Source organism: Gadus chalcogrammus, chromosome 16, assembly GCF_026213295.1.
Source record: "Gadus chalcogrammus isolate NIFS_2021 chromosome 16, NIFS_Gcha_1.0, whole genome shotgun sequence".
Taxonomy (NCBI): domain Eukaryota; kingdom Metazoa; phylum Chordata; class Actinopteri; order Gadiformes; family Gadidae; genus Gadus; species Gadus chalcogrammus.
The window spans coordinates 34,224,966-34,369,144 of record NC_079427.1 but is presented as its reverse complement, the minus strand read 5'-3'; the positions used below and the strand labels follow the sequence as shown (position 1 = coordinate 34,369,144).

General features: G+C 43.6%; 3 protein-coding genes across 3 annotated transcripts; 2 read left to right on the top strand and 1 right to left on the bottom strand.

The window, feature by feature from the left end:
* The first annotated feature begins 27,688 nt into the window (after window positions 1-27,688).
* On the top strand, window positions 27,689-126,783 carry LOC130405980 (ubiquitin carboxyl-terminal hydrolase 2-like). The gene is given in 13 exon segments (XM_056611334.1): window positions 27,689-27,901; window positions 27,904-27,971; window positions 46,158-46,208; window positions 53,011-53,134; window positions 55,952-56,063; window positions 69,805-69,915; window positions 86,562-86,626; window positions 86,911-87,014; window positions 87,477-87,557; window positions 113,767-113,845; window positions 114,694-114,798; window positions 116,211-116,331; window positions 125,274-126,783. Coding segments are annotated over 13 exon segments (1,227 nt in total). The 5' UTR covers window positions 27,689-27,780; the 3' UTR covers window positions 125,359-126,783.
* A 2,315-nt stretch (window positions 126,784-129,098) lies between these two features.
* Window positions 129,099-131,313, bottom strand: LOC130405384 (uncharacterized). The gene has a single exon (XM_056610445.1). The coding sequence runs from the start codon at window positions 131,311-131,313 to the stop codon at window positions 129,979-129,981; it is 1,335 nt and encodes a 444-aa protein (XP_056466420.1). The 3' UTR covers window positions 129,099-129,978.
* Window positions 131,314-135,286: 3,973 nt separating this feature from the next.
* On the top strand, window positions 135,287-137,864 carry LOC130406273 (uncharacterized). The gene is made up of 8 exons (XM_056611758.1): window positions 135,287-135,375; window positions 135,544-135,820; window positions 135,922-136,090; window positions 136,196-136,272; window positions 136,342-136,521; window positions 136,718-137,233; window positions 137,337-137,364; window positions 137,441-137,864. Exons 1-6 carry the CDS (start codon window positions 135,371-135,373, stop codon window positions 136,769-136,771), a joined length of 762 nt encoding a protein of 253 aa, XP_056467733.1. The 5' UTR covers window positions 135,287-135,370; the 3' UTR covers window positions 136,772-137,233; window positions 137,337-137,364; window positions 137,441-137,864.
* The last annotated feature ends 6,315 nt before the right edge of the window (window positions 137,865-144,179 follow it).

Below are 144,179 nucleotides of genomic sequence, written 5' to 3'. Positions count from 1 at the left end.
GACGCACACGCAGAGGAATCATCAACAGTTTTTTGATCCGACCTTCGACGACGAAACGGTAGCGTTTTGAATATTTGTTTATTGGCTACGTTTTACGTCGCAACGCAAAAATTCAAAGAATACCAAAAGTAGACATCGGATCAAGTCCAAATTTTAGACACATGTCGGTGCTACCCTTAATGGCGTTTCGGAATATTTCGCCATTAGGGGGCGCAATAAACGAGGAAATTGTATATCTTCTAATTGGCCCAAGGAATGTTCTTCAAACTATAAGAAAACCATCAAGGGGCAAACCCGAGTCTATATAAAAAATATGGCCAAGAATTATTAATGTGGGCGGGAGTCTTTGGCAAAGGAAAATTTCGCCACAAGGGGGCGCAAATAAACGACGAAATAATATATCTCCTAACTGGCCAATGGAATGTTCTGAAAACACGTTTTGGGCTATAACTCCCACACCGAAGCTCCCACAGTCAAAAACGTTATACGCACGGATTCACTGGATTCAGTTGCATCTTTGGCATAGGCCACGCCCATTTGCGTCAGTATTTTCTTTATGCAAAATCGCGAAAACAGCAAAACTGACTTTTTGCTACTCCATCTTCATCTTCAGACGCACACGACAAGAAATCAGCAAAACTATTTTGATCCGAGCATCGTTGACGAACGGTAGCGTTTTGAATATATGTTTTGCGTTGCAAATCAGTAAAAACTTTTGATCCAACCGTCGACGACTAAACGGTAGCGGAAAATGCGTTTGGGGCCGAAACTCCCACACCGAACCTCTCACAGTCAAAACCTTTGTATCCACAGGTTGTTCACGGTAGCGTTTTGAATACTTGCTTCGCGTTGTGCCGGCGAAATGCACATTTCTTGTCGCGTTGTGCCGGCGAAATGCACACTTCTTGGACCCCTGCATAACTGCTTGCAGTTCTAGTTATTTATCTCATTTGTGTGTAAAACATGATGGTAATAACTACTATTTAAGGCCATTGCTCATCGCAGTCTGACCTGTAACAATCCCTTGTGCTTATTGATTCTCATTGTTTTCGTTTGGCTTTTTCAATTCACATAAAGAATACGCCTAATAGGCTTTGTCTGCCTTTACTCATATGTTTAATTATATGTCCCGTAATGATACAATTGAAATCCTGTTTGAAAATATTGTTTATGCTTGTAGTCAGGAGGGAATTTGTGAAAAATCATAGGGATTGTGTACTTCTGGAAAAGTTTTTATTTTGGCAGGGTGTTAGGTATGGGCCCAAGATTTTTAAAAATCTGTGGACGCAAGTTTGGGCGGCCCCCTAGTGGCCGGTATACATAAAGATCCAAAATGGCCCCCGCTGAAAAGAGAAAAGGTTATATTTCAGCTTCCTTTAGTCTTAAATTGTTGTATAATGTAATTGTTCTGCTTTGTGTAATACAAGGAATACAATTCTGATATAGTCTTCTTATTTTGAGTCCATTTTTATGTTAAATGGATTATTATAGTCACGTTTTCCTTGATAAACGGTCCATCTCTGAAATGAAATAAGATATAAAGATCATTCAGGCCTCTAAACCCATATACTCACCCTTTAGGAATAATATTGAACTAATTACAATCATTCTAGTGTGAAAAATATTGTTTTGGCCTTTACCAAAAACTGGCTATTTCTGAAAGTCAAATAAGGTACAGAAATTGTTTCAGTGTTCTATGAAATGCCCCAGAATGTGTTCGACCAGTTTAGCCAAGCTTTGCCATCGGATTCAGTTGGTTTTACTCAAATATTTAGTCCATTGTAAATGAAAAAAAAAATGAAAAAAACATGGCATAAATTAAACAAGGTGGTTTGCATCACTGCGACACCCTTGGATGTTTCAAGGTCCTACTTCCCTACTTTCCCAAGAAAATAATTATTATATTCTGAGGTAAGTGTACAGTAAAAATACATATTTTAGGGTACACTGACTTTCCCACATTTCTCTGTGTAGTTAGTTTGAAGTTGCTATGTTGATTACTGAGCTTGCTAGCTAGCTAAGGTCTCCAATTCCTCTTCATTTCAACATTGAAAGAAAATCAGCAGATTGAGCAACCAAGGAAGTTGTGTAAGTATATTTTAGTATTTGATTTGGGGAGCCCTCTCATAACAGCTTCAACCATTTATTAGTGGGTAAAATTAGGGGTGTAACGGTACGCAAAAATCTCGGTTCGGTACGTACCTCGGTTTTGAGGTCACGGTTCGGTTCATTTTTGGTACAGTAAGAAAACAAAATGCAAAATATAGTTGTTCATAACACACTTTTGTGCTTTTAACAATAGGAACATTAGACAATACAAAGCTGGAATTCTGCTCAAAAATATAAATACAAGATTCTGAAATGTAGAAATAAAAATAAATAACATTGGCTCAGACTGTTTCTTTAAAAAATATATTTCTTAATGTGCAAAATGTAACAATTGCAACACTAAACAGTTTCAAGTTGTTGCTCAGATTAAATAACATGAATAAGGTTCTGACTGTTCTTTAAAATCAAATCTTTCTCAATCTAATGCGCAACAATGAAAATAGCAACACTAAACAGTTTCAAGTTGTTGCTCAGAAAATGGCGAGCACTAAATAGGGTGCTCGCCATTTTGTAGTGGTGTTCGAATTCCCAAAATGTGAGTGTACAGACGATGTACCCTACATGTTACTCCCGTATACCACAATGCAATGCAGTCGTGTTTTTCTGGAGGAGAAGAAAAAGCTGAATAACAGCGAAAACAAATACATTTAATGATGGAGTCTCCGGCTTTCGTTTAGAAATGTCAACAATTTATTTGGGATTTAACAGAATATTTAAAGGGACTCTTACCTTTGTTGCATTTTTACACTTTTTTTGGATAAGGTTAAATTGGTATTAATAAGGTAATAACACTCTAATATGCAAGACAGACCCACCAGGAGTAAAAACAAACATTTATTTTACTCTCATAATATTTAGTGAAAACTTCAACCTTATTGGCCGACAGACCTGTCTGTTTGCTGCATGGATATATAATGTTTCCCGTCTGCTTCTTGTGGCGCATTCGGCCCGCGTCATCAAGGCGCGTCCTCAACTAGAGGGTTTGTTTTGATTCCACGGCAGACAGTAGCGAGTAGCGACCGTAGCGACTGACGATGGCAGACCAAAGTGGTCCACGGCGTACTGAAACTGCACCATTCAGTCCGATTAGGGGACTCATCTCGGACTCAGACTCACAGAGTTACCCTCCCTGGAGCCTCAGGAAGACCTCCAGACTGTTGGCCACCAACTGCACCATTCAGTCCGACAAGGGGACCCGATTCGGCCTCAGAAGCCAAGTGGTCCCGCTCCCCTGGATGATTCTCAGGACCTCCAGACCGTTGGCAACCAACCGCACCACTCAGTCCGATTAGGGGACCCATTTCGGACTCAGACGCGACGTTGTCCCGCTACTCTGGAGCTACTGGAAGACCTCCAGACCGTTGGCACCCAACCGCACCACTCAGTCCGATTACGGGACCCATTTCGGACTCAGACGCGACGTTGTCCCGCTACTCTGGAGCTACAGGAAGACCTCCAGAACGTTGGCACCCAACCGCACCACTCAGTCCGATTACGGGACCCATTTCGGACTCAGACGCGACGTTGTCCCGCTACTCTGGAGCTACAGGAAGACCTCCAGAACGTTGGCACCCAACCGCACCACTCAGTCCGATTAGGGGACCCATTTCGGACTCAGACGCGACGTTGTCCCGCTACTCTGGAGCTACAGGAAGACCTCCAGAACGTTGGCACCCAACCGCACCACTCAGTCCGATTACGGGACCCATTTCGGACTCAGACGCGACGTTGTCCCGCTACTCTGGAGCTACAGGAAGACCTCCAGAACGTTGGCACCCAACCGCACCACTCAGTCCGATTACGGGACCCATTTCGGACTCAGACGCGTCTTCTTCGGACTTCTTGTTCACTAGACCCCTGGTAGATATTATGACCCCTGGGAGTCTAAACATAACCCATGGGAGTCTAAACATAACCCATGGGAGTCTAGAACTTTTGTACTGTAGCGACCCTGGGACAGTTAAATAGTTTGTGTGTTATGTGTTACATTATATTTCGTTGTCCGCTATGCCAGTTGTTCTATGTGTATGTATTGTAATGTTCTTCTTGTCAATCAGCGTGGGGGCGAATCATTAGGTCAGCTGGGGGAGGGCCTTGGAAGAACAGGAGGGTGGGGGCCTGCACGCGAGTGAGACCGTGTTGGGGGTTGCCGGGGTAACCGGGGTTTGTTTTGTGTCGGTTTTCTGCCGTTGGTTACAATGTTACGGGTTTCAGTGACCTGGTTTTGGTTCATTAAAACTACCTTCAACTACTAATGACTCGACATCATTATGTCACCGGCGAGGTCGTTACAGTACTCTAAAAAATAACGCTTAGTTTTGTACGCTTAGGGGGTGGGGCATTGGAGGAAGGCGGGATGATTTGAATGTGCTGTAATTCTCAAATGCAACAAAGGTCAGAGTCCCTTTAACATTCAAAATTAATTAAAAAAAACTTGAACAAGGAAATGTAACATTCAACATCAATACAACCTCCAGCTTTCCTCGTGAGTGCCCAGTTTGTTTACATGATGTGGGCGCATCTGTCTGCGTCACACAAATACCTGGCGCATTTACTGACGTTTAGAAACGTTCAGCATAGTGTCCGAATTCTCGTTTGTTTTTTCCCTAAATAGTGCACTATATCATGAACACTATATAGGGAATAGTGAGTGAGTGAATAGGGAACGATTTTGAACACAGCTATGGTGTGCGCAACTGTGCATGTGCGGCTGCAGAATTTTCCACGCATGCGGTCCTCTACTTAATATGTCCGTATGGAAACTCTTTCGGTACGCCTCCGTACCAAACCGAGCACCCCGTACCGAAACGGTTCAATACAAATATATGTACCGTTACACCCCTAGTAATAATTCATGATAACATATGAACATTTAATTTAAAGTGATGGGAAACCAGCTTTTACTTTGGCTGACTTGATGTGGTTAATTCTTAGAATTCTTCTTAGAAGTCCTCGGAGAGCTTATATAGAGATGTATATAACAATTTTCACAAACATTTCAGACATGGGTGACTTGATTCCACTCAACAGCCTTCACTGATTACAGCCAGGCCTACAGTTTAAACTGATCTTGATTACTGAGATAGCTAGTCATACAAATACAGCCCTGATATGTATATGTTGCCAATTTCATTGATAATTAATTAAATTCAGAAGTCTCTAAACATTAGCTAACATTTAAATTCTGATGCGGCCATCCTTCTACATTTCAGGCTTCCCTCTTCATATGCCAAGTCTGAAGATGTACATATCTCATCAAGAGTGATGTAAATACGAGGAATAGATTGGGTATTGTGTTGCTTGTGTCAACAGAAATCAAACAAAGATTTGCGATGTCCATATAAAATGGAGCGTTATCTCAAAGCATATCAAACCCTTGAACAAGATTTGATAGCATTTGGTGAAGCTAATATCCCATTGCCTCTCGGAGTGACATTGGAAAGATTAAAAGATGGATCAGGGATGGCCCGCACCTTGGAAAAAAATCAAGCTTAATATCATCATGGATGTCGAGGACACTTCCGGTCTCATAATTTGAAGCGAGCCAGAAACAAGAGAGCAAGAGAGGAATCAACCAGTGATGTGACTACTTTCAATCCCAAAAAAACAGGTCAAGTTTGATTGCTAGCCTAGAACGTAAAAAAGTGCAGTGTGTGTACTGTGAAAAACATGATGATTCCACTGAGCCCATTCACAGGGCTAGGAGTGACAACTGTTCAAAGAATCTCCAGAAATGGGCCATGGAATCAAAAAACTGTTCAGTTTATGCCAGACTAAACACGGCAGTTGATGCAAGTGCTGGAGATATTAGTTATCATGCATCCTGCTGCACAAAACTAAGCAGTGATGCTCGTGCAGAGGAAAGAAAGAAATCAGAAGCAATGAAAATGCCAATGCAGTATGATCAGCTTGTAGCATATGTGCAGCATAATGAATCTACCTTTAAGCAAGCTGACTTGAGGAAACTTTATGATCGTCGTCTAGAGCAACTGGGCTCAGACTGGAGTGGAACATATGTGCATGGTGTACGATTCAAAGAGCACCTCCTAAAGAAGCTTGGGCCTGAGTGGGCAGCTTTCTCAGAGGGCCGTGATATCTACATAGCCCACAAGAAGACAGTTGGTGCTGCAGTGGCTCAGACCTCTTGCCTTCAAGTGTTGAAACAAAGAACATTGTTGAAGCGGGTCTAATGCTGCGCAAATACATCCTTCTGCAACAGATGATTTTCAATGGATCCTTTACATCAACCTGTCTAACTGAGCCAGCAAAACCTCTTCAGACCCTTCTAGATGTATTGATTCAAGGCTCAGGCTCTTTTTTAGCAGAATGAAGAGAATCAGGCCACCATCAATGCCAGGGTCAGAGTTGCCTGCACTATAAGTCAGTTGATATGCAGCAATGCTGCAAAGCAAAGTAGTCAAGCCCTCACTCTCTATCAGAGGAAGGAGAGAGAACCACCCTTCCGCTCTATGTGGGACTGAAACTGCATGGAAATGATCGCAATAAAGGCATCATCAAAACCTTCCATGCACTTGGCATGTCGGTATCTTATGAACGAGTCATGGATGTCAGGAGGGGGCTTGCCTGTGCCATGTCAATGCAGTATGTAGTTGATGGAGTTTTTGTTCCCTCAAACATGAAGCGGGGAGTTTTCACCACTGGTGGAGTTGATAATATTGATGCTTCTGGTCAATTTGAGCTCCACGGTACCGCTATATCCCTAACCAACCATCTCACTCATAAAACCTGGGGGTTTACCCTCCTCCTCTAACCCTTGAAGGCACCTCTATCAAGATTCGGGATGACTTTGCCATTGTGCCATATATCGCTGAATATTCTGGGGAAATCAAGCTGCCATAAATTCCAGAGGCAACAGCCAGACCAGCTTTCACTGAGAACGCTCGAGCAGGCGTCGCTGACGAAGCATAGCTAAACCATCTCCAAACAGTCCTGAGAGAAAAATATGGATTACTTCAAGACACACCAGTGACCTACTCTGGATTCTTCTCTTATGGCCAACGCAAAGAAGATGTCTGGCCAAGGGCTACAGTTGGGCTTTTCCCTGTTTTTTATGAGGAGGCCTCATCTATGGCCATGCAGAAACACTCAATGCTTGTGGTCATGAGGGCCACTGACTTTGTAAATCCTGGTCAGATTCCAGTCATAGTGGCTGACTTCCCTCTGTATATGCAACAGAAAAAATGCCAGTGGAAGTTCCCTGACGAGGTTGGCGAATCAAAAATTGTGTGATTCATGGGTTTCCTTCATATTGAGATTATATCCCAAGAGTTTGGAGGTAAGCTGTTAGCTGGCTCTGGATGGGACAGGATTTTTGCTCTTGCAAAGATCTTCAATTCTGGTGTTGCAGCATCTCTACTAAGCGGCAAGTATGTCAAACGTACATGGTATGCCTACCAGCTTACCCTTGCCTGGCTCCATGTACTCAAAACAGGCATATGAAGAGTATTTCCAAGAGGGCTATGGGCCTCATGGAGATGTGGAGAGTCGATTAGGAATAATGCTCCAACAGCCTCAATAGCCAACAGGCTAAATGTGAGAGACTACCTCATGATCAACTGCCGCCTCAGCCGTGGTCAGCGAGTGGGCAATTGGCCAATGACCCTGAATGCCTTTAAAGATTTGTGCCCGTGGTTATTTGCCTTTGGGCACACAAATTATGCCCGCTGGGTGCCAGTATTCTTGAAGGACATGGCAAACCTGCCGGATACCCATCCAGCAGTCCACGAGGCATTCATGAAGGGGAAGTTTGTGGTCCAACGGGGAGATAAAAAAATCGCCCTAATGGCCCTTGATCAGAGCCAGGAGCACAGTATCAAGTTTCTGCAGGAGGACAGTGGTTCAAAGGGCCTGTATGCCAAGCAGGAGGAGAAGGAGATAAATTAGTTCTCGAAACCAGAAGTAATATGGCCCATTGACGAGTTTGAGGTTGCCTGTTTTTTTGCCTCAAGCAAGAAGGAAAGTCTGGAACATCCAGACACCTCAGCTGCTGAACAGAAGAAGTTCCTGCACCAAGAACTATGCAATCTTGCAGAGGAAGATAAAATAATCAATCCCTTCAAAGAAACGGGTACAGAGCTCATTACCCTAGACACTGGTGACACCTGTGCCACTGCTCTTGTCACCAAGCTCTTCATGTTCTTACAAGCCCGTCCTGATCTGGACATTGATGACTTCTTCAAGCATGAAAATCAGCGTGAGCCGCCATCTTTATCCGATCAAGGCAAGCTGCGGTCAGGAACCACGTCAGATCTTCTTTGGTGCTTACCAAGAATACCAGGTCCTAACCCCTCTCCATCAGCCAAAGAAGCTTCTGTGGTTGTGCTTTCATGTAACTAACCGGCGTCTGCGCGGGGTTTGATTTTGTTTTCAAATATGGCAGCAGTCATATGGCAGCAGTCATACACATCATCAAATCCCAGCGTGCAAGTGTTTGGAGAGTACACTCAGATGGACTTGATGCCATACTTACACAGCCTGATAACAGAAAGGAGAACAAGTGGATGCAGTCTGGGACAAGTATATAGAGGCAAGTCTCAAATCCCAGACTTGTGTCAAGCATGGTGGGACAGCAGGGTCTCCGCTAAAATACCTCTGCCAAAGGGAGCTCAATGGCAGAATTTCCTCAAAGATAGTCAGAATAAAGATTTACTTAATAAAGATGCGCTGTTTCAGTACATCAGTGATGAACTTCAGAACCCCACAGCTGGCTCAAAGTACCCCCTCCTGACAACAAAGGCTAACTTGGTCCTGAGCAATAACACTGTTGACCTAGAAGCTTTGTCACCATGTCAGCAGGAGGAAGCAGACACCCGGATGATGTTACATTTACGTCATGCTGCTGAACAGGGTCACACCAAGGCTTACCTTACGGACAGTACAGTGATGTGGTTGTGCTGGCCATCACTCTGTTCCAGGAGTTGGGGCTCTCAGAGCTATGGATTGGTTGTGGATCAGGGAAGGCATACAAAGATATCCCAATCCACCTCATCTCAGGAATGCTTGGACCTCAAAAATTCCAAGCACTGCCCCTCTTCCATGCGTTCACAGGATGTGACGTGGTATCAGCAATGTATGGAATTGGCAAGAAAACTGCATGGAATGCATCGGCAGCTTACCCAGAAGTCACGAAGACCCTCATTGCGATCACCCAAGATCCAACCAGCCTCACACTGGAATCAGTGCACATGCGAGTCCTCGAAAGCTGGACTGTACTCATGTATAGTAAGAACTGCAGTGTCAAGTCAGTCGATGAAGCCCAGAAGCTTCTTTTTACTCATGGCCTTAAGTCCCTTGATTCAATCCCCCCGACCAAGCATGCTTTATTCCAGCATGGGAAGCGTGCCCTGCACACTGCAGCTTTTGTCTGGAAGCAATCCCTGTCCAAAACTCCAGAGATTCCCAACCCCAGTGAGTGGGGTTGAGAATGGAATGACAGAATCAAGGTCTGGGTGCCGTATTGGAAAGACCTTGAAGATGTCAGCAAGGGATGTTCACTTCTCCTCAACTGTGGCTGTGTGGTTGCCTGTAAAGGCAACTGTAAGTGCCACCGAGCTGGACTTCGCTGTACTACATTGTGCAAGTGTGGGGAGGCTGTACGAATAATGATGAAGAGTGAGGCGACGGTCTAGAGGAAGGAAGAGGGTTCAAGGAAGACAGGGCGAAGGGGAGGGCCTCAGCCACAACAGAAACCTTTAAATAAATATATAATGTTTAAGTATGTATTTTCATTGTGTTATTTCACAAAAATTTGATATTGATCCTTCACATGTTGAAAAGCCAAATATAACTTCATTGTGGCTTAGTTCTGAAATTGTGATCTAAATCCTCAACAATGGTCCTTTTGATCACCACGTGTGCTTTCTGACACAATAGTGCTAGCGCCCTGTCCAATCAAAAAACAAAAGCATACCTAACAAAATATGTCTCTAGTGCCCTGACTAATATTTAAATGTGACTTTTTCAGAGGTATTGACAGTTTATTTGAGCTAAATAGGACTATGATAATACATTTAACATAGAAATGGACTTAAAATAGTAAGACTATATCAGAATTGGATTCCTTTTATCAAACAAAGCAGAAAAAACGCATCCAAAAATATGCAACAATTTAAGACTAAAGGAAGCTGAGATAACCTTTTCTCTTTTCAGCGGGGGCCATTTTGGCCCCAACTTGCATCCACAGATTTTTTAAAACCTCAGGCCCATACCTAACACCCTGCCAAAAATGAAAAACTTTTCCAGAAGTGCACAATTTTTATGAATTCCCTCCTGACTATCGTGTCTGGCAGAATATTTATTAAATCGGGCTTTCTTTTATTCTTGGTTCAAATATAAATAGTATGAATGATGAAAGACTTATTCCTGAGTCTTGTTTATGATCACCCTCTTACACTGTGCGTTAGTTTTTCACAGAAGCTCCTAGTATCCTTATATTAATTTGCCTTTACCCTTTAAACTAGTAAACAACAGCCCGCCCATCAGGTAGGGGCGAGGTGATGAAATGAAGTGCCCCCATAAGGGTTGAGTCCCTCTATGGAGGCTGCAGTAATAATGAACCCAGAGGTCTCTGTCACCCAAGCTTCTAATCACCCTGCCTTGCTCCTGGGGAATGGGGCATCTGAACCTTCCATGTCCACTGTGATCGGACCCTAGGGCCCCATCACTCTTTACATTTGTCACTTTTCACCAGTCAGTGCAAAGTGGATCACGCAGACGTCAGTGATAATAATGATTAATCATCATCATATTGATGACGATGAGACTTGTTGGTGGCAGTTGTTATTTTCCCCTACTTCGCTTACCACACTTGTTTATCATCCCTTATGTTGCAAGAAATGTGTTGGAATTGTTTTCCGTTGTACCTCGCTGCTAGGGTCATTCAAGGTTAAAAATTCCCCAGCTACAGAAATAACCACACATGAATCATTACATCATTGAATATTACAAGGTAGTTTAGCCGCATTTTTGGCATAAATGTGATATGTGACCTAGAGCTGACACAACTTCTGTCTTTCACCCAGACAATAAAAACAACAACATAATTTCTGTTCCTTCCTAATGTTGTCATATGCTATCTTTTTATCTGTTTTAAGTGGACTCCATCGTTAATGAAGTCCTTAGTCACCATTTTTGTAATGGCAATGGAATTAAATTAGTCAAATATCCATTTAGCACCACTTACCTTATTACTTATTTGAGAATTACAAGTAACTAACAAAAGAACAAGCTAGCCTTGAAGGTCACATCAATACCTCTCTTCAATAATCTACAAAGCATTCCAACGTCTCGTCCGGTGACATGACTTCAATTTAAATATTAAATTACTTAAACTATTCCCAGAATCATTGGTTGTCAAGGTAACCTGCATTCACATTTAGTAAAGTTCACACACACACACACATGTTATTTATCAGTCTACAAAACGGTATGATAAGGCCTGCAATTAAAGAATTGATTTGATATGTATCAGTTCAATACTGCCATTCAAAATGTGTTTTCCTTTACAAATGTATATTTTTAGAAGAATAAAATACATTTGTGATTGTTTTGCAGTGTAGTTCATTTATGACATATTTCTCTTCGAACCATTAATGGATCTGTCAGTTTTCCGATATGTGTCCCCTCCGATGTTAAACTCGTTCCTACGCCCCTGGAGAGAAGGCTTGTGGAGTTGTCCCTCATATGTTTCAGTAAACGTATCTCTTGTCAGTGTCGTGGTATTTCTTGAAAATTCTTTACTTTAGAACAGTGGTTTTCAAACTGTGGGTGCGCCCCCCCTGGGGGACGCCGGAGTTCTTCAGGGGGGGGGGGGGGGGGGGCGACGTGAGAAAAAGATAAACCCGAAAAAAAAACCTGAAAGTCGATGATTCAAATCATCAGTCGTACTTCAAGTGTAGAAGTTACATAACTAAATACATTTTCAACCGTTTATCTTCGTGCAAACCATTTAACAAATCTACACACTTGTATCTTCAATAATATCTAAACAGAATTTTGATATAATTTAATATTTCTTCAGAATCACAGTTTTAGTTTCATACCGCTTCGTTTTCAGCTGTTTTTATTGAAGACGTCTGCCCATTCTGATACACCTATTTCTAGACATCGTAACTCATTCCTATTTCAACCGTTTACCATCGTTCAAACCATTAAACAAATGTACACACTTGTATCTTCAATTCTATCGAAACGGAATTTTGATAGCATTTATACTTTTTTCAGAATCCCAGTTTTAGTTTCAAACCGGCATCGTTTACAGTTGCTTATAATAATTTAGGTCACCATAGCAACGCCAGAGTAAACAAACCCCGCCGAATAGTCGAATCTCCGGACTGAAAGGCAGATCTGATCGACTCACAAAATTCAGAGTCGGGGACAGCCCTAGAAAATAATATTGCTGGCTAACTTTAGCAAAATGGAAAAAATAAATATGTTTAAAATGTTTTAAAATTATGATCAGAGATGTTTAAAATGTGTAAAATAATTAAATAGCTTTCAAAACATTTAATAATAATAATACATTTAATTTAGAGGCGCCTTTCAAGACACCCAAGGTCACCTTACATAGCATATAGTCATCATACATTTTTTAAAAAACAAGACATTGTGGAATTTTTTTTTTAGAAAATTTAGAAAATTTATTTTTTCTCCGAGGGGGGCTCACTCTCTCACACTTTGAAAACCCCTGCTTTAGAAATTGCACACAACCCTTAAGTTATCCCAAAGCAGGTACACTGTGTGTTGTGGCTTATATCAGTGGTTTTCAAACTGTGGGGCGCGCCCCCCCTGGGGGGCGCCAGAGTTCTTCAAGGGGAGCGCGACGTGACGTGAGAAATAAACCCGAAGAAAAACCTGAAAGTCGATGATTCAAATCATCAATCGTACTTCAACTGTAGAAGTAACCTAACTAAATCAATTTCAACCGTTTATCTTCGTGCAAACCATTTAACAAATCTACACACTTGTATCTTCAATAATATCAAAACAGAATTTCGTTATCATTTAAAAAAAATTCAGAATCGCAGTTTTAGTTTCATACTGCTTCGTTTTCAGCTGTTTTCATTGAAGACGGCAGCCCATTCTGATACACCTACTTCTAGACATCGTAACTCATTCATTTTTCAACCGTTTACCATCGTTCAACCCATTGAACAAATCTACCACTTGTATCTTCAATACTATCCAAATGGAATTTTGATAGCATTTATACTTTTTTCAGAATCACAGTTTTAGTTTCAAACGGCATCGTTTTCAGTTGCTTATAATAATTTAGGTCACCATAGCAACGCCGGTAAACAAACCCCGCCGAATAGTCGAATCTCTGGACTGAAAAAGCAGATCTGATTAGACTCTGAAAATTCAGAGTCGGGGACCCTGAATGAATCTGTGTAAACTGGCAGTTTACACAGATTAAGATGTTCAAATGTCTGTAACGCACTGTAGCTAAAACATGCTTAGATAAAGTTGTTAAATTGTGTTAAGAAATGTGTTTAAAAGCGCACAAAGAAGTTGTAATGTTTCAGAAATATGTTTAAAATGTTTCAAAAATACTTTTCAAATGTTTTAAAATTATGATCAGAGATGTTTAAAATGTGTAAAATGGGGGGGGGGGGCTCAGCTGAATTATTTTCTCTGAGGGGGGCTCACTCTCTCACACTTTGAAAACCCCTGGCTTATATGATCAGAATAGCCAATTAATCAATCCACATTGGATGTGGATATTGGACACTGCACAGGCCTTAAGGAAGCACCATCAGACTCAAAATGTTAATGCAACGTGTTTGAGTGCTTAACTAGTTTCGGCCAATATTGAGCTGAAAGTGACACATACCGTCAGGGGGCCTTGGTTGGAAGACTGTCAGCTTCTGTCGTTCTCTTCCTGCTTCTCATCGAGACCAGAATGAGTCAACAATATCTTTAGTCTCAACTTGGCTCACATTCTCAGAAAGAAAATCTTTTATGGTTTGAGTTTGAGCTGTGCTATGTACTGGCTGGATGAAAGAGAAGGAATAACATGTTGCAAGGGTGGTCTGTGAATAATAAAAAAAATGTATGTTATACTGTTGATCTCAACCTGGTCTCACAGGAATCCGTGAAATGACCACGGACGCTTAACTCAAAATCCCTGGGATCATCACGGAAACACGCCGATTTCCGTGATATGGGCACGGAATTTGCCATATATCGGGATCCATGCCCATATAACAGGGATCCATGAAATGACAATAAAAATATATATATATATAATATTATATAATATCACCTAGCCAATATCATCAGAGAGAGAGGAGAGAGAGAAGAGAGAGAGAGGGTGAGGGGAGAGAGAGCGGAGAAGAGGGAGGGGAGAGTGAGAGAGAGGAGGGAGAGAGAGAGGAGAGAGGAGAGGAGAGAGAGAGAGAGAGAGGGAGAGAGAGGGAGGAGAGAGAGGAGGAGAGGGAGATGATGGAGAGAGAGAGAGAGTGAGAGAGAGGGAGAGAGGAGAGAGGAGAGAGGAGATGGGGAGAGAGCGAGAGAGAGCGAGAGGGAGAGAGAGAGAGAGAGAGAGAGGAGAGAGAGAGAGGAGAGAGAGGAGAGAGAGAGAGAGAGAGACCCCGTCCGTTTCGATCTATCCGGTTTCGGAGTATCTCCGTAAAGACGGAGTCAAGCGAAACCGGGTAGATTGTAGAAACGCTGTAGTACACATGCCAGGCCCATAAGGGCGGCTGCTTCTGCTACAGAAATCCAGTAGGAAATTAAATAACAAGAAGAGGTGAGCATGCACATAAAGGCTGCCCCCCGAACCACTAACAACACAAACAAATAGTCGTCAACAGTCTCAATAAATAATAGCTTAGCAACCCCCCAACAAGTGACATGATCTGCTGCAGAACGATTACAAGCCTGTAGTCCGCCATCATCTTTGTTGTTGTGAGTTCTGAGACTCCGCGGGCTTAACAGTCATTGGCTAGAGGGTCGAGGGGTGGGGCGATGACGTCATGGTTTACGGTTTCAGTCGGTTTCAGGCGTCCACACAAATCCAAAACGAAACCGGGTAGATTTGAAACCACCTCCGAGGGTGGTTTCAGAAGTTTACGGTTTCGGTCAGCAGAAATGCAATATCTTAGGACAGATAAACCATTCAACGTGTTTCTAATGACATTTCTAGAGAGAAATATACTTTTTACTTGCATAATCTTCAGTCAGTGATTGTGTCTGATCTTTAGTTTTAGTTATTAGGACGATTTTATCGGCTCGCTCGCATGTTTCAACGACGTCAGGTTGCTAGGGACGCTGCTTTCGCTAAACTAGCAGCCCACGTGTTTCTTCGGTTGTGTTATTAAAACCGTTACTTTATGTAACTTTAAATGATATCACCATGTTAGAAACACGTATATCTGAGAGCCAACCAAGTCGCCAAAAGCATACGTTGACAGTGTACGTTTTTGTGAACGCTGGATTACGTCGCATTTCAACATGAAATAGCGCGTTATACCTACAGTATGTATTGTATAATCTTTATGAAAACTCAGTCAGAACTATTAAACACCAGAGGATGGGCGGGGTTGGGCCGTGGACACACACACACACACACACACACACACACACACACACACACACACACACACACACACACACACACACACACACACCACACACACAATGCATTTCGCTGCTAAAACCACAAAAAAAATAGAAGAAAAAGTTCCCTCAAATATTATTACTTTCCAAACATTGGCCAAAATGGAATATCTTTTTATTTGGGGCTTCTAGGACATTTTGGGTGGATTTTGAACGGTATGTGGGCAGGATGTTTTTGCAGGACCTGGCAACCCTGCACTGTTGCCTGAGGTGCTGAAATGCTCCAAAACCGATCTGGATCCATGGCCAAAAGACTTGTATGCCCCCCCCCCCCCTTTCAATAAATACTATGGCAGAATAAAGAATAGATTCATGCATTATCATTCAACTTGAACATGTGTTTTTACAGTATTCGTTTGGTTCACGTGACGTCACTGTAGCTTTGCGCCGCCATCTTGACGACCGATCCCATCCACTAATTTCAGTGGTAACTCAGCACCAACAACAACGCCTACGACCACAATCAAACAATGAGGATGCGCTCTTTATTCTCTTTAGTGCAGGTAATGAAAGGTTCTGAAAGATGGCATATCCATGTAGCTTACTAATGAATAAAATGCATACAAAAAACGTTGACATAAGACCCACTATGTTCTGCTCCATATACCCAATGTTGACAACGTCCCAGCCAAAGAGTATTGGTATTAATACCTCATTCATTGTCCAAAAATAATCCATAATAATTCAAATCGGGTTTTGTTGTGGGTACCAAATTAATCTTGAAGAAAACTCGTCCCAAGGGTCCCCGGCGAAATTATCGTCTATGATTTGATGACGGATTTCAACGACCAATGATAGTAACCCACCACAAACTGTTCACAAGACGTCACAAATACATAGTACTTAACTTTGCCATTATCAGATAAAGATTATTGGTGGCCAAGTGCCTCACTTTAGCGTCCTTCACCACAGCCACAGCATATTGGTAGGCATCAGTGCTCTTGAACGCTCAAGATATCTCTACTGTATGGGGAGGGGTTGTGGACTAAATAAATATATATGTAATGAAAATGTATTTGAGGCAAGCGTGAGGCCGATACTAATGGACTAAAAAAACTGGGGGTAACAAATAAGGATCGCAGCCAGGGCTCCAGAGTGCGCCTAATTTGGGCGCACATGCGCCTAGAATTCGGGGTAGTGCGACCTTATATTTTATTTGGGCGCACCGGTGCGACTGAAAATCTATCTGGTATAATTATTATTATTTTTTTTTTACAGAGCAGTCTATTCATAATATTGTAATAACCACGGAAGAGGCAGTGAATGAAGTATTGATTAGACAGCGATTTATTAGATTCCTAATAAACCGTTGGAACACGCAAGACCGGTAACAATAGCAACGCCGGTAAACAAACCCGCGAAGCCCAATCCAGGGGCCTGTACTACGAAGCTCGATTAGAGGGTTAGCGAGGTATGTTGAGCTGAAAGCCTGGGTTAGCTGTACCATGAAAGTCGATCTCTTTAAGCGTCGCTGTATCACCATTGGTGACTGACGCTCGCAACCAAACCTGGTCGGAGCAGCTTTTCAGCGAGTCTACCCGGAGATCGGCTACTTATATCGGCGTGCGCAGCTTCCTAGCCCCTCCTCCGATAATGGCGTCACCATTTGTGGGTGTTCCCATGGACCTCGGCGCACTTATCATACAGGCGTCTCTCTGGAGACAGAGGGTTTTCGGGACAGAACCGATCCCTTGGCATTGTCTGACGATCTTTATGAGAGATACAGATTCGGCATTTATTTAATGGTCAAAATATTACAGCTGCCCGGTTGCCCCCCCCCCGTCAACAACTCGGCGCAAGGCAGGCACGGTCCAACGCCCCCCCCCCCCCCCCCCCCCCCCCCCCCCCCTCAACAACTCAAAACTTGGGTGCACCGATAAATAAGTGCTGGTGCACCCAAATTAAAAATTTAGGCGCACCAGTGCACCCAAGGAAAAAGTTAGTCTGGAGCCCTGATCGCAGCCTAAAATCGAGATTCAGATGAGCAGTGTGGGCGGCCATACTAGGCGAGATTGGTCGTGCAAATGGCGGCTTTCCAGAAAACGTGACGTAGATGAACCGTATGAATAGAGTGGTGGAGGGATGACGTATGTTGGCCAACCCGGAAGTGAGCGTCGCCCTGGGTTTCCTTGACAACAAGCCAACGGGTTTTTTCCATTGGATTTTGGATGATAGCAGAAAATTTTGCATTTTTGAAGCACCTCCTCAAAAACTGAGAATAAATAAAAAATAACGGTGCTCCAAATAACGAAATGTAAACCAATGCATTCTGAATGGGAGTGTTTCTCCGATATTTCTATGCTACACAGAACGAAATGTAAACCCATGCAAATAAAGGCTCCATGGTCATAATAATTTAAATATAATTAATCTCCTCAGTGTGTAGGGTATGAGTTCTATTTTTTTCCAATGGGGCTTCGTCCACGTCACTTGACTGTCATGGGGCCGTATTCACAAAGGATCTTAGGGCTAAAAGTAGGTCCTAACTGGCGAATTTAGGAGTAACTCCTAAAAATAATGGGCGTGTCACTCTTAAATTTAGGACTCCTAACTTTTTTCACTAAGAGCAATTAACAAGTATTTTATTTAAGTATTAAGTATTTTAGGACTAAAAGTAGCACCTAAGTCTAGGAGAGCTTAAAAGTCCTCAAGAGGACTCCTAACTCAGTAAGACCTATTCACAAAGAATCTTAAAATGCCTGCGAGACGAAATGTTAGGGTATTCAACTTATTGTGGAGTTAATGCGCGATGCAATAACATCCCGGACTAACAGGAATAATCTGATTATTCCCGAAATAAAATGTTATAAAAATGATAAGTTATAAAAAAATATATATAACTTATAAAAAAAAAAAATAATTGCGCCATCAAAAGACGAGGACGTGTTCGTCAATAGGAAGAAAGTGCATTCCATCAACACGCAGGTTGTTTTTGATGCAAATTTTAACATAGCCTACTGGATGTTGTTGCAAAGTGGCCTGGATCTTCAGCTACCCATGATTCGCGCATTTTAATGGTGAGCGGTCTGAGGCAGCTTTTTGAGATGTACCAGTTGGGTGTCACTTGCTGGGTGACAGTGACTATCCATGCAAGACGTGGCTCTAGACACCCTACCTTAATCCACAACCGGGAGCACAGTTAAAGTGTAACATGTAATGTAAGTGATTACGCAGATTACGCTTAGTCCTATGCGTAAAACACATCGTATTGGCTCTTTGCGAGCACACAAACATACACGAAATGTTGTGGAGAGAGGAATTGGGCAGATGAAACGTCGGTTTCATGTCCTCCACGGCGAAATACGCCTCACCCCAGAGAGGGCAAGCACAGTAATCACTGTATGTGCCATTCTACACAACCTTTGCAAGCGGAGGAACATTCCACAGCCAGACGATGATGATGATGATGATGATGATGGCGATCAACATTACAAGGAATTTGGCCGTGTGGAACCGAGTGGACAGGCATTTAGGGATCACTTTGAAAACACATTTTAGGTAAACACCTTGGCACAAATCAGTCAACACTTGGGTAGTTCGTAACATTTATTTTCTTTTAGATTTTACGTATTTTTATTGTTTGCTTTCTCTCTCTCTTGAACGTGCAGGCTACAACGTCATTATCGTGGTCTGCACAAAATTGGCATCATGCGTGTATTCTGCTAACTGCACTATAACTACTTAATAGGAATTCATTTCTAGCCTAGGCTATTTCCTGGTTTTTCGGTGATTCAGTGGGCTCGTCTGAACAACCAATCACCGAACTGACCGCTTCTAAACTCGTGCACGAGAATTGACGTAATCCATAGCAACGGCGCGTCACTCTTAGTTCACTCTTTGTGAATTATCCTTAGTAAGAGTAGGTCTCAGCGGCTTTGTGAATAACTTTTAAGAAAAAACTCCTACGTAAAATGTTTTAGCGCGAGTTAGGAGCACTCCTAGCGGTAAGATAAAATGCTTTGTGAATACGGCCCATGGTTGATATGGTGGTTGCTATCGACCCCCCCTCTAATCCTTACATTGCTCTAAAAACCACGCGGTAAAGGAGCTGCTGTCAATTGTTGTTTTTTGTTGTAAACTAGGGTCTGATGGTTAAAAAATAGACAGATATTTCAAGGTATCCTTAAAAGGCACATTGGATGTTTTTATTTTCTGCAGTTTAGACTTCGTCTATCACCTATTTTTGAAAGCAAAACACCAAGCTCATTGATTTAACGAGGCAGGGTTATTTGAAACAATTAATTAAATATGTGTGAGAGGTCAGTCCTCCTGAGTTTGCTTCCTATTTATGTCTAGTGTACACCCCTACTGTCCACAAGCACCCCCCCCCCCCTCCCCCTATGGATTTGGAGAATTGTTGCCACGTCCCAGTGGTGATGGTATCATATATATGAAAGAGGGCATTCAATTATACTACAATGATCAATTAGGAGGCCAGAGCCCTAAAGGAAGTGATGCAATAGGTGACTGAGTCGAGAACAAGTAAGCTATACCTTGTGGTCTCTTATGTATCAAAGGGGGTCTCAAAGGACGCATACGAATCAACCTGTGGCTCCAGCCCTACAGGAAATTACTCAGCAAGTGCTCCATCTCGTTGTACCTCACCCAGCGGCTCGCTTGCAAGATTTTGGCCTGAAGTTCTTGCCAGACCTACACCTAAGCCATCCAACATGCATATCTGAGAATCAGGCCTCTCTTTAATAATGCCAAAAAGGAGAGAAAACACATTAACTTTTTGTTATCTCATAAGCGACGTGGTGCCGGCTCCTTTTGACCTTTTGACCCCACACTTTAAATCCAGATCGGTTTCGGAGCATTTCAGCACCTCGGGCAACAGCGGAGGGTTGCCAGGTCCTGCAAAACGTCCTGCCCAAATACCGTTCAAAATCCACCCAAAGTCCTAGAAGCAGCCCAAATAAAAAGATATTCCATTTTGGCCAATGTTTGGAAAGTAATAATCTTTGAGGGAACTTTTTCTTCTATTTTTTTTTGTTGTTTTAGCAGTGAAATGCATTGTTTGTGTGTGTGTGTGTGTGTGTGTGTGTGTGTGTGTGTGTGTGTGTGTGTGTGTGTGTGTGTGTGTGTGTGGTGTGTGTTGTGTGTGGTGTGTGTGTCCACGGCCCCCCCGCCCATCCTTTGGTGTTTAATAGTTCTGACTGAGTTTTCATAAAGATTATACAATACATACTGTAGCTATAACGCGCTATTTTATGTTGAAATGCGACGTAATCCAGTGTTCACGAAAACGTATGCTTTTCTTGGCGACTGGGTTGGCTCTCAGATATACGTGTTTCTAACAAGATGATATCATTAAAAGTTACATAAAGTAACGGTTTAATAACAAAACCGCAGAAAACACGTGGGCTGCTAGTTTAGCGAAAGCAGCGTCCCTAGCAACTTGACGTCGTTGAAACATGCGAGCGAGCCGATAAAATCGTCCTAATAACTAAAACTAAAGATCAGACACAATCACTGTTGTGACATTTCTCGCTAGAAATGTCATTAGAAATACGTTGAATGGTGTATCTGTCCTAAGATATTGCATTTCCCATTCAGATAATAAAGATTAATAGGCTATGTAACAATTTCACCAAATGCTGGGAGAACGTCTCGCCCCCTGTTGGTGCTATTCCTCCATTCATTTAGATGAGCAACGTATCTATTACACGCTTTGGCGTGATACCAGGTTGCTCTCTCTCTCTCTCTCTCTCTCTCTCTCTCTCTCTCTCTCTCTCTCTCTCTCTCTCTCTCTCTCAAAATGAATGGTGTGACATACCTTTCTGTTGAAGACGAAAAAGGTGCACCGTGCTCTTGGACACGATTCAATAGATTAACGGTTGTGCGCATGAGCACGAAATCGCATGATATAGGCTAGGTGATATATATATATATATATGGAGTTAGATTCATGCCTAAACCCCGCACACACGAAAAATGTGTTTTGCTCATGCAAAACGTGTTTTGCTCACGCATAACGATTCACACGCACACAAAACGTGTTTTACTCACGCAAAATGATTCACACACGCTCAGTGTGGTTTGCAAATACAAAACATCATTCACAAACTAATGCATTTTGCTTCAGAAACAAATACAGTATGTTTTACACAAAGTACAAAAAAAAATCCTTCAAGTACACAAAACAATTCTACAAGTACGGAACACGAAAGCTGCGCGTGGATCGGATTGCATTTGCGCACGGATCAGCAAGGCAGAAAATGAGTGCCAAAAGTCACGTGATAAATAAATGTCCTGTGATTCATACTACACAGCAACAGGTGGCGGTGTTGAGTCAGTTTAAGGCCGCCAGGACGATCTTTTTTCTCCCCAAAATCTTTATTTGATGCTTGAGTTGAAACGTTTGTTTTGGAGCACAAAAAACGCATATAGACGCTTTCTTCAGTTGGCTGTTTTTAGCCGATTCTATCAAAACGCTATAAACTTGGAACAATGGGGGCAGTGGTTATGGTAAAAACTAAATCGCTATTTTAAACCATTTAAAATGCTAGAAGTAGCCCGACACTTCTTTGGTAGTACAATAAGGGTCTTAAGATATAAAACGAGGCATTGAGAACTTTATAAGTGTACAGATTGTTTATTAAAAAGTACATTTTATACACACAATACCATCAGTAGATCACCCGTCGACGCCATTTTGTTTTTAAGACTGGATAAGTAGATTGGCGAACACAGAGCTTGCGTGTTGCTGACGGATGTCACAATCTCTGTGTTCGTCAATTCAGATTCCGTGACAAAGGGGCGGAAAGTCGCATAGTATGGAGTTGAATCCACACGTTTGGCCGGCATCAAATAAACATTTTGCGGAGAAAAAAGATCGTCCTGGCGGCCTTAAACTGACTCAACACCGCCACCAATCACAGGACATTTATTTGTCACGTGACTTTTGGCACTAATTTTCCGCCTTGCTGATCCGTGCGCAAATGCAATCCGATCCGTGCGCAAATGCATTCCGATCCACGCGCAGCTTTCGTGTTCCGTACTTGTAGAATGGTTTTGTGTACTTGAAGGATTTTTTTGTACTTTGTGTAAAACATACTGTATTTGTTTCTGAAGCAAAATGCATTAGTTTGTGAATGATGTTTTGTATTTGCAAACCACACTGAGCGTGTGTGAATCATTTTGCGTGAGTAAAACACGTTTTGTGTGCGTGTGAATCGTTATGCGTGAGCAAAACACGTTTTGCGTGTGTGCGGGGTTTTGGCATGAATCTAACTCCATATATATCTATATATATATATTTATTGTCATTTCACGGATCCCTGTGAGACCAGGTCGACTCGCTCATTGAAACGGGAATCCGTGTGTGTGCATCGGAATTTCAGTGTCATTTACTTGCATTGGAGCAAATTCCGTGCCTTGTCTGTGCCACGGAATATCAGTGTCATTTACTTGCATTGGAGCAAATTCCGTGCCCATATCACGTAAATCGGCGTGTTTCCGTGATGATCCCACGGATTTTGAGTTAAGCGTCCGTGGTCATTTCACGGATTCCTGTGAGACCAGGTTGGTTGATCTAGAAGTAAAATGAAAAGTGTTTTCTTATTCAAATGTTCCTTCTCAGCATAGAGGTTATGTTTATTACCTTTATTTCATGGATTAGATTTCATATATTTTATAATTGATAATGGATCTATTTATGTGTTAGCATCCAGAGCTGTATTCCTGTATATCAGGGATGGGCAACTTTCATGATAAAGACGACCACAATTTTTCATCATCATAATCATCATCAGAGGGCCACATGACCGCGCACTTCAACAAATCGGATAAGAGAGAAGCTACAAAATAAATGTAAACAAATAAAGTGTAAATAAGAACAAAATATGTGTATATATGTCTGTATCAGTGGCGTCTGGTGCTAAAATTGGGTGGTGGGGCTTATGCTGCGTTCGATTATTCTCTGCGAACCGACTCGGATCTCGGATCTGACGCCACGCCCACACTTCAAGCGTTTTATTATTTTGCTCGGTCGTTGGAGGAAAACATGGACGCCACCCGGAAAGCTGTTGTCGCGGTAGCATGGCAGAGGACCAGGCGCTCCAAAAAGTAGGCTATAGGCCATAGGCATAGATACGCGGACGCAGTAAGGTATTGCAGTAATACGAGTGATTGAAATTGCCATTTAAACCACCAAAGTGGTCCAAGCACAATGAAAACAGTTCATATGTCAAGTCACAATGGGCGCAGCCATCTTGAATTCTGTCTCGGAATTTTGCTCGGTCACCTCTGATGCTGCGTTTTAATATCCATCCGTCTCGGAGGTCCTAGGACGTTGGCTAGCGACACGCACAAACACGCCCCTTTTCCTCGGACGGCGAACTCAGCATCTCGGTTGAACTCAGTGGTGGCCGAGCAAAATTCCGAGACAGAATTCAAGATGGCTGCGCCCATTGTGACTTGAAGTATGAACTGTTTTCATTGTGCTTGGACCACTTTGGTGGTTTAAATGGCAATTTCAATCACTCGTATTACTGCAATACCTTACTGCGTCCGTATCTCTGCATATGTACACAAATATATTGTATTTGTGTGCAGCACTTTGGTCAACTACTGTTGTTTAAAATGACTATAAAATAAACTTGACTTGACTTGACTATGGCCTATACTATAGCCTACATATTTTGGAGCGCCTGGTCCTCTGCCAATGCTTCCGCGACAACAGCTTTCCGGGTGGCGTCCATGTTTTCCTCCAACGACTGAGCAAAATAATAAAACGCTTGAAGTGTGGGCGTGGCGTCATATCCGAGATCCGAGTCGGTTCGCAGAGAATACTCGAACGCAGCATGAGTTCAACTGAGATGGTGAGTTCGCCGTCCGAGGAAAAGGGGCGTGTTTGTGCGTGTCGCTAGGCAACGTCCTCGGACCTCCGAGACGGATGGATATTAAAACGCAGCACCAGTCACTGACAGGGGGTTTGGGGTCCTCCCTCGGAAAATTTTGAATTTGGTAGATGTGATTTCCTGTATTCTGGTGCATTTTGGGAATGGCCGCTACCTGAGAAATAATTCAGATTCATAGCCTATGTATGTTAATTCAACCAACATACATTAATTTTATATTTTCCATGCTCAAATGCATTTTTAACATGTCTATACTCGTCTATACTCTCTAAGTTTGTTTTAAAAGAAACTACAACAGCTACATGAGTTATTCGTTATTCTCACATACATCATTCAATAATGGCACAAAACTGAAAAACTGTGGCCCAACATTTAATGCGACAACTAGCATTATATCCAGGGCAGTTGTAGTAATTGTAGTGGCGACTTAAGTTGAAAAATGTCATGACTGATATTGTTTCTAAGCAAACTATGGGTTTGCCTTTGAATTCTATGAACAGATACTCTGCTCCTCATCTTGAATGAAATGTACGGTTTTCTAGATTTACTTTGCTGTCTATATTATTATATGCATTAGATTTTCATATTCCTGTTCCATGCACCTCTTTGAAAATGTTTTTTTCAAAAGGTTACAAAAGGAAGGAATGCAGGCCTTGGCACTAGTACTCTGAACCCTGATTGGAGTGTCTGTAGTGGTGTGTACTTGTACTGCTCCTTGGATTGTACAGCAAGTCTAGTTCTGTTCTAGAACACAGAACAACACCAACCCTCCCCGCATTCCCCACAGATGAGCTGACACATAACAGATTTAATTGAGTTTTTTAACACTTGTTAGAACAATTGTGTTCCCTGTTTGAAGTATGGGCTGAACAACCGTGTTCTTATGTGAAATACATGGAGCTCTTTGTGTTGAGAGTCTACAGTGTGGGGAGGAGGGGTTCTGCTTTGCTCCGGTAAAGGAATTGGAATGCGTAGTGTGTGCTTGTTTTTCAACAAGGAGGACAGCTCACATTAGTTCCATTAGTCTGTGTTCTCTTTGACCCCCCGCCTCTCCCATAGATAACATGCTGGCTATAAGATGGCTTCAAAGTTCAAACCACTTCTGAGTTGTTTGTGGGCGATAGAAGCGGCCAAACCTTTAGCTACATCTACACACTGCTCTCCAGGGGCCTCATTTATGAACCGTACTTGCACAAAGATTTGTGCGTAAGTAGTGCGTACGAATATTGCCACGCAAAGTATGGAATTTACCAAAATTGACTTATACTTAGGAATGTAGGTAAATATAAGCACAGCTCTGGCCATGCATGCGAACCAAATCTAGTGGTAGAATAATGATATTACAAGCAAAAAGCAAAGCATTTAAGAGTGTCAACGTATGCATCAAGCAATCAACATCCACATATGTCCCGTGTTTCCTTTTAGTTAAAAAAATGTAATTACTCCTTCTAATTTTAAACAGACAAATTAGTGTCAAACCCTATAAAAGACAGCTGTGAGAAATGTTGGAATTGTAGTGCAATGGCGTATCTTGTGTTATTGGAAGACTTTGCAAACCATGCCCTCCGCACGGAGCGCATTTTCAAAGATTGTGCTGACCTTCTTGGCGAGTGGCTCCCGACCCAACTGAATTAACTGCATCAGTCACTTTTTCATATGCAGCAAACTTTATTTTATTTGTAATGCCACCGGCACTAAGCTCCTGCACCAAAAGGTAACTTTTGGTTTAATCAACCTCGTTGATGAAGGTTTCTATTTTTTGGTGTTGGAGAAGTTTATTTTCTTCCCTCTTTTTGCCATTATAGTGGTGAGGGGAAAAACACATTCACATGGTTGATAAAGGTATGCGTTGTGACCTCATCCTTATCTTCAAACTGCTTATCCGGGGTCGGATTGCGGGGAAGCAGCAGCAGCTCCAGCTCCACTTGCGGAAGGGAAGCAGCTCCAGCAAATTAACCATATATGGTTAATTTGAGGCGTTTCTGAATTCAAATGGTCTGAGCGTGAACGCGTATGGTACTGAATGGTTTGATCGGGGTTTCGGGAGCACTTTTAGCGTTCCCGTTTGTCTTTATGATTTGATTAAATTGGCTAGTCGTTGTTTATTGTTAGCTACATTAGCCACTTGAGCAAACCAGCTCGAAAACAAACAACACAACTTTATATTTTATTGCAAAAAATACATTTAAATGACCAACGTAGTACAAATACAAATAAAATTAAGCGCAGCCATTTATTTTTTAAAGTGTCTTCACTGAACTCGGTGTACTCTCAGAATACCGAGGGGGCCCGACCAAAAGAGGGCTTTCCTCCGTGAAATGCCGCAAGAAAGCTGGGAGATTTCCCCACTTGCAACTCACAAGGCTGATGTCCGAGGCATCCTGATCACACCATAAGAACTTACTGATGTGCGTACGATTGCCTTACGCCATTTGATAAATACCAATAAATAATACATTTCAAATAAATTTCATTCGAGAGAGAGAGAGAGAGAATTTAGATCCTTTTCTACGCACGGTTGATAAATGAGGCCCGAGGCCTTTGTCTTCCATCTGTGAATTGCGATTCAGGGATTCAAAATCCTCTCTCTCACACACACACGCACGCACGCACGCACGCACGCACGTAGGCCTCATGACTATATGTTTGTCATTGGTCAGATTTTTTACAAGAGAATGTGAATGGAGGTTGAACTCTAACTGTGTGACGTAGTGGTACCTCCAGGCGGCGGTATGTGACGTGTAGGCCTGTTGAAACGAGAGGGGCGGGTCTCAGCGGTGGCGAACGGAGAGTGGGTGGACAATTTTCATTTATTGCCGTATATTCTGACGTACATAAGTGGTAATAGACAGTGAATACCGTGGAACCGAACGACGCTCACTGGTCTTCTTATAAGGCAGATCATAGTGTCGATATAATCAGCGGTGTTTCGCTTCACTCGTTTCATGGAGCGCCACAGGTCGTCTTTACATTCATTCCTTAAATGAATGAATGAATGCCAGCTGACCGATAGGAGATAGAGGACCCTGGACCCTTAGATCGCATCGCATGATTGAAGATAATTCCTCTGGGCCTTTTTTTTTTTTTAATAGGGATCGAATATTCCTCGCCAATTCTTCGCATATTTGGTGAAGGCTGATCCGCGACCGGGATCGGATCCCTTGTTGTGAACATGCCTAGCCTGCGACAGTCGTACACGGTGACGGTACCGGAGAGCCTGCGACAGTCGTACACGGTGAGGGTACCGGAGGAGCCGCCGGCCGCCGCCTTCCCGTTCCTCAAGCAGGAGATGCGGAGAAGGCCAGCATGTCCGGCTCGGTGCTCGTCTCCACTTTCGTGGGACTCCTCATTAACCAGGCGAAGGTAACGAGGTTCGTCGTTTAGCCAAACACATTTATTATCTATCAATCTATTATTTTCAGCGATCGTTGTATGTTGCACTTGAAAGAACAAAGATGACATCGCTTGGATCTATTGGTTGATCTATTGTCCTTAAACGGTGAAGGGTTTCCTATCAGCAGTAGAAGTCTGCACTAGGAGCTTTAACAGGGCCTGCACTAGCAGTCACTGGTTACATAACCACCTTTAATCTCTCACATGCAGTCAACCATCAGCTGCCAATAGCATTAAATGCATCCCCCTGTGAAATAACCATGTTTGTCTTTAAAGATCTAAAATAGCTCCCTTTTATATGATCTGCATTATCTATGCTATGTTGCCAAAGGCAATTTCAACATGATCTATCGATATAAATCTAGGTCTGTTTAGCCACATTATGGGTGGATAGATCAGGTAAGATGAAGGTCCCCCCCCCCCCCCACCTCCACTATCAGGCTGATGGGGTCAGGTATCTGGCTGTGTAAAATGTTTTGGGAGCGATGTGTACACAATTGCAACTATAACTACTATAAGAATACTTGGTGACGGCTTGTTGCATGGATTTGTGAGAGCTTACAGAGCTCAGATCTATGTGTGTGTGTGCCTGTGTGTGTGTGTGTGTGTGTGGTGTGTGTGTGTTGGTGTGTGTGTGTGTGTGTGTGTGTGTGTGTGTGGGTGTGTGTGTGGTGTGTGTGTGTGTGTGTGTGGGGGGGTGCAGATCTCCCAAGGCGTTAAAGGGAAACAAGGAAGCCATGTGCGGACCACACTGTTATGTAAAATAAATCACATGAAAATACAGTTGGTCATGCTCACCAGCCGCAGGCACCACCCTTCGTGCTATCAATCTCCACTTTCTGTTGTCCTCTGTTTGTGTGTTTGTGTGGTTTCAGGTTGTGTTTTGATTGGTCAACATTTTTAGCCCGTTCCTGCTGGGTTTAATCAGCTGAGCCCTGTACCACGAAGCTCGCTTAGAGGGTTAGCGAGGTATGTTGAGCTCCAAGCCTGGGTTTGTTGTACCACGAAAGTCGATCTCTTTTAGCGTCGCTGTATCACCATGGTGACTTATGCTCGCAACCAAACCTGGTCGGGAGCAGTTTTTCGGCTTAGTCTAGCCGGAGATCGGCTACTTAAATCGGCGTGCGCAGCTTCCTAGCCCCTCCTCTGACAATGGCGTCACCATTTGTGGGTGTTCCCGTGGACCCCGGCGCACTTCTCCGGAGACAAGGGTTTTACGGGACAGAACCGATCCCTTGGCATTGTCTGACGATATTCAGATTTCAGACTTTATTGTCATTGTGCAAACAACGAAATTGGGGTTCTTCATGAGAGATACAGATTCTCATCAGAGGGTGTTCGTTATTTGATCGTCCTTTTGGACCTTATGTAGACAATGATTACTGTTGCGCATTGCGTCTCAGTGACAGAGTGCTAGAGTGGAGGTAGCGCGTCAGTCTTGAATTTCTGCGCGGGGGGTTCGACTCCCAAGTGACGCGAATTTATGTGAAGCTTAAAGGCCCACTATGCAACTTCGGGCATTTCTTCGCTGTTTTCTTGGTTTTGGCACGCACATTCTCTACACCGCCCCCTACAGCTTCGTAGTAGATATTTCACAACACTGTCGTAACAACTCGTTGACGACCCTTCCCCATGCACTTCTACGCGAGCCATGTGCATTTGTTTTCAAAGAAGCCGGCGAATGCGTGGAGCCATGTCCGAAGTAGATGTTCATAAAGTGTAGGCAAGGTTATACATTTTTAAAAGGGTGTATTTGATTGCAATAAACTTAAATCCATCCTTTTTTATAGTTGACGGTGTGAATTTATATCCTAGATTATAATTGTTTTATCTTAGGTTGAACAGAACAATCAGTGTAAGAGGTTTGGCCAACATAATAATCTAAATAAACACCCGGATTCGGGGATTCAGTCTGTATCTGGGGGACGAGACAGACGAACAGCAAAACACCCATGGAAACAAAGGTGTTTATATGGTTGCAACCAAGCAAGCTAGAAACATACAGGGCTCACAACCAAACGGTCGAGAAAACAATTTTTACAGGGCTCACAACAAAATGGTTGAGCAACACATTTGTACAGAGACTATCAACATCAAGAATACCACGAAGACGAAGGGCAACCAAGGGTACTTTCAATTTCAAAAGCAACACGACCGAGTCGGCGTCTGATTTGTAAACAACGTTTACTCGTGTCTGGCCTCCTGCCGGTCAGTCTCCCTTTTCTCTTCTTCTGTTCCTCCGACATTGGGTTTCTCTGTCTCTTTTTAGTCGGCTGATCTATGATGAATATACAATCCCTTAGTGACTTGTGTTTATATCGAGCCGGTTCCGTGTATGGGGGTTTGTGCCGTAAAGCAATTCGTTACTTCGCGAGACCCGAGACTCCCGCGAGAGTGGGCGGCGGGTCGCCGGCAGAAACATATTCCTTTTCTCCGCTAAGATGCGCAAGGGTGAGTCGAAACAACGGACAATCGAACAAAAATGTATAATACCATCGCAATGACTCTTAGCCTGTTATATTAAGGTAAATCAAGACAAAAAAGTTGCATAGTTCCCCTTTCACTCGTGTCTGATCTCTTTTCTGGTCCATTCTTATTTTGTTCCACCGACGGTCGCCTCTTGGGTCCCTTATCAGTCGATTGATCCATGATGAATGCAACAATTGCCTCGCAACTGGCTGTTTATATAGCCGGTTTAATGTTTGGGTGTGTGTCTGTGCCGTAAAGCATTTTCGAAACTACAATCTTACTACATTTTCGAGGATACTTCCGCTGCGTCATATCCGGAATGTCCCGGTCCGAGCAGAGCAAGTTGCATATGCGCTTTTTCACTGGAGAGGCGACATGGGTAAATGACACACCCACCAATCGACCCAGAAATGGATGCAGAACCATCAGCATAACTCTCAACCTGACATACTTAATGTAATTTTGGCTAAAAAGTGCCCTAGTGGCCTTTACAAAAGTCTAATTCCATGCATATGGAATACTTATTCACTAAAGCCTATGGATATATTTTTGGTTTTTTTCGAACTTGCAACAACATATTTTCAAGCCGTGCTGGCACCACTCTATGGGGTAAAATGATGATGATAGAAAAACGGCGATTTTGAACCCCGGTCGGCTGGCGTTCGGGTCTTATTATTAATCCCCACTCGCTACAGCCGCTACCGCTCAGCGGTTGAAAACATGCGATACAGTTTCTTAAATAGGGGTATTTAAAGTGAATTCCTCTCTAAATGATAGATAAGGCGGATGGAAGTGTTATGCATTTGTAATCATTCATTCTATTGATAATGGGCACAATTCTGCATTTGGCCTAGTTATTTATAGACAAGATGCAGAATCTTTCCCTTAGGCCTTTCTCAATTCGCGTACTTGTGCGGCTCGTGTGCTCGTGGACTCGTGAAACGTCATCAGTCGTTGCCCGAGCACTGTTCCAATTCGAAGCACGCATCAAGCGAGTACTGTCGTAAAACCCAGAAGTGTTCTTGAAGCGTGCTCGATCTCGCTGTTTCACCGAGCATGCATCGGAGGTGGCTCGTGTGTGCTTGCAATCGCTATAAATCCCAGGATGCATTTCGCACTCGCAGCAGTACAATGGCGGACAATATGGAGAAGACGCACAACTGTAGCTTAAGTTACTCTTAACTTATACAGGGTTGCCAACAATCACGCCCCTGGCGTGACTCTCACGCTTTCACCATCAATCTCACGCTGTCACGCACACGCAAGAAATGTCACGCCAAAAATAAAAAATCCTCCCGTTCATTTTCTGCGGGAGCAGACTAACAGCTGTATCATCTGCCTACCTACAACGTGATCACGGCAGTATTCTCTGATCGTTGATTCGCTGAAAACCACGCACATGATACTAAGTTGCGTTTGAAAAGGTCAGAGAGAGTTCAGAGCCGGAGTCGGAGCCCACTGATGCGGTTTGGGGATGGGTCGGTCGCGACCGATTCATTCACAACGATATGAATCCCGAACGTGAACGACAAGAACTGTTCCCCAAAACAAGAAGAACTGGTTCTTTGATTCTTTTTTTTTTAACATAAAACAAAAATATGGTTACGTAAATAAAATATACAAACGAACAGAGCTTCGTCTCCCCCGCCACCTTATATCGATTGAGGTCTACAACGTTCTCAAAGATTCAGCCAATGAGAGGTAGCAATGGTGTTGCCATGGCACCTGGGTAAACAAATGACAAGGTGGTACCGTCGAATTTGCGCGCTTTCTCTGTCTGACGTATCTTGGGTCATACCATTCGACGTGGGGCCACTCATATATCCCCCTACATTTCTGAAAATAGACTTGACCTCCATCTGTTTATGGATAACCGCAATTTCCCAATCCCATGAGCCTTTTCTCCATTCTACGTCAATTCAAGAACAAACAAAGAAATTAAACTGCAGTTCGTATTTTTTATTTATGACCATGAAAGTTCTGTAATGCCTGAATTATGAAGAATTAAATGTAAAGTAAAAAAAAAATTATAAAAATAAAACCATGAATGACATATAGAGAGTAAGCAAGTGGTTATAAATATGGTGGGACATTTTGCCTTAACAAAATAGTATATCTTGTCGATTTTCACAGGGGGTAGAGCCTAGCCCAGGGTATATCTTGGAATACTTGAGAATCGGGCGAGTGGCACTTTTTAAATTCCCCAAATGATTCAAGGTGGCCCAGATTGTACATTTTGAAAAAGCGTTTCCATTCTTTAACTTTTTTTCATAGATGAGGCTTTATACTAAACGAGGACTATTTTGTATAAAACATTTTTTTAGGGTTAAGGGTCGTCCAAAAAATTAGCCGCTCACACTAATATTTTAGAGTCTCACTCCAGCCAAAGTCCCAAAGTTGGCAACCCTGCTTATATATATATTTATATATTATAATAATAATAATAATATAAGATAATATATAAATATATATAAAATCGTGTGTGTATAGCTTATACACATGACAGGACACGCTTATCTTTTCAATTTTTATTGATTCAGAATATTTACATACTATTTGAAAATGAAAGAGGCTGGGATTTTGTTTTATATCATTTGTTTGTATTGTTCAGTAGTATATGCCTAAATGAGGCCGTAGCAAGTATGTGCTTGAAGTACAGACTTGCCAAGTAAGTGCTTGCAAGTCATCGAGTCCGTAGTACGTGTGCTAGGAATTGAGAAACGGCCTTATACTCATATAGACTGCTTGATCTATCGTAAAGGTGAGAAAAATGACGCAAAAAACGCCCCTTTCACGTGAACGCGCACTGAACCTAAAGCGGAAAATCTGGTTCAACTAATTGAATCTAAAGTGAGCTTCGTGGTACCATTTAACTCTGATTGCGAGTTGCGGCTCTGTCAAGCCAGGTTTTCCCAAGAAAGCCTGGGTATGTTCAGCGAGCTTCGTGGTATAGGGCACAGGTCTCCTGGTCGATATGGTCTGGTGTATATGTTGTGGGTATAATCAGCTGGTCACCAGTGGGGTATACCACGAAGCTCGCTGAACATACCCAGGCTTTCTTGGGAAAACCTGGCTCGACAGAGCCGCAACTCGCAATCAGAGTTAAATGGTACCACGAAGCTCACTTTAGATTCAATTAGTTGAACCAGGTTTTCCGCTTTAGGTTCAGTGCGCGTTCACGTGAAAGGGGCGTTTTTTGCGTCATTTTTCTCACCTTTACGATAGATCAAGCAGTCTATATGCGTATCAGTGAAAAGATTCTGCATATTGTCTGTAAAATAACTATGCCAAATGCAGAATTGTTCGCCATTAATCCAAATAGAATGATGATGATTTAAAAATGCATAAGCAACGTCCATCCTGCCTTATTCTATAATTTAGGGAATTCACTTTAAATACACCCTATTTAAGAAATATATTGCATGTTTTTGACCGCTGAGAGGTAGCGTTTGTAGCGTAGTGGATTAGTATAAGACCCAAACGCCAGCGACCGGGGTTCAAATTCGCCGGTCTATCATCATGCATTTTACCCCCATAGATGTGGTGCCAGCACGGCCTTGAAAATATGGGTTCAAGTTCGAAATAAGCACAAAATATAATTCCATATGCTTTAGCGAATAAGTATTCCATATGCATGAGAATTAGGACTTTTTAAGCTACACATAAATTCGCGTCACTTGGGAGTCGAACCCCCCGCGCAGAAATTCAAGACTGACGCGCTACCTCCACTCTAGCACTCTGTCGAGGAGACACAACGCGCAACAGTAATCATTGTCTACATAAGGTCCAAAAGGACGATCAAATACCGAACACCCTCTGATGAGAATCTGTATCTCTCATGAAGAACCCCAATTTCGTTGTTTGTACAATGACAATATAGTCTGAAATCTGAATATCGTCAGACAATGCCAAGGGATCGGTTCTGTCCCGTAAAACCCTCTGTCTCCGGAGAGACGCCTGTACGAGAAGTACGCCGGGTCCACGGGAACACCCACAAATGGTGACGCCATTGTCAGGGGCTAGGAAGCTGCGCACGCCGATTTAAGTAGCCGATCTCCGGCTAGACTAATGGTGCGTTCGAGTATTCTCTGCGAGCCGACTCGGATCTCGGATAGGACGCCACGCCCACACTAAAATCCTTTCATTATGTTTTGAGCATAGGTCGTCGGAGAAAACATGGACGCCACCCGGAAAGCTATTGTTGCGGTAGCATTGGCCGACTACTACTACTATTTTCATTTATATTATTTCAGGACTACGAGATAATATAAATGAAACGGTGCGTTTTCACCGTACGAAAACGCAGCCATTTGAACTTCTACAATTTTCACTTCATTTCATGTTTCAATGTATCTTCTGCATATGTAAGTTATTACAGCAATACGAGTGATTGAAATTGCGATTTAAACCACCAAAGCGGTCCAAACACAATGAAAACAGTTCACTGAATGTCACACTGGGCGCATCCATCTTCAATTCTATCTCGGAAGCCTCGCTCGGTCACCGCTGAGTTCAAACGAGATGGCGAGATCGACTTCCGAGGAAAAGGGGCATGTTTGTGCGTGTCGCTAGGCAACGTCCTCGGAGCTCCGAGACGGATGGATATTAAAACGCACCATAAGCCGAAAAACTGCTCCCGACCAGGTTTGGTTGCGAGCATAAGTCACCATGGTGATACAGCGACGCTAAAAGGGATCGACTTTCGTGGTACAACTAACCCAGGTTTGGAGCTCAACATACCTCGCTAACCCTCTAAGCGAGCTTCGTGGTACAGGGCACTGGTCTATATGTTCTGTTCTATATGGATAATCAAGGGACTCCAAAGTTGGGTTAATGGTTTTCAACTTTCACTGTGTAACCCTGTCTCCTATCATTGTAGTATTGTAGTTCTAGATAATTTGCCAAATAACAACACGTTGTTGGACTAATTTAAATTTTTTTAAATTATATTGAGTGACCTCGACAGTGGTTAAAACTTTGACACCCAAGTAATTTTCTTTTTTTTCTTTACATTTGCTGGTATTTGAGACTTTGAAACTACATTCCCATGTTGAGCGAGCGCTTTCTTATTACAAAAATCCTCTTGCTCAATTTTGCCCACTGACCATTTCATGGAACTATTGAGTCTCATCATGTATAGCAACCATCTTCATGCTAAGCTAATTTTTCTCCATTTACTCCATTATATTATTCTTCCCTTTGTCTTACTGTAAAGCCATGTGGACTTTTATTAAATTAGCTTATTTTGCATTGCTTACAGTTTTTTACAATACAATAAACACAATTTTGATTGTTTTGTTTTGTTTAGCAAAATCCAACACACGAATAGCACAATCACAAACCCAATTAGCAAAACACCTTAGCTCCTTTGCAAATGAACCACTCTTGTAAAACTATACACTAACTTATCAAAACCATATTCTTTTACCATATGAAACACACACGTTGCATATGACTTAATTCTGTTTGCACCAGTTACACTCTGCTGTTGAAAACCTTAAACACTTTCGGCTAATTCTGCTTCTAAGTGCATAGAGTAGTATGGGTGAAGCACACAGTGAATTTGCAAAACATTGCTCGGATTTGCACAACTGTAAACACAATGTCCGCGCACACTTTTTGCAAAACAATACACACAGTGAACACTAAACACACTTGTATGCATTACTGTAGAAACCACACAGGACACAAGACTAATGCGGTTGATAATTAATAATAATTTTGGCCTGGAATTCACGAAGCCTGATGGCATTATTTGCCAAAACCATATTCACAATCTCCCTCTCCTGCAGTGGTGTGAAAATGGGAGCCCTTCCTCCTCGTTGTACTCGACCCTCAATCCTATGTAGAACAAAACACATGTAACCTACTGTAAAATGTCACAGGAAGGGGTATCAAAAGTGCTGATATGGGGTGCATACAGTAAGAAGCTGTAAACAGGTAATTTTTGTACCTGTTTTCCAGTCTGAATGCCCTTATGACAGATGCCACGGTGAATCTGCTGAGATTTGGCTGGACTCTCAGTCCAGCCTCCCTCAGCGTCAATCCATGGTTCACAACATGGTCCACAAGAGTTGCGCGAATTTCATTGCTTAAAGTTTGACCTCTTCTCCTTTGAGCTTCACCTCCTCCTGCTTGAAGTCTTCCTCTTCCTCTTCCTCTTCCTCTACCTCTACCTCGGCCTCTACCTCTGGCACGGCCTCTGCCTCCTTCTCCTCCTTCTCCGATTCCCCCTCTCATCCTCACTCTTCCTCTTCCTTCCATTTTGGTTAAGTTTGGTGAACTCACCTGCTGCATTTTTATAGTGCTTAAACCTGATTGGTGTGTCTACAATTAAGCAATCTTGTGTTTGCACACCTGATGGCAGTGTTCAACGAACTGGCTCATGGGTGTGGTAATTTGATAGTCAGTGCTTTAGAATTGCAAGGAAGTGACATCTTGATATACTTCTGTGTCTAATGCATAGACGCGTGTGTTTGTGTTTCAAATCACTGTGTGTATTGTTTTGCACAAAGTGTGAACGGACTCATTGTGCTTACAGTGGTGCAAATCTGGGGCCGAGTTTTGCTCCTTGAGTGTAAGGTTTTGATAATTGGGCAAAACTTTAGATTTTAGTGTTTATTGTATCGTAAAAAACTGTAATGTGGTGGTGGTTGTGTATCTGGCCCTCAGATGGGTTTACTCAGCTGTGGTTGAGCGGGCCCTGCTGGGGGAAACTGGACACATTTATTTAGATATCTCACAAAGAGGGGCAAATGTGTGTGTGTGTGTGTGTGTGTGTGTGTGTGTGTGTGTGTGTGTGTGTGTGTGTGTGTGTGTGTGTGTGTGTGTGTGTGTGTGTGTGTGTGTGTGTGTGTGTGTGTGTGTGTGTGTGTTGGCTGCGGCAGTACAATTGTCAAATGACCCACCACCATAACGACAGAAATCAGTTTCACAAATTAAACTAGACAATGCATTTCCTGCAAAAAAATGCAGTGAGTGCTCTGATACAAAAGTGAGGTTGACAATATGTTTTAGTAAAGCCACGTAGTTTAAGACGTAAAGAAATGTTCAATGGCTTAAATTAAGTGATACAATTTTAACAGAGTCTAAATGGAGTCAACAATGTAAACATGCACACCATTTCAATTTTTTTTTAAATGGTTGGAAACAAATTAAGTGAAGAGTTAAACAAATAGCTAAAGGGATAAAGTTTGAATTAATTTGAGATAAAATATAGAATAGCTAAGCTGTTGAACTCGTTGAAATTGTTGAATCAAGTCAGTGTTACAGTCGAGTGTGTGTGTGTATGTGTGTGTGTGTGTGTGTGTGTGTGGGTGTGGGTGTGGGTGTGTGGGTGGTTCGGTCATCACTTGTAGTAACCAGGGTTACTGTTACTGATGTTATTCTTTCACATCTAGTTAATTGAGATAAGCTCCCAAAATGATAAGGCTTGTCATATTGACATTGTTTGTGTAGATAGCATGATGTGAAAGAGATTGTTTACCTTGGGCATTTAGCTTCTACCAGAGGTACACCGGATATGTACTTCGCCATCCTCCCATTGACTATAATTATAAAAATAATATTTTTAAAGTATAATATCTTAAAAAGTATTTATACGTCCGGTCAAAATAAAAAATATATTTCTGATAATATAATGATGTCTCGAGTCTGAAGCTAGGTATGTTGGGTTGGTTGGTGGCTCAACCCACTTATGGGCTAACCATGTAAGAAGGACACCTTTAAGCGAGCGTGGTTCACACCCCACCTGTGCATTTCTTCCAATCTCTCTTAACTGGCCTGTAGCGTTAGGGCAAGTTGCAAATATAAAAACTTCTTGCCTCTCCTGTATTGGTTGAAAAATCTCAGCTGTACTGATAGACAGAAATAGTGGTTGAAGATAGTTGAATGTCAATGTTTATCGGGATGAAAATGTGAAGTGTTAATGAATTGTGTTTAATCAAGTTTGATTATAGTTTAAGTCAAAGGAGTTGGAATTTGGTAGTTTGATAGATTGCTTAACTGTGGAGGCTAATTAGCTAACGTGAGTCAGCTAGCAAGAAAAGGAAATGCGCCAAATAAAAGTATACATGGTGTCCAAATGGGTACAGGGGGTGATGCAGGTGAGCATGTCCTAGGGTTGCCAACTTCCTCCGCCCCAAATGAGGGACACTTTGTTCAAGGTGTGTGCTCACACACGCACTCACACGTCCTACTAAATCTACTAATTGTAGGTGTTAAAGGACAAACCACTTCTGTACTTGCTTGGGTGTATGGTTAACAGTCATAACAATTTGGCGAGTTGCCTTTAAAAAGCCAATTTCTGTCATGTTTTCAAAAAAGAAGTTCTATAATCTGGTTCATGAAAGCTATATGAATGAACCACTCTGAGGGGGGGGGGGATCATTTTGAAGAAAAATACATTTATGGGCGTAGAACTTTTTGTTATTCTCCATCTGTCTTAACTGTCTGTTGCTCATGCATTATATTGGTGTTGCTATCCTGACCTGTCGCTCATACATTATATTGGTGTTGCTATCCTGACCTGTTTCTGTGGTTTCTTACTATTGTCTTGTCTGTGTCTCTGTTGTTATCCAGTTGTCTTTGTCTTTGTTGTCTGTCTCTCTGTTGTTATCCCCAGTCAACTGTCTCATGGACCTCCTCTTACCCTGAAATAAATCACAGCATAAATTATTACATTATGTGAAGATGTGAATGGCATCTTCACTGTTTTAAAAGATGCACATATTCCTGTCTGGCTGTTAGCCGTAATAATCTGCAGCTGTGGCTCATAGGCTAATTGAGCCACACCCATTCTGGTGCTCCTTATGCGGGCAAGAGTTTTAGACTGGAGGGAGGCTTGAGTTGTGCAAGGGACTCGACGGTTGTATTAACTGTTTTAAGTAAAAATATGCTTTTCAACAACAACCATGTGCGTCAAGGAAACGTTTTTTCACGTTTTTTCATAGAAATACTGCCCTTAATATATGACGTTATCTAGCAGAAAGCTTTATGTGGCTTTAAGAAATTGCAATAAATTAACAAGCAAACAAATCAAAATAAGACTCACCATCTAGGCTGCTGCTTTCATGGATATTTATTGTAGGAGTAGTAAAAGGAGTAGTAAAACCTACTATGATGGGTCGAGCGTGCAGTAAACATAATGCACACACACACAAAGGGCTCCAGTTTAAAATAATCCTGTTTATTAGATAAGAATAATAAAACCCCACTGCCACAGTCTACATTTCCCTGCTTACCACACCATCCGTCTCTGTCAGACCGCGCGTTCCAATCAGCCCCTGCTGTGCATGGAGAGTCTTCCATGTTCACGCTTTCTCCCCCGACTCTCTCTCCGCCCTAATTTGTCAATCTCCCTCTCCTGTTTCTAGTTTCTGGCACGTTTACAGCAAAGCTCTGCTCTAGAATCTTTGGTTTACGGTAGCCTACTATTGGCCATTGTCTACTTGACAGGGCCAACGAGGCTGTGATTGAAATACTGGACTGGAGCTGTCCCTGTCGGGACAAATCAAAATAGCCAGCTGTCTGGCATTAGACCCCTCCCTCAAAAAAATATGATGTGATGACAAGACAGTGTTGCCATGGAGACAGTCATGAGCTGTTAGTGGGCAGGCAGGCTCTGATTTGGGTGGAACAAAAACCAAAGGAAGGGTGCTGTATTAAGCAAGGGCTAGCTATGGTATTACTCAGCAGATTTCTGCAAATTCAGAGGCGTTTGTTGTGTAATGAAGCGCAGGGGGATGGAGCCATGAGTCAGACAGCCAACCAGAGGTCTAAGATCAGGATAACAGGAGAGGATTTTCTGCCTCACCGGCAAGTGAAGTGTCTGTGTAACCTTGCACGCTTACATGGGTGTGTTTGGTATCCGCTCATGCGTACGTTTCTGTGTGTGTGTGTTGGTGTGTGTGTCTGTATGTGTAATCGTGTGTCTGTGATTGTGTATGTCTGTAAGTGTGTGCAAGCGTGTTTATGTGCCTGTAAGTGTGTGTATTTGTCAGTGTGTGTGTGCGTGTCGTCATGGTTTTGACATGTTATGTAGTGATCACTAAAGTGCTTCATTCCCAGCAGTGGAATTCAAGTAAAGGAGGATTATTATAAGCCCTTGTTAATTAAAAATGTTTTTTTTTTCTGTCGCATCTTTCTCTCTACTTTTACCCTCAGCTTTATTATATCCACTATAGAGTATCTATGTGACCTGTGATCAGTAAATTTTGAAAAAACTCAACTCAACTCCTCCGCCATACTTTCAGCTACAGAAGCCATTAAACTATTAATAAGTTCAGCTCTTTAACGACATGATATATATCAGCGTTTTTATACTAAACTTTTTAAACTATTCAGCTTTTTCCACCTCCACTTTTTTTTAGCATGGGAGTCAATGGGAGGACGGCGGATCCGTCCTCCCATTTCCTCTGTTACTTAAGACGTAACTCAATCAATTTTCAACCGTTTTATCTTCGTTCAAACCATTTAACAAATCTACACACTTGTATCTTCAATACTATCCAAACGGAATTTCGATATCATTTCAACTTTCTTCAGAATCACAGTTTAAGTTTCAAACCGTCATATTCTACAATTGGTCCCATTGAAGCCGTCTGCCCATTCACACGCGCAATGGCTCCGCCATTCTCTTATTACACACACACACACACACACACACACACACACACACACACACACACACACACACACACACACACACACACACACACACACACACACACACACACAGCTTTATTCCAATTCGATTTTAACATTTTTAACACTTTTCAAGTCTCTCAATTGATTAAAGCTATTCAACATTTCTACTGACTACTAGTACTACTCCTACCACTACTACTACCATTACTACTACTGCTACTACTCCTACCAATACTACTAATAACACCATTAATACTCCTACTAATGCTAATAATACCATTACTATTACTTCTACCAATACAACTACTACAATTACTGCTACTACTTCAGCTACTACTACTACTTCAGCTACTACTACTACTTCAGCTACTATCTACTACTTCAGCTACTACCTACTACTTCAGCTACTATCTACTACTTCAGCTACTACTACTACTACTTCAGCTACTACTACTTCAGCTACTACTACTTCAGCTACTACTACTACTTCAGTTACTACCTACTACTTTAGCTACTACCTACTACTTCAGCTACTACTACTAATTCAGCTACTACCTACTACTTCAGCTTCTACTACTTCAGCTTATATTACTTCAGCTACTACTACTACTTCAGCTACTACTACTACTACTACTACTACTTCAGCTACTACTACTATTTCAGCTACTACTACTTATACTTCAGCTACTACTACTTCAGCTACTACTTTCAGATTCTTCAGTTCAATTCATTTTACAGTTCTTCATTTTCAGGAATGCTTAGCACTTTTCAAATGAAATTTCGATATTATTTAAACTTTATTCAGAATCACATTGTTAGTTTCATACCGGCTTTGTTTTCAGTTGAGGACGTTCAGGCAGTGTTGCCAGAAAGGGCTGTTTTCCCCGCTCTATTGGGCTACTTTTAATCACACACACACACACACACACACACACACACACACACACACACACACACACACACACACACACACACACACACACACACACACACACACACACACACACACACACACCAGCAGTGCAGGGCAATACATTTGACCTTTCAGATTCTTCAGTTCAATTCATTTTACAATTCTGGATTTTTGGCAATGCTTTGCGCTTTTCCTTTAGCTGTCACTTTATTTGTTTCCAACCATTTACATTTTCTTAATTGGTGTGCATGTTTACATTGTTTACTCCATTTAGACTTTTGAATTTTTGTTCAAATCCCTTAACTTGATTAAAGCCATTTAACGTTTCTTTATGTCTTAATCTATGTGGCTTTATTGCATTTATTAAGGAGGGTATTGTTTGGTTTAATTTATTGCTGTTCTTGTCATATCAGAAGCATATAGTTATATTTAGTAATGAGTACAAGTGACACTAAAAAAGCCTGTACTATAAAACCTCTTCATTCTAAAGAATCAAATGTATAAAAAAAAATCAGGAAATGTGCCAAGGCTGCATCTGAATACTCGTACTTGCATACTATATAGTATGCATTTTGTAGTATGCGAAAAATCGAGCGCGTCCGAATAGTCAGTATGCATTCTGTAGTACGGAAGTCGTTTCCGAATGCATACTACCGCCAAAGTGAACCACGGACCACACTACGCTATCCCACAATGCAACCGGAGTCTGGTAACAAACGAAGAAGAGATGGCTGACCCGACACCACCAACAGCGGCTTTTTATTTGTGTGTGTGTGTGTGTGTGTGTGTGTGTGTGTGTGTGTGTGTGTGTGTTCAATAAAAAAGGAAAAATTAACTTCAATCGTCTTTTTCACGGAGTAACAAATAACTGTAAATGTATTATTATTATTCCAAAAAAATGACTTACCAAATGTCCACATATATACAACATAACCTGCCGGTAAGTCGCTCTACGAGATGACCGACGACGACGCCTTCTAGCAGAGATATCCATTTCAAGAGCCATTCGCGTAGAAAGAGTCATTTTTTTATTTAATAGCAACGATAACAAGACGGAAAACAGGTACATTTTGCCGCCATCTGGGGGGAGATACGTCATCTCCAAACATCCGGTGGAGTTTCGGCGGCGTTCGGAGGCGTTCTACGCATGTCTATAGACCGTACTACACAGTCAAGTGTAGTATGGTCAAGTAGTAGACACTAGACAGAAATAGTATGTACTAGGTATTCGGATGGTCTCCGATAACTGCAAAGTCCCCAAGTATTTCCTCATTCATTTCTTAACGATTGAAAGACTTCAATCGTATTTGAAATAAATATCCAGATATCTAGTGTTTAAAGGGGACATATTATATTTCAGTTTTTCCCTTTGCCACAGCGTGTATTGTTTTTATCCATGTTTAACATCTGCTTAGCTAAAACTCAAAGTTTGAGCCAAATGGAGTAACTTGTGCCCAGCAAAAACTCCTCATTCACTGCCTGAAACACCTTGCTTGCAGTCAGCATTATTTCTGTGGCAATCTGATGTCAACAGTCAGAATGGAAGTGCAGGGGTCCTACCTCCCGGCTGCTTAGCCCTCAAACAAAGCTATTGAGGGGGGTTGCCGGTGGTGTTCGGGTAGCTGTATGTCGCCCTTTGCAAAGACTTCCAAAAGAAGACGATGTGTAGAATGAGTCGTTACGATTCATTTTCCACTATTCCTCTGCATTCCAGCCCCAGTCTTGCATTGTCTTCGGAAACCTACATACTGTCAAGCCGGCCAGGATACTCCTGGCTTATCCGGGGCACTACAGATGATGGGATGACCTCCATGACATTCTGTCCCAAGTAGCCCCAGCACCAGCTGAAAAAGCTGCAAAATGAGATGTACCTGAAACACCGGGATGGATCTATTATCAATCTAGTTGAAAACCGTCTTTGCTGTTTGCATACATCAATGCTTCTGAAAGTTTTGTACATTTGAAAAAAATGATATTGAGGAAAGCTTTCATTTGTCATGTCTTCACGTTATTTGGATTCTGTGGTAGAAATAAACTATAAAATAAATGTTCTGCAGGGTATACTGATTCAAGCAGTTAGGCTCTAGGCCTTGTTGTTGCACTATGCAGTTGGGCTCCAGGCCCAGTTGGTGCACCATGCAGTTAGGCTCGAGGCCTGGTTGGTGCACCATGCATGTAGGTTGGAGTAGAGGCTGCTTTGTTTGTTTTACAACCTAATAAGAAAAAGAAGTGCAAGAAATACTGTTTGATGATAAAGCAAAAAACTCCTACGGCAAAATAACTGCATAGGGCATATAATTTATCCAGAAAGCAAACTGTATTTCGAATAAAAAGGTTTTGGAATAGTTGACATAAAACAGCATATTTTACGGTGAGGAGGATAATGTACAGCGAATGCTGATGCAGGACCCCAGCAGGAAGCGGAGGTTGCTGTTTTTCCAAACACAATGTTAATCTATTTCTTAGCTACTAAGACACAACAGAGGAGTAATGGATGGAATTATACTAACTGTTGTTTACGGATACCCTGTGAATACCTTATTGAGCCATCATATAGCTACACCTACACTAAGCTGCTACGTCCCTTTGTGCTTTGCTGAGTAGATTTGAGGAGTTCAGGTCATGTGGAAAACATGATATCTGCTTCTCCCTCACATGCAACACTCACATTACAGACTTGTCTTTTTCCTGTCTACTTGCCGTTTGACTGACTGACTTACCAACCAGCACCCTCACTTGTTTTGTCACGTTATAGCTCTTTTTGTAGTTGTAAACAAACAACCAAAATAAAAATAAATAAACATAAAAATGAAGCTTTTCTAATCAAATGTTGAAGAGAGACAATTGACCTGTCGCAAATCTCCGCCCTTAGAACGTAGATGAGCCAATGACATTCCAGACTTAACTATAGTCGGACATCAGCTCGGACAACTCCATTGAAAACAACAGGGAGGAGGCCTAATTTTATGTTAAATAAACATGGTCAAACGATGTGCTTGGGGTAGACTGTGTGGCAGGCCAGAAAAGCAACTGAATTCAAGCTTGTCACCTTGTATTTTTAATTTTTGAATATGCTCCTCCATAGCGTAATGTAGTCCCTTTTGATTGCTTCTGGAAGAAATTAAATAATTTCCTGCCCAAACTCTAAAACCTGCTTTGATATACATTTTTCCATAAGTTTTTGTTACCTAGTCTGGTTTGTTTGTCGAAGTTCGTCATGGTCACGACGGGGGGCGCGAAAGGTCAATTAAAGCTGTTGTAGTTAAAGATGTGAGAGTTGAAAATGGAGAGAGCAGATAAAAGAAGAGGTTGAGAGTAATATCTTAAACTAAACATCTAGAAAATAAAGAAATTAAAAAAGGCATTTCGCACACACCTGTGATTGACAGGCACAATCAAATCTCAGAAAGAATCATGGCAGAGATGAGCTGGGAGCGACCTTATACAGAGGCAGGTGCAGTCAACTCAATTATTTTTATTGATACGATTTTCTCACAGCACATTTCACTCACTAGTAGCTTATGGATGGCTAGGTCATGTCTAACAAATTATGACTCAAATAATAGCACTTAAAGCACCTTTAACAAAAAGCTAGAGGAGTTATTACCACCTCAGATGTGTACACTTTTTTGTAAAGAATGTGGCATGTGCTCTTGGTTAAAAGGCCCCAGCACAGCATGGTATCAGCCAATACATCCAGCAGTGATAGCTGTGTCCAACCATGCTCTTTTTAAGGTTAAACCCTCGTTTTCAATCCGTCCTCATGTGAGCAGGAGGCGTGTTTGGGTTGTCAAAGTCGAGTCAAGGTGTTTGATAATCCAATGTGTGGTATGACATGGTCATTCTGTACAATTACATGCAAAGGTCAAGAATTACCACATAGGATAAAAACAACAACTATTGTGTTGTTTTTTAGCTCATGCTTCCAAACTGTTTTTTTTGTAAATTTAAGTTATTTAAATTGTGTAAGTTATTTTCTCAGTATATCAATATAAGAACCACACACGCACACACACTCACTTACACACACACACACACACACACACACGCACACACACATAAACACATGCTTCTGACACATGGTCCGGCTGTTGAAACATTGTGTCTTTTTCCTTCTTTCCTAGCAGAACTCCAAGAGTGCACAAGGCCTTGTGGGATTGCGCAACCTGGGAAACACAGTAAGTGTTCAACACACACAGACACACACACACACACACACACACACACACACACACACACACACACACACACACACACACACACACACACACACACACACACACACACACACACACACACACACACACACACAAACACGGGCACAGACAAACACACTACACACACACAAATGTAACCATCACTGGAATGCGGACATCAAAATAAGCAGTTCAGACGGAGCCTCCCCATCCAGCCACATTATACAATAAGTGTCCGAGAAGCTTTACTTTCTCTCGGATGCCACAGTCAGCCACGGCCCAAACAGACCTCTACACATCCAGACACATCTCACCCATTTGTCCCTTGGTCGTGTCATTGAAGGGCCTTGGAAAAGGGTCCACAACAACACAAAAGGTTGTGACCTTTGTTCGCAGCAGAGTGGAACGTTCTCTTGTTTGGCGGAGACTGGCAAAACCAGAGTTTTCTCAAAATGACAGACCTATTTCAGAAACAATACAAAAATTCAGGAACAATACTAAGACAGCATTAATATGTTGACGATCATATGAGACAAACTGTATAATCTTGTTAAAAAATAAAATGGTTTGGGGTTAACTTGCTCTTTAAAGGAAAATTGAAATTGGCAAGTTCCCATGGGATTCCGATTGTGGTACAACTAAATGCAAATACCTATTCTATTTCTAGTTGGCTATCATGGCACTGTATTTGGTCTGTAAAATCAATAAAAGAAACGTGACGCAACTGCATATTGCATAACAGAGAAAAGCTGTGTTGAGACCACAGACAGCAGAGGAATGAGACTCATGAAGCGCTGACAGGGAGTTCTTCTTTTATGTTTCGATCACTATTAGCGGTTAGCGCTGATATGTTTCTGCCAGGCAACAGGCGTAGGGGCTGCTCCTAAGATAAGTGTGTGTGTGTGTGTGTGTGTGTGTGTGTGTGTGTGTGTGTGTGTGTGTGTGTGTGTGTGTGTGTGTGTGTGTGTGTGTGTGTGTGTGAGACAAAGAGAGAATGCACTTGTCTGCTTTTCAGCGGGTATACAGTAACCTAATCTCATCTCACCGCTGTACTCCGGACCTTGAAGAATTCTCGCTCTCTCTCTCGCTCTCTCTCTCTTCTCTCTCTCTCTCTCTCTCTCTCCCTCTCTCTCTACCCCTCTCTCTCTACCTCTCTCTCACTCTCTACCTCTATCTCTACTTCTACCTGGGGCCTGTACCACGAAGCTCGCTTAGAGGGTTAGCGAGGTATGTTGTGCTCAAAGCCTGGGTTAGTTGTACCACGAAAGTCGATCTCTTTTAGCGTCGCTGTATCACCATGGTGACTTATGCTCGCAACCAAACCTGGTCGGGAGCATTTTTTCGGCTTAGGCCCAATCCCGTTTCTTTGCTCACTGTCTCAACCCTACATCTCAACCCTAACCCTAACCCTTACCCTCATAGCTCATGCTCATTGCTACCCCTAACCAATCCCCTCCACCAAATGGGACAACCCTACCCTGTGACGTCATCATAGCCTCCCCGTGCCCCCTAGCAGATAACCAGACCCCTGGTAATGTTACAAGAGACAGACTGGCTGCCATTGTCTCGGGCAACGAGCAAGACCCATTGTAAAGATGTTTAACCTGAAATGGTATTTATATTTTGTAATTGGCATGTTTAAATGAAGGATTTTTTTAATACTATTTGTCCCTCGTAATAAACCTTTATTTTGAATGTCACTTAGCTACATGTTAAAGGTGGTATTAGGGTGCACTCACACTAGGGCCCAATCCCATTTCTTTGCTCTGTCTCAACCCTAACCCTCATTGCTACCCCTCATTGCTACCCCTCATTGCTACCCCTAACCGATCCCCTACCAAATGGGACAACCCTACCCTGTGACGTCATCATGGCCTCCCCGTGCCCCCTAGCAGATAACCAGACCCCTGGTAATGTTACAAGAGACAGACTGGCTGCCATTGTCTCGGGCAACGAGCAAGACCCATTGTAAAGATGTTTAACCTGAAATGGTATTTATATTTTGTAATTGGCCCGGCCTGCCAGACTGGCCACACTCACACTGGCAGATTTGAGCACGGATAGGTGCTAACAGCCACGGCCACGGCCAGAAGGCCTAGTGTGAGTGCCCCCTTAGATAATAATCGGTTAAGAACAAGAACACTTTAGAAGAAACCCTTTATTTAAATAAGAAACACTGAACCACACATCTAAAAATACACACAAACACACACCTAAAAATACACACACACACACACACACACACACACACACACACACACACACACACACACACACACACACACACACACACACACACACACACACACACACACACTCTCTCTCAGCTTTTGAGAGAATGGTGGAGAATCACATCTTCTCCACCATTTCGCCAACTTTGCCTCGCTCTCCTCATGCCTCGCCTGCTCCCTGGCACTCTCCTCTTGGAAGGGGTGTCTGGGGTGGTGGAAGAGGTGCCTGGGGTGGAGGAGCATGAGGGAGAGGTGGGGGGGGCTGGTGGCAGTGGACTCAACGAAGTCCTGAAAGAAAACGAATAAGAAGGAATTAGGAATTATATGCCAGAACTGGTTGATATGGCCATATGTTATGTACAATATATAAAGCTATGTACACAATATAGTACTGCCAAAAAATACATTGATTAACCATGTCATATTACTAATATAATATAATATCTTAGTATAATAATACTTATAGAATATTACTAATATAATATATATATGAGTAGGTATATATTACTTATAGATTATTAATAATTAATAACTAATAATATTACTAATATTACTTTCTATATTAGCTAAGAGTTTATTGTTTACTGTTTACTGTTTTTGTTTACTTTTTATAGTTAGTTAGTTAAGAGTTTATTGTTTATCTTATCTTATATTATAATTATTGTTTACTTTTTACTTTTTATTTTACTTTTTATAGTTATCTTAGAGTGTATTGTTTATCTTATATTGTATATAATTTAATATTGTGTTGCGTTTCTTTCTGTAAGCTACTGGACAATCAATTTCCTTGAGGGAGTCATCCCAAAAGGATCAATAAAGCCTAATCTAATCTAATCTAATCTAATCTAATATAATATATTAGTATAGTAAAGCTTATTTTTAACCTGGAGTCACTAGAACATGGAAGATCTGGATATCATACGACATGATATCCAGCCCGGTCGTATGAGCCCGGTCTGCAGCCCCGTCTGCAGCCCGGTCTGCAGCCCGGTCGACGGCCGGGCTGCAGAGCTCGTGATCGGGCATGCATCCCGGCCGAGAACCGGGGTCGGGCAGCCTGCGCAAGTCGGCCGGGGACTTTCGCGATCTTCCGCGAAAATCGGCCACAGACTTCCGAGAGTCCGCGGCCGGGCTTCGAAGCTCGCGGCCGGGCTGCAGAGTATAATTAATAAAATAATTACTAGTTAATTACAGAGAAAATACTTACATTTGTGTTTTTCCAATCCTGTCGCATCTTTTCGTCCTCCATCTTGTCTAGGATATTTCTTGATTTTCCGTTTTCTCGCAAGGTATTGTGGGAGCAAGTCAGAACTGAAGCGCTTTGAGGGTGCCCATCGAAAATCTCAATTTTGAGGGGATGTTAGCCCTCCCCCCTACCCCTTAAGCTACATTTAAACAGTATTGGGACGTGACTCCACGGCGCGTGAACGCGCAACAGCGAGGGCTAGGGTTGAGATTTTCTATGTAGCAAAGAAATGGGAAAGGGCCTAGGCCATCTGGCCGTGGCCGTTGGCCGTTTTCACACCTAACCGTGCTCAAATGGCCCCATTGTTCTCTGGCCTGCCCTCACACTAGGCCATCTGGCCGTGGCCGTTGGCCGTCGCAGCTGTGGCCTGGCCACGGAAGGCTCTTGTACATACGTCATCACGTCGTAATACGTCATCACCAAGCGTCCGCTGCATGGACCATAATAAAGTCTGCCGCCAGTCAGAGTTTTAACAACAATGGACAACAACACAGAGAACACACCAACAGTTGAACCGCTTGACGCGATGTTTACCGTTTAATGGGAAAGAAGGCTCGTCGCCTTTATTATGTCCGTGGTCGTCGCATTGACTATACGTCATCCAGCTCAGGTTGCGTAGCTGTGCGTGTGCGCGTGTCGGCTCATTAGCATCTGTACCGTAGCGGCCCGTGCCGTAGCAGCACACCTCTCCCAAGTGGCCAAATTGGCCCGGCCTGGCCAGACTGGCCACACTCACACTGGCAGATTTGAGCACGGTTAGGTGCTAAAACGGCCACGGCCAGATGGCCTAGTGTGAGTGCACCCTTAGATAATAATCAGTTAAGAACAAGAACACTTTAGAAGAAACACTTTATTTAAATAAGAAACACTGAACCACACATCTAAAAATACACACACACGCACACCTAAAAATACACACACACACACACTCTCTCAGCTTTTGAGAGAATGGTGGAGAATCACATCTTCTCCACCATTCCGCCAACTTTGCCTCGCTCTCCTCATGCCTCGCCTGCTCCCTGGCACTCTCCTCTTGGAAGGGGTGTCTGGGGTGGTGGAAGAGGTGCCTGTGGTGGAGGAGCATGAGGGAGAGGTGGGGGGGCTGGTGGCAGTGGACTCAACGATGTCCTGAAAGAAAACGAATTAGAAGGAATTAGGAATTATATGCCAGAACTGGGTGATATGGCCATATGTTATGTACAATATATAATAGCTATGTACACAATATAGTACTGCCAAAAAATACATTGATTAACCATGTAATATTACTAATATAATATAATATATTAGTATATATAATAATACTTATAGAATATTACTAATATCATATAATATATTAGTATAAAGCTTATTTTTAACTTGGAGTCACTAGAACATGGAAGATCTGGATATCATACGACATGTGCCCCGCAGCTCCCCGACCACGGGCCGCCCGACCCTGGTCGACGGCCGGGCTGCAGAGACCGTGATCGGGCTCTGCAGACCAGCCGAGGACCGGGGTCAGAAGCCCGGCCGCGGACTTTCGCGATCTTCCGAGAGGCCAGGCTGCAGAGTATAATTAATAAAATGGTAGTAGTTAATTACAGAGAAAACACTTACATTTGTGTTTTTCAAATCCTGTCGCATCTTTTCGCCCTCCATCTTGTCTAGGATATTTCTTGATTTTCCGTTTTCTCGCAAGGTATTGTGGGAGCAAGTCAGAACTGAAGCGCTTTGAGTGTGCCCATCGAAAATCGCAATTTTGAGGGGATGTTAGCCCTCCCCCTTACCCCTTAAGCTACCTTTAAACTGGTATTGGGACATGGCTCCACGGCGCGTGAACGCGCAACAGCGAGGGCTAGGGCTGAGATTTTCCTTGGAGCAAAGGAATGAGATTCAACCTTAGTCTAGCCGGAGATCGGCTACTTAAATCGGCGTGCGCAGCTTCCTAGCCCCTCCTCTGACAATGTCGTCACCATTTGTGGGTGTTCCCGTGGACCTCGGCGCACTTCTCGTACAGGCGTCTCTCCGGAGACAGAGGGTTTTACGGGACAGAACCGATCCCTTGGCATTGTCTGACGATATTCCGATTTCAGACTTTATTGTCATTGTGCAAACAACGAAATTGGGGTTCTTCATGAGAGATACAGATTCTCATCAGAGGGTGTTCGTTATTTGATCGTCCTTTTGGACCTTATGTAGACAATGATTACTGTTGCGCATTGTGTCTCCGTGACAGAGTGCTAGAGTGGAGGTAGCGCGTCACTCTTGAATTTCTGCGCGGGGGGTTCGACTCCCAAGTGACGCGAAATTATGTGAAGCTTAAAAAGTCCCAATTCTCATGCATATGGAATACTTATTCACTAAAGCTTATGGAATTATATTTTTGTGCTTATTTCGAACTTGAACCCATATTTTCAAGGCCGTGCTGGCACCACATCTATGGGGGTAAAATGCATGATGATAGACCGGCGAATTTGAACCCCGGTCGCTGGCGTTCGGGTCTTATACTAATCCACTACGCTACAGCCGCTACATCTCAGCTGTTGAAATACACCCATTTCTTAAATTGGGTGTATTTAAAGTGAATTCCCTAAATGATAGAATAAGGCAGGATGGACGTTGCTTATGCATTTTTAAATCATCATCATTCTATTTGGATTAATGGCGAAAAATTCTGCATTTGGCATAGTTATTTTATAGACAATATGCAGAATCTTTTCACTTCTACGCATATAGACTGCTTGATCTATCGTAAAGGTGAGAAAAATGACGCAAAAAACGCCCCTTTCACGTGAACGCGCACTGAACCTAAAGCGGAAAACCTGGTTCAACTAATTGAATCTAAAGTGAGCTTCGTGGTACCATTTAACTCTGATTGCGAGTTGCGGCTCTGTCGAGCCAGGTTTTCCCAAGAAAGCCTGGGTATGTTCAGCGAGCTTCGTGGTATACCCCCCTGGTCTGATCTGCTTTGTCCTATGCACACACATGTGATGACTACGATTGGTCTGTCTTCCAAGCCATTTGGCCATTGTTGAATAACATTACAACAACATACCAACAATTTTCTGTTAAGAGCTGTGTCGGTGGGAGGGTGTAAGGGGGAGTTTAGATTTGTCCAAGTTGTCAGACTTTTCTGAGGAATGTTATAGGGCTTTCACCATTATAAATTAAATCAGAAAAAAATTAGCATTCAAAGTTGTTCATACAAACAAATGTATTGACATATTATAATGTGTTAATTAAATGTGTTTAATATGTGTATCCCTTTATCTTTCTTATGTTTGTGTGTGTGTTTGCGTATCTGTACGTGTGCTTGCACGTGCAGTGTTTTATGAATAGCATCCTGCAGTGTCTTAGCAACACACACAGTCTGAGAGACTACTGCCTGCACAACTCGCACCGCAGAGACCTTAACAACAACAGCCGCACCAACACAGCCCTCATGGAAGGTAAGAAAGGCCCACGCACATATAACATACCCACACAGCATCAACTCACCTGCAAATGCATAACGCACCCACACAGCATCAACTCACCTGCAAATGCATAACACAACCACGTATTGATAAACACGCCTGGACATGCCTAACACAACCATGCATAAACCTAACCACAGATGCATAAAACACCTGCATGCATAACACACCCACACACCCATTAACATACCGGCACATAAACACACCTATGCATGCACAAAAACACCTGTGCATGCTTAAACACAACCTGCATGCATAAACACACTCATGAATGCACACAGCCACACATGCCTAAACAATCCAACATATGCCTAACACACCTGGGCCCTGTACCACGAAGCTCGCTTAGAGGGTTAGCGAGGTATGTTGAGCTCCAAGCCTGGGTTAGTTGTACCACGAAAGTCCATCTCTTTTAGCGTCGCTGTATCAGGACGGGAGCAGTTTTTCGGCTTAGTCTAGCCGGAGATCGGCTACTTAAATCGGCGTGCGCAGCTTCCTAGCCCCTCCTCTGACAATGGCGTCACCATTTGTGGGTGTTCCCATGGACCCCGGCGCACTTCTCGTACAGGCGTCTCTCCGGAGACAGAGGGTTTTACGGGACAGAACCGATCCTTTGGCATTGTCTGACGATATTCAGATTTCAGACTTTATTGTCATTGTGCAAACAACGAAATTGGGGTTCTTCATGAGAGATACAGATTCTCATCAGAGGGTGTTCGTTATTTGATCGTCCTTTTGGACCTTATGTAGACAACGATTACTGTTGCGCATTGTGTCTCCGTGACAGTGTGCTAGAGTGGAGGTAGCGCGTCAGTCTTGAATTTCTGCGCGGGGGGTTCGACTCCCAAGTGATGCAAATTTATGTGAAGCTTAAAAAGTCTTAATTCTCATGCATATGGAATACTTATTCACTAAAGCTTATGGAATTATATTTTTGTGCTTATTTCGAACTTGAACCCATATTTTCAAGGCCGTGCTGGCACCACATCTATGGGGGTAAAATGCATGATGAAAGTCCGGCGAAATTTAACCCCGGTCGCTGGCGTTCGGGTCTTAAGGTGCGGCCACACCAAACGCGTTACCGGCGTACCTCGCGTATAAAATCGTCAATTTTTCCATAGGGAACCATTGGTTTACGCGCGTATGAGACGCGTACACGCGTTACATGCGCTAAAGCAACATTTTACGCGCGTAACGCTCGTATGAGGCGTGTATATTTACGCGCGTAACGCGCGTATATATACGCGCGTACATTTCAAGAGTTCAAAAAATGTAACTTTTTACGCTCATACGCATGACGATTAGCCGCGTTGCCCAATAAGCGTTGAGCTTGACCCGACGTCACTGGCAGAGTGTAGTGAGCTTGGACAGAAGCATACGGCCGACATCTTTCTTTATTCTGTGTGGAAATAGTAACATAGTTACGCCATTAAATGCTTTTATGGAAACATTTTTAGCGAGAAATGTGCATTTTACTCATAATGTTCGCTCGGTGAATGTGAAGGATGTTTGGTTTGATAGTTATGATGAAGAGGGAACGCTCCGTTCACTTGCATGGACAGAGTCTCTGGTTACTAAGCAACCTCAACGTCTTGGCGGACTATATATCTGCTGATCAACACTACGAATGCTGGAAACACACCAGACACACCATGTGAAGTTATTTAACCCGATTATTGTTATTTATAGCCGAGATTATTTAATCTAACCCGATCTAAACTCTATCACCCAAACACGGCGGCGTTTGGGTTTCCTACCTCGGACTCCAGCGCAGCCACGGCCGACAACTTTCTTTATTCTGGGTGGAAATAGTAACATAGTTACGCCATTAAATGCGTTTATGGAAACATTTTTAGTGAGAAATGTGCATTTTACTTTCGTAATGTTCGCTCTGTGAATGTGAAGGATGTTTGGTTTGATAGTTATGACGAAGAGGGAACGCTCCGTTCACTTGCATGGACATGGACTCATCTAGGCGCGTTAGGAGCGTAGGCGCGTTAGGAGCGTATGCCCATTTTTGACACAAAATGGTCAAGCAACATTTTACGCGTGTTATGCGCGTAAAAATTATGCGAGATATGCGTTTGGTGTGGCCGCACCATTATACCAATCCATTACGCTAGAGCCGCTACCACTCAGCGGTCGAAAACATGCCATACATTTCTTAAATAGGGTGTATTTAAAGTGAATTCCCTAAATGATAGAATAAGGCAGGATGGACGTTGCATATGCATTTTTAAATCATCATCATTCTATTTGGATTAATGGCAAACAATTCTGCATTTGGCATAGTTATTTTACAGACAATATGCAGAATATTTTCACTTATACGCATATAGACTGCTTGATCTATCGTAAAGGTGAGAAAAATGACGCAAAAAACGCCCCTTTCACGTGAACGCGCACTGAACCTAAAGCGGAAAACCTGGTTAAACTAATTGAATCTAAAGTGAGCTTCGTGGTACCATTTAACTCTGATTGCGAGTTGCGGCTCTGTCGAGCCAGGTTTTCCCAAGAAAGCCTGGGTATGTTCAGCGAGCTTCGTGGTATAGGGCACTGTGCAATACATACATACATTTATTCATAAAGAAGCCTATGCATGAATAAGACACCCAAGCATCCATAAACAGAGGGAAACAATGACCCCACACACACACGCACAAACATAGAAAGTAAATCAAAAGTGTTTCAACTGCTAATGCGTGTGTGTGTGTGTGTGTGTGTGTGTGTGTGTGTGTGTGTGTGTGTGTGTGTGTGTGTGTGTGTGTGTGTGTGTGTGTGTTTGGGCAGAATTTGCCAAGCTGCTCCAGACCATGTGGATGTCGTCCAACAGCGATGCTGTCAGCCCGTCTGAGTTCAAGACTCAAATCCAGAGATACGCACCCAGATTCGTAGGATACAAGTATGTTCAACACCCTGACCCACAAAAAGACACTCACTCATACACTCTGTTCTCACACACTCCAATCACTCAGTGCGTTTACATGACCCTCAAGAAAATCGAATTATTGGTTTAGTCCAACTATGATTGGATTATTAAGATGCATGTATACACCTTAGTCAAACTATAATCGAAATGAATCGAGTTACTCATAGTCGAATTAAGACACCTAGATAATTTCATTGTTTGATAATTTGATTGTTTGATCACCTAGATAAGTCGAATTAAGTGTGCATGTATCAGGTCTGATCGCATGGATTTGGATTTTGCGTTCTGCGCATGCTCGAGACATTTCTCTGGGGCCGTGACCCGGAAGTATAAGGAGACGATAGTCATGTTGTTGTCGCTGTCGAAAAACAGGGACGAGCAAGGAGAGCGAGCGGTTGCGCATGTCAGTTTAGTGAATGAACGAGTCTGGTTGTGTCTATGCAAAAGAAGTGTACTGTTAAGTTAGTGGAACTACGAATAAAGTACCCAGCCTATCAATAATCGGTGGCCGCTTCATTCCGACCTATAAGCAGATCCACTGCCGGTCAAAGTGAAGGGTGTTACCCCCGAGAGAACATCGGCCCTGGAGGGAACGTCTCTCCTGTGCTCCTCGACTACGGTCTGGGAGCCGACAGCAGGAAACGTGTGTTACACCTTTCCTGTTCCTTAGCTCTCAGACCGTAGTCGGGGAGCACAGGGGAAACGTTCCCTCCAGGGCCGATGTCCTTTCGGGGTTAACAACCTTCACTATAATCGGCAGTGGGTCTGTTTATAGGTCGGAAGACACGGGCACAGATTCTTGGCGTTTGGTACTTTATTTAACAGTACACGTAACTCGAAGAACACAACCGGATTCGTTTAATTCCTCCTAGACTGACTCGCTCAATCGCTCGTTCACTCATTCGTCGACTCATTGGCTGACGTCACTCTCACACACTCACACACACACACACACACACACACACACACACACACACACACACACACACACACACACACACACACACACAGACATTCTCGCGCACACACATACGCCACTCTCGTAACACGTGTAACACTTCGATTACACCCAAGGATGAATTAAAAGTAGGCCTAGATGTCTTTCTAAATGTTGGTCATCAACAAGGTTGTTAGTTAGGGATGGGCAACGATCGTCAAATAGTCTGAGTCACGTAGAATATCGAATAATGAATGTGACTGTCGTTATTTATTACACGGCTCTTCTCAATGCTGTTGACGCTCCGTTGACTTGCATAGGCCTTTACAACTTCCGATGGTGAATAGCGTCCTCGGTTGCTAAGCGACGTCAACGTCTTTGGCGGACTATTTCTCTGCTGTGCAACACTACGAATGCTGGTAACGAATAAATTGTAAAAAGACACACCGTGTGAAGTTATATTTTTGACGTGTCTAGTTCACCGTTATGGAGGCTGTGTTCAGTAAAATAAATAAATAAATAGCGATCCGTTTTCGGCGCGTGTAGGTCTATCTGCCTAAGCCCACGTTGAAATAATTTTGATGTTGAATGTTGATGGCGCAGTTGTTGAAAAAAAACTGATTGATTTCATGCAAATCTTAAAAGCGTCTCCTTGTTCCATTGTGTGTGCGTGTATCCGAGGTCTGTGCGTGCGTGGGGGTTTTTGATTGACCAATTTTCGAATATTATTCGAATACTTCTCAGCAAATATCGAGTAGTATTTTTTGCCAGAAATGCACATCCCTAAAAGTAGTAACTTCGGGCACATCTGTCAAAATAAATGTTTTTTTACGATCTTTATTCATTCATTGCGCCGCGGCCGAACTGACGGGGATATTCTCTGATATTATGAATCTTAAAGAATGCGTCAGGTTCTCCTACTCTCTGGTACTTCAGCAACACGTAAAGACTTGTAGTGAGGGTTATCTCGGCCATGGTGGAGAAGGAATTGGGGTAAAGGAACTTTGGCTTTGACTCTCTGAAGTCCATATTGAAACGCGACATAGAGGATAAAGGGATTGTTGCTTTATGCGGGACAGCTGTCAGTTCACTTCGGGTCCATTTCTCCGACGCTCCATTGTTCCGTGCTCTTGGTCGTATGCGGACTCCTCCGGCTGGACTCCTCCCGCTGCTCCGCCGCCGGAGGTGATCGCATACGACCGCATACGACCGCATACGACCGGAACAATGGAGCGTCGGAGAAAGTGAACTGCCAGCTGTCTACTGAAAACATCCTTCTCGAATGCTGTGGCGGCCTGAGTCAACCGGTGGCTCTATTACCACTAGTTGAAATGGGCACAGCGCCACCTATCGTACCGGGGAAAGAAATGCTTCGGCCAATGAATCGATTTTCTCACCGCCATGTATACTCAGACAATTGTAGTTGTCCGATTGAGGAGCATAATCGAACTATAGCCTTAATCTGATTAAGCTGTGCATGTAAACGTACTGACTAACTCACTCACTAATTGCGCTCACCTCACTCCACTCGCTCAACGCACTACCTTCACTCACTCACTGTACGTTCACACCAGAAGCGAATTGCGCTGCAAAGATGCTTTGGTCGCTCATAAAGTATCGCTGCAAATATTTCTGTTCGCTTTTGTCGCTCAAGTCGCTCATGGCGTACAATTCAATTTTGCAGATGCATTTAAAGGAGCCGTATGCTTTTAGTACAGACAGCCATATCAAAGAGTGAGAGAGACGGTTTTGCTTGTTGGATAAAGTGCTTCGACACAGCAAGTAGGACGGTGATTCCCCTCCAATATATATCTAAAAAACTCCTAAAAATGTAATTACAACCAAGAACAAAAACACATTGCGTGCTGTAGTAGGCTAATTAAAATATGTTTCACTGATCTGCATCTGCATCATGATCTGCACTAATTCATCAAACATATTGACATTGGCGCACATGGCTAATTTGCATACGCTCACAGGACTGGCTGACTCCGCAAGGCAAATAATGGAACATATTTATCTATCTGTCTGTCTGTCTGTCTGTCTGTCTGTCTGTCTGTCTGTCTGTCTGTCTGTCTGTCTGTCTGTCTGTCTGTCTGTCCTTCCATCCATCCATCCATCCATCTACGTGTGTAGTTTTAATGTGATGTATTTTGTGTATGTCCAGTCAGACTTGTCTCCCTTGTTCTGTGTGGTCTTGAAGGCTACTGTCCTGTGTGAGCCGAATCACGTCAATGAATTCCCGACTATTTGTGTCGTTTGGTATTAATAAAGACTTGACTAGGCTATCTATCTATCCAGACTATTTATTTAAAAATGATTAACCTCAGGCTCCGTGAATAGTGGGGAATAGTGGGAATAGAGGGATAAAAGACAAGAGATATATCCCTTGTCATTTATCCCTCGTCTTGTCGTTGAGTTTGTGTATGTGACGATTTCAAAAACGTGGTGGGTTAGATTGGTAGTAGAGAGCAAATGAAAATGATTCCCGCTTAAATACGAACGTTCGCAAATATTTTCTATAAATACTCCCACTTATCATCACTTTGTATCAAAATCACTATGGATGTTGCACTCATTAAAGCCCATGGTGCAGGAAAGGTTAACCGGAAGTTTCGATGAATGGGTACATAAAGCACTCAAAATATGTATAAAGTTAGAAATGTCTCCAAAATGGTGTTAAAGTTCAGTTTTCGTAGTTTTCAGGCAGGATCATGGTCCCCTTCAAGCCAGCACGCACGAGTATGTTCATGGTTTATGTTTACTTTACCAATCTTTTGACACTGAGTCCTTTGAACCAACAGTTATAGGTGACAGGAGATGTGTTGCATACACAATAAACATGCATAAGAAACAATGCCTGCCTGTACACTGCGTACAGGCAGGCTATACGCTGGGCTTATGGCATTTCAGGCAGGAGTATAAGGAAGCCTCTACCCTCTTGTGTGGTTTCAACCATCGGACAACAATTCCAGAGTGGTGACCAGACCTATCAGGTCTTTCAATGGCCTCGTTTGGATGAAAATGAATAAAAATAATTGTTATGCTTATTCTGTTGTGATCGCTCAATTGCCCTTAAAATGTTATAAAGTACACAGAACACATGAATTTTGGATAAAAAAAAAACAGTTGATTGGAATTGCTTGTAATGGTTACTGAACAAAGACAGAGGTTGGAAGTTAAAAAGATCGATATAAAAAAATGGTTAGGCACAAAACATACAAGGAACACTGATGTTTAATTCTTATTCTAATTAATTCTGCAATAGTGTGGTCATACCTGAGGGTCAGCTGATGGTTCTCTTTCTCTCACACTCTCTCTCACACACACACACACACACACACACACACACACACACACACACACACACACACACACACACACACACACACACACACACACACACACACACACTATTTCATGCATGCATACATGCAGTGATACATGCAAAAGCACATCAAGCAAACACACAGTGAGCCCAGACAACACCGCACACAGAGGTTGACAAGGCACAGGTAAAATGATTGGTAAATTATTTTGAATTGCATACAAAGAAATTTCATGCAAATAATAACAAAAACAAAGAAAAACCAAGCACACAGACAGAGGAGCAGACATGCAGCATTCAGGACCCCTTGAATGGGGTACAGCGACAATTATTGGCACCTATTGACGAAAAAAAGTAATGATTTTGTGCAAAGTAAAAAACAGCAACAGCACAAAAACAAAAAACAAAACATGCAGCATGCAGGAAACCACCACCAAATGAGATGACAGGGACAGAAGGTTAGAAGATAACTAACAACTAAAATAAATACTCACAACTAAATCATTGGACTTGTCTGTGGAAAAAAAGAATAATGTGAAATTAGGTTTTCTTGAAGCGTGACTGCCGGGCTAGGTAGAGGCTGACCTCCTCCTTAGGAATCTGTTCGAAGGATTTGGCGATGGGGGCGGGTGCATGGGAGGACAAATTGGCGCTAACCTCTCGAAGAACCGCGGGTGAATTGGCATAGCTCTCCCGAAGGGCCTTCATTAATGATGTTGCATAACCTGCAGACATAATAATAATAATATTAATTATAATAATAATAATAATATTGCTTTATAAAGATCATTGTCACTGATCACCGATGTCTCGTGCGCCATCTCAAAATATGATAGAACTGCATGACACTGCTTACCGTATGAGGCTGCCTCTTTGATGGGATGCACCACATGGGCACCTTTTCTGAAGCGCGGATACCGCACACAGTACTCCATCCCGTCACTTCTCCGTGCTGTCTCGCGATTGGTATTGTGATTATAATGCAGCGCCGCTAAGAGAAGCCTACAAAATAACACATTTGAGAAAACCTTTGAAACTTGGTGTATGTATGACAAAATACTACAATAGGCATGTTAATAGGTACTATTATTACTATAAAATACATAATAATTGGCAGTGTTATTCCATTGGATAGCACTGACCTGCTATACATCCCAAGGTATGAAAACCCTGTGTGCTTGGTCGCGAAGTGCAAGATGAGGGAGTGGTAAGCCTCAAGGGAGAAGGTCTGGTGCTGTGGAGACAGCTGTCGAACATATTTCAGTAAGGCAGTCCTCATCATTATGTTCTCCAACTTTACTGCTGCCAATGAGCCTGCAAAGACCAAGACAGGTAGGCAGGGAGGCAGACAAACACGCAGACGGAAAACGTACAAATAGACAGGAAGATAGATAGACAGACAGAATTCCTTTTTTAATGGAAACACACATGAAATTGTCCTGCATATGAATTATAGCAAACATAAACAGTAAACAGAATGTTATGAGATTGCCAGGGAATGAAAAAATAATTTCATCACAAAGGTCACATGTCAAAGCATCCAGACAATTTCTCAAAGACAGCAAATACTACAAAACTGTAGAGCGTGCATAATACCAGTACTGTACCTGGGTCCAGCCACTCTTTGTTGCGCTGATCTCCGTCTAGAGGGCCATGGGCACAACTGGAGAAGGCAGGGGTGTCATGGTCATGGATGTCCTGGATGTGGTTGACTAAACTTCTCCATTTGGCCTCCATGACCGCTGGGTTGCCATCTGGGGTTGAGGCTGCAGTCTTATAGAGGTGATTCGCTATAGCTGGCCTCCACAACTGTAGTTGGTCACACTCTTTGGATGCTGCATCCAATGCCTTCCCCAGACCTGTTTTAGAACAAATGTTATTAATTGATATGCACTAACAAAAACTGCTTCAAGGTTCCAACAATGGATACATACTTTTGGCAATGTGCCACACATCAAAATAAGGCCGTGTCCCTTCAGTGATCAGCTCCTCTCTCACCCATTTGGCAACCTAAGGAAAAAAAAAAAACTTTTGTGAATGATTGACCTTTGTGGCCCTCAGTGCATCGGCAAACCACAACCATCCAGCTTCAGTGCCATTCAGATATTTACATTCTATACTGCATTTGTATTGTAAATACCTGCCGATGTCGGTCCGTGATCAGCGTTGCCAAATGCAGGTCCTTTCCCCTCAGCAGGCCAACACTGCGCTTGAGCCCTTCAAGCCCTTCAAGCTACAAACACAGTAGTAAACCATTTTATCTATTTATATATCTACTCTCTCTCTATCGATCTATCAGCTATCTATGTTATGTTATGCTATGCTATCCCTCACTATCTATCTATGTTATGTTATGCTATGCTATGCTATTCCTCACTATCTATCTATGTTATGTTATGTTATGTTATGTTATGTTATGTTATGCTATCTATCTATCTATCTATCTATCTATATATATATATATATCTAGGCTATCTCTATCTATTTATTTACTTATATAATCTGACACTGTCACTCTCTCACTAGCGGCTTCGGCTGTCGTCCCAAAGCGGAGTACCTCATGTAACGTCATGCAATGCATTGTGGGAGAAATAAGAATCATCGCTAACCTGTTGCTAACCGCTAAAATATCACCTACTTTACCCTACCTACAACATCAAATACAATGGATAATTGTTTAAATGTTTATTACCAACTAGAAAAAAGCCAGAAAATAAAAAAATAAAAACCTGCACCATGGGCTATAACTATTGAACACAAAACAGAAAAAACAGCTGTCATTATCACTGTCATTGAAAGCAATATATTGTTAGGGGTCCAAGCCAACAGGTTGGATCCCTATTGTTTTTGTAAGGATTATTAGGGGTCCAAGCCAACAGGTTGGATCCCTATTGTTTTTGTAAGGATTATTATTAGGGGTCCAAGCCAACAGGTTGGATCCCTATTGTTTTTGTAAGGATTTTTAGGGGTCCAAGCCAACAGGTTGGATCCCTATTGTTTTTGTAGTGTTTATTTTTAGGGGTCCAAGCCAACAGGTTGGATCCCTATTGTTTTTGTAAGGATTATTAGGAGTCCAAGCCAACAGGTTGGATCCCTATTGTTTTTGTAGTGTTTTTAGGGGTCCAAGCCAACAGGTTGGATCCCTATTGTTTTTGTAAGGATTATTCCTATTATTATTCCAGCACTAAAAGTGTGCCCACAGCCCAAACCGTAAATGGTGCCGACACGCCAATTGCATGACTAGATCCAGGTCCGTGAGGTGACGGCAGACGACAAAATCCAGACATGCCGGCCACTAGGTGGCGCTATACCAAGGAATACGCGTTTGGGGCTATAACTCCCACACCGAACCTCCCACCTTCAAAACTTTATACACACAGATGCACTGGAGTCTGCTGCATCTTTTGGCCTAGGCCACGCCCATTTGCGTCCATGAATATTTTTCGCTAAATCACGAAAACCGCAAAACTGTTTTTTCCCTACTCCTCCCACATTTCTTGACCAATCAACACAAAACTTTGCACACGACATCTTCAGACGCACACGCAAAGGAATCATCAACAGTTTTTTGACCTTCGACGACGAAACGGTAGCGTTTTGAATATTTGTTTATTGGCTACGTTTTACGTCAAAACGCAAAAATTCAAAGAATACCAAAAGTAGACGTCGGATCAAGTCCAAATTTTAGACACATGTCGGTGCTACCCTTAATGGCGTTCAATAAAGAATTCGGAATATTTCGCCATTAGGGGGCGCAATAAACGAGGAAATTGTATATCTTCTAATTGGCCAAAGGAATGTTCTTCAAACTATAAGGGAACCATCAAGGGGCAAACCCGAGTCTATATAAAAAATATGGCCAAGAATTAATAATGTAGGCGGGAGTTATTTGGCAAAGGAAAATTGTCTTTGGAAAATTTCGCCAACAGGGCGGCGCCAAAAAACGACGAAATAATATATCTCCTATTTGGCCAATGGAATGTTCTGAAAACGCGTTTTAGGCTATAACTCCCACACCAAAGCTCCCACAGTCAAAAACGTTATACGCACAGATTCACTGGAGTCAGCTGCATCTTTTGGCATAGGCCAGGCCCATTTGCGTCAGTATTTTCTTTATGCAAAATCGCAAAAACAGCTAAACTGCCTTTTCGCTACTCCTCCCACATTTCTTGCCCAATTGACACCAAACTTTGCACACGACATCTTCAGACGCACACTACAAGAAATCAGCTAAACTATTTTGATCCGACCATCGTTGACGAAACGGTAGCGTTTTGAATATATGTTTTGCGTTGCAAATCAGTAAAAACTATTTTGATCCAACCGTCGACGACTAAACGGTAGCGGAAAATGCGTTTGGGGCCGAAACTCCCACACTGAACCTCTCACAGTCAAAACCTTTATATCCACAGGTTGTTCACGGTAGCGTTTTGAATACTTGCTTCGCGTTGTGCCGGCGAAATGCACATTTCTTGTCGCGTTGTGCCGGCGAAATGCACACTTCTTGGACCCCTGCATAACTGCTTGCAGTTCTAGTTATTATTCTTACCTCCCTAAAAGTGGGACCACAGCCCAAACCGTAAATGGTGCCGACACGCGAATTGCATGACTAGATCCAGATCTCTTCGGACTACGCAGACGACAAAATCCAGACACGCCGAACACTAGGTGGCGCTATACCAAGGGAAAACGCGTTTGGGGCTATAACTCCCACACCGAACCTCCCACAGTCAAAAACTTGTACCTACATATCCACTGGAGTCTGCTGCATCTTTTGGCATAGGCCACGCCCATTTGCGTCGATAATTTTTTTCCGCAAAATCGCGAAAACCGCTAAACTGTATTTTCGCTACTCCTCCCACATATCTTGACCAATCAACACCAAACTTTGCACACGACATCTTCAGACGCACACGCAAAGACATTTTTGAACACTTTTTTGATCCGACCTTCGACGACGAAACGGTAGCGTTTTGAATATTTGTTTATTAGCTACGTTTTACGTCGAACAGCAAATATTCAACAAATACAAAAATTAGACATCGGATCAAGTCCAAATTTTTGACACATGTCGATGCTCCCCATAATGGCGTTCGATAAAAAATTCGGAAAATTACGCCATAAGGGGGTGCAATTAACGAGGAAATTGTATATCTTCTAATTTGCCAGAGGAATGTTCTTCAAACTCAAGGGAAACCATAAAGGGGCAATCCCGAGTCTATATAGAAAATATGGCCAAGAATTATTAATGTGGGCGGGAGTTATTTGGAAAAGGAAAATTGTCTTTGGAAAAATTTTGGAAAAAAGGGGGTGCAAAAAAACGACCAAATAATATATCTCCTAATTGGCCAATGGAATGTTCTGAATACGCGTTTTGGGCTATAACTCCCACACCGAACCTCCCACAGTCAAAACCTTTCTATCCACAGATTCACTGGAGTCAGTTGCATCTTTTGGCATAGGCCAAGCCCATTTGTTTTGAACACATGCTTCGCGTTGTGCCGGCGAAATGCACATTTCTTGGACCCCTGCATAACTGCTTGCAGTTCTAGTTAGGGGTCCAAGCCAACAGGTTGGATCCCTATTGTTTTTGTAAGGATTCTTCTTCTTTTTATACTTCCCGCGCTAAAAGTGGGCCCACAGCCCAAACCGTAAATGGTGCGGACATGCCAATAGCATGGCTAGATCCAGGTCCGGCACCGCTACTCAGAAAACAAAATCCATACACGGCGGTCACTAGGTGGCGCTATACCAAGGAATACGCGTTTGGGGCTATAACTCCCACACCGAACCTCCCACATTCCAAAACGTTATACGCACAGATTCACTGGAGTCTGCCGCATCTTTTGGCCTAGGCCACGCCCATTTGCGTCTATGAATATTTTTCGCTAAATCGCGAAAACTGCAAAACTGTTTTTTCCCTACTCCTCCCACATTTCTTGACCAATCGACACCAAACTTTGCACACGGCTTCTTCAGACGCACACGCAAAGAAATCATCAACAGTTTTTTGATCCGACCTTCGACGACGAAACGGTAGAGTTTTGAATATTTGTTTATTAGCTAAATTAGACGTGGAAAATTAAAAATCCAAAAAAATCCAAAAGTAGACATCGGATCGAGTCCAAATTCTACAAACCCTACCAAGGAATACGCGTTTGGGGCTATAACTCCCACACCGAACCTCCCAGAGTCCAAAAACTTGTACACACAGATGCACTGGAGTCTGCTGCATCTTTTGGCCTAGGCCACGCCCATTTGCGTCTATAATTTTTTTTCGCAAAATTGCGAAAACCGCAAAACTGTTTTTTCGCTACTCCTCCCACATTTCTTGACCAATTGACACAAAACTTTGCACACGGCATCTTCAGACGCACACGCAAAGAAATTATCGGACAGTTTTTTGATCCGACCGTCGACGACGAAACGGTAGCGTTTTGAATATTGGTATATTAGCTAAATTAGACGTGGAAAATCAAAAATCCAGATAAATCCAAAACTAGACATTGGAACGAGTCCAAATTTTACAGACATGTTGGTGCTAACCTTAATGTCGTTCAATAAAATTTTCGAAACCATCAAGGGGCAAACCCGAGTCTATATAAAAAATATGGCCAAGAATTATTAATGTGGGCGGGAGTTATTTGGCAAAGGAAAATTGTCCTTGGAAAATTTCGCCACAAGGGGTCGCAAATAAACGACGAAATAATATATCTCCTAACTGGCCAATGGAATGTTCTGAAAACGCGTTTTGGGCTATAACTCCCACACCGAAGCTCCCACAGTCAAAACCTTTATATCCACAGATTCACTGGAGTCAGCTGCATCTTTTGGCATACGCTGTTTCTCAATTTTTGAACACATGCTTCGCGTTGTGCCGGCGAAATGCACACTTCTTGGACCCCTGCATAACTGCTTGCAGTTCTAGTTCTTAAACTTCCTTCCGTAGAAGTGGTACCACAGCCCAAACCGTTAATGGTGCACACAAGCCAATTACATGACTAGATCCAGGTCCTTTAGGTGACGGCAGACGACAAAATCCAGACATGCCGGCCACTAGGTGGCGCTATAACAAGAAAATCACGTTTGGGGCTATAACTCCCACACCGAACCTCCCACAGTCAATAGAGTTAGACACACAGATTCACTTGAGTCTGCCGCATCTTTTGGCATAGGCCACGCCCATTTGCGTCTATAATTTTTTTTCGCAAAATCGCGAAAACCGCAAAACTGCCTTTTCCCTACTCCTCCCACATTTCTTGACCAATCAACACCAAACTTTGCACACGACATCTTCAGACGCACACGCAAAGAAATTATCGAACACTTTTTTCATCCGACCTTCGACGACGAAATGGTAGCGTTTTGAATATTTGTTTATTAGCAAAATTAGACGTGGAAAATCCAAAATCCAAAAAAATAAAAAATCAGACATCGGATCTAGTCCAACTTTTACACACATGTCGGGGCTACGCATATTGGCGTTCAGTAAAAGATTCGGGAAATTTCGCCATTAGGGGGCGCAATAAACGAGGAAATTGTATATCTTCTACAAAATGTCACCATTAGGTGCCGCCATAAACGAGGGAATAGTTCATCTCCTAACTGTTCAAAGGAATGTTCTCAAAACGCGTTTGGGGATATAACTCCCACACCGAACCTCCCACAGTCAAAACCTTCGTATCCACAGGTTCACGGTAGCGTTTTGAACACATGCTTCGCGTTGTGCCGGCGAAATGCACATTTCTTGGACCCCTGCATAACTGCTTGCAGTTCTAGTTCTTATACTTCCTTCCGTAGAAGTGGTACCACAGCCCAAACCGTAAATGGTGCCGACACGCGAATTGCATGACTAGATCCAGGTCCAAGGAAAGACGCCTTTGGGGCTATAACTCCAAACCGAACCTCCGACAGTCAAAAACGTTATACCCACAGATTCACTGGAGTCTGCTGCATCTTCTGGCATAGGCCACGCCCATTTGCGTCTATAATTTTGTTTCGCAAAATCGCGAAAACCGCTAAACTGCCTTTTCGCTACTCCTCCCACATTTCCTGCCCAATCAACACCAAATTTTGCGCACAACATCTTCAGACGCACACGAAAAATGAAATATGAAAACTTTTTGGATCCGACCGTCGACGCCGACACGGTAGCGTTTACAATATTTGTTTATTGGCTACGTTAAACGTGGGAAATAAGAAATCCCGAAAAATCCAAAATTAGACATCGGATCGAGTCCAAATTGTACACAAAAAATTCGGAATCTTTCGCCACAAGGAAAATTCTCTTTGGAAAATTACGCCAAAAGGCGGCGCCATAAACGAGGAAATTGTATATCTCATAATTGGCAAAAGGAATGTTCTGAAAACGCGTTTGAGGATATATCTCCCACACCGAACCTCCCACAGTAAAAACCTTTATATCCACAGGTTCACTGTAGCGTTTTGAATACTTGCTTTGCGTTGTGCAGGCGAAATGCACATATCTTGGACCCCTGCATAACTGCTTGCAGTTCTAGTTTCACTTCTTATGATAAATGTAATTGTAAGTCGCTTTGGATAAAATCGTCTGCCAAATGGTCATTTATCAGCTGTCTATCCTCTATTAAACTGCACATTGAAGTGACACGTTTGTTCCGTGCATTATTCATTTGCATTATTATTGCATTATTATGCGTGCATTATTCATTTGCACAACGTATTATTCCTTTGCAGAACGCATTTATTTTCGATATTTGAAAACGATATCGTCCCATTCAGAGAAAGGAAGATTAGTATGCTATGATCTCGGTTAGCAGGCATGTATCGCGCCTATTTTACAATAATCTCAATCATTTCATTAACTCATACACCAGACCAACCAACCACGCGTGACACCTCCGCCCTGGCCAGAGCCTTTTTGTTGCGATCTCTGAAATTAAAAAGGCTCAGATCGAACAACACCGGGTGCCCAGTTACAGCCGCGATTAATTCAGTAGGAACCTAAAAGGTAGGTAGGAACCAAACTGCCGGTGTTCGGTGTTCCCTGGGATCCACGCAAGGGATTCCGATTGGCTGTGTGTTTTGCCGCTGAAACGCGTCATAGTAATTTGCATGAAGTTCAGCCGTCTTAAACTTTTTTTGGTCGCTCTGGTCGCTCACCTTTTGCCGCTGGTAGCATTTGACGCTTTTGTCGCTTTGGTCGCTCTTGCCCATAGAAAGTGAATGACTGCCGGTGAATTGGCAGCTCAATTCGCTTTTGGTGTGTCACTCAATTCACTCACTCACTCCCCTCACTCACTCACTCACATGCCTACACTTACTGTCAGACACAAAGATTCACCCTTTAGTGGCTGCTGAACTAAGATATATCATTATAATGAATCATCGAAAAATTTAGTTTGGTGCTGATTCCTATGTTTGTTTGTTTGTTTGTGTGTTTGTTTGTTTGTCTGTGTTTCACCTCACAGCCAACAGGACGCTCAGGAGTTCCTGCGCTTCCTACTGGATGGCCTCCATAACGAGGTCAACAGAGTATCTGTCAGGCCCAGAGGCACCTCTGAGGACTTTGATCACCTCCGGTAAGCCCTGTGTGTGTGTGTGCGTGTGCGTGTGCGCGTGGGTGTGTGTCTCCAGCCACGGCTCACAGTCCAGGGCTTGTTAACAAAAATACATTTTTGTCGACTCTGAGAGTGTGCTTAATGTTATTTTTTTGGCCACAATAGGAGCAAGGACTTTTTTTGTACAAGTTTACATCCTATTTTTTAACAGTTATGACATATGGCTGATGTACCACCTGTTGACCTCCTTGTTTCTTCTATAGGTCATTTCCAATGGATTTATCTGTTTACTTATGATAGAAGCTATATGTCAGGCCTAGGAAAGAGGATATGGGCCCTATCTTGCATCCGGCGCAATTAACTTTCTACTAGGGCCCGACCGATATTGATTTTTGAGTGCCGATGCCGATTATTTTCAGAGAAAAATTACGATTACGATTTAATCGGCCGATTAAAAACAAAACAAAAAAAAGCCTATAAAACGTAGTTTCTGATACCTTAAATATACTTTGAACACTTTTGACGAATATGTGAATTGAATGCAGAACCTTTGAGTGTTACATTTACAGTCAAAAATTAGTGTAATGTAAAATGTAAAATAAATAACTAACTCCCAATGTGCTGCGCTCGTGAGCAGTGACTAACACGTGCGTGCTGAGCAGTATGGTCTCACCGTTAGAGTCCACAGTATAACAAATTAACATGGCCTGGGACCTAAAGAAGAACAGGCACAACATGCTCAAACAATGCGTCTTGTGTACATTGGTACAATTAAAAAAAATCGGTTGTAATCTGCGTCTTTTTGGCAGATGTTGATTATTTTCAAAAAGGCTATAATCGGCCGATTAAATCGGCAGGCCGATGAATCGGTCGGGCCCTACTTTCTACACTGACGCATGTGTCGTTGCTAGTTTGCAACTGGCGCAGAGCGTTCTTTTCCCTCCACCGCCACACGTCGGTAAATTAGGGAATGATCTTGTGTAACAATGGTCGAGCATCAGGGAGACGGAGGCGAAAATGTTGAATTTTCTTTCTTTTATTTTCCTTTGGAAAATAAATCAAATCATTGCCATCAGAAATCGGTGTACATATACAGCATCAGATCAAAAGCAAGGGCTTCTCTGATGATTACTAGTAATAGAAAATACATACAAAACATTTAACTTCCCATGAATGGGCATAACTGTAGTCCAAGTGCAGTTGCAGCACTTTATTAAAACCTATTTACATTATGGAGCCACATACCTTTGGAAAAATAAATCAAATCATTGCCATCAGAAATCGGTGTACATATACAGCATCTGCACAAGCAAGAAAGAGAGTAATATTACGTTCAATGTATGAACGTCGCTAGCGAAGTTTACGGCTAGCCATGTTAGCCTTAGCATGTAAAAAACCCAAGTTCATAAGAAAAGTATTAATAAACTTTCTCTACAACATTAACTGAGGCAGTGTGGCATTCTCATCATAAGGAGTTGAATGGTGCAGCCCTATCTTGCGACATCTGCCTAGGCGATTCCGTCGGGCCCTGTTCCAACCCTAAATCCCTATTTCCTGCAGGCAACACAGGAGAAGCACCCACATCCATCCCAAAAGACTCCCTAGGCTTTATACAACCTCCCATCAGACCCCTACCCCTCCCGATAGAGAACTGGCTAATTCCAGACCCATCACCTGGCTTTAACTTACTAGCCATTTCACCACAAAAATAGAAATGAGGAGGTAAAAAAAAATAATAATAAAAAAATTACAGTAAAATAACTTATTCAGACATGAATTATTATTAACAGTTCACTCAGAAACCTCATTCATTGGCAGCCCGAGTACCTGACCATAAACGAAACTGCAGTACAGACAGCGTTCCTAGATTTCCACGCAGCTCCCTCGACGCGGCGATCTGCATCAAGCTGATCTGGGATCACAAGGTCACGGCACCAGTGTAACGATGGTCGAGCATCAGGGAGACGGAGGCGAAACTGTTAAATTTTCTTTCTTTTATTTTCCTTTGGAAAATAAATCAAATCATTGCCATCAGAAACCTGTGTACATATACAGCATCAGATCAAAAGCAAGGGCTTCTCTGATGATTACTAGTAATAGAAAATACATACAAAACATTTAACTTCCCATGAATGGGCATAACTGTAGTCCAAGTGCAGTTACAGCACTTTATTAAAACCTATTTACATTATGGAGCCACATACCTTTGGAAAATAAATCAAATCATTGCCATCAGAAATCGGTGTACATATACAGCATCTGCACAAGCAAGAAAGAGAGTAATATTACTTTCAATGTATGAGAGTGGCTAGCGAAGTTTACGGCTAGCCATGTTAGCCTTAGCATGTAGAAACCCAAGGTCATAAGAAAAGTATTAATAAACTTTCTCTAAAACATGCCAACTACAGTACGATCGTAACAGTAAATGGAAAATAACATAACACATGGGATACATCGAAGTTATCAACTTAAAGATGAATTCACTTTAAGAAAACTGATATTGGGTACAGTGCTTTATATAGCGAACCTACCAGATCAAAAGCAAGGGCTTCTCTGATCGAGTAGGAACGCAGCACAGAACTAAACGCGGCAGATCTGCAGTACACCATATGGCCACGGCAGGCTCCCATTCACACTTATTAACCACGGCAGTTTTATTTTGGCGAGAATCATATATTTTAACTCTGTTACATCCACCCCCTCTGAATTCCGCCAAAATCTACAAGGTCGCAAGGCATTATGTCCACCTCTACATGACATGGTTACACATATACTCCAACTTGAAAAGTATCCCCAAAGGAACGAAGTGGAAAGAGAGGCACAAAACTCACTACCAACTTCTGGAAGCAGGATGCAGTCTACACCCCACACAAACCATGTCTAACAGATATAGAAGCAGGCCCCCACACCTGGACTCTGACTCATGTAATCTCAAAACACACTGATCACATCAAGACCCTTAGTCTCACTAAAACATCCTAAACATTGACCTAGAAACGGCATTGCTTACAAAACCCTGTTAGGACATCTGACACAGTAAACGGTTAACTGGCTTTACTATACGTCCGAAACGACTCCTAGCTGTGTGCAAGGTGTTGGAATCTGAGTGAGCGGAGGATGACCGTGTGCTTCGTGTATCGTCTAAGCGCTCTGCGTTGTGTGTGTGTGTATTCCGAGAGTCAATGAGGAAGGCACGAGAGAAGCCATGTCCAGAGCTGTCTGTGAACTGCCTGTATGCCCGGACCCATTACTCATACTCAGGACGTCTTCTGATAAGCTACGCTCTGCATGGACATCTGCACTCACAGTGGTCAGGTTGTCAACCCACTCCTGAGTCCTACCTCCAGCATCCTCTATCCCCGCAACAGGCATCGATTCATCTGCATCAGCGATGTCGCTCGACCCTTTCCCGCAAGAGGACACAAAGGTTCCATCTGAAACACTGTCTGCATCGATGGGCAGAAAATTAACGAGCATCAGCAGGTTGCGATGGACAACTCTTTCTTGGCCTGTTTCAGGGTGTCGGATCCGGTAAGTGTGGGTGGAGGCATTGATGCTGACGACAGTATACACTGTGGACTCCCAACGGTCTGCAATCTTCCGTTTCCCTCTCTCCCGCTCGTTGGACACCAGGACACGATCACCCACAGCAATCAGTTTCCCCTTTGTACGACGGTCATAGAATTAAGCCTGCCGATCCTGCTCTCTGTTGACATGTCCTTGAGCAATAGCCATGGCCTCTTGCAGGTCTTTAGTCAGAGACACCACATCGTTGTCATAATTGCTAATCTCTGGATCTTTCAGGATGTTTTTGAAGAGAATGTCAACAGGCAGGTATGGGACTCTACCAAACATAAGGTAAAATGGGGGATAACCTGTGGTTTCATGTACCGTGCAATTGTACATAAACGTCAGTGTCTGGAGGTGTCGGGGCCAATTACATTTAGCTTCAGGCGAGAGGGCGCGAATCATGTTGCCCATCGGATGGTATGGGGTGGTTCGGGACTTCCTCACACCGGCGACCTTCAACAATTCACTGATTAGTTGACTTTCAAACGAGGCCCCCTGATCGGAGTGGATCCTCTCAGGAAAGCCATATATGCAGAAGTACTTGTCCCAGAGTTGCTTCGCCACTTGTATGGCACACTGATCACGGCAGGGGAAGGCTTGCGCCAGCCTGGTAAAATGGTCTGTAACCACCAGCACATCAACAGACTTGTTGTTCGAATCCTCTGCGGTCCAAAAGTCTATTCACACGATTTCGAGAGGAGCAGACGTTTTTATACTTTCCAGGGGTGCTCTTCCTTCTGGATCAGCAGTCTTGCTGATGACGCATCTTGGGCAATGACGGACATATTCTTTAACGTCCCTGTCTATGTGAGCCCAGAAGAAACTCTGACGGGCCAAGCTCAAACTCCTGAACTGCCCCTGATGACCAGCACTGTCGTGAATGCCCTTGAGGACCTCAGACTTAAAAGAGTCAGGGACCACTAACTGGTGTCTTTTCTTCCTGGACACCTGGTCTTTGGAGACTCTGTACAGAATGTCATTGCAAGTGGTCAGTTTCTCCCAGTGTTTCAGGTACCTTACAACCATAGCAGGCTCCTTAGATTTCTCTCTCCTGGATGGACGACGGCCTCGGTCCACATAATACAGCACCCTGGAGAGGACAGGATCACTCAACTGCCCTTCACGCAGTTCTCTCTCTGTAAAAGCAGGCAGGGCCTCTTCATCAGTGGGAACCAGCTGTGGGAGCTGTTGGAGAATGCCAACAGCTCACACCCTGGCACTCGACTCCCATCGACTGCGTGTCTCAAGGATGGCACCTCGTCTTCGGAGAAGGACCGGTTCTTGGCACCATCAGACACATAGGGCTCCCCTCTTTCACACTCCAAGTCATCTTGGATGGCAGACTGCCTAAAGGTGTCCTGGACAGTGTCAGCCGAGACAGGGAATGCTTTGGCAAGGAGCTCACTGTAGGGGTCTCGGAGCAGCTGTCTCCCAGCAGCTGACTTCACGAAAGGCCGACGACTCAGTGCATCTGCAACCGTGTTCTTGGGACCCGGGATGTACTTCATATCAAACACGTAGGATGCCAACTTTGCCACCCAGCGCTGCTCGCAGGCATCCAGTCATGGCTTAGTCATGATGTGTGTGAGGGGGTTATTATCCGTCCACACAGTGAACGTATGACCCTTAAGCCAATGGCTAAACTTGTCACACACGGACCACTTTAGCGCCAGAAATTCTAGGCGATGAGCAGGGTACTTTTTCTGAGCTCTTGAGAGGGATTTGCTGGCGAAAGCCACTGGTCGGGCCACAGTGTCACCTTTCTGAACTTGCGATAGTACTGCTCCCAAGCCATCCAAGGAGGCGTCGGTGCATAAGACGAAGGGACGTGTGAAGTCTGGGTGCGCTAGGACTACTGAGGTCAGTAACGCCGTCTTCAGACCCTCAAAAGCTTTTTGATGGTCTGACATCCAATCAGCAGGGGTCAACTTCCTGTATGGAGCAGGGCGCTTTGTGCGAGGCCTTCCCTTGCGCTTCTGCTTCTGACCAGCCAAGAGGTCAAAGAGAGGCTTAGCCGTTGCAGAATAATCGGGCACAAAGTGCTGGTAATAGTTTACCATCCCCAAGAAAGACCTCACACGAGTCTGAGACGGGGTCACTCCATCAAGTTCCATCAGGTCCATAGCCACCATCTTGTTGACGGCCTCAACCTTAGCTGGGTCTGTGGACACACCTAACTCATCAATGATGTGTCCCAGAAACTTCCCAGACCTTCTGAGCAGCCAGCACTTCTTCGGAGCCAGTTTCAGGTTGTGCAGGCGAAGCCGACCAAAGACCTGCTCCAGCCTCTCAAGAGCCAACGCCTCAGTTGGTGCAAATACTAGCAAATCGTCCAGATAGCATAACAAGCTTAGAAAGTTCTGGTCACCGAATATGCTGATCATCATCCTCATGAAACTGACTTGGCTGTTGCACAGGCCCTGCGGGAGACGGTTGTACTCATACAAGCCCATGGGTGTTGTGAATGCAGAGTACTTGCGGTCTTCTTCATGCAGCGGCATGTTGTAAAAGCCGGACGTGAGGTCCATTGTGCTGAAGAACGTGTTCCCACCCAGGGCAGCTAGGCAGTCAGCCTGGTGTGGAAGTGGATGGGCATCTTTCAGCGTTCGTTTGTTGAGCCATCTGAAGTCTGTGCACACTCTCAAGTCACCATTTTTCTTCCACACAAGGACTAGAGGCGAGGTGAACTCACTGGTGGACTTCCTGATTATCTCCTTCTCCTCCATCTCACTGAGGACCTGGCTGAGCTTCTGGTATTCAGCAGGCGGGATACGTCGGTAAAGGCAAACGGAATGGCCTCTCGTCCGTGAGCCGAATCCTGTGTACAAACTCTTTGGCCTCACCACAGTCCAGGTGATGTTGGGAGAAGATGTCCTCATATTTGATCACAAGGTCTGCCAGCTTAGTTCGCCACTCTGTCGTCACGTCACAAGACTCAAGGTCAAGATCCCTCAGGCAAACATGCTTCAGTCTCTCCCGCACAGTTTCGATGTTAGCTGTCGGCGCAGACGTTCCTGCAGGCCGGCAGCGGCACTGAGCTCCGGGGCTTCCATGTCCTCCAACGCCAGACAGGTGTAGACATCGGCAAGCTTGGCATTTCTCCGCAGCGTAACAGGGCTGTCCGAGATGTTCAGAATCTTGAGAGGGACCCACCTGTCGCCCCAGAGAGGTGTCACGACTCTGGCAACCATAATGCCTCTGGGCGCGGAGTGAGATGATGTCGGTTCAGTTAAAACAGTGCTGCCGGGGGATATTTTGACATTTTTAGGAAGCATGCCCCACACTAAAAACTCACTGCCGGCCGGCAGGGTGACAGCTCTGTTACACCTGACTGTTCCAACCCTGTCTGGTACTTCATCATCAGACCAACGTTCTAAGCCAGCAAGAAGGGAGAGAAACTGTTCACGTTCTTGGTCACCTGAGGAAGAAGTTGACACGGCTTTCCAGTAGCTTGCATCACACTTGAACTGACGAACTACATGTCTAATGACATTTGAACCAATGATTAAATCATCTTGTTGATTCTGTACAACGAAAGTTGGCACAGACACTCTGCATCCATATACTGCCATCTCAAGGTTCACCACTGATTCAGGCTTCACGCGCACACCTCCACATCCAACAAAGACAACGTCAGTCATCTCCTGATTGTTCAGCTGAACACCGGCATTAATCAGCTTTTTCCGCGCCACAGCACTCAACGAGCAGGCCATCGAACCGCTATCTAACATAGCACCAAGAGTCACTTTGTTTTAAACTTTAACAGGGGTATAAAATAAACTGTCACTGCTCCTGAGTTTTTGAGTATTCTGAATGACAACGGTCTCTGATCCATCCAGATTCCTCACTTTGTCAAACAGCACAGCTGCATCATTAACGTGGGAGTTTTTGTCATGGTCTGTGCGGCCTCCCTCAAAGCACAGGCCAGCTAGTTTCCCTGTACGTTGTCACGGGCGGGGGAATGACTGGGTCACAACCGACTTGTATGGCCGGGCTTGAAACATGTGAAGCAGAGACGGTCAGAACGGCAGTGTGACTCATTACAGACCTGACAGGCCTTTGCATGGACATGAGGCTGGCCTCGAAATTGTCTGCCACCTCGGCGCACGGCGGGCATTGTATGTCCAACCTGCAAATTAGACAGCAACTGTCTGAGCATTGACATCATCTCGCCGAGCATAGCCTCGTTTCCTGGCTGTTGACTCAGCGGCTATTGGCCCTGAGGTGCAAAGGATGGGGACGGCCTCTGATACTGCGGCAGCGAAGAGAGAGTTTGTTGCTGATGCTGTAGCAGAGACGGCACATATGACTGCTGGCTCTGAGAGATTGAAGAGAGAGAATGCTTCTGGTTCTGTGACAGGACAGATGAGGGGGAGAGAGATGGTAAACCCACTAAAGAGATAGCTGGAGGAGAGAGGACATTAGCACAGGACGTCTCCATGTCAGAGGTGTTGCAGGGCTCTGTGTGTGTTTCATGGCAAATCCGTGCAGCTGCATGAGTCTTAGGCACATGCACTTTCACTGAGGACACCTGCTCACGCTGGTACTCATCTACCCTCTCCTGTACTTCCTTTGTTGACCATTCATGTATCTGCTTATGTTTGAACACAGACGCAAACTCTAGATCCGGGCAGTGCTTCACAAACATCTTGGAAATCTCCCCTCCCATATCCTCCATGAGTCTGCCCTGACGCTTCAGACCCTCTTCGGCTACATCGGCAGCCTTGTTAAGGCGTAGCCAATAATCAACGGGATTCTCCCTCTGGTTGGGCAGAGTTGAGTAGAAATCTTGGAGGGGCAGGCATGAGGATGTGTTACTAAAATACTGTGTCAGCATTCTATACATGACCTCTGGTGTGCATGAAGACTGAAGTGAGGGGTCGCTCCTCAGGCCAACCTTAACCACATCCCTGGCTTTCCCCATCAACCTCCCCATCACAACCTCTATCTGTGAAGAAACATCACACTTCTGTTTCTTGATGTATGCTTTCATTAACTCAACCCATTCCTCCACCGTGTATTTGTCAGTATTATCACCCCTGAAAATGACAGGCTCCTTGTCAGACCGTACAACAACATTAACGTGGGTGTTTTCACTAGGTCTACTTGTATCACCACTAGGCTGGGTGCTCTCAGCGTTGTGTAGACTGAACTGTGTGTCACCTGCATGGCGCATAGGAGTATTACCGCGACCAACCCCACCAATGACGCCATTAGAAACAAGTGACGCTGTAATAGACTCGCCTATCTGTGAGCCTAACAGTGAAATAATATCAGTAAACTGAGGCAGTGTGGCATTCTCATCATAAGGAGTTGAATGGTGCGGCCTATCTTGCGACATCTGCCTAGGCGATTCCGTCGGGCCCTGTTCCAACCCTAAATCCCTATTTCCTGCAGGCAACACAGGAGAAGCACCCACATCCATCCCAAAAGACTCCCTAGGCTTTAAACAACCTCCCATCAGACCCCTACCCCTCCCGATAGAGAACTGGCTAATTCCAGACCCATCACCTGGCTCTAACTTACTAGCCATTTCACCACAAAAATAGAAATGAGGGGGTAAAAAAAAAAAAAAAAGATATATATTACAGTAAAATAACTTATTCAGACATGAATTATTATTAACAGTTCACTCAGAAACCTCATTCATTGGCAGCCCGAGTACCTGACCATAAACGAAACTGCAGTACAGACAGCGTTCCTAGATTTCCACGCAGCTCCCTCGACGCGGCGATCTGCATCAAGCTGATCTGGGATCACAAGGTCACGGCACCAGTGTAACGATGGTCGAGCATCAGGGAGACGGAGGCGAAACTGTTAAATTTTCTTTCTTTTATTTTCCTTTGGAAAATAAATCAAATCATTGCCATCAGAAATCTGTGTACATATACAGCATCAGATCAAAAGCAAGGGCTTCTCTGATGATTACTAGTAATAGAAAATACATACAAAACATTTAACTTCCCATGAATGGGCATAACTGTAGTCCAAGTGCAGTTACAGCACTTTATTAAAACCTATTTACATTATGGAGCCACATACCTTTGGAAAATAAATCAAATCATTGCCATCAGAAATCGGTGTACATATACAGCATCTGCACAAGCAAGAAAGAGAGTAATATTACTTTCAATGTATGAAAGTGGCTAGCGAAGTTTACGGCTAGCCATGTTAGCCTTAGCATGTAGAAACCCAAGGTCATAAGAAAAGTATTAAAAAACTTTCTCTAAAACATGCCAACTACAGTACGATTGTAACAGTAAATGGAAAATAACATAACACATGGGATACATCGAAGTTATCAACTTAAAGATGAATTCACTTTAAGAAAACTGATATTGGGTACAGTGCTTTACATAGCGAACCTACCAGATCAAAAGCAAGGGCTTCTCTGATCGAGTAGGAACGCAGCACAGAACTAAATGCGGCAGATCTGCAGTACACCATATGGCCATGGGTGGCTCCCATTCACACTTATTAACCACGGCAGTTTTATTTTGGCGAGAATCATATATAATAATACACTACATTTTTAACTCTGTTACACTTGCGCCCAAAGGGGTGGTTCGTCGAAAGGAGGAGGCGTGTTCTGGCGCAAATGTTCCCTGATGCTATTTTGCAGTTCAGAACGCAATTGCGCCACAAACCAGGAAATACCTGGTTTCAAGTCAGTGGCGCGTTGTTCAGATGCTATTTAAAAGGCGCATACATAATGTTGCTTGTGCACCTCGCGCATACACTTTGCAATCTCTCATCTACCTAGCCACACATTCTTGGTAAATTATTTGCGAAAGAACAGCTGATACAGCGGTAATAATTTGTACTTTTAAATCAATGCATCTGCAAACACCGTACAGCAAACACATATTTTCTTGACACAGAAATCGTGTACATGCCCATAACTCTTAGAATTGATGAGTAGGCCTATTTGATCGTGAGAAAACATTGTTTTAATGCGAGTTAGTGTTAAAACGAATGAATGAAGTGTGTGTATGTGTAAAATAATTATTGAATGCGGGCGCGCGTGTGTGCCTCCATCTGTTTAAACACACGCAAATTAAACACGTAACGCATAATACAGTCCAAGGCAATGTATATTAACGGGGGGACACATGCATATTAGGAACACAAGTCGACAACGATAATGCATACAATACTGATAAGAAACGATGTTTGTTAATGGATTGTGTATATCATTAAATAGAACCACAGTTACCGCATATCGTGGGTTAAGTTTTCTTTGCCGAAATTTATTTTAGGACTTCTGAAGTTGTGGAAGAAAACGCTATCCCATGTGTGAATGGTACACAAAAATCACGGTTCGGTACGTGCCCCGGTTTTCAAGTCACAGTACGTTACAGTTCATAGTTAAAAAAAATGCTTGTTTGGCAACAACGGAGAATGGCCGTAGATCAGCAGCAATGAAAACACCAATAAACTTGGTTATGGTACTTGCATTTCTGACAGTGTTTGTTGAAATAGTGTTGAGCTGAGTTTGCACAGCTCGTTGTTTTTTCCAAATTAACAGTGATAGTAACACCTGGATGGTGCCTTTTCAAATGCGTGTGTTAGGGTTGTGTATTTTTGGCAAAAATACTATTCGATATTCGCTGAGAAGTATTCAAGTAATGTTCGATAATCGGTCAATCAAGAACCCCCCACGCACGCACGCACCGCGGATACACGCACACACGATGACACAGGGAGAGGCTTTTATGATTTGTATGAAATCAATCTGTTTATTTCAACAACTGCGGCATCAACATTCAACATCAAAATTATTTCAACGTGGGCTTAGGAAGATAGATCTACATCCGTCGAAAACAGATCGCTATTTATTTATTTATTTTACTGAACACAGCCTGCATGACGGTGAACTAGACACGTCAAAAATATAACTTCACACGGTGTGTCTTTTTACTTTATTTGTTACCAGCATTCGTAGTGTTGATCAGCAGAGAAATAGTCCACCAAAGACGTTGACATCGCTCAGCAAACGAGGACGCTGGGGTTGATAAGTTCCGGACTGCATGCGTGTAACGACAGAAAGGTATACTAGTATACTTTGGCTAAATGGTCCGGGTGGAACTCCGACTTCAAGTTTTAAATTCCGCATCGCAAAACAAGCCTTTACATTCGCCATATTAAAGGTTGGGTATGGGATTTGCGAAACACCAGCAGATTTAAAAAATATACAACTCAAATGGTCCTAGCCCCTCTCCTTCAACGCTGACTCTGATTCCACCCATTCCAAGTACATGGACGTGCAATCATACACGAGCGAACAGCTCGTTAGCTAGTTAGCTTGCTCCAGTAGCTACCGCAGGATAACAACAAACAGAAGCCTGCTCTGGGTCACAAGCTTTGAGTACGTGCACGAAGGGGTCACGCGCGGGGAGCGGGGGAGGCGGAGTGCAGTACGACCGTTTGATTGACGTACTTACTGTCCAATGCCACTCGGTGGGTCTGGAAATCATTGGCTGGAGTTTTTCGAGCCCTGCCCGTTCCACAGATGATTGACTTGTTTAATTTTCATGTCAGTACTTCTAACTCAGTGGCTGCAAGTGGGTTATGATAAGGATTTCAAGTAATTTTGCAAAAATGGCCAAAAAATAGAATTCCATACCAGGGGCGGACGGTGTAAAGGGGCGATTGGGGCGACGCACTACCAACTGGGAGAAAGAGGATTATTTTTTTTTTTTTATTCTATCACGGCAAAGTAGTTTTCAGTGTTGTAGACCTAATATCTGTCATTGTCCAATCAGAATCGTCAGATTCAAGTTGCGTTTCAAATGGTCCCGCCTCTATGGGCGAATTCATCGACGTGGAAAATCGCCCAAGCCTTCTCCGTTGACTCTAACCCTGCGTTCACACCAAAAGATGCATTTGCTGCCCGAACGCGTTGTCGCCGAAGTTTTGCGGCGCAGCAAATCAAGTTTTGCGGCGCAGCAAATCAAGTTTTGCGGCGCAGCAATGGTTTTGCGGCGCAGCAAATATTTTGCCCGCGGTGCTTCTGAATTCATTCACAACCATGGCCGACATTACGAGCATTACATGTCTTTACCTGTTGTGGAAGAGGGAGAGACGTCGGAATGCCCGTCGGTTCGGGAGACCATTTGGAGCCTGGAAGGCTGGTGCTGCCTGGCACCCAACTGGGTTTTGTTTGGGGTTGTTATTCTAGCCCTTTAGCATACTCATAGTTTAGTTTAACTGTAAACACAACTACACTACAGAAAGCTAATTTGTGGGTTTTTTGAGTTACTAAATAAATGTAACGGTAGTGAACTCTAGGTCACTCCAAGGGAGTAACACTGATTGGCTGTTACGGCATTTCACTCAGTCAGTGGCAACGCTGTTGAACGCTGATTGGCTGTCATCACGCGTTTGCTGCCGAAAAGTTGAAATATTTCAACTTTCAAAATACGTGAACGCGCCCGCCGCCCGTGCCCGGCAGCGGGCACGGGCGTGCTGCGCTGCAAATCAAATTTTGCCGCGCCGCAAATCAAATTTTGCTGCCGGTTTTCTCGGCAGCAAGTGCTCCGGCAGCAAACCCACAACGCGTCTCTACATTCACTTTGAATGGGATCGTGCTGCGCGGCAACTTTTTGCATCTTTTGGTGTGAACGCAGGGTAATGTTAAAACTTTTTTTTTCGGAAATTGAGCCTTCAATGCATTTTCAATGGGGATTTGGGACTCGCCCTAACGTGCTTGCCTCATACGTAACTGAGCAAAGAGCGCAAAGGGATATCTTCGATCAAGTCACTTGGTGATTTCAAAATGGCTGCAAACGTGTGCAATTCCGTTTCGTCTCTCAAAGAGGTTCCTTTTAGTCGACGATCCAATTCAGAAAAATTGGAAATGAAATATATTGTATATAGTTCTCTGCAAACCTATGGTGGCATCATGCCTTCAGTGTGTATGTTGTATATAGTTCTCTGCAAACCTATGGTGGCATCATGCCTTCAGTGTGCATATTGTATGTAGTTATCTGCCAACCTATGGTGGCATCATGCCTTCAGTGTGTATATTGTATATAGTTCGCTGCCAACCTATGGTGGCATCATGCCTTCAGTGTGTATATTGTATATAGTTCTCTGCAAACCTATGGTGGCATCATGTCTTCAGTGTGTCTTGAACAACCACACATAAAAGGTTGCACATATTATATTGATATTTTATCGTATTTGTCCAAATGCATACTTAACTGTAGATAGATTTATGAGTGAAGTTACCAACACAATAGATTGTCCGTAACACACTCACCCCTTTTAGAATCACATTCTCTCACTCTCACTCTCTCACAAACACACATACAGATAGAGACAGAGAGAGAATGTTAACTTGTGTATACCGGTAATTCCCAATTATTATTGATGTATTTGCACTTTTAATCTTGCTGAATTCTACAAGGCAAATCAATGAAGTAAAAACGTAGTTCCCCGGCTCCATTCGTCTTTGTAAGGAAATGTTCTATTTTGTCTTTAGGGGCAAATGTTCCATTTTGTCTTTAATGCTTCATTTTTATATGAAAAACACAAAAAAATCTTCGGGGGGAGGAGGGCCCCAGACCCCCCTACAGGGATTTGGTTTACAAACTTTCTGCCCCCCCTATAATAAAATTCACCAGCCGCCACTGTTCCATACCCAACCTTTAACGCTATGTACGCCACATTTACGTCCCGCGGTACACCTGACACCTGTAACCGCACCGAAGTGCCTGTACCGTGACATTTCGGTACAAATACGTGTACCGTAACACCCCTAGTAAAATAGCAACATCGCTAGCCCTTCTCACTTGCGTTTCAGACCGTTAAAATAGGGCCCTGTACACACGTGGACAAAATTGTTGGTACCCCTCTGTTAATGAAAGAAAAACCCACAATGGTCACTGAAATAACTTGAAACTGACGAAAGTAATAATAAATAAAGATTTACTGAAAATTAACCAATGAAAATCAGACATTGCTTTTGAATTGTGGTTCAGCAGAATAATTTTAAAAAACAAACTAATGAAACAGGCCTGGACAAAAATGATGGTACCCCTATAAAAGATTGAAAATAATTTGACCTTATGGAAATGTTAAACCAAGGTGTGTCCTCTAATTAGCATCATTAGGTGTCTTCAAACTTGTAATCAGTCAGTCTGCCTATTTAAAGGGTGAAAAGTAGTCACTGTGCTGTTTGGTGACATGCTGTGTACCACACTGAACATGGACCACAGGAAGCGAAGGAGAGAGATGTCTCAGGAGATTAGAAAGAAAATTATAGACAAGCATGTAAAAGGTAAAGGCTATTAGACCATCTCCAAGCAGCTTGATGTTCCTGTGACTACAGTTGCACATATTATCCAAAAGTTTAAGGTCCATGGGACTATAGCCAACCTCCCTGGACGTGGCCGCAGGAGGAAAATTGATGACAAAATGAAGAGAGGGATAATAAGAATGGTAACCAAAGAGCCCAGAACAACCTCCAAAGAAATTAAAGGTGAACTCCAAGGTCAAGGTACATCAGTGTCAGATCGCACCATCCGTCGTTGTTTGAGCCAAAGTGGACTTCAAGGGAGACGACCAAGGAGAACACCACTGTTGAAAGCAAATCATAAAAAAGCGAGACTGGAATTTGCCAAAATGCATATTGACAAGCCACAAAGCTTCTGGGAGAATGTCCTATGGAAAGATGAGACAAAACTGGAGCTTTTTGGCAAGGCACATCAGCTCTATGTTAACAGACGCAAAAATGAAGCATACCAAGAAAAGAAAACTGTCCCTACTGTGAAACATGGAGGAGGCTCAGTTATGTTCTCGGGCTGCTTTGCTGCATCTGGCACAGGGTGTCTTGAATCTGTGCAGGTTACAATGAAATCTCAAGACTATAAAGGCATTCTGGAGAGAAATGTGCTGCCTAGTGTCAGAAAGCTTGGTCTCAGTCGCAGGTCATGGGTCCTCCAACAAGATAATGACCCAAAACACACGGCTAAAAACACCCAAGAATGGCTAAGAGCAAGACATTGGACTATTCTGAAGTGGCCTTCAATGAGCCCTGATCTAAATCCTATTGGATATCTGTGGAAGGAGCTGAAACATGCCATCTGGAGAAGGCACCCTTCAAACCTGAGACAACTGAAGCAGTTTGCAAATGAAGAGTGGGCCAAAATACCTGTTGACAGGTGCAGAAGTCTCATTGACAGTTACAAAAATAGTTTGATTGCAGTGATTGCCTCAAAAGGTTGTGCAACAAAATATTAAGTTAAGGGTACCATCATTTTTGTCCAGGCCTGTTTCATTAGTTTGTTTTTTTAAATGATTCTGTTGAACCACAATTCAAAAGCAATGTCTGATTTTCATTGGTTAATTTTCAGTAAATTTTTATTTATTATTACTTTTGTCAGTTTCAAATTATTTCAGTGACCATTGTGGGTTTTTCTTTCATTAACAGAGGGGTACCAACAATTTTGTCCACGTGTGTATGTCAGAGCTAGGATAGAGGCTATATTTCAGGGCTAGGATAGAGGCTATATTTCAGGGATAGGTTAGAGGCTATATTTCAGGGCTAGGTATGGATAGAGGCTATATTTCAGGGCTAGGATAAAGGCTATATGTCAGGCCTAGGATAGAGGCTTTATGTCAGGGCTAGGATAGAGGCTATATTTCAGGGCTACCTTAAACGGTCACATCGTTTTCAGTCCACGTGGTTTGGTTTTAATTTAATTTCCTTTCAGAAAGGACAAGAGTGTATCACCACCAATGCTAAAATTCCAAAGTTGTTAGCTGAGTGAATTTAGCATATCAGCTAGCCACAGCCAAATTCCAATGCTGTGCACGGTGGCTACTGGACAGACAATCTGCACCTGAAAACATCCATAAAATATCAGATTTCAAAGGAGAGATGTAGCATTTAAACAGTGCTTAAACATTTAGTACACATGTTTGTTTCCCCTCTCCTACGTCACTCTGTTTTTATGTCCAGCCCTTGTTATTTGTGAGAATCATGTTATCAGCCAGTGAAGAGATACCATCACGGCCCTTGATCACAAGTGAGCTAAGGCCAACCTCTGGCAGCTAAGTTAACTGCAATGTTGTTGTCCACATGTCTTTAGGGACGAGGAGAAAGGGAAAAAGATGTGGAGCAAATACCTGGAGCGAGAGGACAGTAAAATAGTCGGTGAGTAAAATAACTGTACACCAAGTGTCAATTCAAAGCGTGAGCCTGATATAGACGGTCAACACAGCTGATGATTGTGGTTGACCATCCAAAGCATGCTTGAATATCCCATATCTGATTGGCTATTAGATCTGAAATACATTCATATGAATGTTGTCAGTTAATAAACGTTTGTTTACCATGAAAATATTTTGCCATGTGCTTTTGTGTGTGTGTGTGTGTGTGTGTGTGTGTGTGTGTGTGTGTGTGTGTTGAATAACCTTTCTTCTCCTGTGTGTCCACAGACCTGTTTGTGGGCCAGCTGAGAAGCTCGCTAACCTGCAGTCATTGTGGCTTCTGTTCAACAGTCTTCGACCCCTTCTGGGATCTCTCGCTGCCTATCGCCAAGGTGAGAGAACACACACAACGCACAAATGTAGCACAGTTACCTTCCATTATGCACAGCGTAAAATATGGACGTATGGATTCTGGCCTTACATACAAATCATTTCTGGTCAGGTCATAACACCATTATACTTTTAATCATTTGGAGAAGAAGTATGTATGTGTGTGTTTATGGGTTTGTGTGTGTGTATGTATCTGTGTGTGTACATGTGTCCGTGCATGGGTGGGATTATTCCTTATGTGAGTGACCTTGGAGTAAAGGCTAGCTCTCTGTAAAGGTCAACCTCCTTCTGTTACATTGATGTTCCTTCACAGCATCGTCTTAACAACATACTGTCTCTCGGTCCATCCTGTTTTGATCTCTGTGCTGCCCCTGGCTTCTGTGCTGTCTGTGAATGTCTGCGTGATTGTGTGCGGGCGTGCCTGTGCGTGTCTGTAATGTCGCTGCCACTGTGTTTGTGCCCAGAAGGGCTACAGTGAGGTGAGCCTGATGGACTGCATGAGGCTGTTCACCAAGGAAGACGTCCTCGACGGTGATGAGAAGCCTGTGAGTGAACACACACACACACACACACTAGGGCTGGGCGTTATACCGGTTTTAAAATTATACCAGTATATTTTTGAAAGCGATATGTAGTTGAGACAATATCGCCATACCGGTATATTATATATTATTTTGATGTTGCCTTGCGAGCGCTATTTTATAAAGCTGACCGCTGCTCTCTGAGCCTACAAACCATGTTCAGCTGCTCAATCCCGCCCCTTATATGTACGCAGCGTTCTCCCACCCACGGACGTTTCGCATCACAACAAAACGTTTCTCGTGAGCACGAGAAAGTATCTGGTGCGCACGAGAAAGTATCTGGTTCGCACGAGAAAGTATCTGGTGCGCATATCACTCTCTGTGTGTGTGTGTGTGTGTGTGTGTGTGTGTGTGTGTGTGTGTGTGTGTGTGTGTGTGTGTGTGTGTGTGGTCAGCGTGTGAGTGCAGTGGACGAGCGAGCGGTAGCGTGCATGTTTAGTGAAGTAATGATCGAGTCCGGTTGTGTGTAAAAGAATAAAGCACCCGGCAAGAATCGGTGGCCGCTTCATTCCGACCATATTCCGACCTATAAGCAGACCCACTGCCGGTCAAAGTGAAGGGTGTGTTGCCCCTGAGAGATGATCGGCCCTGGAGGGAACATGTCTGGGAGCCGACAGCAGAAAGTTGTAACACTAACCATCTCGTAGTCAGAGGCAGAACGCAAGAAAGTAGTACGTGCTTCAATAGTGCAAGATAAAAATAAAGCACATTAATTTGAATGATTTTAGCTTGTGTGTGATTTATCGCGGGCACGGGCACGCACAAGCTAAAATCATTCATTTTATAGAAGAGGCTGTCAAGGAAAACAGGATTTTTTGTCTCCGTCTTTGGTATCACTCCGCAAATAGTCCGGTAACTTGTCAACTCCAGCGTCTTCGGTTGCTATGCGACGTCAACGTCTTTGGCGGACTATTTCTCTGCTGATCAACACTACGAATGCTGGTTACAAATAAATTGTAAAAAGACACACCATGAAGTTATTTTTTCGTTTAGGCAAGTAGCCGTGTAATAATCGGGATAATGTATAGAACGTCGTCGGTCAATATTGAAAATAAGCCCCTTTAGGTCGGTGTCCTGTTCGCCCTGCTTATTTTCCCGATAATGACCGGCGTTCTTTACATTATCCCTTACATATCTGTTGTTAAAGCACAGCTATGCTTCGTTGAGCAAAAAAAAAAGAAAACACTAAATAAATGGTTGATAGTGGCGTGGAGTTAAAACTACACACTTTACCTGTTTTGTTCAAAACATCGTTATAATATCGTATATCGCCATTCGAACAGAAAATATCGAAATATGAGTTTTGGTCCATATCGCCCAGCCCTAACACACACACACACACACACACACACACACACACACACACACACACACACACACACACACACACACACACACACACACACACACACACACACACACACACACACACACACACACACATGTCCGAACCCCAGACCAAACCCACTACTAGGGCTGCAACAACTAATCAAAAAAAAAAAAAAATCTATATAGTATTCCTGTTTTTAAATCCATGTTAAAATTGGCAGGTTATAGAGCTAGTTGGCTTTTCAGGTCGGCTCAGTAATATGATTGTTGTGTTCAAATGCAACACAAAAAAAAAGAGAAATTTGATATTTTGGCAAAAACTTGTTTTCCCAGCAATATAAAATAGATAGTAAAGATGGAATTATGACCTCTTTAACGTCCTATTATCTTGAGCTATGATCATCTTATCAGCAATTAAAGCAATAATACATTTCAACAAAATAATAGAAAAGTATCAATAGTGTTATCAATATACACTTGGATCGTTAAGGAGTCTCGAAAATGAAATAAAAATTAACAATCTCCTGTCATCTGAGAGAAATTAAGATGATTTAATTTATTTTTAACCGTTAGTATTTACCGGTTCTTTTTTTTTTTTATGTTATCCCAGTTATGTCATTAAAAGTAATACATCATTTAATATTACTTTTAATTGTTCCGCGACGTTGGAGCAATAACCTGGTGTTTTTACACTTCAGTCTGCACTGTGAATTTGAAGTAATGTTCAGTTTTTTTTAATAAAGTTACAAAAACAAATGTTTCTTTTTTGATCCGATTCATCGATTAATCGATTATTAAATTAATCGTTAGTTGCAGCCCTACCCACTACCCATCACTACTATATCATATTGACCTTGCTCTCCATAGACAGACCAGTTTAAGCTCCACTGCCTCAACAGATAACGCTCCGACAAGTTCTTGCTCAAGCAAACAAAGCAAAGTTTAAAATTAGAAACTACTTCATGTGTTCCACTTTCCTTTCGGGTAATGGGCTAATTCAACCCGAGGAAGCTGTTATGATGTTTCAGAGTTACACAGCCCTGCAGGTATGTTGGCCGGCAGCACATACATAGTAGCCTGGCACCGCCCACCTACTTCCGCTAAATTTTCATTTCACTTCAGTACTAGGTCTGGGTCTGCTTAATATGAATGCGTTCCATGGAAACCAGATTTCTGGCGGTCCAATCAGCGAACATAGGGAGTGGCTGAGAACGATGACGTCTAGGTCGCGCGCCAGTTTCAGTTGTAGTCAGACGAAGACAATGGAGAAGGATACCAGAGAAGCCATTTGGTCTGTTGTGAGATAGCTGCCGAAAATCGATCAATTAAAGCCGGAGCAAGAACAAGCTTTGCAGAGTTTTGTTTGTGGCCATGATGTTGTGGCGCTTCTCCCCACCGGGTTCGGGAAAAGTTTGATTTTCCAGCTGGCTCCGTTAGTGGTGAAGGAGCCGGTCCCGTCGCATGACATACGTCACGACCAAACACTATGCGATTGGTTATGGCAGATCCAGAGTGGCACTGGGCAGATCCAATCATTTTAAAACTTCTACAGACACCCGCCTCCAAGTGAGTGAACGTTTGTCAATTGAGCACTTCTAGACCTTCTGTACAAATGAAATGAAGTACGATGGTCTGGTAGGACCAGGCTACATACATAGTGCGCCTTGTTAAACATTATAAATATTATGAAGTTTATAATGTCAATCTATAAGGCCCCAGTGGCCTTCCATCCCCTACTGTGGTTTACTGCTGCCACTTAACCCTTCAGTCGGGGTCCCTTGTTTCAGGATGTGGTACTGCAGTACAGAACCTAGAGTATAGTAGAATGGTACGTATGGTATGCTGTAGCACACATTATTTCTTGTGTTCTTCAGAATTCTAGACAAATCTAGTTTCTGGTTGTTTTTGATTTAGTAAAAAGAAAGCTTGCAACATTTAAATATGTTTGACACAGAAAAAAAAATTCAGACTAGGGAAATCCCCTTAGAGGTTAAAGGGCCAAAGCACAGCAGAGCTATCATTTTAGTGTAATAAATGCTCTCTGAAGTTGACCGCGCCCCCTGCTGCATAAAATAATTTCAGACCTCTCCTGGATTACCGTCCATTGATCAAATTTATTTTTTAATGGGTTCAGGGAATCCATCTTGCCTGTCAATCACACTGTGCAAACTGCGTTATTGTATGTGCGAGAATGCAGCACTTATCAGTGGCAGGCAGATGAGGGGAGGCCGGGAGGTAGCAGGTTTACTTGTCATATGCACAACAATTCCAGCAGCAGTTGCTGGCAATGAATTATTCATTGCCAGTAATAAGTAATAGTAATAATTAGCATAAAATTAAAAGATAATAATAATAGCTGTAAATGAAATAGAATACTGGACATACAATAATTAGAATTAAAAAGAAAAACGTACTACTATAATAGCAGGCCTGTCGCACCAGTAACTCATGTTACTCAAGTGGGCATGTGCCAAGCGCGAAGGTATATATACACCTAAAGCACGCACATGCGCATGAACATACACGGAAACTAACACACATTCGCACACACACACACACAAACAAGCACGCGCACACACTGTACGTCAACACAAAGGCAGCGACACATACACAGAAGCGTACACACACACACACACACACACACATGCACTGGTAAGACGTTTAACGGCTCCGCCTTCGGCACACGCGCAGGTAAAAACACACGCAAGCACGCACATGCCCATGAACTAGGGGTGTAACGGTACACGTATTTGTACCGAACCGTCAAGGTACAGGCACTTCGGAGCGGTTACAGAGGTGTACCGCGGTACGTACATAGCGTTAATATGGCGAATGTAAAGGCTTGTTTTGCGATGCGGAATTTACAGACTTTGTAATCCAACTTTTGCTACCGTAGTGCCACTCGATAGCGGAGTCTATCAATTCATGCTACCCATCAGAAAATGCTACCTTATGTCACAAATGTGAAGTAGGGCTGTAAAACAATCGCCTCTATCAAATAATGCTCCCACTGCAGAATCACGTTATTTTACGTCACTACTCACCCTATGTACACTGTATGAATATGGGGAGCATATTTTGATGCTTGTTTATAACGTCTTTATTTAAGATAGCAGGAGTACAGTTGTTCTTCCAATTTCTGCTACCCATCAAATTCTGCTACCTAGTGGTTCTGCGCATGCGCATCTTGAAAAACCCGATCCAGTTTCTGCTACCTTTTAGGCTGAAATGGAGTATTTTCTTTAAAACATGTTTTTAACTGCCAAATTATCTTACACATATGTTTAACATTGCGCATTTTCACCTCTAAGCACGTAAATATGTGCACACTTCTGATGAATGTCGAAATAAGATGATATATGTGTTATCTTTACGGGTCTACTCTGGGAGCGGAGAAAGATTTCGGCGGTTGAGGGGGAGGTGGGGGGGACATCTTGTCTTGTTATAACAAGATATTTATCGTGTAACATGAATTCTAAATACTTGTGTTTGTAAAGCTATGGGGGAAAGCTTGAAACAATCGTTTGACCTCCTGCCGCTGGGAACATTCCCGGATGTCTTTGATAAGTCCCAGAAATTAAACCTTTAGGAGGTATGCTTCAAAATTCAAGTTAAATGGTGAGTATCTGAAATACATGCTTGTTTATAACGTCTTTGACGTTATTTTAAACCACTACTCACCCTATGTACACTGTAAGAATATGGGGAGCATATTTTGATGCTTGTTCATAATGTCTTTATTTAAGATAGGAGTACCCAACACATTCTCACTCCGAACGCGTCGATTTTTGACGAACGGTCAGTGACTTTGGCTTCAGTTTTTGACGCAAAAGGGTACCCTTGCGCTTCTTTTTTCGACGCATGGGGTTTTCAACTCGTTACAATGTAACCCCTTCACGGGGGACCCGATGGCTGCACATAGAGACGCTATGAGCATTCATCCCATTGGCTAACGGAGGACCTTGCGCTTCTTTTTTCGAAGCAGGGGTTTTACCACTCATTACAATGTAATCCCTCCACTGCAATATATGAAGCTATGAGCATTCATCCCATTGGCTAACGGAAGAGCCGATGGCTGCACAGAGACGCTATGAGCATTCATCCCATTGGCTAACGCAGGACCATGTGCTTCTTTTTTCGACGCAGGGGGTTTTCCACTCATTGCAATGAAATCCCTCCACGGCAATGTATGAAGTTATGAGCATTCATTCATCCCATTGGCTAACGGAAGTCCCGATGGCTGCACATTAACGGCGATATTACAGTGAAATCTGTGACATTCCTCAACACAACTACACCAACGTGTCCTTGTTAATTACACAACATGTGTGGGTTAAGTTTATGGGCATCAGTTGTCCTGTGTGTGCTTTGATTGAGAGAAACAATCGTTTTTTTGATCAGTGCTGGGTAGCTGAGGTCGTTGCTATAGAGACCAAGACAGACAGAGCAACCCTTTCTCATCAAAATTACGTTCCCAGAGAACTATTCGGCATTCTCAATTACGTTTGTCTAAACGTAAGTCCGTGATTACGTTTTATTGAACATATCGTAAATACGAATTTGTTCTCAGCCCATTTTCTGCCATTTATTTACCGTGTTACTATGGCAGAATAAAGAATAAATTCATGCATTATCATTCAACTTGAACATGTGTTTTTACAGTATAGAGTGGTGGAGGGATGACGTGTGTTGGCCAACCCGGAAGTGAGCGTCGCCCTCGGTTCCCTTGACAAAAAGCCAACAGGTTTTTCCATTGGATTTTGGATTATTGCAGAAAAAATAGCATCGAAGCCGCTCCTCAAAAACTGAAAATAAATAAATAAATAAAAATTACCGTGCTTCAAAGAACGAAATGTAAACTAATGCATTCTGAATGGGAGTGTTTCTCAGATTTTTCCATGCTACACAGAACGAAATGTAAACCCATGCAAATAAAGACTTCATGGTCCTAATAATTTAAACATCATTAATCTCCTGTGTGTCTAGGGTCACGGGTGGAATTCTATTTTTTTCAACGGGGCTGCATCCAGTCACTTGACCGTAATGGTTGCTATGGTGGTTGCTATCGACCGCCCCCTCTAATACTTGGCTCTAAAAACCACTTGGCAAAGGAGCTGCCGTCAATTGTGTTGTTTTTGTCGTAAACTAGGGTCCGATGGTTAAAAAATAGACAGATATTCCAAGGCATCATTAAAAGGCAGCTTGGATGTTTTCATTTTCTGCAGTTTAGACTTCTTCTATAACCTATTTTTGAAAGCAAAACACCAAGCTCATTGATTTAACGAGGCAGGGTTATTTGAAACAATTTATTCAATAAATATTTGTGATAGGTCATTCCTTCTCCTGAGTTTGCTCCCTATTTATGTCTAGTGTACACCCCTACTGTCCACAAGCATACCCCCTCCCCCCCTCCCCATATGGATTTGGAGAATTTTTGCCACGTCCCAGTGGTTGAGGTATCATATATATGAAAGAGGGCATTCAATTATACTACAATGATCAATTAGGAGGCCGAAGCCCGAAAGGAAGTGATGCAATAGGTGACTGAGTCGAGAAAATTTAAGTAAGCTGTACTTTGGGGTCTCTTATATATCAAAGGGGGTCTCAAAGGACGCAAACGCTTCAACCTGTGGCTCCAGCCCTACAGGAAATTACTCAGCAAGTGCTCCATCTCGTTGCACCTCACCCAGCGGCTCGCTTGCAAGTTCTTCCCAGACCTACACCGTAGTCATCCAACATGCATATCTGAGAATCAGGCCTCTCTTTAATAATGACAAAAAAGTTATGAGAGAAATACACATTAACTTTTGTTGTCTCATAAGCGGCGTGGTGCCGGCTCCTTTTGACCTTTTGACCCCAGACTTCTGGGGGAATAGCTGAATCAATTCATGAGTCAATCAGAAGTATGTAAATATCTTCCCGGTGGCGTAAGAGGGCAAACAAGGTGTCCTTCAACATCTACGCTTCCAGGCGATTGCAACGGTGCCACACATGAGCATATTCGAACATGTTTAATTAATTTAAGTAGAAATTAGCTGTCGAAATTGGAGGCCTTAATCAATAATGAGCAGCTATTGATTTGCTTCCCGATAAAAATTTGTGACAAATTACATGTTATTTAGCATCTACACGTTGAGCTGAGTCCAATGACACCAAGCATGACACTGTATTGCCATGTATTTTACATGGTACACCTATGGTCTAGGACATGATTTCGGTGTGGCAAGAGGGCGAGCTTGATCTCATTGGACTCAGCTTAACGTGTAGATGCTAAATAACATGTAATTGTCAAAGATCTCCATCAGGAAGCAAATCTATAGCTGGTCATTATTGATAAAGGCCTCCAAAATCGACAGCTAATTACTACCCCGAAACATATTCAAATATGATCATGTGTGGCACTGTTGCAATCGCCTCGAAACGTAGATGTCAAAGGACTACTTGTTTGCCCCGTTACGCCACCGGGAAGATATTTTCATACTTCTAATGGATTGATTCATATTTTAAGGTTCTCGGAGTGAGACTTTAAGCGGCTGCAGCAGAAGATGATATCAAGACATTTATAGAATATTCCCATTCACATTATGATTCTTCGTCATAACTATCCGACCAAACATCCTTCACATTCACCGAGCGAAGATTATGAAAGTCCAGGCCCCCCCTTCCTGCACTCGGGGTCCGACTGGGCCAAGTTTCGGGCAGGAAGGGCCCCCCCTTCCTGCCCTCGGGATCCGACCGGGCCAAGTTTCGGTGCGGGGGTCCCAGTTAGGCCCTAGAATAAGGTATTCAAATTTCAGGGCCGTAGGACCTTCCTATCTCAAAAACTGTTTTTCCCCGACATTCTGAACCATTAGGTCTTGCAGGCAACACTTCTGAGGGGCTTTGTCCAAATGACAGTCCATTTGGGAAAACTTTTTTTGGATGCTTGTGGACAGTAGGGGTGTACACTAGACATAAATAGGAAGCAAACTCAGGAGAAGGAATGACCTCTCACAAATATTTATTTAATTAATTGTTTCAAATAACCCTGCCTCATTAAATCAATGAGCTTGGTGTTTTGCCGGTTATAGAAGAAGTCTAAACTGCAGAAAATAAAAACATCCAAGCTGCCTTTAAGGATACCTTGGAATATCTGTCTATTTTTTAACCATCGGACCCTAGTTTACGACAAAAACAACACAATTGACGGCAGCTCCTTTGCCGCGTGTTTTTTAGAGCCATTTAAGGATCAGAGGGGGTGGTCGATAGCAACCACCATAGCAACCATGACGGTCAAGTGACTGGATGCAGCCCTGTTGAAAAAAATAGAATGCCACCCTACACACTCAGGAGATTAATGATGTTTAAATTATTAGGACCATGAAGTCTTATTTGCATGGGTTTACATTTCGTTCTGTGTAGCATGAAAAAATCTGAGAAACACTCCCATTCAGAATGCATTAGTTTACATATCGTTCTTTGAAGCACGGTTATTTTTAATTATTTATTTATTTTCAGTTTTTGAGGAGCAGCTTCAAAGATGCTAATTTTTCTGCAATAATCCAAAATCCAATGGAAAAACCCGTTGGCTTTTTGTCAAGGGAACCGAGGGCGACGCTCACTTCCGGGTTGGCCAACACACGTCATCCCTCCACCACTCTATACTGTAAAAACACATGTTCAAGTTGAATGATAATGCATGAATTTATTCTTTATTCTGCCATAGTAACACGGTAAATAATTGGCAAAAAATGGGCTGAGAACGAATTCGTATTTACGATATGTTCAATAAAATGTAATCACGGGAAAAAAATATGTTTTTTAGACAAACGTAATTAAGAATGCCGAATAGTTCTCTGGGAACGTAATTTTGATGAGAAAGGGTTGCTCTGTCTGTCTTGGTCTCTATAGCAACGACCTCAGCTACCCAGCACTGATCAAAAAACGATTGTTTCTCTCAATCTGTAGACTCATCACTGTGCGGCAAGACCCGAGGTGGCGGACTGTGTGTTTACATCAACACTGACTGGTGCAACAACTCTGCCCTAGTCTCAAAGTACTGTTCATCGCTGGTGGAATACGCGGTTGTGGGATGTAGACCCTTTTATTTGCCACGAGAGTTCTCCTCCCTGCATGTGGTAGCTGTTTACATTCCCCCCAGTGCAAATGCTAAGGATGCGCTGGCCGCACTGTACGGAGCCATTAGCGATCTCCAAAATACTCACCCAGAAGGACTGCTCATTGTCGCTGGAGATTTCAACCATGCAAATCTCAAAACTGTGCTTCCTAAATTTCATCAACATGTGGATTTTGCGACGAGAGGAGCGAGCATGCTGGACCTTGTTTACACCAACGTAACCGGTGTGTACCGGGCTGAACCCCGCCCCCACCTCGGATACTCGGATCACATCTCCGTCAAGCTGATCCCAGCATACAGACCGCTCGTCAGACGCTCCAGACCAGCCAAGAAACAGGTGAAAACCTGGCCAGCAGGAGCCATCTCTGCCCTCCAGGACTGTTTTGAGTGCACCGACTGGCATATGTTTAGGGAAGCAGCAACCACCGACGGCTTCATTGACCTGGAGGAGTACACAGCATCAGTGACTGGTTACATCAGTAAGTGCACTGATGACGTCACTGTCACCAAGTCCATCACCACACGCTCCAACCAGAAGCCATGGATGACTGCAGAGGTACGTGCACTGCTGAGAGCCCGAGACATAGCCTTCAGAGCAGGTGATAAGGAGGCTCTGAGCATAGCGAGGGCAATACTGGCCCGGGCTATCAGGGACACTAAGCGTGCACATGCTCACAAAATCCACGGCCACTTCAGAGACAGTGCAGCTATGGCAGGGCATCCAAGCCATCACCAACTACAGGACCTCTACACCAGCCTGTGACAGCGATGCCTCATTGCCTGATGCGCTGAACGTGTTCTACGCCCGATTTGAAGCAAAGAATGATGTGGTGGCGGAGAAAAACATTCCCTCTCCCGACGAACAAGTGCTACGTCTGACCACGGCTGAGGTGAAAAAGTCACTGCGCAGAGTGAATCCGTGTAAGGCTGCTGGCCCAGACAACATTCCCGGGAGTGTGCTCAAAGGATGTGCAGACCAGCTGGCAGATGTTCTCACGGACATCTTCAACATCTCCCTGAGCAGTGCCAACGTCCCATCGTGCTTCAAAACTACCACCATTGTCCCTGTGCCGAAAAAGTCACCTGTGTCTTGCCTCAACGACTACCGCCCCATTGCACTCACTTCTACCATCATGAAGTGCTTTGAGAGGCTGATCCAGAGGCACATAAAGAGCCTCCCACCCTAGACCCCCTGCAGTTTGCGTATCGAGCAAACCGCTCTACCGACGACGCCATCTCAACCACCCTCCACCTAGTACTCACCCACCTGGAAAAAAAGGACACATATGTTAGAATGCTGTTCATAGACTTCAGTTCAGCATTCAACACAATCGTCCCCCAGCACCTGATCACGAAGCTGGGCTTGCTGGGCCTGAACATCTCCCTCTGCAACTGGATCTTGGACTTTCTGACGGGGAGACCCCAGACAGTCCGGATCGGGAAAAACACCTCCAACACCACCACTCTGAGCACAGGGGCCCCTCAAGGCTGTGTGCTCAGTCCAATGCTGTTCACACTACTGACGCACGACTGCACGGTGCTACACGGCTCGAATCACATCATCAAGTTCGCCGACGATACGACCGTGGTGGGTCTGATAGAAAAGAACGATGAGTCAGCTTACAGAGAGGAGGTGAAACAACTGCTAACCTGGTGAAAAGTCAACAACCTGTCCCTGAACGTAGACAAAACCAAAGAGATTGTTGTTGACTTCAGAAGAGCACAGAGGGACCACGAGCCGCTGGACGTTGATGGCTCCCCGGTGGAGATCGTGAAGAACACCAAATTCCTTGGTGTCCACCTGGCCGAGAGCTTAACCTGGTCCCTCAACACCGGCTCCACGGTTAAGAAAGCCCAGCAGCGCCTCCACTTCCTGAGAAGGCTGAAGAGAGCCCACCTCCCACCCCCCATTCTCACCACTTTTTACAGAGGGACCATAGAGAGCATCCTGGGTAGCTGCATCACTGCCTGGTTCGGAAACTGCACCAAACTTGACCGCAAGAACCTGCAGCGAGTAGTGAGGACAGCTGAGAAGATCATCGGCGTCTCTCTCCCCACCATCTCAGACATTTACACCACTCGCTGCATCCGCAAGGCAACCAGCATTGTGGATGACCCCTCCCACCCCTCACACAAATTCTTCTCCCCCCTTCCGTCTGGCAGAAGGTACCGGAGCATCCGGTCTGCCACAACCAGACTACAGTACAACTTCTTCCCCCAGGCCATCCGACTCCTCAACTCTAAGGGACAGGGCCCCGTTTCCCGATAACGATGGATCCACGCTCGTACGATCATTCTCACGATGGATCTTGCGATCCATCGTCAATTTCTTTGGAGCGTTTCCCGAAACTCCTCTTAACGTGAACGCGCATTCGCTGCACTCACGACGTCGTAGGATTGTAACTGTCTACTGACACGGTGCTGAAATGGGCTCCGTAGGAGGGGGAGACGCAGGAATGTCGCAGGAAAATTGTGTTAAAAAGGGTTAAAATATATCCCCATCAAGGACAACAGCAGAGTAGCCTACGAAAAAAATAGACTGCAATTATATGAATGCTAAAGACATTAAAACACAATTGATTAGGCTTAAACCGACATATATCAGTCCTAATCCTGAATGCACTGTGCGTTTCACGGCATTTTCTCCCCTTAAATAATTCCTCTTCACACCTGTGAATAACCCGGGAGACGTCCATGATGAGGAATACAACGAAGCCCACCGTCTGGCCCGGTGCATCGTTGAGCGCACGATCGGGAGGTGGAAGTGGCGCTTTAGATGCCTTCACAAGTCAGGCGGAGGGCTCCAGTTTTCTCCGGCCAAGTCATGCGCCGTGATATGTGTGACGGCTATGTTGCACAACATTGCAGCTAAGGCTGGGGTGGCATTGCTTGAACCGGAGGACGTTGAGGACGATGACGATGAGGAAGATCGGTGTGAGGACGGCCTCCCTCATAGCTACGCGGCTGGTTTTCATGCGCGTCGAATAGTGATTGAGACTTTTTTTTAACCCCCTCCACCCTCCCTCATGTCACTAAACATTCCCGTCAACGTGACCAATCCCCACCATATCCCAGCCTTTTGCCTGCTCCTTTGCTTGTTTTTTATAAAAAAAATTATTTCTTTATTTTCTTATTTTTTTTTATTTCTTTTATTTCGTTATTTTTTTTTTTGTTTAATTTAATTTATTTTTTACATTATTTTATGCTACGTTTTATGAGTAGCCTATGTCAGTCTGCACAAATCCCCCCACTTTCTTTCACACATTTGAGTGCCCTGCCTGCGCAAACATTTTCTGGACTGTCCCGTTTTATTTTGGCCATTTGAACATCTTTATTCATAAATTAATTAATAATCTTTATTAATTACCAAACTAAGAACATAAAGGCGCAATGCGTTTTAATAAAACGCATCCAATAGACGGAATGTCCGATGGTGTCGCCACTGAGGCTATAGCTGACGATGCTCTTAGCGTCCTACGAGTACCTACGAGCACCCCTGGAGTACTCGTTAGCTACGAGCGTTTTCAAGACGTTCGTTCCCCACGATGCTTTCGGGAAACGCGGTGAAAACTCTACGATGCCCTTTCGACGCACTTCACGATCCACTTAGGCTAACGACGCTTTCGGGAAACGGGGCCCAGATCTGATCATCTCTGTTACCCGTGGTTTATGCACTATTGTACTATTGTTTTATATTCATATTTATTATATTCATATTTATATTCCCGCACTAATCAGACATATAGTCATATTTTTATTTATATTTATATTCCCGCACTACAAATTCCACACAGTCACTTTAGTGGTTTGCAGTTATATGTAGCATGTTGTTGTTGTTGTTGTTTTTTGTTATTATTGTCACTCTATGTTGTCACTCTATGTTGTTCTTGGGAAACGCTATTTAATTTCACTGTATACTGTGTATATGGCTGAAATGACAATAAATTATCTTGAACATCTTGAACTTGAACAATCAAAGCACAAAACAGGACAACTGATGCCCATAAACTTAACCCACACATGTTGTGTAATTAACAAGGACACGTTGGTGTAGTTGTGTTGAGGAATGTCACAGATAAATCGCCGTTAATGTGCAGCCATCGGGTCTTCCGTTAGCCAATGGGATGAATGAGTGCTCATAGCTTCATACATTGCCGTGGAGGGATTACATTGCAATGAGTGGAAAACCCCCTGCGTTGAAAAAAGAAGCACATGGTCCTGCGTTAGCCAATGGGATGAATGCTCATAGCGTCTCTATGTGCAGCCATCGGGTCTTCCGTTAGCCAATGGGATGAATGCTCATAGCTTCATACATTGCCGTGGAGGGATTACATTGTAATGAGTGGAAAAACCCCTGCGTCGAAAAAAGAAGCGCAAGGTCCTCCGTTAGTCAATGGGATGAATGCTCATAGCGTCTCTATGTGCAGCCATCGGGTCCCCCGTGAAGGGGTTACATTGTAATGAGTTGAAAACCCCATGCGTCGAAAAAAGAAGCGCAAGGGTACCCTTTTGCGTCAGAAACTGAAGCCAAAGTCACTGACCATTCGTCAAAAATCGACCTGTGGATTTGGATTTCGAACATCTACCGGGGCGACATGGCCCAAATAAATCTCGCCAACACTCGTATTTGTGGTAATCACTTCATAACTGGTAAGTTTTGGGGCTCAATCAATTAGTGAGAGGTTCTTTGCGAGAGTTTTTGCGCCTGCAGTTCTAAGTTTGTTTTTACCAGGAAACCCTTAACCCCTAATCTACGCTCGGTAAAAGGTCATGATCATCGCTAAAATCCGACTTTTTCAGCTTGTAGGGATCGAAACCTAACAGGTTAACTTTCTGCTGGTATCTTCCCCTGGCGGGACCGCTTAAATTTGAGAAATATTCTGACATTTGTATCGCACTATTGTGTTCGCTGCTAGAAGACGCCTGTGTTTTCGCTTGTGTTTTCCTACCAAGATGGCTGCCGTCGTGACGCAAGCACTTTTTACGTCATTTTGATCACGTGATTGCAAATGAAGAATACTGAATATTTCAGCGGTGCAGTATGTGCAATGTAAACACAAAAAATAGTACAATTTGTGTAAACACAAAAAAAACATCAATAATCATTCAACTAAATAAATAACTTAAACAAGAAAAGTGTAGCAAAGTATTGTTAAAACATGTATATGTTTGTGAATGGGATTCTGTGTGTGTATATGTGCAATAGATAATAATTATTCAAAAGATCCAATAATAAAAACCACCAAAACATCTCAAATCTTTATTTTATTTTAAGGCATTTCTTGCAAATATATACAGCCTTATTTTCATGGGCATATTGGGCACACTCAAAATGTGGCCACCAACTGCACAATCCACACTGCACCTACCAAATAAAACAATTAAAAGAGCATTACAATTTACAATGAGATACATTGTATGGTATTATGCACACACATTTTTGAGTCAATTAATAATACAAAGCACATATTTTACGTTATACTTTACCTTTGCAATCATGCTCTCATCTGCATTCTCTTCGGCAAAGGAGCACACAACAAAGTCCTCTGCATTCCCTAGAAACAATGGTTTTCATAAGCTTTTAAAACTCCAATCATTCTGTGAGTAAATAAATCATGGTACACTACAAATGTATAATTTGTGAATAAAAAAGAAAATACATTTCAAAAAAGTATCCACATACATAGTATGCTTAAATATATACATGTGTCACAAATACCTCCCTATTGTTTATGCTATATAGACACTAAAAGCATTATGTTTTCTGTAGCACTGAACAAATGACTTTATTAAAAGCGTAATAAATAGTTATGTTTAACAATTTAAAAAGTAACCTTGCTTTATAGTTCATTACCCACACACACTTCTGCTAAGGTTACCTTATGTGACTGAGGGGAGGGAATTTGTATGGATTTTGACTACGAAACTATTTTGATGGCACCGCTCTCGTGCAGTGTTTGATGCCACTGACCCTCATCAATCATCTGCAAACTGCAAAATTGCATTTTAGATGGCAACAGTAAGTTAATAAGTAAGTTACTTATAAATGGCTGTACAATTAGTACAAACATGTTTACCCTCAACACTAAAATCCCACAGCTGCTGGAATCTTGCTGCTTGTTGTGCTGTCCTTGTCTCCGAAGTCTGTAATCCTCAAGAAATTCCTAATTTTTGTTTCAAAAATAGGAAGAAAAAAACACAGAGCAGACCAATTCTCTTAACATGAAAGATTCAACATTTCTGGTGTGAAATCGCATAGGTCTTCATTAATTCAGACCAATCTGTATGTTTTTAAAGTTGGAACTTTATCACAAGCACTGTTACCTCCAGTTTCGTAGGAGTTTACAAGCATGATGACCTTCGTTTCCCATTGGATACATGACCACAAGTACCTTGTCTGACATGTTGACAATCTAAAGAGGTTAAGTGCATTCATGTTATTCTCTCATCAGATTACGACATTTACATTGATTAAGCAGATCCTAATAACTAAATTACTATGAGCTCTTCTGCATCAGAGTTCAATTGAAATATCTATACATGATTGCAACACGTAGGGAGAGACGCTGAGTTACGGGCTGGCTAACAGAGTTAGAACGAGTCCAGTAGGTGTAGCCCGCAACAATGATCATGAAATAATTGTGTTTGATGTGAATAATATTGCACTGTTAATTATGCAAAGAAAGGTAACCAAACCACTAAAATCCAGTGAGCCCCAACATTTACAGGGCACATCTACATTTCTTCCGCTGGAAACTTCATCTGAGGAATGGATTTAATACCAAGTTATTGAATGTTAGTTATTGTTATTGATAATCAATAATGCTAGAGTGTTACAGATTGGGTCGCAGCACCCGACAATGAATGTGAAAAAATAATTACCTTTTTGAGGGGCATGAAATGTCCACCAAACAATGATGTGGCAACAACAGCACTGAGCTGGTGAATAGGCATCTGTCTAAAACAATATAAGTTTATAATGCTGAATTATAGTTAAATAAACATCTAAAGTTAGATAAATATAATTTCCACTTGCCTGATGATCTCCAATAAGGATGTGCATGTAACCATCAATAACCTGCTTTGAAAAAAGGGTGATAAGTGGTTTAAAATAATGTGATTCTGCAGTGGGAGCATTATTTGATAGAGGCGATTGGTCTATCCACATACGGTACTCCAGCTATCTTAAATAAAGACTTTATAAACACGCATCAAAATATGCTCCCCATATTCTTAGTGTACATAGGGTGAGTAGTGGTTTCGTTAATGTGATTCTGCAGTGGGAGCATTATTTGATAGAGGCAATTGGTCTATCCACATACGGTACTCCAGCTATCTTAAATAAAGACGTTATAAACAAGCATCAAAATATGCTCCCCATATTCTTGCAGTGTACATAGGGTGAGTAGTAGTTTAAAATAATGTCAAAGACGTTATAAACAAGCATGTATTTCAGATACTCACCATTTAACTTGAATTTTGAAGCATACCTCCTAAGGTTTAATTTCAGGGACTTATCAAAGCCATCCGGGTCCGGGAATGTTCCCAGAGGCAGGAGGTCAAACGATTGTTTCAATCTTTCCCCAATAGCTTTACAAACACAAGTATTTAGAATTGATGTAACACGCTAAATATCTTGTTATAACAAGACAAGATGTCGTCCCCCCCTCCCCCTCAACCGATAAAATCTTTCTCCGCTCCCACCCGTAAAGATAACACATATATGATCTTATTTCGACATTCATCAGAAGTGTGCACATATTTACGTTCTTAGAGGTGAAAATGCGTAATGTTAAAAAGAAGGGGTAAGATAATTGGGCAGTTTAAAACATGTTTTAAAGAAAATACTCCCTATCAGCCTAAAAGGAACTGATGGGTCCGCACGCAGGATCGTTTTTTTCAAGATGCGCATGCGCAGAACCACTAGGTAGCAGAATTTGATGGGTAGCGGAAATTGGCAGAACACCGCCTACGTAATCCGCGTTCGACGCGATGGTCCGTTGCTAGGCAGGTTTCAAAAAACATTCGCGCTCATTAGGGTTGCAGCGGTATACGCTATTACCGGTGTTACCGGTGTTTGAGGCCAACACCGTTTACTCGGTGTTGCATACCGGCAACACCAAGTTTTTTTTTTTGCTTTTTTTCAGTAATAAAAAACAAATTCAGTAAAAATGAATAATATAATTATAATTAAGAAAATTAAAATGTGTAGAATAGGCCACAGTTCTGCTCTGTGCGGGAGAATTGTCGCGCCGAGAATTGACGTGCTTCCTTACAAGACCGGTAATCATAGCAACGCCGGTTAACAAACCCCGCGAAGCCCAATCCCTACATGAGCTCCCCGCGCTACGGCCATCCGGAGGCACACAGAGCTTTTGGCCGTGATATTGTGATATATAAAATTATATTATTCTATTATATATAGAACGTTATAAGACGCCGAGAATTGGCGCGCTGCCAGCCGCTGTCACCGAGTGTGAGAGGAGAGTTGACGGAGAAGCTGGCGGTTGACCTATAGTTTCAAAGTTAATACCGTCTATACCGGTAATACCGGTGTTCACACGATTACTCGGTGTGAAAATGTCCACACCGCGGCAACCCTAGCGCTCATGTTGCCAAAGAAGAAATAAGATAATAGAGATAACACTTTTTTTTACTTTATATTTGTATTGTATTGAATTTAGCTAGTAAACTGAGTGTTTAAAGTGTATCATATAGCTAGCTTGTGATAATACGATGCGATTAAACAATTAAATGCAATACAGATATAAAGTTAGCAACGCTAATAAATGTCATTTGTAAAATAAAAGTTATCTGTTTAATGTTATTTCTTCTTGTGACGCTCAATTAATGAGCGGGAATGTTTATGAACCTTCCTACGTCATCATTCGACCCGATCGTCCGTTGCCAGGCAACGTTCGACACGATTGTCCGTTGCCAGGCAACGTTCGACGCGATCGTCCTTGCCAGGCCGGTGTGGACTTTTCGAACGCGGATTACATAGGCAGTACAATTTTCGCCCCCGGTACAATTTTGGTGTGTCACCTCAGCAGCTCTCCGTTGGGATGTCGGATATGCAATGCAATTCGCCGCCCGATCTATCTTATATGTTGACTACAAACCATGTAAGCAGTGTTGTAAATAAACTTCCAAAGCTTTTCAAATCATGTTTGGTGTGTTATAATATGTATAAGGTGCAAAGTAAACAATGTACAAAGTAATTAAGGTGCAAAGTCAAACCGGAGAAGTGATTCCGGAAATGAATTTGTTAGAGGACCAATCACAGCCCTTGCCGTCTCCGTTGCGTCGACCAACAGGTCCATGTCCGTGCCGGATAGTTAAGAAATATTGGATCCTCTCTGGCTATGGAGAGGGCTCTCCGTGTCTACGTACAGCACTTTAACATGTACACGCTAGGGATGGGCAACGATTGTCGAATAGTCTGAGTCACGTAGAATATCGAATAATGAATGTGACTATCGTTATTTATTACACAGCTCTTCTCAATGCTGTTGAACGCTCCGTTGACTTTCATGGGCCTTCACAACTTCCGGTGGTGAATAGCTTCCTCGGTTGCTAAGCGACGTCAACGTCTTTGGCAGACTATTTCTCTGCTGATCAACACTACGAATGCTGGTAACAAATAAATTGTAAAAAGACACACCGTGTGAAGTTATTTTTTTGACGTGTCTAGTTCACCGTCATGGAGGCTGTGTTCAGTAAAATAAATAAATAAATAGGCTAAATAAATAAATAGCGATCCGTTTTCCGTGTGTGTGAATGTATCCGAGGTGCGTGCATGCGTGGGGGGTTCTTGATTGACTGATTTTTCCCGAACCCGGTGGGGAGAAGCGGCACAACATCATGGTCACCAACAAAACTCAGCAAAGCTTGTTCTTGCTCCGGCTTTAATTGATCGATTTTCGGCAGCGATCCCACAAAAGACCGAATAGCTTCTCTCGTATCCTTCTCCATTGTCTTCCTGTTCTTCCTCTGACTACAACTGAAACTGGCGTGCGAGACTTCATCGTTCTCAGCCCTCTGTTCGCTGATTGGACCGCCAAAAATCGGGCTTCCAAGGAACGCATTCATATGAAGCAGACCCAGACCTAGTACTGAAGTGAAATGAAAATTTAGCGGAAGTAGGCAGGTGGGCGGTGCCAGGCTAGGTTATTGGTAACCACACCTGAAAAGTTCGGTATAGGCTGCAGTATGACTTTTACAGAAAGGGAAAAAGAAACGTTGCAGAAACAATGCGTTACAGAGACCGAAACCCCCAATAATAATTGTAAATGAAATTTAATACTCTACATGGAATATAATAATGTGAAATAAAAAATATTTATTCGGAATATGTACGATGTAGAAGAGTTGAGTGGTTTTGTAAAATAGATTCAGCTTAAAATAGATTCAGATGTAAAATGTAAACAGACCTTTTTGAACAGATGTCGACTGTGGAGAGCTAAGTAGCTCAGTCTTATGGCCTTTGGGATGAAACTGTCCCTGAGTCTGATGGTGCGAGACCGGATGCGGTAGCGTCCACCAGAGGCATCCGGTCGGCAGCAGCAGCGACTGGAAAAGTTTATTGCTGGGGTGATCAGAGTCTTTAACATTCCGGTTCTATTTCATGTAGGCTACGCCGTCTAGGCTTCGCCTTATGGGACAAGCCCATGAGGCGAAGCCTAAAATTTCAAACTATGCACCAATCAGCTGAAAATGTCAAACTATGCACCAATCAGCGTGGGCACCGCCCACATTTCCCACGGTATCGTGTCTATATAACGCGGTGTATACCGTCGCTCATCCTCCCTTTTCTTTCAGCACTTATCAGCGGAAAATCGAGAATACATTAAGATGACTTTGACAAAACGGATCTCCCAAGCCGGTGGCAGCGGCTCGGGCGAGGCCTTGGATAAACGGCCCTCTTCAGGGCCATCTGAGAGCGCTCCTGGAGCTAGGTCCTTTTCAGGACCCCTATGCGCCTCCTGTCCCGCCTCCCTGGCACCGGGTGACGGGCACTTGGCGTGCTTTCGGTGCTTCGGCGCCGACCACGCCGCAGCTGCTATGGCGGCCCCCGTCTCCTGTGTCGCCTGCCGGGAGCTGCCTGAAGAGGGGATCCTCCCCAGGCATCTCTTCTTTTCTCCTGTGGTGGACCTCGCTGACGCCATCGACTGGACGACGACGACGGCATCATCGACGCCGACGACGACGCCTCCATGGACGACGTCTTCGGTGACTCGGCGTCTGGTTTTTCCCGCTCCCGGGTTACAACCGCCACTGTCGTCCAACGTGGGAAACCACGTCGCGCCGGATGGCCGATCTCTTCTGGAGATCATGGGTGAGGCGGTGGCCATCAAGGGGATTCCCTTGCTGGCCCCGCCTCTCGTCCCCGTATCTGATGATATGCAGGGCGAGTGCTTTCGCACCCCATCTTCTTCCCGGCGGGCTACCCAGTGCCCCCTGTTCCCGCCTGTGCAGCACCTGTTCACTGCTGCCGGTGGGGACCCTTCGACCCTGAAGGCCCCGGTGAAAATCCTTGACGGTTTTCACCAACGAGGGGGGGTGGGCCGATACTCAGGCGAGGGGGATCCCTCGCCTGGAGCCTCCCCTGGCAGCGCATCTCTGTCCGGGCGCCGGATGGCGCCCTAACGAAAAGCCGCTGCCCCCTGACTGCCTCCAGAGACAGATTGTCGGCGGTGCGTTCTACCATCGTGGTTGGACAACACGTTGAGATGGGGCCATCCCATACAGTTCAAGCGTCATCCCCCACCCTTTATGGGGTTGGTGGAGACCACGCTACGGGACCTGGCTGCGAGCACGGCTCTGGCAGCAGAGGTGGCCCGTCTCTTGGTGAAGGGGGCCATCACTGTCGTTCCCCCTCCCACGAGTCTCACCTAGGGTTTTATTCCCGCTACTTCCTGGTTTCCAAGAAGTCAGGGGAAAAGAGACCTATTCTGGATCTTCGCGTGTTCAACAGATTCGTTGCCGCGAGGAAATTCAGAATGCTCACTGTCGGAGCGTTGCTCCGGTGTGTGAGAGAGGGCGATTGGTTCACATCCCTGGATCTCAAGGATGCTTGCTTCCACGTCCCTATTCGGCGTTCTGATCATGGAGGCGGCCCCCCGGAACGCTGGGACCGGCCTGGACCCCGCTTCCTCCCGGCCTGCTGGTGGGAGGAGCCCGTGAGAATCGCCCCGAACCGGGAACGATTCTCACAGACAGACTGTTATTCCTTAGGCCACCTGCGTCCTACGCTTGTGATGCATTCCTCCATGTTGCCTCTTTCCCCCCCTCAGCCCGGTGGCTGTAGGGTGGCGGTCGGACGGCGTATTCACATGGCCTCTGGTTCACCTGCTTCTAAGAAGCGGCGTCCCTTGGAGCCTCGTGGACGGATCAGAGACTCGTTGCACGAGCCCGTGGATACGGCCGCTTGTACCGGTCTCCTGGTTCCCCACATTATCCCCTCTACCTCCCTTCAACAGTTTGTGGGAGGTGAGGAGACGGGTCTGCGCGCTGTGGTTACAGCCTGCGGACAGCGCATGCGCACAGGTGCGGCGGCCGAACGGCTCGCTCCCTGTTCAGCGGGCACGAGCGCGACGTCTAGACGGCTCGTTGTTTTTACAGCGGCTGGTTCTGGTACGTCTCCTACTCTCGCTGAGCCTCCTCCCTTTCATGGGAAGCCCCCCTTGGTTCTGCCGTGTGGAGACGGCAGGGGCCGAGGAATATGGGTTATTCCTGGACGGTCTTCCTCAGCTGTCGGCTCGCCCTCTCTCCAACCGCTATGCGTGTTGGCAAGAGCGGTGCGTTCTGCCATCGTGGTTGGACACCACGTTGAGATGGGGCCATCCCATACAGTTCAAGCGTCGTCCCCCACCCTTTATGGGGTTGGTGGAGACCACGCTACGGGACCCGGCTGCGAGCACGGCTCTGGCAGCAGAGGTGGCACGTCTCTTGGTGAAGGGGGCCATCACTGTCGTTCCCCCCCACGAGTCTCACCTAGGGTTTTATTCCCGCTACTTCCTGGTTTCCAAGAAGTCAGGGGAAAAGAGACCTATTCTGGATCTTCGCGTGTTCAACAGATTTGTTGCCAAGAGGAAGTTCAGAATGCCCACTGTCGGAGCGTTGCTCCGGTGTGTGAGAGAGGGCGATTGGTTCACATCCCTGGATCTCAAGGATGCTTACCTCCATGTCCCTGTTCGGCAGGCGCACAGGAAGTTTCTCCGCTTTGCCTTTATGGGGATGGCGTACGAGTACCAGTGTCTGCCGTTCGGCTACTCCCTGGCTCCGCGCACCTTCTCAAAGTGTGTGGAGACGGCGTTTGAAACGCTCAGGCGTCAGGGAAAGAGGATTCTCTTCTACCTAGACGACCTGCTTATTCTGAGCAACTCAGAGGAGACCGCGAGAAGCCATGTTGGTGATAAACCATCTCTCCTTCCTGGGTTTTGCCATAAACTGGGAGAAGAGCTCCCCGCTCCCCAGCCAGTCTACTCGGGGCTTTGCCTAGACTCAGCCACCATGACTGCGATGCTTTTGCCTCCTCGGCGAGACGCCATCCTGTCGGCGCTCTCCCGTTTTCGCGTTAGCAGAAACGTGACCGCACTGTCCACCATGCGCCTGTTAGGGCTGATGGCAGCTGCCCACCCCGTGGTCCCCCTGGGCAGACTCCAGTGTTTTGCTCGCCAACGGTTGGACCCCAGGCGACACAAGCTCAGGGTGCTCCTCGTTCCCCGTTCGGTGTCGCCAGACCTGGAATATTGGAAAAGACCCCCCGCCCCCGGCAGGGTGGCGTCCTACGTAGTGGTCTTCACGGACGCCTCGTTGACGGGTTGGGGAGGAACGTGCCTCTCTCACTTGGTCGGAGACGAGTGGCGCACGCCCCCTGCAGCACACATAAATGTGTTGGAGCTCGACGCTGTGAGGAAAGTGCTGTTGCATTTCTTTCACCTGGTGCGCGGCCGCCACGTTCTGATCAGGACAGACAGCGTGTCGGCGGCGGCGTACATCAACAGACAGGGGGGAGTCCGCTCCCCTGCTCTCCACCGAAAGGCGGTCGAGCTCTGGCTTTGGGCTCATCAGTATCTCCTCAGTCAGAGGCCTGCATATCGCGGGCGCCCAGAACTTTGGGGCGGACCTCATGTCTCGAGGCGGTCCCCGCCGAGACGAGTGGCGGTTACATCCCGACATTGTCAGACTGATCTGGCAGATGTTAGGGACGGCGCAGGTAGACCTCTTCGCGTCCAGGGAGAACACGCACTGCAGGTGGTGGTTCTCCCTCAGCCCTCGGGATCTCTTGTATGCGTTTCCCCCGCTCCAGCTGATCCTTCCTCTTCTGGAACGGGTCAGACAGGGGAGCCTGTCCCTGATATTAGTGGCCCCGGAGAACCGATCAGCTCTGTGGTTTCCAGAGCTGGCCGCGCTCTCGCGGTCGGCGCCGTGGCCGATACCGCTCAGGCCGGATGCGCTTTCACAGGCCCACGGGACGGTGCACCACCCGCCCGATGTCTCGGGACGGCTGTTGGTTTGGCTTGAGAGGTTGATCCTGCAGGGCAAAGGTTTGCCTGAGACGGTTATCAACACTATTCAGAGTGCTTGTGCGCCTTCTACTTCTTCCCTCTATGCGGCGAAGTGGTGCGCCTTCTCTAATTGGTGTGAGAGGAACCACGCTGTCCCATCTCAATGCGAAGTGGGAAGCGTGCTTTCGTTTCTGCAAAACTTATTGGAGAAAGGTTTGGCCTTCTCCACTATCAAGGTCTATGCGGCAGCCGTTTCGGCTGGCCATGCAGGCTGTGATGGTGGACCGGTCTTCAGCCATCAATTGGTCAAGAGATTCTTGCGTGGGGCTAGACGGGTTGGGCCTGTTTTCACTTGTGCTTACACCACGCTGGGATCTCCCCACGTGTTGCGCGGATTGTCCAGGGATCCTTTCGAGCCTCTTTTGTCAGGCCCCTTTGGAAGCCCTGTCCTTTAAGACGGCGCTCTTGTTTGCCTTGGTTTCTGCCAAGCGGGCCGGTGTCAGCCCGAGTTGCTTCTTGCTAAACGAGGACAGCTCCTTCGCGTTGCTCAGACCTAATCCTGCGTTCCTCCCGAAGAACATTAATAGTTTTTTTCGGTCGAGGGATATTGTGCTTAAGGCTTTTCACCCCCCGCCTCATTCTAGTGAGGCGGAGGCGGAGTTGCATCTCCTGTGCCCGGTTCGGGTATTGGCTATGTACGTGAATCGCTCGGCCGCGTTCCGCTCCACACAACAGTTGTTTGTGAGTTAGCAGGGGCCGCGCTCTCTCTAAGCAGCGGTTTTCTCGCTGGATATGTGAGGGTGTTCGCTTAGCCTACTCTCGGCAGGGCTTGGCGCCACCGTTGGGCGTTAAAGCTCACTCTGCACGGAGCGTGGCCGCTTCAACGGCTCTACTCAAGGGCGTTTCGGGGACTTGACTACCAGTCTTACTCTCCCACCGTTTTTCAAATGAAAAACAGGCTAGGGGGTTTTTCTATTGGCCCGCCAATTGTCAGGTGGTTTTGTTTGCCAGTATGGCACTCCCGCCGTTTCTTTCAAATAAGAAACGGCCGAGAGAGACCCCTTATTGGAGAGCCGGATTCCGTAGCTCCGCCCCCGGTGGTAGCGGACCTAATGGAAACCGTGTTGCTCTGGTTTTTCTTTTCATTTTCATGGGTTCCATGAAGCACGTATTAGAGCCGGAGTCTTTATAGACTCACTTTTTTCTCTCTTGATCATTGCCTTGCTTGATCTAGGAGGAATTCGTTTTTTATTAAGCTGTTGTGTTTTACACTTCCTTGGCTTTTTGAGTCTTAATGTGCTCTGGTGACTTAAGTCGTTTTGATTGGGGTCCAGCAGGAGTACATTGATCGTGCTCCGCTCGCAGCTTCACCTTAGCCCATAAGGCGAAGCCTAGACGGCGTAGCCTACATGAAATAGAACGATAGTTATGTTATTATAACTCTAGTTCTACGATTGTAGGCGTAGCCATCTAGTTTCCCACCTGCTGTACCCTCCAAATGCTGGAAGAAAAGCGTGGAGGATGAGCGACGGTATACACCGCGTTATATAGACACGATACCGTGGGAAATGTGGGCGGTGCCCACGCTGATTGGTGCATAGTTTGAAAATTTCACGGGACAAGCCCATAAGGCGAAGCCTAGACGGCTACGCCTACAATCATAGAACTATAATAGTTATAATAACATAACTATCGTTAGTCTTCGTACTGCACCACTGAGTGTAGAGGTCCTCCATGAATGGCAGCTCCGTCCTGGTGATGTGCTTGGCAGTTTTCACCACCCTCTGAAAGCACTTACGGTTGAGGGCGGTGCAATTGCCGTACCAGGCGGTGATGCAGTCAGTCAGGATACGGTACCTCAGGAGGTAGCGCGGGTTGACTGGTAACGGGAAGGATGCTAGTTTGATCCCTGGCTCCTCCAAGCTGAGTGCTGAGGTGTCCCAGAGCAAGACGCCTGTCCCCTACTGTTCCTGACGAGCCAGCTGTCACCCTGCATGGTCGACTCCGCTGTCAGTGTGTGAATGTGTGATTGAATGGTTGTCGCTTTGGATAAAAGCGTCAGCATAATCCCCTAAATATAAATGTAGCAGAGAGGGAGGGCCGATGATTGGGATTTCTAGATCCTGCGCTTTGTCTTCTCTCTACTGCTCTCTTTACAACTCTCAAATCGTCCATACAGCAGCTGTACCCATGAGCTGTTCTTCCCTCTTCACAGACCTGCTACAGATGTAAAGCCAGGCGACGGTGCACCAAGAAGTTTACGGTACAAAGGTTCCCCAAGATCCTCGTGCTCCGTATCCTTTTCCTCTTTGTGGTTGCAATAGGGACTTTTATTATAACTTCATTTGATTGCTCCATGAGAATTTATAATGGATTCCAGGTCTTTGGAGACATTTGTTAGCTGAGTACGGATGCGATGCGCTGCTTGCTCTCAGACTCCCTCAGTCAAACAACTGAAAGCAGATTTGTAAAGAGAATCCCACTAACCTCATTGAACTACTATTACTCTGATAAATTTGTAGAAGTAAAATTAATGGTAGCATTTTCAAGCATTTCATGACTTTTCTTGATTTGACTGCTGAGAGACGATATCAAAGGAAAGTTATTCCTTGATAACTGACCAACCAGCCGTAATTATCACTTTAAATCAGGACTGGGGATTTATTTGAATGGCCTGTTTGGTGTTGTGGAAAGGTGATAGATAAGCATGTATTGCATGTATTCTTCCTACATTTTTATATTCGAGATCTTTTTTATTTTATTTAACCAATTAGACATTTTTTGATAACCTTGGGGATACAACCTGTAGAATACAACCTTCTTAGGACTTTCAGCCCAAAACTTTTTATCTCATAATGTTCAGTTTCCAGCTCAAAGAGCTGATTTACCTACACTTTAAAACATCTTTGATTCATACATGAACATGTATAGTAAAACCACGTGGGTCAATTATCTATAATCTGATATCCAGCATGGAACGTTGTACTAGAGATCCCTTTTAACATTATTTCTCCTTGTTAGTCTTTTCTTTTTCTTTTTAAAACATAAAACAATGATTATATACATATAACACACAGTGGGGCATCTCTGAGCCTCTAAATTAAGTTGACACTGTGTTCCTTGACTGCCCGTGGCTTCCCAGACCTTAAGCGCTTCTCTGAGGCCCGCAGAACAAGCAAACTCTCCACCTACGTCAACTTCCCCATGAAGGAGCTGGACCTGCGGGAGTTTGCCTCAGGGAACGGCAGTGAGTATCAGCCTTAGTCTTCTGTTTAAACGCTTCTCAATCACACACACAAGTCTGGACAATTCTTAGGAAAGATAATAGTAAGTAATACACCTCATTACCCATATGTTACGAGATCATACATAAACGTTTCATATCACGTGTATGCAGATGACACACAAATATATATCTCTCGCTCACCCAGTGAATCCAGTTCAATTGACTCCCTGGGACATTAACCAATAGAGTAGCTAGATGTTTCAAAAAGTTCTCCAGTTAAATGAGAAATCTGAATTCATTTTCAGGGGGGCCAGTGAATAAAGATTTGAAGTGTGTTCTCACTTTTATAGTCCTTGAAGATTAAAAATTAAGCTCAAGCTGTTGTTTTCTGGTTACAGACCTAAATTAAATCAATAGCAGAATCTGCTTTGTATCATCTTCAAAGTATAAGGATCAAAGGCTTGATGTCAAAAGATGATTTTGAGAAACATGGTCTAAGCAGGATTGAGTTCTTTATTAACAATGAACAAAAGGCCAGCAAGATGCTTTTATTTTAACTGAAGGATTCAACAAAAAATGCAGTGCGCATTTAGCAAAACGCCCTCTGACTGACCGGGTCTGTCTAAGACTTCAGAAAAGATCCAGCTGATCCTGAATACTGCTGCCAGGGATGTTACAAGGACCAAAAAGCTCATCATATAATTCCAGTTATTTCATCACTACATTGACTACCAGTATCTCACAGATCCACTTCCAAATCCTACTGATTGTCCATAAATCACTCAACGGTGCGGGCACCAAAATACTTATCACACTCCTGTCCCCGTACAACAGACCACTAGGTCCGGCTGGTACTGCAGTGTCCAACTAAACATGGTGAAGCTGCCTTTAGCTTCCTTACCACTCAAATGTAGAACAAACTGCCAGTAAAGACTACAGACATGCTGACTACTTTTAAATCTAAGAAAATATCCTACCTTTGTCATTGCTTTTATCTTCTTTAATTTTGCTATTACTGTCTTTTATCGTTTGTTTTTAGTGCTTTTGCCTGTGTATAATGTTACAAACTTTGGATTGCCCTCCAAAGTGCTTTAAATAAGTGATTTTATTTTTGTTTAGACATTTTGTGTGTGGGTTTTAAATAAGCCACCAAGGGTTCCTATCTCACCTCCACATTTATTTTCTTTCTTTGCATATAAAACCATTTAAATAGTTAAATAATGGATTGCCCATGATGTCCTATGACATGATTTATTTTGTGTAAATGCATCAATCCAAAATCGAATAAAAACAATGGTTGTTTATGCAACTTTTGGAAGTCCACTAAGTGTGTGTGTGTGTGTGTGTGTGTGTGTGTGTGTGTGTGTGTGTGTGTGTGTGTGTGTGTGTGTGTGTGTGTGTGTGTGTGTGTGTGTGTGTGTGTGTGTGTTCAGCCAATGCCGTGTACAACCTGTATGCCGTGTCCAACCACTCAGGCACCACCATGGGCGGCCACTACACGGCCTACTGTCGCAACCCCACCTCAGGTGAATGGTACAGCTTCAACGACTCCAGGTACGCCTCCACAATACACACACAGCAGGATGTTCTCCATTTGTGGATCAATACATTTGAGTATTTCAGCTAGGATTCACAATGAGATTTTCAAACATGCGTTTTGGATTGAGAGTTGTAGGAAGTCTGATGTTGCACCAGGTTGTGTTTGATCCCTTTCAGCCCAAATGTCAGGGAAATTTAGCTCATCGGAAATCTTTGCTTTCTCCACCAAAAAATAAATAAATATCAACATGATATTTCATAAAACAGGCTCTTTGCAATTTATCTATTTAGAATGTGTGCAATCTAAACTCAATATAGATTTGACGGTTGAAAAAATTAAAACACGTTGTAGTTGTGGGCAATAATAATCTGTGTATGGTTCGTTCTTTGAATATTCAGATTTAAAACAAAATCAGAAAAAAAAAATCGTATTTTGGTTTTTCTGATTTGGTTTTGAAACCGAAAAAGGGCAAAAGGAATAAACAAATAAACAGTATTTTTCAGTTTTTTAAATCAAAACGGGAAAACTGAATAATCCAGTTGCTTGTTTTGTTTGCGTGATATTTAGATAAAACTGCAATGAATGCAGAGAAAAGGGCACGCGGATTTAAAAAAAACGTTCCATCGAGTTTCAAACGTTCCATCGAGTCTCTCGCATTCTACAATGGCCAGCTTTATTGTTTTCCGTGGGAGCCGGCGACTTCGTCTGCGAGTGAACGATCTGAAACTAAATCGGAAACTAGATTTCTTCTTTGAAGGTTGTGCTCCACACAGAACCTCGCGTCGTGTGTCTTTCAAGTGTCAAATAGTTCACGAATAAAATCACCATAAGGTTCAAGTGCGGCCATAACTAAGTCTAAATATAATTAGAAAGTCTATTGCTGGTTTAGGTGGTTGGCTCTTTTTTATTCGCTGCTTATTCTATTTTTGTTTTTGTTTTTCTGTTTCGGGTTTAAAAAACCAACACACAAAACACACAAACACAAATAAAATGCAGTTTATTTGTTTATTCCTTTTGCCCTTTTTCCAATTCAAAACCAAATCAGAAAAAACAAAAAACGACTCTGTTAATTGTTTTTCTGATTTTGTTTTAAATCGGAATATTCAAAGAACGAACCGTACACAGTATATTATTTCTGTTTGTGTGTTTTGTGTGTTGGTTTTTTAAACCCGAAACAGAAAAACAAAAATAGATACATTTATAGTTAAAGGCTACACCAGAAGGCAGAACGCTGCGAAGAAAAAAGAGCCAACCACCTAAACCAGCAATAGACTGTCTAATTATATTTAGCCTTAGTTATGGCCGCACTTGAACCTTATGGTGATTTTATTCGTGAACTATTTGACACTGGAAAGACACACGACGAGATCAGTACCGCTCTAAAGCAATCTGGTGCCCCGAAGTGCTCCGTTATGACGGTGAGGAGGTTCTGTGTGGAGCACAACCTTTCGAAGAAGAAATCTAGTTTCCAATTTAGTTTCAGATCATTCACACTGTGCGTTCACACCAAAAGCGAATTGCGCTGTAAAGACGCTCATTAAAAATTGCTGCGAATATTTCTGTTTGCTTTTGTCGCTCATGAGGTACAATTAATTTTTGCATTTACGCATTTAAAGGAGCCGTATGCTTTTAGTACAGACAGCCATATCAAAGAGTGAACTCCCATACACTTTGGCCATATTGCAGAGACGGTTTTGTGCTGTAGTAGGCTAGTTAAAATATGTTTCACTGATCTGCATCTGCAAATCATGATCTGCACTCATTCGTCAAACAAATTGACATTGGCGCACATGGCTAATTTGCATAGGTGCACAGGACTGGCTGGCTCCACGAGGCAAATAATGGAACATATTTATCTATCTATCTAGGCCTATCCGTCTATCTATCCATCTATCAACGCGTGTGTAGTTTTAATGTGATGTATTTTGTGTATGTACAGTCCTGTGTGAGCCGAATCACCTAAATGAATTCCCGACGATTTGTGTCGTTTGGTAGGCTATTAATAAAGACTTGACTAGGCTATCTATCTATCTAGACTATTTAATTAAAAATGATTCACCTCAGGCTCCGTGAATAGTGGGGAATAGCGGGAATTGAGGGATAAAAGACAAGAGATATATCCCTTGTCATTTATCCCTCGTCTTCTCGATTAGTTTGTGTATGTGTCGATTTCAAAAACGTGTTCTGTTCGCATGACAGAACACGTGATTGGTTGGTTAGATTGGTGGTATGGAGAGCAAATGAAAATGATTCCCGCTTAAATACGAACGTTCTAGATTGCAAATATTTTCTATAAATACTCCCGTTATCATCAATTTGTATCAAAATCACTATGGATTAATAGTTAATAGGTAATAGCACTCATTAACTATTGAACACAAAACAGAAAACACAGCTGTCATTATCACTGTCACTGACAGCGGTATATCGTTTCACTCCTTATGTCAAATGTACTTATTGTAAGTCGCTTTGGATAAAGGCGTCTGCTAAATGGTCATTTGTCAGCTGTCTATCCTCTATTAAACTGCATTGAAGTGACATGTTTGTTCCGTGCATTATTCATTTGCATTTTTATTGCATTATTATGCGTACATTATTCCTTTGCACAACGTTTTATTCCTTTGCACAACGTATGTATTTTCGATATTTGAAAACGATATCGTCCCATTCAGAGCAAGGGAGATTAGTACACTGGAAAAAGCCTTCTGTTGAACCAATTAAAAAAAACAAGGGTAATGGTTCACATCTATATTACATAACTTGAGCCAATGACAAATATATAGCTTGCCTCAAACAATATTTCCTATGTTCATAAAAACAAAATAATACAACTTGGCACCAAGTATAATTCTATTCTTTGAATGAAGTTAATACATTTAAATCGTATGTTAAATCCTAAACAAAAAAATATTGATTCACTCCAACAATTGTTTCTCATTTAAGAAATATCTATCAGAAATAATTTGTTTTATCCAATCAAAAAGATTACAATTTAATCAAACTATTGTTTCTCATTTAAACATGAACATTTTTAAACATAACATATTTTAGTATACATCATCATCATCATTTTTTCCCGCTCGGCTCTCGCCGCTTCATGGCCTTGGGGCGCTTCTGTCTGGATTCGACATCACATCGCGACATCAGTCAGGGTAAGGTGCTTTGTCAAAGACACCTCGATACTCTGCTTGGTGAAGCCGGGGATCTAACCCACAACCTTCAGGTTACCAGCCAACCCGCTCTACCACCTGAGCTACTGCCGCCACACAATATACAATATATATTAACAATGTAAATGGCAGAGTTAGACCTACTCCAGACCTCCCTCCAGACACAGACAGACTGTCCTAGCTCACAGAACCAGTGAGTCATCGTCACTCTGGTCAAGGCTAGTGCTTTCACCTCAAAAAGTCGCCAAAAGTCACCAATAGCAGCTGAAAAAGAAGCTAGATTTGTCGCTTGTCGCTGTTTTGAAAAAAAGTCGCCAAAGGGGTCTGAAAAGTAGCTAAATATAGCGACAAAATCGCTAAGTTGGCAACACTGCGGTTTGGTCCAGTAGTCGTAAGCGTCTTTGTATTTAATGCGCATGCGCAGGCTTGTACGTAACCTTGAAATTGTACATTTCTCTGAACAAATATTTCTAAATTGAGCTCCTAATCAAATATAACAGTGTTTTAGGAAGAAAACAAAAAAAATTATTTGGATTGAATGACAAAATTATTAATCAGTTGAATACACAACCTTAAAATTTTACATTTGTCAAAATGGATATTTCTTAATTGAGCTCCTAATTAAAAATATCTATATTTCACAGTATTTTGAAATAAAAAAAAGTTATTTTAAAAATAAAACAAAAAATGTTTATTTGAATTGAATTACAAAATAATAATCAGATGAAGTACGGCTTAAAACCCTTTTTCCAGTGTATGCTAGGATCTCGGTTAGCAGGCATGTATCGCACCTATTTTACAATAACCTCAAACGTTTCATTAACTCACACACCAGTCCAACCAACCACGAGTGACACCTCCGCCCAGGCCAGAGCCTTTTTGTTGCGATCTCTGAAATGAAAAAGGCTCGGATCATACAACACCGGGTGGCCAGTTACAGCCGCGATAATTTTTTTTCAGTGGGAACCAAAAAAGTGGGGTTGACACTAACGGTTGCCCGCTTGCCCGGGGCAAGTAAAAAAAATGTTTGGGAAAGTTGAGATTTTTTCTGGTTGCCCGAACGGGCAAGTGGATTTTGGGTGGATGTTAATATAAAAGCTATTTATTCAAATGTTTTTAGAAACTGCAGAACAACCTTTTGTTCCTCAAAACCACACTAAATAGAAGTATTTGCAATTGATCAGCGCGCTGTCTTCTCTTCTCTCAGAAAGCGAGTTAACAGACACGCATCGCTTCAGTGCGAATATAGCCCCGCCTTCTGTCACTCACTCGCAGTGCGGTCTCTGGCAGTGATTCGCTAAAGGTTAGCCAACACAGTTAGCATCTCAAGTGCAGCACCTCCGCGAACGGTTTAGGTAGAAGTTAAATGGAGTAGTGATGGAGGAGTGCAGTTTGGAAGTACTTTGGATTGAGGCAAATTATCAAGGAAAGTCAAGAACACGGTTTTGGGTTTCATAACTGTGCACATGCACACAGCAATAGCGATCTTTTTCACGAAATTGGACCCTCACAAACTACTATATTACATGAAAGCTGAGCCTCCACTTATTCCAACAGGCAACTCCAAACCATATCATTCTGTGACTAAAACTCGCAAATAACAACTTAAGAAGAAACGTCCCCTTTTCTTTTAACAACCAAAAATGAAGTATTACCTTTGTGATTTTTGTCCACAAAGTTGATTCTGATCGAATAAAACCACCATAAACAGATTATCCAGTATCTGGGCCAAATTTTGCAACTTAACATGGTGTTTTCAATCAATGAATAAGAGAAGGTTTCTTAGGAAATAGGTAAATTGCCTTCAATCAGAAAACATATTCTTCAGCGCAATCTAGTGGCCATATATTTATTTGCGAGTGTTTGGCTTGGTGCATTCGATTGCCCTGAACTTTAAATAGGGTCAAAATTGTAAGATATCTACCTTTATTTGTGTCTCATAGTAAGACAGCGCTCCCAACTGATAACAACCAACTGATACTGATAATTATTTCAGGTGGAAATGTTATCTTCCACTTATGCGCTGTGTTCCATGGCTTTATTCACTTTAACCAAGTATTATCCCCATTGAATATTTCACTTGCACAACAATCTTTCTTTTGGCCCAAATATGACATTATCGCCCTTGCAGTTGTGGAGATATAATCTATTTACTTTGGGTATGTAAACTTTTCCCCTGATATCGAAAATGGTATAGAATATCTATCTTTTTCCAGGAATAGTGTTGAAGTTAGAAAATCCAGTATCGTGACTGACAACCCTACTAGAAACGCGATTGTGATTATTCAGTTAGAGCTACACGAAACTTGAAAGTTGCCGGCTCCCACGGAAAACAATAAAGCTGGCCATTGTAGAATGCAAGAGACTCAATGGAACGTTTGAAACGTCTTTATATGTATTTTTTTTAAACCGCGTGCCCTTTTCCCGGCATTCATTGTGGTTTTATCTAAATATCACACAGACAAAACAAGCAACTGGATTATTCAGTTTTCCTGTTTTGATTTAAAAAACAGAAAAATGCCATTTATTTGAATCCGTGTATGGTTCGTTCTTTGAATATTCCAATTTAAAACAAAATCAGAAAAAACTATTAACAGTCATTTTTTTGTGATTTGGTTTAGAATCGGAAAAAGGGCAAAAGAAAATAAACAAATGAACGGCATTGTATTTGTGTTTGTGTGTTGGTTTTTTAAACCCGAAACAGAAAAACAAAAATAGATACATTATAGTTATAGTCTACACCAGAAGGCAGAACGCAGCAAAGAAAAAAGAGCCAACCACCTAAACCAGCAATAGATAGTGCATGAAATCGTCTAATTATATTTAGCCTTAGTTATGGCCGCACTTGAACCTTATGGTGATTTTATTCGTGAACTATTTGACACTGGAAAGACACACGACGCGTTCAGTACCGCTCTAAAGCAATCTGGTGCCCCGAAGTGCTCCGTTATGACGGTGAGGAGGTTCTGTGTGGAGCACAACCTTCGAGGAAAGCCGATTTATTTTCAGATCGTCCACTCGCAGACTAAGTTGCCGGCTCCCACGGAAAACAATAAAGCTGGCCATTGTATAATGCGAGAGACTCGATGGAACGTTTGAAACGTCTTAAATATTCTTTTTTAATCCCTTTTTTAATCTAAATATCACGCAAACAAAACAAGCCGCTGGATTATTCATTTTTCCCCTTTTCGTTCACACGTACATACGTTGTCTTGGCCAAGAGGTGATCCTGAGCAAGACACACATATAAATGCTGTCCATTTTACTATTTTATACCCAACTAGAAAATGCATTTCCTGCTGAAAAGGCAGTGAGTACTGTGGTGCAAGGGTTAGGGTTAAAAGTGAGGTTGAAAATACGTTTTAGTAAAGCCGCATAGTTTAAGACGTAAAGAGTTTTTTTGGCTTATATCAAATGAAGGGATTTGAACATAATCTAAATGGAGTAAACAATGTCAACATGCACACCATTTAAATAATGTAAAATGGTTGGAAACAAATAAAGTGTGTGTACATTTGAGATAAAAATATAAGCCGTTTTCACCCATGTCCTCGTCTTTTCTCCGCATTTGTATATCACAAGGTTCGTCAGTGAGGGTCATTCACACTTATTCACACTTTGACGCGTGCAGCTGTGAACTCATGTATTGTAATTTATTGTATGATGTGTACTTTTAGGGTTACGATAAGACCTATCATTTAATGTTCATTCACCACGAATGACTCAGAAAAGCAGTGCCAACATTTTAATATTTTTCAACCATTCAGCGAAAAAGATTATCATTGATTATCGTATAGGGTGCCACTCTATGACATGCAAATGCAGACCGAAGCGTCATCAACACGCCCCCTCAAATGGTGTGAAATGCCGACTTTCTACTCCTCATTCACATATAAGGTAATTAACGTTTCCGCCGGCTAAAATACTACATCAGGCATAGTATTTTTTTAGGATGTTTTCAGGATACCAATGTCAGGATATCGTCGTTCACATATACGGCCTGTCGGCGAAATAGCGAGCTAAAGGCAGGAGTTGCGTGTATATGTGAAAGCAGCTATAGAAGCTGAGCTTTTCTGTGTGTGTGTGTGTGTGTGCTTGCGCTTGCATGTGTTTCTGTGTGTGTGTGTCCGTTTGTGTGTATGTGTGTGTGCGTGTGGTAGTAACTTGGAAAGGTATTTTATTGACCTTATTCCTTCACATCTAGTTCATCACAATATGCTCACAAAATGATGAAGTCTTATACCATTGGAGTCCCTGGAGTCTCAGCTCTCATATGGCATATTACATATATTTGTGTAGATAGCATGTGTTGCCAGATAGGATTGGCAATTTCCAGCCCAACTATATACAAAAAACTGCCCAATCACCCAAAAACCCGCCCAAAACATATATTGCCAGAAAACCGATTGATTATATACTTCTTCAATCATAAATAAACAAATATACACCTAAACGCAACCTGATTATTAAAGGACAATTCCGGTATTTTGAACATTGAGCCCCCTTTCTGGTTTGTTTAGGATGAAATAGAGTGGGTGACACCGAAATTTGAACTATTAGTCCTTTCTCGGGTATTGGGCTCATTTTGAATCGCTCCTGCCTGCTTCACAATGGTTGTCTGTGTGCATACACAAACCTGTCAACCCAGCAACCCTAAACGTTCGTTTTCAAAAATGTGCAAGTAACCGAGTGGTTGGTGGCATTCGTGAAGTTTAAAAAAAAATTATCAGCGCAATATATGGTTTCTGTCGTGTTTTATTGCACATTTATCGCCAGTTGATTTCATTTGGAAGACTCATTACTGCACGTTGATATTACTCCGCCGAACCGGAAAGGTGGGCTGTTTACGTTGGTTTGAAGTCTTGTACCGTGAGCACCTCGGATTAGGGAAAATCACATAGAAAATCACTGAAGATGGATTGTGAAAGGTGGCTTCTGGAGGACGCACTCGATTTTGAGTTTGACGGCAGAGGATATCGTTTTGAACCAGAATTCACCCAAGAGGAGCTACGTGAGATGGAGGCTAGGGCTACGGAGGCGCCTGAAGCTCCGGCTGAAGCGGTCCCCAGGATCACGGGAAATTGGTGGTGTGCCTGTGGGAAGTGCAGGCAGATGCCGACGGAAGTCAAAAGTAGGTGCTGCACGGAGTGGGACCTTGTGCGGAAGTTTATATGCGGTTGTGAAGTATCTGAAGAAATAGTTCCAATTAGCAACTAACACGGATGGAAACCATATATTGCGCCAATCATTTTTTTTTAAACTTCACGAATGCCACTAACCACTCGGTTACTTGCACATTTTTGAAAACGAACGTTTAGGGTTGTTGGGTTGACAGGTTTGTGTATGCACACAGACAACCATTGTCAAGCAGGCAGGAGTGATTCAAAATGAGCCAAAGGACGAATAGTTCAAATGTCGGTGTCACCCACTCTATTTCATCCTAAACAAACCAGAAAGGGGGCTCAATGTTCAAAATACCGGAATTGTCCTTTAACTATGACGTCATGTGGCATGCAAGGAACCTCTCCTCTGTCTCTCTGACACGCACAAACCTCACAATTTCTGTGTAAAGAACACACTGACAGCAGCAGAAAATTGGTCGTCAATGAGATGACGTTAATACACAACACAAAATAGGCAGGTAAAAGACCAATGGTGAGCACAATTAACACCTGAATGCAACCTAATTGAGTCAATCTCTCTCTTTCTCTTTCTCTTTCTCTTTCTCTTTCTCTTTCTCTCTCTCTCTCTCTCTCTCTCTCTCTCTCTCTCTCTCTCTCTCTCAGGGTAACGCCAATGTCCTCCAGCCAAGTGCGCAGTAGTGATGCGTACGTGTTGTTCTATGAGCTGGCCTCCTCCTCACGGATGTAAACCCCCCCCGTCAACCCCATCTCCCCCCTCATCCTCTCCTACGATGACGCTGAACGACAGGAAGGCCAAGGCGCAACAGACACAGACACACACGCAGACACACGCAAATGCACACAGACATACACACACACACACACTCAGACACACACACACAAGCAAATGCAGTGAAAATAAATAAATCTCATTATTTTCTTCCTCAACCCATCTGGTCATTATCGTCCAATTCCGCTGAAACAGTGTGTGTGTGTGTGTGTGTGTGTGTGTGTGTGTGTGTGTGTGTGTGTGTGTGTGTGTGTGTGTGTGTGTGTGTGTGTGTGTGTGTGTGTGTGTATTTGAACAGATCAGAAGTCTCCCTCTATGCACTGCAAAATGAACCGAACTCTCATCCCAACAGCGCCTTTACTTCACACAAAAACGGATCTTCTCGTTTGCCTCAAACATTTAAATTAAGACATTTTCTCCCCAAGAAATGTCTCTAATTTTGGCTTTGTGTGTTTTGATTTGGATCTTTTTGTATGTTCTAGTTTTGTTTATCTGCAATGTCCCTCATTATCACAAGGTTATCATGACATTGTTATCCATTATTAATTGCCATGGCGTTATTTGAAATATTCTATGTTGACAGTTCCTGCAATGATGGTTCCGATGTTACACTCTCACTCTACCAGCCCTTCCACTGCGGTACCACACTCCTTTACGTTATAACATGCTTGCTCTCTCTCTCTCTCTCTCTCTCTCTCTCTCTCTCTCTCTCTCTCTCTCTCTCTCTCTCTCTCTGTTGGGAGGCCGGTGGCACTGTGAGTGTTGCACTGTCTAAGAGACACCATAATACTCTGTTGTTATAGTTTTTTTATTTGTAGTCTTTTTTTTTCCCACTGCTAATGATGTTTTAACAGTACTGTGAATACATGAATGAATGGACATATTGTGTATGAACATATTAGAAGACAACATGCTGACAATGAGGACTTTTACTTGCAGCACAAGATCCTTTCTTCCTCTTCTTCTTGTTTCTTTGCCATTGAACAACATGGAAAGAATGTTTTCAAGAAAAAAGATCACAATATCAGTATATTTTTATATCCTGATGCAATATGGAGAATGTACTATACAGTGGTGCTGAAAATGACCCATAACTGTTTTCAGTTGGTCAATTTAACAAGTTTCAAGAGAGATTAAACAAAAAATGATATTTATGCTTACAGTTGATAATGTGATGTGTCACTTTTTAACAGTCGCAGTTATAAGTATATACTTGTGAATAAATAAATTATATACCTACAACTGGTTTTACTTTTAAAGCAATGTGTCTTTGTGGATTCTTGTTCGATGTCTGGAAGATAAATGGATTTGTAGACAATTGTTCCTCATATAAACTGCTGGGTTAAACGCAACTGGAAGGATTAACTGGAATATTTAAAATACCCATTCAGATTTTCCTCTATTTGAATACACTACTTTCTTATCCCAGGTAGCTCTCTGACACACACACACACACACACACACACACACACACACACACACACACACACACACACACACACACATTGCCAGTGATATGAGTAGGCCTACGATACTTTCTCGTGCGCACAACATACTTTCTCTTGCGCACGAGATACTTTCTCGTGCTCACGATACTTTTCTTTTTTTTTCATGACCCTTTACGGGTTCCGTACAATCCTTATACACACGTCTGATAAAAGTAATATGATTGATAAAAGCATCATTTGCTACCATACTATGAATCAAAACAGCAAGCCTATTTCATACAGAATCACTAAACACATCATAAGCAAAATAACTTCAATACCCATTATAAATTATGGTATGTAACCTACAACGCACGATGCCACTCCAATGTACGATGCCACAACCGCGTTGCTTCAATTATCTCACTCTGGTGTTCAGGGGCACCATATTTTCTGCCTATCTCGTCCAATTTATCCATAACATAGGTTTCGGACAGCAGATCACATAGCATAGATTCAGATGCCAATCGATAGACCCGTGTGTTTTTTTAAATAGTTTCTAAAAGTATCTGGAAGGGATATCTACCCAACACAACATATATCATCGTATGGGTTTCGTAATGATACTGAGATGGCATACAGGCATGTATGGCATTGTTGACTCGGACAGTTGTACGCGCACCCCCAACAGTCTGAACGGACCTTCCTTCCGGGCCATCCACCTGCTCCAATACCCAAATCTGTAACCGGCTCACTGTCGGGCCCCCGATGTGGCAGTAAGGTCAGATTCAATCCAGTCGTTTGTCAAAACCCATGTTCGGGTTGTACACAATTTAAATAACCGCACTCTGTGTTGGCTTCTCATGTGGGGGATGATCAGCATACACCTGTTCTGCGCAACATAAAACAAAAATACATAAGACTTACACACCACACACACAAAATCATATATTAATGATATATATATTCACCATTTTCTATAGCTAGTGGCCTGTTGCATCCAACCCATCCAGCACCATACCACCATCGCGGTGATCTGGTGACCCTCTTCACCGCATCTGATAAAAATAGCTGTTTTTTAACATCCTTAGTACCACACATGCTCCTTGGGGTATTGGGGTACCACTCAGTGGGGGGACATGGGTACTTCTTTACCACTCTGTCTATCTTCTCAAAAATCGAGAGTATCGAGGGCCAATCCCACTACTGGATAAAAAAGATAGTTTCAAAACAATCAACAGATTTTACAGCACTGTCCCAGGGCAAAACCAGGCCTCCGGTAATACCCTTGGATCAACGCATCGCTTAATCCATGCGGTCTAACCACATCTCCATAAGCCCATCTCCATTGGGTGACACAGGGTCTCTGTGTAGATACCCACGTCAGCAATCCAGCTCAGGGCATACCTTTACACCGAAACGTACCCAATCTTCTGTAGACATACGCATCTCATCATCACAGTCTTTTGCTTTTAATAGGACATAATATGTCCATATTATGCCTGAATGACACTTCGGTACGCTGTAGACACATATGCCAATCCCTTTTACGAGACACTGGCAGAGTACGCAGCAGGTTGTGGAGTGTCCGGTTGAACCGCTCGCATTGACCATTTCCTTCGGGGTGGTACGGGGTGGTACGTGATTTTACGATACCATACAAGTCACACAGTTGTTGAATGAGCGAGCTTTCGAAGTTACGGCCCTGGTCAGAATGCAAACGAGCGGGGACACCAAACTTATAAAACCACTCTGACACCAAAACCCTTGCTACGGTGGTTGCGCGCTGGTCCCGAGTAGGGATAGCATGGTGTATTTACTAAAAACATCAGTAAGGACCAAAACGCTCTCTAGACCATTCTGGGCCGGCTCTAGAGTAGTGTAGTCGATGGCAAGGAGTTCGTTGGGGCGGGAAGCTAAGAGATGTCCCATGACTCCGTGCACCCTTGGGTGAACATCCTTGGCCACTTGACACCTCTCACATTGCTGACACCAACGGGCTACATCGGAGGACATAGCAGGCCAGTAGCATCGAGACCGGAGAAGCGCCAGTGTTCGCTCCACCCCCTGGTGACCATGCTCTTGGTGCACTTGGGTCAGGACCTCGTCTCTCAGTACATTTGGTAACAACAGCTGGTACATGGCTTCAGCACCATCAGGTCGGAACACTTTTCGGTACAGGACATCATCCCTCTCAAGCAGGCGATCCCACTGCCGCAGCAACACTAGCGTAGCTTGGAGAGCTGTGCCCGCTCCTCACGACTAGGACGCTGCTTCCTCCTCCAAAACACCAACAGTTCCTGTATCACAGGGTCAGTCTGTTGAGCGAGACGAAGTTCAGGCGGAGTAAGCTGTGGCATGGCTGTGATGGTAGCTTGGGTGGCCTCTGCCTTTCCCAAACCCAACGCTTGCTGCAAAGCCTTCGGTGTGGCTGTACCTGGAAGCATCGCCTCTACATCTTGGGGACCAGATGGGTGCTGACGAGAGAGAGCATCAGCATTGGTGTTGCTCTTCCCTGATCGATACTTGATCTCGAAATCGAAAGAGGCTAGCTGGGCTGCCCACCTCTGCTCAGTAGCAGCCAGCTTAGCAGAAGACAAATGACTGAGGGGGTTGTTATCAGTATACACAACACATTTATTTCCCAACAAGTACTCTCTGAACTTCTCTGTCATGGCCCACTTAAGGGCCAAGAACTCGAGTTTCATAGAGCTATAGTTCGCCATGTTCCTCTCTGTAGGTCGCAGGCCCCTGCTAGCATAGGCTATTGGCCTCACCTTGCCCGCCTGAGTCTGAGAGAGGACTGCGCCCAAGCCACCATAGCTTGCATCGACCTCCAGAATGAATGGAAGGGTGAAGTCTGCATAAGCCAACACGGGCGCAGTGGTGAGCTTCGCTTTCAGTGTTTCAAAGTTCTTGTTACACTCTTCAGTCCAACACCTGGAAAACCGCTGGTCAGGCTTCTTGGTGCCACCACACTCAGCCACAGCCCTATGCAGAGGAGCTGCTAGTTTAGCGAAACCCTCCACAAACCGCCGGTAATAACTGGCGAAACCAAGGAAAGAACGAAGCTCCGAGGCAGTAGCGGGAAACGGCCAATTAGCAACCACTTCAATCTTGGCCGGATCTGTGGAGACACCATCAGCCGATATCACATGGCCCAAGTAGTGCACCTCTTTGCGAAAGAACGAGCACTTGCTGAGCTTGGCTTTAAGCCCATCGCATTGAAGCCGCTCCAGCACCACTTTGAGTCGCTCCAGATGCTGTTCAATAGTGGAGGAGAACACAACAATATCATCAAGATATAACAATAAAGACTGACACTGCTGGTCACCAAGATGCGTTGCATCAACCTTTGGAAAGTGCTGGGCGCATTACAGAGCCCAAAAGGCATTCTGTTCCACACAAATAAACCGAAAGGTGTACAAAACGCGGTCTTTGGCCGGTCGGTCTCAGTGACTGGCACCTGGTGATAGCCACTGGTCAAGTCCAGGGTTGAAAACCAGCAAGCACCGGACAATGCGTCCAAAGACTCTTCTATGCGTGGCAGAGGGAAGGCGTCTCTGCGGGTCTTACGATTAAGCTGCTGGTAATCAACGCACATGCGTAGTTTGCCACCCTTTTTCCGTACCAACACAATCGGGGACGCGTAGGGGCTGCTACTCTCCCGAATTACTTGAGATGAGAGCAGTTGATTGATGTGTTCCTTCACCACCTCATACTCTGAGGGTGGAATGCGCCTATAACGCTGCGCCACTGGAGTATCATCAATCAAAGGAATGTCGTGGGAGATGAGGATAGTACAACCCAGATCGGTGTCACTGGTGGAGAATACTGAAGCGTAATGTCCAAGTAGTGACCTCACCTGACCCTGTTCACCAACCGACAATGGCGACACATCCACATCGTCCACCTGTTGCTGCACACTGGGTGAAGCTGTCTGGGAAGACACAGTGGCCACATTTGATGGCACCTCGGTGACTCCTGCAGGAAGGCTGACCACGTTCACGAAGTCCAGTGTGCCAACAACAGTGCGGGGGTACAACATAACATCGTTGCAGCCAACATTAATTACAGGTATATAGGCTGTACCCCTTATAACACAAACTAAAGAAGGGGAAGCCAGCAACCCCGCAGGCAAACCACCATCCAAAGGCTCAAAAAGTACCGTAGAACCTGAGTACTGCTCAGAACATGTGGCGGCCACCATTCTCATAACCCCACCCGGAATCTGCCAGCTCCTCTTACCCCTGACCTTCACCGCCCCTGGAGTGTCTGAGGGAGTTAGGCCACTTGCATGATGACACTGTTGCAGTGCCTGCACAACTGGCTTGGGGGCTTCAGAGATACAGACCTGGGAGAACAACGCTACACCATGTTGGCCAAAAAGGTCCTGGTAGCACTTACGAATCACGTTCATCCCCAGGATACCAGGCACTCGAGAAGGCATGCCACCAGGCGGGTCCCTAACCACCAAACACCGCATTGCGGCATCAATTTGCCACAAAGTTTCACGTCAAGTTCCAAATATCCGAGGTAAGGAATAGTCAGACCGTTGGCAGCTCTGAGCTCCAACCAATGACAAGAACGGAGGCGCTCCTGGCCCCAAGGTTCAAGATGTTGGCGAAAGAAGCTCTCAGAAATGGTAGACACCATGGAGCCGGTGTCCACCAGACAAGGGACCTTCATGCCGCCCATATCGACATCCAAATGGGGGCAAGACGAAATCAATCCAGACGCATCCATGTTATGTGAAACAGCTTGAGAGCCAGTGGCGGCCCCATCCGAACTGTGGCTCTGCGGTTCGATGGGCACTAGTTTTCCGACATGGAATGAGGGCGAGATTGTCGATCAGCATTCAAGGGGGGTCGTGAGGGAAACTGTGAACAAGAGGGAATGCGCTCGCCATCACACTCATTTGCATAGTGTCTCGGCTGGTTACAACGCCTGCATATTAGAGGCCCAGACCGTGGTGGACGACGGTACTGGTTGGAGTTTTGTAGCTGAGCAATGCTTCCCACAAGCTGATCAAGCTGCTCTTGTTGACGCTTCAACATCTCCCTCATCTTGCTCATCTCAGACACCGCGGTAGGTGGGGCAATAGCCTGGGGGGCGCCATGAACACCATACTGGACACCATACACTAAGGGGACCGAGTGGCTGCGACCTCTCACACCACCAGGCAAACCCTCACGCTCCCATCGAATCGCCTCGGCCCTCACCTCAAGCAAGGTGCTATCAGGTTGGCGACGCACCAACTGCTTCAACTCGCGTCGCAAGGAACTATTCAAGATGTGCTCGACAAACTGATCTCTCAGAAGGGCCCCGGCGTGTGGCATGTCAGCGGGGGCGCACCGCTTCACTTTCCCCATGAGGCTCATCAACGCGAGGGAGAACTCCTGAAGCGTTTCTCCTTCTTGTTGACCTCTGGAAAAGAAAGCTTGCTGCACTGCAACATACGACTCTGAGCACCCATACAGCTCGTCTAAAATGGCAAGTATTCTAGCGGGGTCCTCTCTCTCAGAGGCAGAGCGATACTTTATCTCCTCCTTGGCCTCTCCCTCTAGGTGGTCGAACAAAAAAAACGCCTGGTCAGACCGGGACAGATGTCGAGCCCTCACACTCGCCTGCACCTCCTCCACCCACTCACTCAATCCTACGCCTGTCCTTCCCCTAAAGATGGTACACTTCCTATCTCTAGGCACAAAAATTAGTCTCTCTGCTACAGAGGGAACAGAAGTAGGAGAGGCAGCAGGTACTGCTGAAGAGGTAGACGGTAGAGCACTTGAACCAGCCTGTCCCTGTCGCAACCGCTCATTATCTGCTTTTAACTGTGCAATCAGCTCTCTAAGTTCCTGAGCTTCCTCCTCCATGATTACTACAAACTCACTACACTACTAGTAGCTATGATGATGCAAAAGCACCACGAAAGTCAAACCTATAGTGAGGGAGAACTCCCTCACGAAGATCCACGAGGGGCCACTGCTGCTTTGTCTCTGATCGCCCTAATCTGCACGCACAAAAACAAAATTTAGATCGCACCAAATACAGCGAGCAGCACAAAAAAATAAAGAAAATCAAACAAATATGTATACAAAGGAACACACGTCTCAGCCGTTCGGAAAAGAGTGATCCTGCCGACAACGCCAAGTGTGGCAAGGTGGTAGGCGAAAGGAAAATAAACTAAAAGATCTAACTAAGAAATAAGAAAAGGAACCGACAACGCCACCCTGGGAATTTCACCTCAGGGAATTGATGTAAAGTGCAAAGCACACAGGTAAGTCCACTCGTTTAGAAGGCATGAGACGTAGTTTAAATGTCATAGAAAAATAAAATTTATTAAATAACTTCTTTCCTTTTCAATTCAAAATATTCAGCATGCAACCAAAAGAAAACAAACAATAGACACAAAATAGTTGAGGTAAACGCAAAACTAAATGAGTAATCAAATCAAAAGAAAACAAACAATAGGCACAAAATAGTTGAGATAAAAGCAAAACTAAATGAGTAATCAAATCAAAAGAAAACAAACAATAGGCACAAAATAGTTGAGATAAACGCAAAACTAAATGAGTAATCAAACCAAAAGAAAACAAACCATTCAAATAATTAGAACACACATTAACACTCATGCACACACGGATGGGGGGGGGGCAACCCCGGTTAAAAGACACACTGGATGAGCACCCTTGGTAGCACTACTCGGGAGGGGGGTGCGCCGCAGCGACAGGCGGCAGTAGGCACGAGATGCCGGCCGGTGGTGTAACACGTGAAGTAAACAACGCGGCGTGCAGCAGCAGTGAAGCGGAGTAGCGTGGAAAGGCAATATCAGCCAGCAAAGCACGTGAAGTAAACAACGCGGCGTGCAGCAACAGTGAAGCGGAGTAGCGTGGAAAGACAATATCAGCCTGGCAAAGCAGCAGCGACCCCAATGAACTGATTGCAGTTGGTCCTGTTTACGAAAACATGATATTAGTGTGGCTACATAAAACAAAATGCTACAGTTGTTTGCTATGCTAACACATACCTGTTTACGACCAAACACGGGCACACACACACACACACTCCCGTTCACACAGGAGGAGGGAGGAGAGAGGACTCCGGCCGTCATCAGCGTTTACCTGAGAACACACTAGTGTTAGCCATCAGACAGCATCAACTACATTGCCATGAAAGAAAATACTTAAAATAACTTGCTTACAAGAACTTACAAGAACTTACACCACAGCTCGCACAAAAACCCTGAAGCAGCAACAAATAGTCGCCCTATCGGACCAGACCACCTTTTGGCCCGGAAGTGACGCGCAAGTGACAGGAGCGCAAAAGAGAAAGAGGCAGGTGGAGGACGGCTGCTTTTATACCGCCCACATCATGGCGGCCACTAGTGGTACTTGTACCGTGACTAACATGGATAGCACATCTATCCTGCTACACTACCAAGGACACATTCAGTGAGACAATGGGTGAACGAGATTTTTATAGGTAAACGTTCGCATTGTGGGTAGTTAATGCAAAGGTGACATAGGCGAGTTGGAGTGACCATCGTGGAGACTGCAAGACAGTTAACGGAATCTACATAACAAAGAAGTCATTCCATAGTATCAGATTTCGTGGCTACAATGGCGATTCAAATACCAACGAAGCTCCCATCCAGAGAGAGGAAGGGAGGTATCTAAAGGTACAGCGAGAATGTATACAAGTGAATAGCAATTATATATACACGGTGAATATAATTTGTATATTATAGTTAGGCAGTGGCTATTCGTACAGCGACCGAGCTTGTCACGTGACCGTACTTGAGTACGGTCATCAGTCTGCTCGGCGCTAACCCTAACCCTAACCGGGCCGACCGTAATTATAGTAATTAATTATAATAATAACCCTAACCCTAACCCTAACCATAACCTGCCGTGAAAATAGACTAATGTGGTATTTTTACGGCGCGCCGTACGAATAGCCTAATTGCTATTCTTACGTCGCCGTACGAATAGCCACTGCGTTATAGTTATGCTTGATATTTAAACGACACAGAGCTATATATGCAAGATAAGGTTGACGTCTCTTTTTTTTCGATAGGCCTCGAGCATCCTGCATCATCGAAGTTACCTGCTACAAGGGACATTGGCTGCAATACTGAGCCACCTCAGAGACACCATGTTGGCACACAACTCTCTTTGAAGACTCTTCATTCACATTACAGAAGTGAAGGTTGGTAGTGTTTATACTGTAACAGTGCAGTCATGTTTTATTCCTAAGAATGCCATATCATAAATATATGTTTTGTTACAGCTGTCCAGGCTACTGTGTCCTTCAAGGACTTTGGCACATCCACCAATCCCTTCACAGGCCCACTGCCTGTAGCATGCTCGACACCTGTAAAGCCGCCACCATCTAAGAGACCTCGGCTGCAGCAGCAGGAGGAGGAGGAGGAGGAGGAGGAGGAGGAGGATTGTCTCGAGGGCAGCGCAATACTGGCTTCTGAAGGGCTGGACGCAACCTTTCACCCTGAAGACTCGGTCACAACTTTGCCTGAGTCAACATTCATGTCGTGAGTAACTGAAATATACATGTCTCAATGTATATAATCAGTTTTTTTTTTGGGAGAAATGGATGGTGTGTACTTCAGGAGTTCTGCTTTATAATGCTTTTTTAAAGTATTTGGTTATTGTTCAAACTGTTTGAAAGAGTTATTGATTAACTAATTCCCCCCCCCCAGAGATGCTGAATCCACATCCAAACACGATATAAGGAAGTACATAGTGTACGAGACCTGTCTCATGGAGCTGTTCGAGGTGTGTCCTGTGTGCAAGCGTGTTTGCACTGTGAAAAACAAAGTGCTTGGGACATTCATATCAGTGAAACAGCTGTGTGAGTATTGCGAGTATTCCCGAATTTGGCAAAGACAGCCTCTTCTGGATAGCACACCAGCTGGGAACTTGCAGCTTTCTGCAGCAGTGTACATCAGTGGAGCCTCTTTCTTCAAACTTCAAAGGGTAAATGAGTGAATAAGTAAATAATAATTTGCCCCATTGTTGAGCATGGCATATGTTTTACATTATCAAGTCCTTTTTTTTTTTTTTATCGGGTGTTCCAGGCGATGCATCTGCAGATTTTTCTGTATGATACCTTTCGTCGGCATGCCCGAATGTTTATAGAGCCAGCTATGGTCCATAAATGGAACCATTCCCAAAATGTGATGCTGCAGCAGCTCAGCGAAGAAAGAAAAGTAATACTTGGTGGCGACATGAGGGCTGATTCTCCAGGTATATATTTTGAAATGCTAAGATTAGGATATGTCTGATTGTAAATGATTACGAATACATAAACGCATACCAGACAAATAAAATATTGTGACTATGTTTTCACAGGGCACTGTGCAAAATTTGGGAGCTACACCATGATGGACCTCAACACCAAAACTATTGTCGATCTCCAGTTGGTTCAGGTAGGCGTGACGAATAGTGTGTAATGTCACAAATTTTAAATATGGACCCGTACTTCTGATTTTTGACAGAGCAATGAGGTTGGAGGAAGCTCCCATATGGAGAAGGAAGGCCTGAAGAGGAGCCTGGCATTGTTGGATGCACGTGGTGTAACCATCGATAGCATCGTCACTGACCGTCATCCACAAATCCAGAAATTTCTGAGGGACAACAACATCACTAAATTTTATGACGTCTGGCACATGGAGAAGGTACACTCACCCAACAAAACATTAGAAACCTACTTGTAGCAGGGACCCCCTTTTGCCTTCAGAACAAGATACAAGAAGTATTCTGTACATATTTCGGTGCATAATGATAGGATAGTATCTTGTAGTTGGGGAAAACGTGTGGAATTCATATTGGGTTCACTTCTGATTCTAAAAAAATATTTATTCTGATTTGTAGGAATTACAAAGCAACTACATAAAATTAGCAAAACCAAGGACTGCCAGAAAGTAAAGACGTGGATGCGAGCCATCAGAAACCACATCTATTGGACGGCGGCATCGTCAATAACCGGGCCGGAGAGAGTGGCAAAATGGACCTCCCACCTGAACCATGTTCAGGATATTCATACTCATGATGATCCCCTCTTCCCAAAATGTCTACATCCAATTCGCAGCACAACGGACAAGAGTAGATGGCTCTCAGGAAGTTTGTCTCATTCTCTTTTCAAAACTGGTTTGACTATATTGATTAGCTGCAAGTCCAGTCATTACCAATAAGTAGGATATAATGTATGATATTTTTGTCTTTCAGCAACTCCTGCATTCTACAAGCTGGAGAAGGCGCTGACCAAGAAGACAGTCCTGAGGGATATAGCAAAGCTCAGTCCCCACCACCAGACGTCCTCTTTGGAGGCATTCCACGCTGTGATCCTGCGGAAAATGTGGTCTATCCATTTCTAGGAATGCTGTGCAGGTAAATTATTATTATTATTTTTAATTATTAATTATTAATTGTTGTGAACATTTGCCCATTTCTTGCAATTATTTTCATGTTAGATTTTTCTTTTTAATGTCAGACTCTACCTGGCTGTGTGGTAGAAATTAGTGAGTATATTCTATGATAAACCATGATTATTAATAGGTTTTATATTTTAAATAGTGGAAAGCATTGTGTTTGCAGAATCTGGATTCAGAACAGATGGTGCACAGGAATGTATAGGGAACTGGGGGGAAGCTAAGTTGGTCCAAGCCCTTTCAGCCTTGGGTCAAGCTAAAGTTGACCTCAGCCTTTTTAGCCTTGGGTCATCTTGGCTAATGAGGTTGATCCATGCAGACCACTGAACTGGGCAGTTGATAACATGCTGTGACGAAGATTGACGGGCGGAAACCCCATTGTGACTCCATTGTGACTCCATTGTAAACAAAGAAATTCCTATACGTGTATAAGTGAGGCTGCAGCCCGATGTGGGGCCAGTGACTTTGCAAACCCACTCAGGCTGTTGTCGTTGTTGTTCTGCTGCACGATAAAGTCTTTTGTCAATTCTTGCTCCGGACCCCTCGTTTTCATTTTACTCTCTCTCTTGAATTAGTCTAAGTGTTTTATATCTCGGTTAATCTTCAATAGCTGCACTGCATTGCAATGAGAATTCTGATAGTGCCACGCTCACTGAGGAGACTGGCAGATTAGAACCCAAAAGCACGACTCAGAGACAAGCAAACACAATGATATTCCGATCTTTACTTCGTCAAGCAAATCAACGGGGGCGGGCGGAGAACGTAGTCGGGGGCAGGCAGGATCGGGAAACCGGGGCAGAAGACAGGCGAACGAGGATCCAGAGGGACGAGACAAGGATCGTAGTCGGGGACTGGCAGGGTCGGGAAGCCGGGACAGGAGACAGGCGAACGAGGATCCAGAAGGACGAGACGGGGAACGTAGTCGGGGACAGGCAGGGTCGGGAAGCCGGGACAGGAGACAGGCGAACGAGGGTCCAGTAGGATGAGGCGGGGAACGTAGTCGAGGACAGGCAGGATCGGGTAACCGGGAACAGGAGACAGGCGAATAGCTGGAGAGACTTGCATGAACCTAACAGCGAAGACAATCTGGCAACAGGTGAACAGTGTTCAGCCAACTTAAAGGCTCCACTAACCACCTGACGCAGCCCAGCTGCGAGGGTGAAAGGGGCGTGACGGACAGACCGTGACAGATAGAGGACAAGCCATTACGTCATCAGGGGATCTTATGTTCAGACTGACCTTTCCTAAGGCCAGGAAGGGAGAGTGCAGAGCCAAACAAGTGAAGACTGAGGCGACATTCCGTAAGTGTCAACTTTTTTTTTTTACTCAGAAAATGAACATTTATATTGAACATGAGACAAAGTACTGCAACTCGGGTACTTCCAACACAATAAATGAACAAATAAATACACATAAATACCTCAAAATATACCAAATATTCAAAGTGCAAAATGTCAATGCATGAACAGTTAATCAATGAATAATCTAGTAACTAGTTATTCCCTTTTGTGTATTGCACAGAGTATGTGAATGATTTGATGGACATGATCATGGAGAAGGTATTTTTCGACCCAGCATCCTACAGAGCAGAGATTCTGAAGATAAACATCCCGCCGGAACTCTCTGCAGAATATGAGCATCCAGACAAGGAGGAGGTCATCGCCAGCTACGTCTCCAGATTTAATCAAGGGAGGGTGGTTTGAAGCCTCCGTATGGGCGTCTGGAAATTCCCAGTGTATGCGAAGAACTACGCATGATGGGATAACAACCCGTATCTTCCGCCCAAGGAAGCCCCAGCACCAGCTCACAAAATTTCTGTAGGCTAAATACCTAACGACTAGAACCTGTTGACTAACAATGTTACATTTTCTCAATGTCAACATCTGTGTTCACATTTTCTCATTGAATTCAGTGAATTCTTCACTTATACTGTATAGATGCACAAATATTCATGACTGCGTTCAATAAATGTTTATTGTATCTGTACAATGTTTTATGTGAATTAATGCATAATATGCAGTATCTGCTTATGAAAAAATTGGCTATATGATGTGAAATTGTGGCTTTGGCTGACTTGATTTAGTTTATTGTGTATGAACAGTCAAGTAGGTTATTATATGTAAAACTCACTGCTCTATCCCCCGTAGTCGCAAAGGACCGTAGTCAGCTCTGTAAATGTTGCATGCGTTCTGCAGCGAACACATTCAGACGAACCGGTTCTAAACCTGGATGGTCTATCATGCAGGGAGGCCTTTCATCCAGCTGTTCCAGCCGTCTTGTAACCTATTATGGATAACATGAGGTGAGTATCTGCAGTGGCATGTTATCAGAAATCATGCACTGCAAACAAGTGTAGGTAAGGGTTAGGTAGCTGCTAATGTTACCTGAGGCACCTCCTGACAGCATAAGTTCTCCGGCTCTGACTGATTGTGGCACAATTTCCACATGTGCACCTATACAAATAAATCATGCATGCATAATGCTAAATAAATAAATAAACCTGGCATACCAGTATTTGCAACCAATAATAGCTCCCACGTCTGAGATTGGTGCGTGCTCCAGATGGACACATTTTCCTAGCCTGAGTTGAATGTCCAGTAGCGCTAGGCATTCTCAAGATTACAACACAAACACATCTGGTTGACATAATTTCACGTTTTGTGAAATAGAATATAGTTATAACTAGTGTAAATTCAATAGGCTTACTATATAATCGCCTAGCTTTTAAAGATGGCTACTAGATACTTATTTTTAATTCATTTGCACTATTAACATGACATATTTACCAAATATGCACCTTACCATGCATACTGAAACACGGCTGGCCCCCGCAAGCGTCTGATACAAGCGTATGAACCCAACGCAGACTATTCATAATATTCGAATTAACACGGAAGAGGCAGTGAATGAAGTATCCTATTGATTAGACAGCGATTCAGACACTGTCACAGAGTGTGAGAGGAGAGTTGACGGACAAGATGGCGGTTGACCTAGTTTCCAAAGTTTATATGCCTACCGTGTATACTCGGTAATACCGGTGTTGACGCAAGTGTATTACTCGGTGTGAAAATGTCCACATCGCGGCAACCCTAATGTCTTCAATATATCTAGTGCCAGCAGCTAGCGTCAAACTTATACGGGAAACTCAGACAATGACGTTGAAAAGTTCCTTAAAAAATAGAAAGTTTTTCTTTGACTAACCATTCAGAAGCATCCTGCTGAATTCTCGGAGTCTGGGGTTCTGCAGGAGCCTCCTCTCCTTCTTCAGGATCCGATTCAGGTTCGAACATATAGGGTTGAACCACTGAAGCTGCCATGTCCGCTACTTTCACATGCTACGCTGCACTCTCTCCGTAACCATGGTATCAGTTTGTTAGAAGGGCGTGTCCAAATGCAATGAGCAGGGTGCCTCATTTGCATTGAAGCTACACCCCCCTGAAACAGCGCATTCTGAAAGGGACTGAACCAGAGGGAATGGCGGTAGGCGAGATTTTTTTGCCTAAAAGTTATTTCAAGCAAACAGCTTCAAAAACTTGTTTTTGGAACCTCAAATGCTATGTTTACTTGCTGTGAAAATAGCATAATATGTCACCTTTAACCATTTACCTGTACACAGTTGGCCAATCCAACTTTTGCAGATGATGTGGTCCTCATTGGATCATCGGCCTGTGACCTTCAGCACTCACTGGATCGGCTGGCGGCCGAGTGTGAAGCGGCTGGGATGAGGATCAGCACCACTTAATCTGAGGCCATGACTCTTAGCAGGAAACCGTGGATTGCTTACTCCGGGTAGGAAATTAGTCCTTAGCCCAAGTGAAGGAGTTCAAGTACCTCGGGGTCTTGTTCGCGAGTGAGGGTACTATGGAGCGTGAGATTGGCCGGAGAATAAGAGCAGCGGGGGCGGTATTGCATTCGCTTTACAGCACCGTTGTTATGAAAAGAGAGCTGAGGCAAAGGCAAAGCTCTCGATCTACCGGCCGATCTTCGTTCCTATCCTCACCTAGGGTCATGAGGGTTGGGTGATGACCGAAAGGACGAGATCGCGGGTACAAGCGGCCGAGATGAGTTTTCTCAGAAGGGTGGCTGGCGTCTCCCTTAGGGATAGGGTGAGAAGCTCAGCCATCCGTGAGGAACTCGGATTAGAGCCGCTGCTCCTTTACTTAGAAAGGAGTCAGCTGAGGTGGTTCGGGCATCTGGTAAGGATGCCCACTGGGCGCCTCCCTTGGGAGGTGTTTCAGGCACGTCCAGTGGGGAGGAGACCTCGGGGAAGACCCAGGACTAGGTGGAGAGATTATATCTCAACACTGGCCTGGGAACGCCTCGGGATCCCCCCGTCAGAGCTGGTCATTGTGGCCCGGGAAAGGGAAGTCTGGGGCCCCCCGCTTGAGCTGCTCCCCCCCGACCCGACCCCGGATAAGCGGACGAAGATGAGATGATGAGTTGGCCAATCTGGGTCCATGGTTTGACCATGCCTTACACGCTTCCTCTCATTCTTCTTCAGGACCTCCATGCCTGGTGTGATCCTGAAGCGCTTGGTCCCCCTCTTGGTCCTCCTCTTGTATGCCTCTTTCTGTCTCTCCTGGGCCTTCTGTATGTTGGCAGTCACCTGATGCAGGATAGTTAATTCGCAATTGCCTTTCTGTGCACATAAATGCATAATGATAATAATATAAATAATGATTTGCTTCCCATTTGTAAAACACTTGCCTTGTCCATCGCTCTCAGCCCCTGCCTGGACGTACTTCTCAATATCCTCCTTATCTGAAGAAGCAATGTCCACATCATCTGCAAGATCTCCAATGGTCTTAAGTAACAGGAAAAAGAAAAGCAAAGGACAAGCAATAAAAGTATGCTCCAATCAGTGTAACTTCCTCCCTGAAGAGTAAAAATGTTGATTTAGAAATTGTTAACATGGTAATATGAAAAAGTCAACCACTACACACCTCTGAAAACAGACATGGCTCCCGTCCATACATCAGACGAAAGGGTGAATACCTGGAAGAAGCTTGGACACAACAGTTATTTGAAAAAACAATTTCTTTAATTTTTCTTCCCACCTCTCCTGTTGTCCATCAAGGGTCTTGCCAATGGACCTCTTCAGTTTCTCATTGGTCCTCTCATCCAATCCGTTGGCCTGTAAAAACAGCAAAGTGCAAGCAAGGGGAATAGAGAATTGAAAGTGTCACAGATATGTATAAGTTAATAGTAACATTATTTAGAAGCTTATCGATCTTTTTTTTATGTCAGTTATATTTCTTTATTACACAGCTTTGTTGAATACTCGATTCTGATTGGTCAATTAGGGCATTCTACGGACTGTTATTTCTGTATAGCAGTCCGCTGCTATGAATAACAGACTTTTGCTATGGACGCCATTCTGATCATATTCGCGTCGGGGTCCTGCATCACCCTGTTGGGGTTTATTTCTCAATAATGACCATCTCACTGTACATTATCCTAGACATAATATACACTATACCGGAGGATCGTATGCTGATGTGATTCGGTGCTTGACACCAAACTCCTCAAAAAGGGACTTGTTTACCTGAATTAAGGAATTCAACATTTATTAGATTTCTTGTTTGCCAGTGTTAATCAATCACTGTTAAAAGACACATTTATATGTGTAAATACCTCAACCTGTTCCAGAATTCACGACCCTGGTCTGTCAAGATGACCTCAGGAGAACTATGGGTGTAGAAAATGTCCATCATAGCCTGTGGAACATCAAAAGAAGCTGAAATCATTCTCCACCCCACCCCCCCAAGAAAAATAACAACAACATTCTGCATTCACAATATGTGGCTACGCTGCAAATGTTGCCATGATTTACACACCTGTGATGTGGCAGTTGCAGTCTTGTCCTTGATGGGCCTGGCCTCCACCCACTTGGTGAAAAAGTCAGTTGCTGTCAGACAGAAGCGGTTCCCACTCTTTGAGGCTTTGAATGGTCCAATTAGGTCAACACCTAGGGTAGACAGACATAAACACATGCCCCCAGGCCATGACGTTAGAGAGATAGAAAAGGCAATACAGTACATTAAGAAAATAATACAAATTAAAATATGACTTTGAGAGGTTGTAGCCGAACAGAAGCAAGATATCTCACCAATCATATGCCATGGTGACTTTGGTTTGATGGGCTTCAACTCTGGTGCCTCTGTTTTCACTCGCTCAAACCTCTGGCATGACATACAGGTTTTCACCTTTACAACACAAGGAAATTTAACACAACAGATTTAATAATATGCTTTAGAGTTGAGGCGATTTCTTTGCGTGTCACAGTAGTTTGAATGAACAATTACTTATATAAGGCAATCACTATAAATTATTCTTTAAATCTCATGTGCCTCAGCGTATCACAGGAAATATTAGAGCTCATCTGGATCAAACACAACTTCAACAAATTGGTCACTTGCCCATTCATGAACATCTTTGGTAATTGCCTTCCAGCAGAAGCGTTGGTTGATCTTGTCCAGCATCCTCTTGATTCCAAAGTGGCCAGCATGGACTTCTGTCAGCAACTCAACCTTCTCTTTCTCAGTGAGGATCACCCTCCTCATTGAATCGCCATTCTCCCCAAGGTAGTACAGACAATTCCCTAAAGAGGGAGAGAACAAATATCAGCACTGCATCAGCTGTAGATTGCTTATAACTCAATTCAGTTTCCTTTGCGGGGCCTACTCATTTGTTAAAATGGAAGATGAATTAAGATGGTTATGTTATGTTATTTTTTAATTACAGAATACCTTTAAGAGTGAATTTTTTTGCATCCCTCCGGATCTGCCGTTTCTCCGTGAGAGAGCAACCTGCTTCATACATCTGAGACGACACACACAACAAAATAGAATTAAATGACACCATTTTCAATCAACAACAAAAACCTATACAACTTAAATCCATCC

Bases quoted from the DNA above. Each gene is read 5' to 3' on its own strand.
- LOC130406273 (XM_056611758.1), top strand. The intron at 135,821-135,921 runs GTAAATGAGTGA...CGGGTGTTCCAG, and splicing joins CTTTCTTCAAACTTCAAAGG to GCGATGCATCTGCAGATTTT. The intron at 136,522-136,717 runs GTACACTCACCC...TCTGATTTGTAG, and splicing joins ACGTCTGGCACATGGAGAAG to GAATTACAAAGCAACTACAT.
- LOC130405384 (XM_056610445.1), bottom strand. From the start codon at position 131,313: ATGCGGTGTTTGGTGGTTAGGGACCCGCCTGGTGGCATGCCTTCTCGA.